Here is a 144,179-nt window from a genome sequence, read left to right on the forward strand (position 1 = left end):
CCCTGGTGTACTCTGTAATGCACTGCCTAGATAACCCCTTTAACTGGCTATTAACATCCTTCCAGTTTTTTTTAGTTTGAAAATGATCAGCAGCTGGCTGGAAAAGTTAAGCCTGAGGGTCAAGGCCACAGCATTGGCCCACATGAGTAGTGGCCCATAATTAACCTGCTTGCCTCCACTTGCCATAAAAAGTTGGCAGAGGTAACTGATGTTTAAATCTAGCCACTGTTTAGGCTAGGGCTACACCGTGACTTTGGCTGTGATGAGGGTCGCACAACCAAAGATTTCCATGCAGCCTTGTGATCTTGCACGGCCATTGAAGTCAACAGAGTCACAGTGTGTAGTGATTTCTGGCACGAGGTTGGAGCCTCAGGTGCAATGGCTGCAGGTCCGGAGAGTAGTCAAGGATGAGCCAGAAGTCAGCAATGGGGTGTCTCGGTTTGCAGTACAAATGGATGAGGCTGGTAGCGTAGTCAGAGAGGAAGCCAGAAGTCAACAATGGGAGGTCTTGCAGAAATAGCAGAGGAGCAGGCAACGTGGTGCTTGATCAAACAGTACTATGAGGGAGATTAATCACGCATTAGTGCAGTGATAGGGTCAGGCTTGTATGATGAGCCTTATCAGGGACAGAAGCCGGGTTGGGAGCAGAAGGCAGGGACTAAATAACTGGGATCATTGAGCAAGACTGATAGTAATGCAAGGTTACTGTCCACAGACTGGATGGCTCAGTAGTGAGAGCCACTGACTAGAGAGAAGGAGGTCCCCTGTTCGATTCCTGAAACAGTATGAGTCATGGGTTGCTGCAACCATGACTCACTAGTTGCTAAAAAATCTATAGAGGTTGGGTTTTTTTCTGATCTGTGACTCATAGTAATATGAGTATGTAAGGTCGAAAAAATACCTATGTCCATCTAGTTCAGCCTATTAACCCCTAATGTTGATCCAGAGAAACGCAAAAACCCCAATGAGGTAGAAGCCAATTTTCTTCATTTAAAGGGAAAAAAACTTTCCTGACTCCAATCTGGCAATAGGAAAAATCCCTGAATCACCAACCCTTCTGAAGTAATCAGTGACTATAACTCTATAGCATTCAATGACAGTGTGAGATCAACGTGCTACATAGCAATCTTTGTTCATGCCACCCCTAGTCAATCTAACAGCAGCATATAAAAACTTGATTTTTCAGCAGCAGTCTCTTCCGGTACCCACAGGAACATGCCTGGCTCTGGTGCTACCTGTAATCTGGTGTAGCACCCAAAACACAACCTCCCTCGTGAGGACAAGGCGCTAGATACAGTATAAGGGCTAATGCCCACGGATGGATTTCCATCGCGTTTTTCCGCGATCGGCATCCGCAATAAATTCCGCAGTGCCAAGCATTCAAACAGTAATGTAGGTTAGTGCACCACTTACATTCTGAGTCTGGTCTGGTGACTTCAGGCTGCCATCAACAGTACTCTATAATTCCTCAGCGGAGCTGCCGATGTATAGGACGGTGGGCAGTCAGCACACCGATTGGTGAAGCAGCCCCTGCTGACTACTGCTCCATCACTCAGCGCTGTACTCAGACTGCACACTCTTAGTAGTCTGCTATCTCCTTGGTTCTGTGTCCACATATAAGGACTCATTCACACAAGCGTAAATACATTGCGTATTATGTGCATGATACACAGTGAATAGAGCCCATTGATATCAATGGCAGAAACACGCAAGGTAGCCTCATATGAAGTGAATATATCAGTGAATATGCTGCGTATTTGCAGGCTGAAATACGCATATGGTAGTGCGAATTCACCCTAAGTCCAGCTTCACATTGGCATATTTGTACATGCAATATGCAGAAAATGATATTAAGGGGATCTAATGGGTTTCTTACACGGGGTGAATTTTACACGGGGATGAGAGGCATGTTCCCATCACTTCAGTAAAGTTGCATTCCTCCGGATTGGCAAGTGTTTCCCATTGCATTTCAATGGGACACCTCGTATCGTACTCACGTGCACCTCGCTCACCGTTCAATGTGTTTTCCTGTCCCTTTAAAAACAATGGGAGATGCGTTCCGAGGAACGCAAAAATATAGGCTATGCCGCGATTTTATAGCTCATGTATATCAATCCATTCAAAACAATGGGGTTCGTATTCGGGTAAAATTTGTGCAACTCGCAATTCTTTCGGCTATGTGAAAACCATGTTTCTTGCAAGAGTGCAAGAAAACGCAGAATTATGAAACCCATGTTTTTCGACGACTTCATTCACATCTGCGAGGTCTTTTATCATGCAATGTTGCAAGATTTGGAAATCGCTGCCTGCCCTATCTTTCTGCGGTTTGTGATTTTTCTTGCCCACGTTTACCTATGGAGCCTCCCATTTATCACAACGCATGAACTCGATTAGAAACTCGTGTTGTCATCTATCTCGCGAGAAAATCACAAACAGCGTAGATGCACAATGTTTTTCCAGGAAAGAGCATCGCTGACGCTCAGACATTGCATGAGCACATCTTTCGCCAGTGTGAATGAACCCTAAGAGAGATGCTGAACTTCTGGTTTATTGATAATTACCAGTGGGATATGCAGGAAGGTGGGGCTGCAACAGGAAGCTGGTATTTTCAGCACCTACATGGAGGGAAAGTATGGACGAATGTTGGGCAAATGATGCCCAACACTTGTCCCCGCATACACTCGCTCCAATGCTGTTGCACGGGAGCTAGTATCGCTGGCTTGCTCACAGAGCGGCCAGCAGGGGGGGAGGGAGCCAGGAGGAGATTTCTCTCATTGCGCTGTTCAATACTGAACGGCTGTTCAAAAGTGGCTTAAAGTGGCTGTTCAATACTGAACGGCTGCTATTTACACTGAACAATCATCGTTCAGCTCATCGTCCATTGATTATGCTGCAAAAACAATGGCTGATGAGCGGATCACTGATCGCTCCGTGTAAATAGCAGCCGTTCAGTACTGAACGGTCGCTATGTTAAGTCAATAAAGTGGAGCGGGTGGGAGTGAAATCTCCTCCAGTCGCCCCGCTATGAGCCAGTGACGCTAGCTCCTGTGCAGCAGCACAAGAGAAAATATGTGCGGGGACGAGTGTCGGGCATCATTTGCCTGACCTTCGTCCCAACTTAATGGGCCATAAGTCTCTCACGGCGCCTCAGACAAATGAGCCTCAGTGGCTTTTGTGTCTCAGCTCATTGATAGCTGAGGATCTCCAAGTCGCATTTCTTGAACACTCATCAGTTTGTGCTCAGCACTGTCCGAATAGTCAAGATCACCTCTTTTTAGTATATTACACTGGACATTAGTAAACAAGTCCTCTCATGGCCATGTTTTAAATGTTTCATTGTACTTTTGGTTCTGATCTATTTGAAATAGAATATCAGCATGATTGTCTAGCAGTGATGCAACAAGAAAATGTAAGTTTTAAGAGGTTACTGAAGCCCCTGTTAACAATGCATATTTTGAGTTGTTTTTTATAGATGGTACCAGGGGTGATTGACGACTCCACACTGGATATGCAGTGGTCACACAACAAGATGTCCTAAAAAGCAGAAGCTCTGCCTCCGCATGCTTCAGGACAAGAAGCGGTACTGAAGGCCCTCACTGGGGCGTGTAGAGTGGTAGAAGGTAAGATGGCAACCTTTTACACTGACTCCCGGTATGCATTTGGCATAGCTCATGATTACGGCCCAACATGGAAGGCCAGACAGCTTGTTACCTCAGCAGGACAGCCAATTAAGAATGGTGCAGCGGTGCAAAGTCTCATGGAAGCCCTACTACTACCTGACAAAGTGGAAAGCTCACACCAATTCCTACACCGGAGAAGCAAGAGGCAACGCCATGACAGACCACACAGCAAAGGCAGCGGCCCTGAAGCCGCGGAAGAAAAGAAGAAAAGAAGAATTTGACAAAAACCTTGGACTTTGCTAAAAACTTTGGACTTTGCTAAAAACTTTGGACATTGATATGCTAAGGACTTTACAGTTACAAGCCAGCAATGAAGAAAAAAGACAAATGGACTAAATATGGGAGCAACAGAACAGGGCGGCGTATGGCGGACAGTCAACAGCACTTGCCTACCACGGTCCCTGTGCCCCATGATGGCCCAGCTGACGCACAGAAAGATGCACCTATCAAAGCAGCAATGATTTCGGCGCTTGAACGAGGACGGGTGACTCCTAGGTTTTCTGTAGCTGCTGCATCATTTGTCCAATTTTGCATGACCTTTGCCATAAGCAACAGGGCAGAAGGAAATTTGCCACATAACGCTTGCCTAGACCACTCTACCCATTTCAGGGATTGCAAATTGGCTACATTCAGCTCCCACTTGTTGGGAAGTATGAATATGTGCTTGTTGTTGATTTCTTTTCAGGTTGGAGACCTACCCTGTTACCAAAGTAAATAAGCAGGTAACCGTACAGAAGCTCATGAATGAGGTAATCCGCAGATATGGGGCACCGGAAGTGATTGAGTCAAACAAAGGTACACACTTCACAGGTGAAATAATACAACACATCATGTCTGCTTTGGGTATATCCAAGGCCTTTCACACACCCTACCATCCACGGAGTAGTGGGAAAGTAGATCCATGGGCAATGAAGGAAACGGGCAAATCTTGAATTGAGTGTCTTCCATCAGTTTTTCTTTTTCTCCGGAGGATACATGCCACAGTAGCCAAGTTTGGGAAATGATTCTCTTGTTAATTTTGTCATAGGTCTCTCCAAGGAATTGTCAATAATGCATTCTGTAGTCTCTGCTTCTCTCTCAGGTCCTACAGACGAGCGTCACAATCTGAAACCAGGTGGCAGGTTTGATCCACATGTGTGTATATATGGATGCGGTCGGAGTGCCAAGGGGGGTGCCGGATGGGTTTGAAGCCAGGGATCAGGTTGGGGCCGGATTTGAGTCCCTGTTTGGAATAGTAACCATCAATAAGAATGTTTGTATATATATTACAACCAGCAGGGGTTCGTGAGCTATACAAGAGATGCACTTTAGGGGCTTGCTGATCAGTTGGGCCCCACGGCCACCATGGCTTTCCGGAACCGAGTGGCTCTGGATATGATGCTAGCCGAGAAAGGTGGTGTTTGTAAAATGATTGGTGAAACTTGCTGTACGAATATTCCAGATAATACAGGGCCCTCAGGTAAAGTGACTATCGCAATAAAGAAATTGGCCACATTGTCAGAAGAGCTGAAGCGTAATTCTGGGATAACTAACCCCTGGGATGAGTGGTTTGCATGGACCGGACAATGGAAACAATTCTTAATGCAGATAGGAATAGGGATTCTGGTTACTCTTATCATACTCCTGCTACTTTCTGTCTGTATTGTGCCCTGCATAAAACGCTCCTGTGCTAAGCTTACAGATCAGATGGTACCTGTCGCCCCCGTATACGTAGATGTAGAGACACCAGGCAATGGCTATATGCCTATAATACAACAGAGCGATTTGTCCCCTTATGGATCTGTCTCAGCAGAAACAGGGGTGACCACTCTAGTCTCCCAGCCATTAGACTAGAGTAGCATGTGTGTTGTAGATCCCTTCTGTGTCTATTAGGTCTTCGCATTTAGTTAGTTAGGATTAGTTGTCGGGGAAGGGATTAGCCCTTGGACAGCTGACCAGCAATGATAGGTAGGGCATAGATCATAAACTAGAGATAGGGAAAGCAAACCTTACCCCGCCCAGTAGAAGTTATAAGGTATTGTTTATTTTGAGACAGTTTCTAGGGGGATTTGAGAAGGTACAGGTCCATAAAATGGAAGAATCTGTCTCAAAATGGCCGCTAGATACAAAATGGAGCATTACAAGATGTAAATAAACTTGTGTGTAGTGAAACAATAATTCAAGCAGAAATAACTTTACAGCAGGGTATTCGGTGCAATGTCTAATGATTTGTTTTTTTTCTTCCGAGAGCCAAGCCTGAAAAAAATCGTTATCAGAAGAGACGCCCCCACGCCCTGAGCTCTGGGAAAAGAATGAATTGTGCTAATAAGATGCTGCGACCATCCAAACTCACAAGGGAGGAAGAATCATTTGAAGGACAATTCACATATTTATTCTCACTGCCCTGATTGTTGAACAAAGCACAATTCTTGATGTTTTTCTAACCCAATGAGATTAAAGCCGTGACTAATGATGTATTCCTTTCCTGTATTGAGAAACGCTATGAAAAGTTAATAAAGATTCAGTGTACGCGCCTTAAGCAGAGTGGGCTGTATACTTGCCGCGGCTCATCTCTACGTATCTGTGGGAACTAATTACTATAAATCATATAGTTTTTGGCCTCCCTGATGCATCCAGGTATGAACTAATTTGGAACCCAAGGCTTGAAAGGTTAATGTGACCGGTCATGTGTAACGGTCCTGAACACTCTACATGTACTCCACTTTGTGTTAATGGTTTTAGGTTTGCACTATGTCTCTTACCTGGTCACAAGCATAGTAGTTCCCGATGTACTCATCATAGAATGGTAGAGTTGGAAGGGACTTCCAGGGTCATCGGGTCCAACCCCCTGCTCAGTGCAGGATTCACTAAATCATCCCAGACAGATATTTGTCCAGCTTTTGTTTGAACACTTGCATTGAAGGAGAACTCACCACCTCCTGTGGTAACCTGTTCCACTCATTGATCATCCTGTCAGAAAGTTTTTTCTAATATCTAATTTGGGTCTCCTCCCTTTCAGTTTCATCCCATTGCTTCTAGTCTTTCCTTGTACAAATGAGAATAGGGCTGCTCCCTCTGCACTGTGACAGCCCTTCAGATATTTGTAGACCGTCTCCTCTTAGCCTTCTTTTTGCAAGCTAAACGTTTCCAGATCCTTTAACCGTTCTTCATATGAAATTATTTGCATACCGTTCACCAGCCTGGTAACTCTTCTCTAAACTTGCTCCAGTTTGTCCAGGTTTTTTTTTTAAATTGGGGTGCGCAGAACTAGACACAGTTTGACTAAGAGTAGAGGGGAATAATTACTTCCCGTGATCTAGACTCTATGCTTCTCTTTATACATCAGAATTGTGTTTGCCTTTTTGGCTGCTGCATCACATTGTTGACTCATGTTCAGTCTGGGATCTATTAGTATACCCAAGTCTTTTTCACATTATGTATGTGATTTTATCATTTTTCTTTCCCAGATGTAGGGCTTTGCATTTCTCCTTCTTAAATACCATTCTGTTAGTCACTGTCCACTGCTCAAGCTTTTCTAGATTTTTTTGAATCCTCTCTCTCTCTTCCCTAGTGTTAGCTATCCCTCCTAGCTTTGTGTCGTCAGCAAATTTGATCAGTTTCTTCTCAATTCCCTCCTCCAGATCATTTATAAAAATGTTCAACACCACTAGGCTCAGGACAGAACCTTATGGGCGAGTCTGATATGGGGCAGTGAATCGTGCTCCGTACTATGTGAAACCCCCGTAGATGCAAGGCATTTTCACGTGAGAACAGCTTTGTATCACTTCAGGTATGCAGGGATCGTCCGGCACGGCTGTCACAGCTGCGGCAAAGGATTGTGGAGTTCTCCCATTGCTTTCAATGGGGCTGCGATGAGAGATCACTCAGATAGATAGCACATGCCGCTATTTAAAAACATCTCATGCGTATGACTCCATTCAACAGAATGGGGTTCATATTTGTGAATCTCAAAACACACAAATCTCTTGTGATTTTTTCAGCCATGCAAAACCAGCCTTCTGGTTTGCTACATTTTTTTCTAGGACTAAGGCTGCTTTCATATCTGCATCAGGGGTTGTGTTTTTGTTCCATTCGAGGGGCAGGAAAGCAGAATCACCTGACCTAATGGATCCGTCTTCTGATGGAACCAAACAGCGCCGAACAGACTCCATCAACTACGTGGGGTTCATTTGGTTTCCGCTCAGCTGCCCCACATTTTACCGAAAGTAAAATTGCTGCACGTGGCACTCTTTCTTCCAATATTTTGTGGCAGATCTGCCACGGAACCTCCAACCCGACAGATGTGAACCTGGAACTCCTATTGTACTCTATTTTTTCACAAATTATGAAAGAAAAATGTGATTGGTCTTCAAAGTTTTGGATACTGAAGCAATTTGCACATTTTACAAATTACTTGCAAATTGAATTACTCAATAAATATATTCCATATCATTGTACTAGTAATCACTGAGAAGAATAACCGATTCTGAACTGATCATTCTAATGATCTATAAATAAAATGGGAAATTTGCTCTGTCACAAGGACAGCGTGATGTACTTACTCACTTAGCAATTACATTTGCATATGTGTCAATAAGATGTAATCATGTATGTTCAGTCATGTAAGGACAAGAGTGTAACCACCATGGTTAATGGATATAAATACATCAACTGTCACTAAGGGTTTTTCTTTTCTATTCGCTTTAGAATTCCAGACTTGAAATATAAGATACATTCTTTGTAGAAATAAAAAAAAAATAAGCATGTCAGAATATAATGGGCTAATGGTTTGATTAACGTACAAATCCACTCAAATTATCATTAGCCCCTTAAGAACCACCCCTATTTTTTAATTTATTTTTTTTCTTAAACTGGGAAAAAAAAAAGAAAAATCATAATTCTTTTATTTATCCATTACGCTGTATAAGGGCTTGTTATTTTCGGGTTATTTACGAGTTGTATTTTTTAATGGTGCTATTCAATGTATCACATAATGTACTTGAGAACTTTTTAAACATTTCTAAGTGAAGTGAAAAGAAAAAAAAACACAATTCCACCATGTCCTGTTTTTACAGTGTACCCACTGTGGCAAAAATGTCATAACTTATTTTATGGTTTAGTACAATTACAAGGATACCGTATACAGAAGAAAAGATCATCTGACAGGTACGCAGGGTCACAGGTAGCAGGCACCATGCAGGATTCCCACACGGTATCCATGCGTGCCCGTGTACATGAGGCCTAAGGCCTCATGTCCACGGGGAAAATCAGATCCGCTGCAAATTCTCCATGGAGAATCTGCAGCGGGTCCCTCCTGCCCCGCGGACATGAGCGCCGAAAATAGCAATTTAAAAGCATTTACCTATCCGGCGCGGGCGACGAAGCTCTGCTCTTCCTCACGGCCGGATCTTCATTTTCGGCCGGCGGATGAATTCCTGACGCCGGCGGCACGTCGCCGGCACGTCGTCGACGTGCCGCGCGCATGCGCCGGGCACATCCGCCGAGCCGAAGCAAGGGAGATGCGGCCGTGAGGAAGAGAAGAGCTTCGCGGTCCGCTGCGGGTGAGTAAATGCTTTAAATTCCTATTTTAGGTCTCCCGCGGATCCGGACGGCTTCCATAGGCTTCAATAGAAGCCCGCGGGAGCCGTCCCCGCGGGAGACCCGCATGAAAATGGAGCATGGTCCAGATTTTTTCATGCTCCATTTTTTTTAAAATCACTTTTATTGACGATCCGCGGGTATTTATGTACCCGCGGGTGGTCAATGCATCCCTATGGGGTGCGGATCCGCATGCAGGAAATCCGCTGCGGATCCTAAATCCTATTTTCCCCGTGGACATGAGCCCTTAATGTAACTACTCCTTATAACCCGAGACACCATATCATACACCATCCTCATCCACTGATCATGTTTTGTAAATAACAAAAAAACAAAGTTGTGTATGTACCTTTTCTTCTTGGTTACTGATGACACAGTTCAAATAGTTTCACCAGCGATGTTATGGTGCACCACTTGGTCAGTAAAAGGCTAGGGTTCCCTTTAGGACCAAGTTAGATAATAGCCAGCTCCTTCCGACTCTTTAATACCAAGCTTCCTACCTTGGAGGGTGGCTAAGGTGTCTGGGTAGGGAGGTCACTGTTGTGCTATCACCTCTGCCAGGCGATGGCTGTGTCCCCCAGGGACAGTGGAGAAGTTGGTCCTTCTATGTCTAGACCTCATGGACCATATAAAATTATGTGGCCACCCGGACTGGGCCTGCAGACCTTGAGTTTGACACGTAGCTTAAAAGGGAACCTGTCAGATACTTTGAGCCTTACAAGCTAATTCTATGGACTAAAAGTAGCTAACCTGCTGAATCTGGGGGTAAGTTTTTATACTTACCTCATCTATTCTTGTCAGCGCTGTGAGCGCTGCAAGTCGTTGCTGCAGTGCATTAAGCAGAGCACCAAGCAATGCACCCATTCAAAAATTAGATTGGGCGGACTACTTAGTGTAGCACTCAGTGGCAGCTTTCAATGCCGCTACCAGGGGGAACAATGATAAAGACAAGTATAAAACATATATTCCCAGACTCCGTGGGTCAGTTACTTTCAGCCTGTAAACTTTGCTTATAAGTTAAAAATAGCTGATGGACTTCCTTTAACCCCTTAATGACCAAGCCATGAAAATAAGGATTTGCACCCCAAAATGGATCCCCCTGTGTTTAGAAACATTCCTATTGTGGCCCTATACTTATGTCTGTATGCACAAACGGGGCTCAAACCAAAAAGAGCATTAAACTTCAACTTAAAAAAAAACAAACTTTTACATGATTGCCATTGTCCATTGGATAATAGCGATCATGTGACCGCTCACTGTGGCCCTTAATCACTACTCCAGGCTCTTGGCTACCTTTAGTAGCCAGGAGCAAGGAGATTTTAAGTTTCCCGGGCCCTCCCCAGCTTCTGCGCTTACATACGCCATTTTGACGACAGGCGCCTGCGCCAAAGCTGGGTAGAGGTCTGTGGATAAAAATCCTGTTGAGAGACATTGACGGAGGCCATAGATAAGTAATTTCACTGCCCCTCACAGATCGGATCCATGACAGGAGGTGAATTTTTAACTTTTTTTTCACTTTTACGTGATCTCCATTATCCATTGGATAACAGTGATCACGTGCCCAGGGACTGTGTACCGCAGCCCCCAACGAAGTCTCCATGCTCTTGGCTAAGTTCAGTAGCCAGGAGCAAGATTTTATTTTAACCCGGCAATCCGCGGCTTTTGCACATGTGTCTGCCATTTTGTCGGCGGTAAGGTCTGCAGATAAATCCAGGGGCCTTAGGTAAATGATTTCATCTCTCCTCATGGATATGATCCATGACGGAAGATGAAGAAAAACTGTTTTACACTTTTTTAAAAAACTTTATATGATCGCCGAAATCCATTGGATAATGGCGATCATTTGACTGGGAGCCGCATAAAGCAGCCCCAGTGGCATCCCCCTACTCTCAGCTACTCTTGCTAGCCTGGAGCATGGAGAACCTAAATCTCCCGGGCCGCCAGGCCTTCTGCACATGCGCCCAACATTTCGGAAGGACCAGAATGCTGCAGGACATCGTGGAGGACGGAGGTCAGTAGTTTCAGCTCCCCTCATGGATCTGATCCATAAGGAGAGCTGAAACTTTAACTTTATTTCACTTTTTTTCTTACAAATCGCTGTTATCCATTGGATAACGGCGATCTCGTGACCAGGGGTCGCTCACCACGCCCCCCCATAACAGCTCCATGCTCTCAGCTACTTCCAGCAGCTGACAGCAGGGAGCTGTCATGTCCACAGTCCCCGTGGCTTTAATCTCCAGGGCGAGCGTTTTTAATGGCCCTGGGGATTAACCCCTTCTCTCCATATGACGTAAGGGTACGTCCTGAAGGAGGGGTACTTCCCACAACTGGACGTACCCTTACGTCATGTGGATAGCGCGAGATCAGAAGAAATCTTGCGCTATGCTGCAGCGGTAGCCTGCCTCCCGCTGCACCAGCAAGGGTGCATCGGAGCAGCGACCCCCGCTGTTGACCCCTTCCCTGCCGCGATCTATGTAGATTGCGGCATGGGAAGGGTTCACAGAGAGAGCGCACTCCCTCTGTGATGTTATCGGGCTCTCTCGATATAAATCGCGGAGAGCCCGGCAGGTTGCCATGGTAACAGGACGCCACCTACAGGCGTCTTGTATTACCATTGCCTATGATCGCTGTAATAAACGATAAGGCACTGCAGGAGAAAAGTCCTGCAATGCCTTATCATAGCGATCAGAAGTGGTATGATGTAAGTCCCCCAGAGGGACACAAATGTTGTAACAAAATAAATAAATAAAAATGTACAAAAAATAAAAATGTAAAAAAAAACAACCCTTTTGGGGGCTTTTTCTCATATTAGCATAATAAAAATGAAAGAAAAAAACCCCACGTATTTGGTATTGTCATGTCTGTAACAACACGTACAATAAGTTGAACACGCTTGTTATCCTGCATGGCAAAAAGCGTTAAAAAAAAGCTAAAAAACTGAGGCAAAATGCAAATTTTTAGCATTTTGCCTAAAAAAATAAACGCAATAAAAGTGATCAAAAAAGCCGTATGTACCCCAAAATGGTACCAATAAAAACTACAGCTCGTCTAGCAAAAAATAAGCCCTCACACAGCTCCGCCCATAAAAAATAAAAAAGTTATAGGACTTTGAAAGCAGCGATTTAGAAAATAAAAAGGATTTCCGCAAAAAGGGGTTTTATTGCAAAAAAGTGGAGAAACCTAAAAAAAAAAAAGAATTTTGGTACCGACCTGCAGAAAACATATTGCGGCATTTATGCTGCATAATTAACGCTTTAAAAAAAAATAAAAAATCTATGGCAGAATTGATGCATTTTCTCTCCCTGCGATCATAAAAGAAATACTAATACTATAAGTTTTACAACATAGTCAATGTACCTAAAAATGGCAACGATAAAAACTACAGTTCGCCACGCAAAAAAACAAACCCAAAACAAAACAGCTGTGTTGACGGAAAAATTAAAAAAGTTATGGCTTTTGAAAAACGGAGATTAAAATCCGCCAAAAATCGTTGCGTCCGTAAGCCCAAAATAGGCAATGTCCTTAAGGGGTTAAAGCCCACAAAGCCAGAACGTAAAAACACTATGGGACAGTCACTAAGGGGTTAAATGCAAAATCTTGGCACAAACTAAGCCAACAGGTAGTATAAAGTTAGACAAAAGTGTCTAGAAGATATGTCAAATGTACTATCCAGCATGAGCCACTGATAAAGCGGACACATCTTTAGATGGCCTGCCCCATACGGTCTGTTAGACTGGATTAGCAAATGTGCTTCAATATTGTAACCAGGAACAAGTTACATTGATTGAGATACGGTGATGACTGGCAGCATTCCCCTCCCCTCCAATAAGCAAGAAAAATGAATTTGAGGAATTCCAGTTAAAATGGTAGCACCCCATTGGCAGGATCCTGCCCCAAGTGTTTTTTTTTACATTTGACGACCTTCTCTAGAACAGCGTTTTCCAGAACGGCATCTAAAGATTATCCCTCCTTATTAGGGCCTGAGTTGTGATGCATAAAACAAGTGTAAATTTAGCTTATCAAATGAACAAGTTATTCCAAGCTCGCATAGTGGCTGACGGCCAAAACCACTGGTGGAAGTGATTTTCTCATGAAATAAGAATGACAAACATGAGCAGTTGGTTGTATTATACCAAGAAGAACCAGACTGTTTGGGATACAAAGTGATTGTGTACAACTAAAGGCTACATGAGAAAAAGGAAAACTAAACATATCGCTACAATGACAAATGCATACTTACTTATACAGTCCTTGTCTACCACCTACCGTGTTTCCCCAAAAATGAGACCTCCCACGAAAAGAAGTCCTACTCTTATTTTTGGCTTTTTTCTTGGAGGCTTGAAATACAAGTTGTACCCTGAAAATAATTCCTAGCAAGACTACATAAAAAGATAAAAGAATACATTACCTAGTAGGCGCGGTCCGGGTCCCTCCCGCTGATCTGCGAAGTTCCGTAGCTCCACCGGGCTTCCTGCTCTCCTCAGCCGCCAACAGAACATCACTTCTTGGTTGCGGCATTCATAAATCCCGCCTCCAGGAAGCGATGCTTTCAGCCAATCACAGCCGTGACGTTGGTTCAAAGAACACTGCATTGATTGGCGGAGAGCAGCGCTCACTGACCAATCAGAAGCATCACTTGAAATTGTATGTGTGATAACGGCTCATACATCCCTCTATGATAGCCAAATGCCTCTATGACATACCCTTAAAAGAAGTTGGTTGCAAATGTGTATATAGCCTTTAAGCTTGAACCTAAAGCCTGTTTGATCTTCCATAATTCAAGAAGTTTATGTCTAAGGAATGTCTAAAAATGGTATGTGGTCATTGAGAAAATGGCTAAACATGAAAAATTACTAAAAAAGAAAAAAAAAAAAAAAGGTGTTAATTCAGCAATATTAGGTCCCCCTCTTACCACTGTAGTGTAAAGCCGGTGTCATGCGGGCGCAAGCACATTTACACCATGTACCGTCTTTCCCCGAAAATAGGTCGTACCCCAATAGTAAGACCTATCAGATTTTCGGGGGAAGCTTGAACTATAAGGCCTCCCACGAAAATAGGACCTATCTTATCCGTGGCGTCCTGATGGTGTCTGTGGCGGCGTCCCGGCGGCGGTGTATCTGCGGCGTCCTCCTCCGTCTCACAGCTGCCTTCTGCTGGCGACTGGGCTTTGAATATCCCACCTTCAGCAAAGCGATTGGCTAATTGAGCGCCGGTAGCTAATCACAGCCGGCACCCGTGAGCCAATGACAGGAAGGCTTTATTCCCACGAGCACATATTGGACGCCGTTTTCACGGCCGGCCAATATACGCTACGTTGGGAGAGAAAAATCTGGTGAACGGGCGCACAAATCAAACGTTTGTGCGCCCATTCAGATGGCCTGGTACAAATGTGCCGAGCTCACCAGGCCATCGCCCATTTCCCCTCCCTATCGCAGGCTCACCTCTTGTTCCTCCCCACCCGTTCTGTGCAATGGGAGGAGGCAGAGCTAAGCACCGGTCCGCCCCACCTCCTCCCATTGATGGCTAAGCTGCTAAACTCCCTCCCACCTATGGTCGCTGCCATAGGCTCCCGTAGGAGCCCATGCAGTGGCTGACGTATTCTGGACCAAAAGATAGTTCCAGGACTATTTTTTGGGCCCGATCTAAAAACGCCCGGCACTATATTGGGCTGGCCGGGCATTTTTACGTCCCAGAAATACGCCCATGTGATCTGATGCATTGGAATCCAATGCATTAGATCACAGCGCATATGCGCTCGTGGGAAAGAGCCCAAAGGCTGTGGAGAGCCACTTAATAGACCTTTTAATAGGTCTACTATTTGTGCACTTACATAGTTTGTTTGTTTTGCTAAACCACTAAGGTTAGGTTTCCACTTGGCATTTGTACTGCTGTTTTACCACGTTTCTGCGGCATTATGACGGGGGCTTTGAATGAAGTGCATGATAATTGCACTTAAGCCAATTGCAAATTGTGTGCATTTTACTATCAAAGGACACGCTTTTGTAATGTGGAGTTAGCAGAGTGGCTTGCACAGGTGAATCACAGTGTTTTTGAGTGCAATTAACGTACTCACAAACACGGGCAGCTGGACTGTTGTCTTCAACCTTTAGTTCACAAAGTTCTAAATTACCTCCAAGACTGTTAGAAGTTTTGGTAAGTTTAAAAGGGTATTCTGGGGATTTAAAGTGAAAGTTATATTAGGACATTATAGTGCACAAGTGTGTTATAGCCTTATGAAGTATATACTTGTTATAACTTACAAAGCTGCAGAGGTATGGCTTTACCGGTGGCTTCTCCCCTGCATAGTTCTCAATTGGTATCCAACGGTTGCATCCTTGATTTTCGACTGTTTGACCGGTCAGGCGTGCCCAGTGCCTTCAAATTCTGTGACTGCGACAGTTTGCAGAGTTGTGTATGTGCGTTCCTCAGTAACTGTCAGAGGCATTGTTGGAGATTTAGTTTTTTTTTTGCACTCCCCGGCGACTAATTTAAACAATGTGAAAACTTGAAGCTGGCTAGAAAGCAGCAGTTGTTTTGAGAGGGACAAGTTGTATTTTATAATGGCACCGCTTTCCATCTATAGTTGCCTGGAAACTATTTAAATTGACTTTTATTAGCTGTAACTAGGGCTCATTTTTAAAGTAGGGCTTATAGTTCAATGGATGAAAGTAGAGCTTATAAGCAACCTCAAAAATCATGCTAGGGTTTATTTTTAGAGTAGGTCTTATTTTCAGGGAAACAGTATTTTACATTCATATTGTGCGTTAGTTATTTTAAAAGTGTTCTTACTATGCAAATGTAGTATTTGCATTGCCGCATTCCTAAACCTATAACATTCTGCCAGCTGTGCGAGGTTTGTTTGTTTTTTCCTCTCGTAGTTTCCTTTGTGGTAACATTTTGTGGTACACGTGACCTTTTGATCTCTTTTTATTGCATTTTTTCAAAAGGTAGATGAACAAAAAACAGCAATGTTGGCATTGTTTTTCCAAATTCTTTTTATATCATTCACTAGGAGGGGGGGAAAAAAAGACATAAGATTCTTATAACTGCTGTGATTATAACTGCAGCAATACTTGTATATTTCTTTTGGTTTTGCAAGGAATCTTTTTAATTTGCTTTTTTTTTTAAACTTTTTTTTTATTCCTCAAGTGGACTTGCAGATGTGATTGTTTGATTGCTGGTATACTACAGTGCACTACTTGGAGTGCAGTGTAGTATGCCCATGACAGTTCTTAGTATACCTAGAGGCAGGTTCTAAAAGGATTGCTTTCATGGCAATCTCCGAGGTCTACACCAGGTTTTCTGTTGCCATTGTAACTCATTGGGTGCCAGGAGAAGCCCTCTCACCATCAACAGCTTACATGATGTGGTCACTACTGACTGCTTCATTCAAGAGATTAAACACCTGAGATCGGAGGTTTCTCCACTCCTGGCCATTAGAGCAGGATCCCAGCTGTCAGTCAGCTCAGAGCTGGGTCTAGACTAGGCCACCATGTTTGCTTAAAAAACAAAAACAAATGTGCATGACTGCCTACAAAAGTTTCACAAAAGTTTTGTAACACAAATTCCTGTTTTCTAAAGCCTTCATCATTAGGCAAGTGATTACATATTGTAGACTGTCATGTCGATTCACAGTACGCTCTGGACAAGTTGCTCAAACACGCTTTGCCATTTAACTACACCGCACCTTATGCAACTGACAAGTCTAATAAAAGTCCACAAAGAAATATTAAAACAAATTTTCACTTTATATTTACACACAGAGATTGGAAAGTATATAATATAATAATGCAGCAAATACAGTGGTTTATGCTTCAAAACCCCAACAGAAATCATAATTTTCCCAATATTCAAGGATTTAATTGCTCAGTCATAGTTTGCTAGCGACTGTAGGTTTCAGCGTTTCGGCTATTACAATGTCCCATGCTACCATCCGTGTCACATCTCTGTCATTCTTTGCTTTCGATTAATGTGAATTGGAATATTAATGTCTAGATTGACAATTGTTGAAGAATTCGGGAGGGCCCAACTACACCAAGAACAATCTCCATAAGGTCACTTGTCAACAGGATGCATCAGGGAGTAATATGTGAACAAAACCAGTGTAGAACCAAGCAGTTTACTGAAAGATAAGGTAGATAATAGAGATGAGCGAGCATACTCGCTAAGGCAAACTACTCGAGCGAGTAGTGCCTTACTCGAGTACCTGCCTGCTCGTCTCCAAAGATTCGGCTGCCGGCGCAGGTGAGTGGCGAGTTGCGGGAGTGAGCAGGGGGGAGAGAGAGATCTCTCCTCCGTTCCTCCCTGCTCTCCCCCGCCGGCACCCGAATCTTTAGAGACGAGCGGGCAGGTACTCAAATAAGGCACTACTCGCTCGAGTAGTTTGCCTTAGCGAGTATGCTCGCTCATCTCTAGTAGGTAACTTAGAGGTCTTGAGCCATGGCTATAGCCTAAAGGATCTTAGATGGTCTTGAGCCATGGCTATAGCCTAATGGATCTTAGATGGTCTTGAGCCGTGGCTATGGCCTAATGGATCTTAGATGGTCTTGAGCCGTGGCTATAGCCTAATGGATCTTAGATGGTCTTGAGCCATGGCTATAGCCTAATGGATCTTAGATGGTCTTGAGCCATGGCTATAGCCTAATGGATCTTAGATGGTCTTGAGCCATGGCTATAGCCTAATGGATCTTAGATGGTCTTGAGCCATGGCTATAGCCTAATGGATCTTAGATGGTCTTGAGCCATGGCTATAGCCTAATGGATCTTAGATGGTCTTGAGCCGTGGCTATGGCCTAATGGATCTTAGATGGTCTTGAGCCGTGGCTATAGCCTAATGGATCTTAGATGGTCTTGAGCCATGGCTATAGCCTAATGGATCTTAGATGGTCTTGAGCCATGGCTATAGCCTAATGGATCTTAGATGGTCTTGAGCCATGGCTATAGCCTAATGGATCTTAGATGGTCTTGAGCCATGGCTATAGCCTAATGGATCTTAGATGGTCTTGAGCCATGGCTATAGCCTAATGGATCTTAGATGGTCTTGAGCCATGGCTATAGCCTAATGGATCTTAGATGGTCTTGAGCCATGGCTATAGCCTAATGGATCTTAGATGGTCCTGCATGAATAAAAAGTTCTATTTATAAAGCCATTTTAATGGTATCCAGTTTGATTAAATGATTCTGCATGATATTATTACTACAGTGTATGGAGCAGAGCATGCTGATACTGATATGTTGGTCCATTTTAATGGCACCACAATATACAAAATACATGACTTAAGCTTAAGTATTAACATGGCTTACTGGGAGTTTTTAAAAATGCATAGAAGTGGAGTGACTCACAACTGAACCGAAAACAATATTGACATGCTTCTTTTTTTATTTTAAATTACACATGTGGGGTCTTTTATATCCAAGACTGATGTTTCACATGCCAGTCTTCAATAAGTGTCAACAGAGTACAATGTGCCAAATTATTATAAACGCTATCTTTTCTCCTTAGGGAGAGCACCTAGACGGTTAGTGAGGAGACTCAAAAGGCCATTCATGCTTCTCTGGGTAATATGCAAATAAGGGAGATGGAATAATACCTCCACAGTGCCACCTATTGGAAGACAGCAATCCTTCAAGGCCTCTCTAGCAAAACCAGACTCCTACTGCACACTGATGAAGGGCAAATACCCCGAAACAGCTGCCTGTACACGGCGTCTGGCTTTGCTTTTAATTCCCAGTCATTGTTACAAGGTTTGTATGAAGAGTCTAACTTTGGCTTGAAGGAATGCTGCCTTCCAATAGGTGGCGCTGTGGAGGTATTATTCCATCTCCCTTATTTGCAAGTTATTATAAGCAGCACAAGCCACTTATTAACATTTGGCACATCCTGTTTTGCCATGAATCTTTTTTTTTTTTTAAATCTACAGCTGAAACCCCCTTGAAGAAGGTTATTCTATCATTTAGACCAGCTTCTGGCGTAAACTAGGATTCATTTGATAGGCCGTGACTGGCTTCGCACACTTTTTCCCAATTTAGTAGTGATGGCAAATTTTTGTGCAAATAGGACTTTGCCACTTCAGAATCTGGCATAACACATTTATAACCTCTCTCCATTGCACTTTTCTTTCTGTCTGATGCCCACTTTAAAACTTTGGATAAAGACTTCTAGAAGTAATGTAAGGGGGGTTCATATGGGGCGGATTTATCGCGTACTTTCTATGAAAATCCCATCCACAGCTGCGGAAGTAATCCGCACAAAGCCCGTGTGAAAATGGACATGCGATGCAGAATTCAATTTTATCCCCGTTTACAGTGCGGAATTCATCTTTTCTCAATGAGGGCGTGAATTCCGCACAGGAATACCAACCCGCTTCAAAATCCAAGTATGGTGGCAGGCTTCCACTACTGATCGGCGGCAGAATGCCCGCTGCAAATCAGCCCCCATGGTGACCCAGCCTTAAGAAGCACAGACACTTGCCATTTTCAGTCCTACTAGAGTGAGTTACTATAGCATAGTCTACACGTGTCCTCATCATCTCAATCCATAGTGCAAAGTCCCCATTTCCTGCCATTTTAATTACATATTTTAAGCATAATTACTTTCCTAATTGAGTCCCAAAATCAATCAATGCTTTCACCAATGATGTCATATTTCAACAGTACTGACCGCTGTTTATATAAAAATGGGGATAAACTTACCCTACATCACATATGTTACTTCTGCCCTGCTAAGGTCATACTAAGTCCAACGTGTCAGTGTCTTATTCTCTAACATACACTTCCTTGCATCCAGTAAGATGCCTTTTTTCACAGTGAGTAGCATCAAACATTTTCCTATATCTTCAGCTTTAAGCTACAAAATCTATTCCTAATTTTACGCAGGCTTGTTCATTACCTGAGTCTATTATGGCACTGAGGTTGCAGTGAATTGGTTTTGGAACGGAATGGTTCAGCCATTTCTTTTGTGATTAACTACCTGAGAAATACATAGCCAATTACTTCTTGAGTTGGTTAGGTGTTCGAGTTGTCGCGTTTGGTAACGGCACAAATAATTGTTATCTTGAGGTAGAAAATGTTAAAGTATACATTAAATCAAGAAGCACATTGAAGCGATGACACAGTTCTCACGTATGACAAAGACTTGTGTTTAAGATATATATAGAATAAAGTGCCAAGATGCCAATAATGTACAATAGTGGAATTAAACCTTTCCCTGTGTCAAGCTAGAAAGCAATTCAATACCTGCACTTCAATTTTGCAATGCACCACTCGTCTCTGCAAGGATCTAGATCTTAAGAGCTCTCATCTCATCTACGCTCTCTCCCCCCTGGATGGCAATCACCAATGTGCTGCTTACTTAGAGTAGTGACTGTATAAAGTACGTTAGAGAGGAGATACAAATGCAGTGATAGAAACTTATGTCTCTGTAGTGTAATTGCTGTATGCCATGGACGAGAGGGAGGTCAAGTGGCTGCTCCACTGTCTTCCTGAACTTCCGGCACTTGATTCTTCTTCGTGTTGTCTATGTTTGACAACAAGTTGTTTGGCTTCTTCTTCGTCAAGGAAAGGGCTTTCGCCATAGGTCTCCTTCAACCAATTTCGGAGCTGAAAAAAAAAAAGTTAAAAAAAACCCAATTAAGACAAAAAGCTCGAACATTACCCTAATTGTGTCTTTTTAATAATGAAGGACAAAGATCAACTATTAAAATTGAATATTTGTTTCTATATTTCACAAATAACGAACATACTGTCTTATTAAATGTCATCTACATTTAAGGCTGGGGTCAAACTTCAAACTTTTTGATGAAGTTTTTGCATGGGAGTGGATCCTAAAGCGTAAAGTAAAATTGAAAGCAGAGATATCAATAAGAGCCTTGTAGGCCAATGTGCTGTGTACAATCCTAGTCTCGGACATCACTATTAGCAGGATACACAATTCTGTAGATAGCATCCACAATCTATTGGGAACCTCTGCTTTGCAGAAGTGTGGAACGAGTTAAAGGATAGGTGATAAAAGTCTGATCAGTGGGGGTCTCGCTGCTGAGGCCCCCACTATTCCAGAGAAGAGGGGTCCTGTGTCCCTTTTTCCTTCTCACTGCCATCTCAATGCACCCTTCACAGATGAATGAAACAGCGGTTGGGCATGCATGGTGCCACTCCATGCATTTCAAGCACTCGGCTATCTCTGGTAGTCCCACTGAAGACAAAATCGGCAACATCGCACATGCTTGATCACAACTCCATTCGATCTCCTCCTCACTGTAGGGTTGCAGTGAGCCTGTAGTGAGGAGGAGAGGGGAACACAGGATTCCCATTCTCAGTATTGGTGGTAGTCCCAGTCGTGAGACCCCTACCCATCTGACTTTTATCACCTATTCTATGGATAGGTGCTAAAAGCTGATTTTGGTTTTCACCTGCCGTTTTCTTGGAGATCTAGCTTGTTCATATTCATATATTCACTAACGGTTTTGCAAAAATCTAGTTGTCACTTGCATAAATGGAGGATTCACCATGTAAGTTATAGTACCCAGCAATGAGGTGGATGGCTGAGAGCTACTATGTGCAGGGAATAGAGCATTTACTTATTTTCCCTAATATACATCTATTATCAGAATCATTCTAATAAAAGAGCAAGCTTCTTAGCAGGGGATGGCTTGGAATCTCCTGAATGGTGCCTTTTAGACAATTCATTATCTCTAGCCAAACTTGAATTCTCCATTTTCATTTGAAGGCAGGGTTCAAATCAGAAGCCTTAGAGGGGGTTGCAAAAAAATAGATACATAACAGATGTGCTGGCAACCGGATGTACCCTCCAATGATGGGTAAGCTAGATGTGTGCGGACCAAAAAAAAAAAAAACTGGTATCGTGGCCTCACTCTCCCACAAAGTTTTAAGACGGTAGGACATAATAACAAACGTCTCTTTATTAAATAAATTTAAAAACAGCATAAGATACGGATTTCGGGGTGAACCCCATCATCAGTCAGCTGGGTAGGAACTGGAGAGAAATGACCATTTCCTACTTCTCCTGGAGTTCCCAGCCCTGGTTCTCTCCGCTACTGGTACCACCAGCACTTTTGGGTTCATATTTCTCCAGTCCCAAGAGTGATATCCTACCCAGCTGACTGATGAAGGGGTTCACCCCAAAATGTGTATCTAATGCATTTTTTAAAATTTATTTAATAAAAGAGAAGTTGGCTATTACATCCTACCATCTTACAATCCTTATTGGAAAGTTGTGTCACAATACTAGTTTTTTGGTCCTCACACTACATTAAGGCCCTTTTACATGCAATGATTATCGCTCAAAACTTGCCAGACTAGACAGACCGGAATCTGCCTCAGAAAATATTACATGCCAACTAATACAAGGTACAGATGCAGCAAAATGGACTTTGCCAATACTATTCCACTAATATCTACTTCAGAGTACATACTAAGACTAGGTTGTAAGGAGGTAGAATTAAAAATATTTCATTAGCACAAATGGATAAAGGCAATACAATTTAGGAATTGAAACTTCAAAATGTCCTCAGTATAAAAACCTGTACAAGTCCCTAGAAAATATATAAAAATCAATGGTTAATATGCATTATACCAAATGTAAATTTATTTCATATATACTGTATAAGCCATAATCGGGGGTCTAATGTACAACTTGTACCCAAGACAACAAAGAAGCCCTTATCAAATTCATTTATTTCCAATGAATTTTCGCCCACTGATGCTATTTTTTTTTTTGCTTTGTAATGCTCACGCAGAATCACACCACAGAAATGACTAAGACCATGCATAAAAATTAAAGATGGAAAGTCCCTATTATTTCTTTAACCCAAATCGACAGAATTATGAAATTGGGAAAAATCTTTACAAACGACTCTTCTCGGTTGATATCATTCAATGTTCTGGGACCAAAATGCATAAAGCTGATGCACTAAATTACGTGAAGCTTGATGGGTGCAAAAATGTCAAAAATCAGGCAACGAATTTTTTATTTTTTTTAACTATTCGTACATAATACTGTATATATAACGAGCCTGCTAAAGAAGTCCTTGCCTATATGTAAGGTAATTAGTTGAACTGAGTGAGAAAACGGCTTGGACTGAGCACAGGCTGCGAGGAGTGAGAGCTGTACCCAGAGAGAAAATAGTAAAAACTGACAACTGGTCGTGACTAGTGCTATAAGTTAGAAGTTGTAACTAATAATTCAGATAGGGGACAGAAAGAGTAAATAGAGAATTAGTTCCAGCTAAACCAGCTGTAAAAGGGGATGGTTAAATCTTCTGAAACCAAAAGTTTCTCAAACTGCATTCCAGGGGTCCTTAGTATTCCACAAGATGAAATAAGGAAGCCATTATATTGGGCCTTCTTGTCAGTTGTACACACCAAACGATTCATTGGTCACTACTCTTGGTAGAGCGCTCCAGTGACTGTCATGTACACTGACATACTGAGTAGAGCTTTTGCAAAGTTTGCATGTAGCCAACATACCAAATAAGGAAGATGGAACAATACCTCTGCAGCGCCACCTAATAAAAGGCAGCTCCATCTCCCTTATTTGCATATTACCCAGAGGAGCATGGATGGCCTTATAGGTCTCCTCACTCACTCCCCTTCTAGGTGCTCTCCCTAAGGAGAAAGGATAGAGTTCCTGGCCAACATACCATGCATGTTCTTTAGGACAGCTGTGGATATTGAGTTTATCAGTCCAGCAATGCACTTCCACCCTACTTCTGTGCATCTTTTTATTAATATCATTTAACCACTCAGATGCTGCAGTCAATTGTGACATAGACACCTAAATGGTAAAAAGAAAGGGAGGGAGCTCCATTGCTCAACTTCAGCCTCAAGGATGTTGGCATCAGGCTGAGAGCTAGAATGTGGATTATATAGTAAAAGCCATCAGTAAGACACAAAAAGGTGGCATTTGGGACCCCTCTATTAGCCTCTACAAATAGCAGGTCATTACACATAGCTATTCTCGCACTGCAATCAATTGACGGCCCACTGTGTATTGATTCAGTGCAGTTGCCGGATAAAAAAAAGCATTAAGTGCCAGGTCCCCACTGAGACGACAGGTCAGGGCAAGATCCCCAGTACTGAAATCCCACATAAATCAGGACAACTAGAAAAAGAATGGCAATTGTATAAACCAGAGAACCCCTTCAAAGCAAGGAGACTATTTTAGGAGTTTCTAAAAAGCACTTGGTACTAATGATATTCTTCAGCTGTTTGCACAATCAGAAGTTTTTAAAGCTGTGAACGTTTTTAATAGTTTTACTTAAAGGGGTTTTGTCATGGGGGCGCTGCCTAAAATAAAAAAATGAGAGTATACTTACCTCTGTCAGTGCTCCTGGCATCAATGCCGATATCCAGGGCGCTATGATGCCATGTGTTTGGGGGTGTAAAGTTAGAGGCTCTGATTGGCTGCAGTGGTCACATGCTTATACCCATCTGTCTTCTTGGAAGTCACCGCCAATACTGGCAGTGGCTGTCAACTGCATCCTGGAGCTCCAGGAGAGGCGAGTATACCCTCATTTTTTTATTTTAGGCAGGGCCCAGCTGGGGGACGGGGTTTTGTTCTATTGACAAACGATCAGTAAACAACCAGAGAGAAGAGGAATCAAAATTTGTCATATCTGGAGAACGGATCATTTTGGAAATAAACATCTTATGTGTGAGTGCATTGTTTTGCGTTTTCAAACACATTGAAATAGGGATCCCAATATAGGACTCCCCCTATAAGTCTCAGAGCTGTCTTCATGGCTTGGACATGCATACTCTGTCCCTATTGGACTTTTGCACTTGACTTCGCTGCATAGCTTCCCCTACAGTCACTTGTATCCTATTGTCTATTGTATCCCAATGTTTGGAGAGGAGAGCCCTTCGTAACTTCCAAAAGGTCCTGATGTATGTATATATGTTCGTAAACAACCTAAGTGCATGCGAATGGTGTATCTACGGCAATAACAGCTTCCATACAGATCTCCTGATTTCTATGGGGCTTAATGTACTGGGAGGTATTGCATAGCCACTGCTATATTATTCAATTCCATAAAATCTAGGGGGGGGGGGGGTGTTAATTTGTATAAAATATTTATTCCTATAGTCTGTTGTCTAAAACCTGGGAGTGACCTATAGTCAGGCACATCTTTTAGTCTGAAAAAATATATACTTTTGGGGTTCCTGTATTCCAAGAAGCATACTTCAAAGCATTATACTGTAGAAAATGTCACTATGGATTTAAGTTTATGTCCAATCTACACAAATAAATACTTATTATCCTGTACTGATTTGGAGTCACAACTTGTAATGTAGTAGAGATTTAAAGGCGGCGATCAGCATAAGTGGGCATAACCAAACCATGACAGACACTGAACCAACAAGGACTGTGGAGAAATGTAGTGGCAGTTAAGACTAGCCTATAACACACAGTGTAACTCAAATTGAGTGAAGAAAAGCAAAGTTGCGCAAACTTTAATGTAGATTTTAACTAGTTGTGAACAAGGTTTGATTTTCGTACCTCACATACAGTTGCAGTCAAAATTATTCAACTCCCATTGCAAATTAGATTTGTCAAATTTACAAACTTTTAGCTTTTGACAAAAAAAAAAAAAACATAAAAAAAACCCACAAGATTGTAAATAGCTCCACACAAATATAACAAGTGGTTTCTCCAAATTCAAGCACACCTGAGGCAACTAATCTAAAGTCTTTATTAGTTATTTCAGGTGTGCTTGAGAGAAAATATATTAAACACGTGGACTGGCTAGTACTTTGTTTAAATGCATGTTAGAGATATGGTTAAGTGAAAAGAGTGGTCCAAAAAGTTAAGAGAAGAGAGTATAGCCTAGCACAAAACAAGGAAAAAGATATAAAAGGCAATGCAAACCTAATTTACAATGTACATTGAATAAGTCTGATGGCAACTGTATATTTGTACATATGATTCAGCAACTAATTTTTAACAGAAGCTTGCATTTTAGGGATGAGGAAGTAATTTGGTCAGTTAGATCGAATTTAATGGTGAGGGAGGGGAAGCAAATAAATTATTTTTGGCTTAAAGTGGATTTTTTGTGTCTAGTAGAAATGAGTCAGCATTTAAACATAGATTTCAACAGTTGACTATTACAGGGGCCTGAAGCATTTTGCCTTTCCTGTAAAATAAAAAGATTTAATGGCGTGGAGTGCCAGAACCATAAGAATAGTATTCTCTTTGGCTATTTCCATAGTTTGACAAGCCACATTATTGACACATAGTATAAATAATAAAGCACGTTAGATTTACTTACATGAAAAACATCACATTTTCCGAAGTCCTCAAGTTGCTTCTGAAAACCCATGTTGGGATTGGCACACGTTCTTGCTCCCCTAACAGCAGCCAGTGCATCTTCCCACCCCAAATCTGTGATCGTCATGATGTACGCTACTACCAAAGTAACGCTTCTGGACACACCTGCCAAACTTAAAAATGGGTAAATTTCACAAATCATTAAATATGGTTTTGCTGCTTCTAAATACAATCATTTAAATACAAAAAAAGTATTTTTGTGGACGGTTTTCAGATAAGTTAACGTTTAACTGTGCCATGTGACAGCTATATGCTTGAATGTATATCCATGTTCACATAACCCAATCTTCAACAGAAGCTAGGACAAAATCAATTTGCACTGCATCTATAAAACAGCTTTATTGCAAGTTCTTGCTATAATAATGGCAGGTGTGTGTATATCCCATACGTATAGAATTGGCAAACTATGAAGTTTTTACTTCCAAAGATTTAATTTCCAAACTATGAACTATGGTTATGTCAGACGTGTACACACCATTCGTCAAAATTGGGTTGTGGTTAGCCAGTTCAAGAGTAATTTACTATTCTTAGGACACTAACAGTCTCACACAATGACCAATAAGGAAAATAGAAATATAAAATCAAATTATGCCCAAATGTTGTTCCAAAACATTTATCGAGACACATACCAGTGAACAAGGCATCCTTCACCCTTCAGCCGACAGTCGTGGATAAATGCCGTACTTTCTTTAAAATGTTGTATTCTAAATATCCAAAAAAAAAAAAAAAGTTATTTACTTAACCAGTGAAACACTGGAGCCACACCCCCCCCTCCCCACACACACAAAAATTGCATGATGTTAACCACTATATGTTTGGCTTTCTTTCATAACTAACTTCAAAAGTGCTACATTGGAAACACAACTAGCATTGCAATTGTATAAGTCACAAGGGACACTTCCATCATGTTTTCAAAGGAAATAACACATTGTTTCAGGACTCAAACCTGGGAACGCCTGTGCTCCAGTTGGCAGCTCCGTATGTTGAGCTGTCCAGCTTGCTGGACATCTCCCATGCTGAATCGTACCATTGTCCATTGACAAAACCCATTCACTACGTTGAGGCCCGTCAGAGTTCCAGTATGCCTTCCATCATAAAATAGCACAACATTCTGTGCTAATTTGTATGTCATTTTGTGCCAATCCTGCACCAAAAGGTTTTGAACTTCGTCATGATGTGACTGGATACATATAGGAGATAGTCAGTGAACTGATGACTTTTATAGTTATCTGCAAAACTTTGAGGATAATCATCTTTAAAAGTCAATATAGAATTGTTCTAATGCGAAAAAAAAAAATGGTTATTGCTAATTGTTTTCTAATGACATGTTCCTCAGCTTTGTAAAGCTCTAACATGCACATATACAAATACCTGAAAAGGGAAGTACTGAAGCTTCCCACTTCAGCTCTGACTCCCTCATCAAAGGTTGTTGTATAATTAGTAATGAATTTACTGCAGTAGAATGGTAACAAGGCTTATTATATATAAACATGTAATATTCTTATTTAGAAGCTGGAGTTTGAGTCAGTATAGGATGAGTATGTACAGAGCAGGCTGTGTCTCTGCACTCTCCCCCTGTATTTAGTAAGCTTAGTTCCCCCTCCTCTGACAAAAGGTTAAAAGGGTTTTCTGGGCAAGTACTTGCGGACCTGTCCGCATGATAGGTCATCAGTAGTTAATCGCCAGGGACTCACAGCTTTGGATGCCTGGCAATGAGAGCTGAAGTGGCTATTACACGTCTGCATCAGACCCCACCAGTGTAGGAGGCTGACGTGTAAATCGCTGGCTTCAGCTCCCATAGATTTCAATCAGAATGAACCAGCTAGTACACTTCCATTGCTGTCCCCTATGACTACGACTGTAGGGCTCCTTTTTTACTACTGGGGCACAGTGTGGATCATTGTTCATTAGAGGGTAACCGTTCAGCTTATTGTTCTCTCAGGGGGCGCTGCAAGTTGCACTGTTATACCGTATTTAGGGGAATTCATGTGCAGGACTATTACACATTTATATTAATATAGGGATTACAGATATGAAAAAGCAAAGAGTCAGAAGACATCTGTGTGGCAACCTCTGGAGAGACAAGTTGTGCCCAAGAGAAGCTGTTGTGTGGATTTGGACCGGATGGAGAAGAAAACCACAACGCCAAGTAGAAATGACGTCACATGTGAGTTACAATGTCATTGTTTATTCTGCCTCTGATCAGTCCTGTAGTCAATGTATTGTCTGTAGTGATTATGGTCGTAATAAGAAGCACAAAATTAAATATCAGGGGTTGACTTGACTTCACAATTTATCCCTTTATTGATTTTGGTGCTGTACTTACATACTGAGCTTGGTTCTGGTGCTGTACTTATATGCTGATGTCGGTTCTGGTGCTGCACTTATGTAATGAAAGGTTCTACTAAGGAATACAATAATATATATTTGGACTATTTTAATTGTTTTCTTAGACTATTAGTTTAGGGATAATTCTCTGTGGCATGCTACATTGCAGACATTTCACATACATGATTTTATTACCCAGGTAGGAAACACGTTAGAGATGAGCGAGCATACTCGCTAAGGGCAATTACTTGAGCGAGCATTGCCCTTAGCGAGTACCTGCCCGCTCGGAAGAAAAGATTCGGCTGTCGGTGGCGGGCGGGGAGATCTCCCTCTCCCTCTCTCCCTCCTGCTCACTGCCGCAACTCACCACTCACCCCTGCCAGCAGCCGAACCTTTTCTTCCAAGCGGGAAGATACTCGCTAAGGACAATGCTCGATCGAGTAATTGTCCTTAGCGAGTATGTTTGCTCAGCTCTAGAACATGTTAAAATTTTGGGTCCCACCCCTAAAAGCACATACTACTAATAGTTTTGGCATGTTCAAATATGGGGACTGAGTGTGGCCAGAGGCAGGGACTGGTAGAGGATATGGCTTAGAAAAAGTGCCACAGTGTGCTTTCTGTGCTGCCTTACCCAACCCTCTTTCCTTTCCTAAAATGTTGGCAGGCATGGGGAGGACAAGGTGTTAAAGGGGTTGTCCCGAGGCAGCAAGTGGGTCTATACACTTCTGTATGGCCATATTAATGCACTTTGTAATGTACATTGTGCATTAATTATGAGCCATACAGAAGTTATAAAAAGTTTTTCACTTACCTGCTCCGTTGCTGGCGTCCTCGTTTCCATGGAGCCGACTAATTTTCGCCGTCTAATGGCCAAATTAGCCACGCTTGCGCAGTCCCGGTCTTCTTTTTTCAATGGGGCTGCTCGTGCTGGATGCCGGCTCCGTGTAGCTCCGCCCCGTCACGTGCCGATTCCAGCCAATCAGGAGGCTGGAATCGGCAATGGACCGCACAGAAGCCCTGCGGTCCACCGAGTGAGAAGATCCCCGCGGCCATCTTCATCAGGTAAGTAAGAAGTCACCGGAGCGCGGGGATTCAGGTAAGTTGGGGGGGGGTTGAAAATACAAAAAACCCGTTTCGGCGCGGGACAACCCCTTTAAACTGATCCAATTAACACCTTTCAATGCACAGGCAGAGTAGTGTTACTGGTAAGTGTATGAAGGCGTCAGGTGATGATGCAGGTGCCTATGGGAACTGTAGTTTCCCAGTTGCAAAAGCTGGTCATGTGACATAGCAGAATAAGCACCCAGCTTGATCAGTGACGAAGCGCTGCACCAACAGGAGTTACATAGTCTAACGACATAGAAAGGAGACACATAGTAAGCTCATTTGGCCGTGTGGCATTCTGTTTCATGATGTTAGGAAGGTATTGGGCTTTTGACCAAAATGTTGGATTGTGGGATATCCCCTTTAAGCTAAGGTCCCATCTTACAATAAGGCTAACATGTATAGTGCTGAGCCATTTACTGTGCTCTTCAGGGTCTTCAGTGGATCAGACAGATGTCATTGCAGAAGCCTTTTGATTGTACTACGACATTTATGAGCAGTTAGCCCAATCTCATGACGGACCTTTTTTTTTTGTTTTTTATGGTTGATCTGTATTAAAAACAGTCAGATTCAGTTTCTGTTTTTCTTCGAACATTACTTTAGTTTCATTTGAGAAAACCTTTTTCCTCTCACTGATTTCACATTTCAGTTTTACATTACAGAGTATTTCTATTGCTTTAGGTTTGGATCCTACTGTGACAGGGACGTTAATATGGAGTTTGGTCGCATTTTGCAGCTAAAACCCGTTTTCCTGAAAATAAGACCTACTCCAAAAATAAGGTGATCGCATCCACTCTTCTGGGAATGCTTTCCACAGGATTTTATAGTGCGTCTGTGGGTATTCATGCCCACTGAGCCAAAACAGCATTTTTGAGGTCAGATATTGTCAGTGGATGAGGTCTGACTTGTTTTCCAAACCATTCAAATGGTGTTTGATGGGGTTGAGATGAGGCATTTGCATAGACCACTCAAGCTTCTCCACACCAAACCAGGTCTTTAAAGACCACACTTTAGGCACATTGGGCAGTCGTTCTAACGGCCTTATCCAAACTTTTGTCACAAAGTTGGAAGCATACAATTGTATAAAATGCCTTTGCATGTTCTAGCATTGGCATCACCCTCCATTGGGAATAGGGGGCTTAACCTAAACCCTGACGTAAAGCCCCATAGCATAATTCCTCCTTCACCAAGTTTTACAGTAGGCCGTATGCATTCCGATAAGTAGCCTGCACTAGGTATTCCCCAATTCTATATCCATCAGACTGCCATGTTGTACAATGTGATTGATCCCGCCAAAGAACATTTCCCGCGCTCCAAAGTCCATCGTTCTTTGGTACTAGAGTGGACAATAGTCATTGGCATGGTGATCAAGTGTGTACCTGCTCAATCTTGGAAACTTTTTTTTTTTTCCTTGAAGCTGCCAACACATGGTTCAGTTGTGCTGATGTTACTTCCAGAAACAGTCTGAAACTATTGATGCAACAGAGGATAGGTGATTTTTCTTTTTTCTTTTTTTTTTAAGTGCCACATAACTCCGAACTCTGTTGCGCTGCTCTATGAGTTTGTGTGGTCTACCACTTCATGGCTGAACAGATATTACACCGAGACACTACTACTTCACAGTAATACACTTACAGATGATCGCGGCTGATCAGAAATGTCAAGATCTGACTTGTGGAAAAAGTGGCATCCTATGACAATACCGCTTTTAGGGCAAGGCCTCCTACTCACGGCGGAGCTGGATTTCGGATGCGGAATGCGGCCCTGGGAGCAGCGACGTCCATGCGTACCCACTTACCTTCCTTTTCATCTGTACTGCGGATGGTCCACATGGCTCGCCATTGGACATGCGCAGTATAGATTTTTTTTCTAAACTCCTGCTTTTCCTGTGTCATCGCCTAGCGATGATGCAGAATCCCGTAACCAGTAAGTGATCTTGTGTGGGCGGCCGAGGACTACGGGAACTGCACCGGGCCTCTGGGGAGCAGCAAGAGGGATGTGGACAGAGCCCACTAGGGCTATACCAATATAAAAATAGGTATACCTATTTTTTTCTCATTATGTAATGTAGCTACAACTTATTTTTGGGGGCTTCTATTTCAAGCCTCCCGAAAAATCAGGCTAGGTTTATTTTTGGGGTACCACCATGTTATTGCTGTGTGCCTGATTTTTCTTTTGCCCCCGTTTTCAGTGCATCTTGCTGAAACTCCTGAACTCAATAATTAGAAGTGGTGTCCACATACAGTTGGCCATAATCAGGGGAGGTTGAAAAAAGGCCACCTAACAGAAAATCTGAACTGTCTTTTTTGCCTTTAACAACCAATCACAACACAGCTTTTATTTCTTATAATGTTCTTCAAAAATGATTGCTGTGATGTGATTGGTTGCTATTAGACAGTCTTCATAAATCTGCCCCAGAGTGTATTTTGATGAAAATGTAAAAACTTTTCAATATTAAAGTTTAGAAAAAAACATTCACAAAGACAAAAGTGACCCATTACAATCCAATGAGTCATGGTCCTCATTGATCATCGCTGGTTTCTAACGGGGTAGAAGGTATTTCCTCACCCAACAGAAATCAGAAGTTTACTGACCCATGCACAAATGGGAAAATCCATCCTAACTATAAATAGGACGTGTTCCCCTCTACTGTAGAGCAAAGTGTTCTTGAACAGAGTCACACGTATGCAAAAATGAACCCAAAGTGAACCTCATGTCGTTAGGGACTTCCCCTTTATACCACCTTTAACGTCTTTTTGTTCACCTCAAGGTTTGCAAAGTTCCCCCTTATAAATGTGCTTTAATTTTTTACCTTTTTTAGTACGGTAAGGCTGGAAGAAAAGTATCAATACTGCATGACTATAACCAATTGCCAATAAACCTTTGTCTCACAATGTGCTTGGATTTATTGAATACTGGGTAGTTTCTGCTACTAAACTTGCACGGTTTTCAGCAACTCTCATCCTCAGCTGAAGTGCAGCTTTATGTTGTTATAATGAAGATATTCTATTCTATTGTCTGTTTTAATCTAATGAGGCTTTTCCCATGTTATTATTAATATCATTAAACTGGTATGAATCTTGGACATTGTGCTGCGGTTTGGTACAAAATATTCTAAAAAGATTAAGAAAGCGTTGATGGGTAATCCAGGTTAAAGAAAAAAAAAAATTGATGCCCTATGCCTAGCAGAGGCGTAACTTGAAGCTCTCGGGCCCCGATGCAAAACTTGTAACAGGGCCCCCAACTATAATGCTTTACTCATAGTACTGGGCTCCCTATATGGAGAAGAGAGGCCTTATGGGCCCCCTAAGGCTCCTGGGCCCGGGTGCAACCGCATCCCCTGCATCCTCTATAGTTACGCCCCTGATCCCTAGGATAAGCCATCAATATTATATTAGTGGGGATCCGATTCTAGGCACCCCTTCTGATCAGCTGTTCACAAGAACCAGGGTGCTCCAGAAAACGTCAGTGTCTCTTCATGGTTTACATTGCTCTGCACTGCACAACACCGTACTTTTAGTAATGGCTGTACTTGGTATTGCAGCTGCAATACCCAAACGCCATGGTTCCTTCAAACACTGATCAGCTGGGATGCTTACAATCAGAGCATTATAGATCTAATATTGTTGGAGTATCCTAAGGATCGGCCATCAGTTAAGAAGCCTGGAGAACACTTTTCAATTAACTATTTTTCGTAGAAAGTCAAGATTTTCTGCATACTGTCGAATTACACTTACATATATTCTAATATAGTGGTCTTCAAAGGTCACATCAAAAGGTTCTGTAGCAGTCTACGTTCAGCTCAGTAGAAAACCTGGAGGTTCCAGGCGCTACCTCTGTATTACAGACTTTTAAATATGGGTGCAATATGCCCATCCAAAACTTGTCTAAGAGCGTACTTACACTTTCAGATAATTTCTCAGAATATTTCTTATGTGTACACATGGCAGTGTAACACCATATGACTTATCTTTCATTTTTCCTCCATGTGTGTACCTTTGATTTTCAGCTTTCTCTGAGCTGGTGGGGGGAGACTGCTGTTATGATTCCCCTATACACTGCTCATGCAAACAACAGATTCTGCTCTCTAACTCTTTGTAGTACACACAGAAATAACAGCATCATGAAGTGTACAGCAGTACCAAGTAGTGAAAATGTGATTTCAGCAGCTGTAACAAAAGTAAGGCCCCGTCCATGGGCGTATTTTCGCCTGCAGTAAACCACCAGCGAATCACGCCATCTGAAGCTTTCCATAGCATTGCTATGGAAAGCGCCGGCCCTTTGCCCACAAGATTCTCCGCTCGCTGCCGGCAATTCGCAGCATGCTGCGAATTGCCCTGATCTCTGCAGTCAGCCTATCTATTAGATTAGGCTGACTGGCAGAGATTCGTCTGTGGCTCCTGCTCCCGGGCAGCAGCTCCAGCGGCTGAGCTGTGCCGCGGGATACCGCAACGCCCGAGGACAGGGGGCCTAAATTACTCAGCGTTAGGGCTCAATTTATCTAGGTATAAAGTGTGAGGGTATATGTATATATTGCCATATGTTTTTTATGCTTTTATACCTGTATGCAAGTTCTATTCAAAGTTAAAATGCGAAAAACTTATATGTCGCCTTACATCAGATATTCCAAAAGTTTGCAAGGCCGAGAGAGATGTGTCCAGAAATTCAGAGATGATACAGAACCGAACACGAAGGCCGTGTACTTGGCTGTTTTCCCAGAAGCGCCATATCTAGATAACGACTGTTCAACTACGTACATAACTTTCACTGTCTCAGCCGGAAATCCGGACTTTACATATATGGTTATGCGGTGAATTTGAGCCAATGAGCCCATCACCCATTCCTAGTGATGAGACCAAAGGGTATAAGATCCCATGTAATCTGTAATAAAGTGCGCAGTCATGTCCCCGTGTTAGGAACTATACCAGACCTCCGTGTGTGGTGTCTCTTCTTTACCGCCGGCAGCGGGGCAAGTGGGGTGGGCCTGATTGGTGCTGTACGCAGAATTTACCCTGACAAAAGATGTTCTGTATTATGTGCATAATGCAGAGCACTGAATCCCCATTGTTTTGCATCGGGGCATTCCAACCTGCGTATTTCACGTATGCATTAGTGTGCGTGAAAAAAAAAAAAAAGAAAAAAAAACATGGCGCATCCTATTTTGGTCCATATTACGAACCAAAATAGTCCAAAGGAAAAAAAACGCTTCCAGGGCAAATTGCGCAGGCAATACGAAGTGTTCTGATCTGCGAATACGCTGCGTATTCACGAACCGAAATCTGCATATGCCGCGTGAATGTCCCGTTAGCAGAAGCAATGTCTGTGCAAGTTTCTGCCTCTGTCTCCCTCTCCATAGATTGTATGAACAGCATGAGAGAACACCCCCTACACTTTGTTGCTAGATATGGACTTCACTTGATAACAGGCAGTGGACAGCAAATTAGGAGCTAGAGAGACCCTAGTTACTGGCACTTTACAGGGATTTTTCAGCCCAAAACATTTCTTTTAGGCAAATAAAGGTATTTTCACTTTAGCTAGATATCACATGGGCTATCAATATTAATACAAGCTGTCTCAAAGTGTGGTGACCATTTACGTCATATACTTTATGTAGCACGTGTTTGTTCTGTACGATTTTTAACATATATCTATACTCTGTTTCAAATAAAGCCTCTTCCAGAATAGGGTGCGGTACTTACAAATTTTGATTTGGTGAATCAGATGCTGGAATGCAAAGATATTTCATGCCCTGCGAAAATAAGAAGACATTTCATGAGTAATACATGTATGAGCAGGGTTGTTTAGCGCCTTAAATATGTTAGCAGGAGTATAAATAAAATTACCACCTGCTACTGTTTGCCAAATTTTCACAGCCCTATTTTCAATTTTCAGTCTCTGCTGTGTTGTTGTTTACAGGCTGCAGTCAGCCTATGGCATGCTGTAAACCTGCTGCTGCAGCAATGTCACTGGCTGCAGCAGCTTTTTTGTAGAAGGCTCTAAAGAGGATGTCCGCAGGGAGACCAGAGTCAGCAACAGAGGATGAGCAGGGGAGTGAGGAGTATCAGCTGTTTTGTTATACAGTATTTTACACCATTGGAAACCCCTTAGGCGGTCCTTTCATAACTCAGACAATCCCTTTAAGTGAAACACATTGGCAATAAGTGAGCTGAATTGTCTACAACAGGTCATGCACAAAATAAAATACACTGCTCAAAATGCAATGCACAGATTGAGATAAAGGGGGATGTTTTAAAGAAAAATGGAAATTCAATCTGAAGAATATATACATATTGCATACCATAGTGAACATTCACATGGCACATGAACAGCACTTAACATAATATTCTTCCCAACTACTTTCATGGTACCATCCTATGTTACTGTCGGTAATCCACATGCAGCCACAACCCAAGCCCACCAGTTCCAGATATGGTCGTCTTATTGGCAAAATTTTCTGGCCATTGGTTGGCAATTTGGCCACATGTAGCTACCACATTATGGGTCTGTACGCTCCCGGTTTATGACCAAGTGCAAATGAAATATGGTTGATCCTATAGAGGACAAGCCGAATCAATTTTCTTGATTGCACAAGGTTTTGCTTGCACAAGGTTTTGTCGACTTCTTATCTTAAAATCCTAGTTCCCGGCACTACAAAGCATAGGTTTTAGTCTTCTATTTAAAGGTCAATAGTCCAATACAAGGTAAGAAACATACACTTATTGCATTCTGAAACTTAACCCTTTATATTCCATGACAGTAGCTATTACATGAATGATAGCGGCCAACACTAGTGTCCGCATTTCTCCAACAATTGTGGGGCTGAACCTGCAAGCGCAGGTGCTGTCTGGCAGTTAATGCTATTACTAGAGGTAATGGCAATCATAATAGCACCTTTATAGTATTTAAAAAAGCAAGCGTGCGTTCTAACACTAAAGCATCTTACTCAGCTGTTTCATTGAGTTTGACTACACTTCCGCATCCAGACAACGCACTTTAGTGTGGAAGGTGCACTTGGCCCAATAGGGAGTTAGTTTAGCATAGAAGATACACTGTCTAACAGTACCTTGAGCAAGAACACCCACTAGCTTTCTTGTTAGATGCCCTAAATTAATTCTCATGCATCCGCTTTGCATTCATATACAGAAACTCTTAAAAGACAAAATTAAAAGGCAAGTCTATCATTGATCAGATTTGATGCTTAACATATGCATTATTGCTCCAGGATAGGATTGAAGGAGAAAGAGGTTGTAGGCGTAAAAACAGGAGAACAACCCTACGAAAGAATTAAACTGAATACATCTAAAATAAATCTAGATTATATGTATAGATTATCCACATGCAACACTGTAAAACCATTATGAAGGGTCATGTATACTTGGATGCCATGTTTTATTTAGGCCAAGTCTCATTTTAAAACAAAATCAGATAGTGTCTCAGACACAAATACATTTGGATTAGTTTCATGTTTGAGTATCTAGGATTGGTAACCTTGATAAAACGGGAACACAGCTATCCAACGCCTGAAGCAGAGACACACGGAGCCTAACCTCAGGTGAATATGTGACATATGTGAAACGGGAAATCCTCCATCAGCAGGAATTAAAATCCAATACGGAGTTATGATTAAGAACCAGAATGGTTTGAAACGCGTAGGAGAGCTCTTATTGAGGAGGTATTACTTATTTTTTTATCTTCATGTACAAATAGGAGTTTGGAATTTTAATTCCTGCTTGTGCAGGAGGGAGGACTTCCTGTTTAACATATCTCACATAGTACCCTACTAGAGATGAGTGAGCATACTCACTAAGGGCAATTACTCGAGCGAGCATTGTCCTTAGCGAGTACCTGCCCGCTCGGAAGAAAAGATGCGGGTGCCGGCGGGGGGCAGGGAGCCGCGGAGGAGATCGGGGGGACGGGACGGAGGAGAGATCTCTCTCTCTCCCTCTCCCCCCCCCTCTCTCTCACTCCCGCAACTCACCGCTCACCAGCGCTGGCACCCGAATCTTTTCTTCTGAGCGGGCAGGTACTCCCTAAGGACAATACTCGCTCGAGTAATTGCCCTTAGCGAGTATGCTCGCTCATCTCTATACCCTACACTTCTAAACAATATGGAGACTCTAGAAGCCAAAGTTTTACAGTATTGGAAGGCACAAAGTAAGAGAGAAAACCTCTTACAGTTTGGATTTTGACCATACTGACATATCTTTGTGGATGTTCCCCCCCTTGCCCCCGAACACTACAAGTTGAACAATTGGTTCGCTTCTTACAAGTCAGAAGATGGCCTCTCATACACAGTTTAATAGTGCTCCTTCAAGTGGAGTTTGCCATTCACTGCAAAAGGGGTGTGATACATATCTGGGAATTATTTTTTATAGAACGGGGTGCCATTAGGGAGTCGGGAAGGAATTTTTTCCCCAAAAGGGCTAATTGGTTTCTGCCTCTTGGGGTTTTTTGCCTTCCTCTGGATCAACAAGGAGGTTATACAGGCTGAACCAGATGGACATTGTCTTCGTTCGGCCTTACATACTATGTTACTATGGAATACTGGATCATTGTATGAAGAGAATGTGTGCTTTGGTTCGAGAAAACGTGTTCTTTTTTAACTCAATCTAATCAAAGTGACTTTTCAAGAACAACATTTGATGACCTTGAAACTACCGTACAATCACTTTATATCGAAGTTTATAAATAGGAAACTACCATAAAAACTAAGGCAGCTGTGTCATATGAAACTCGAAAGCTAAATGTCGAAAGAAGAAAAAGTAGCTTATGTGAAACGTGCTGAGCTATAATGAGAGCTTTTGTTTCACATGAAAAACAGGTGTTGTGGCACAAAGAATCTGCTCGACAGCTGTGAGAAGAACACTGGAAGAACTGCCTGCACCAAAGATATATACCATAGTACACAAGTTATCACGCTGCACAGGAAAACTGGCACCACGAACATGCAGAAACAAAAAACAAGAAGAACTTACTGTATGCGCATCTATATCATGTAAAATGGAAGAAATTAACAATCCCCTAACTTGATACATTTTTGCAGTGTACACCAACACCTTGCTACAGATTTCAAACGAAAACCACACAATTTACATAACCAAGAAAAATTTAAATATGGAGTCTCAATTTTAAGAGTTCATATGCCAAAAGAAAAAAAGTAATGCTTTCTATCAAAAATATACCCCATGAGAAAAAAAAAAAATAGTCTTAATCAACACATTATAAAAATGTGTTATTTTGAGTTCTCAGCATAAAGTCTAAATCCAGCTGTCATTCACTGGCACATTCTAATAAAATGACCTACATACAGGTACAATCAATTGTGTATCACACGGATTAATCTGCATAGTTTTATCTTGTTCATAGAAAATTCAAACATTAACCCTTTCCAATCCACTGTCTGATGTCTGAAGACGTTATGATTTAAGGCTGTACAGCTCTGATGTTGGAAGCCGTCCGTCGGGGTTCTCTTACTGTATATTGCCAGCCTCTCTGCTGTCGGAGCCTATCCAATGTGTCACCTGATGCAGTACTGGCTTTAGCCAGCATATAGCGCTGTTGTATAATGGCAGAAAAATGGAAAGCCCTCTAGGAAAACCAGGATACAAATTGGATTGGAAAGGGTTAAAGCGGTGCTCCTATCTCTGCTAAACACGGTCGAGAAGGAAAGCTTCTTGAACGAGGTGGCTGAGCAGATGGAAACAGCCGAGCTACTCTTTCCACAACTCCTGGATTACACAGCCCACATGGCTATACCCCTCCTCCCAGACACCGTGAATTTGGGGTCAGAATAGAAGATAAGTGCAGGATCCTAGTAGCGGGACCCAAACCCATTAGACGTCTCTCATGTATAGGCTATAAGAGAGTCGGAGATGGAAAAATCTCTTTAAAAGAAAATAACTGGAATGTAAAATCTAAGACGTTGAAAGAAATTGAGATCCACAAGGTCCGTCAATCAAGCAACTCTGGTGAAAGTAGAGAATCTTAACATCTTCACTATAGAAACAAAAATCTGAAGCACGCTGATGAAAAGATGCCTTTGTCATACCTGTAAATTAGATTTATATCAATGTCACATTGGGCTGTCAGAATTTGATGACTATACAGAGATGGGAGTTGCTGCTAATCTGTCACCGATCACTTTTGCAGGAAGTTTTTTTCCTGTGCCGATGGATACGCAGAGCTCCCCTCTTACACTACCATACACAAAAGATCATAGTCAGCCAATTTTGAACATTTCTGACGACCATCGTTCTACAATCTTACATGGACAACTGTTTGTGATGGCAGTCAGCTGACTGAAATTAGATAAGTATAGCATGATTGGCTGATCATTAACAAACTGGGACAAGAGCATTGCCCTTGGTGTTTGTTGATTTTTTGTTTTTCTTAATTATGCTTAAATCGGCGTATTTAGCCCAGTATGTTGGGATTGTTCATACACAACATTATGATTGGCCAGAATACTACCAATCAATCATCTACCAGATCATATGTGTTCAGTTCTTCAACTACTGCAGATATACACTACAGCTATAATACATCCAAAACTGCATATGCTCTGCACAGTTAGGATGTACTGTATATAGCCATCCATAGCAAATGCTGTATATGGCGCTGGCTCAGAAGCCGAACTTGCTCCATACACAGCGGGTATCAGATATCTTTGACATCGACGCCCACCCACAACAGCCACGATTGGAGAGAACTTTGATTGCAGCACTGACCCACAGAAGACAACATGTCATTTTTACTGCACTAGGAATCCATTAAAAGAACACCCCAACCAAAAAAGAAAAATTGTGCAATTACGTGTTTTTTTCCCCATTTCACCCCACTTGACAACTTAAAAAAAGTCTTCTGATACATTATATGGTATATTAAATAGTACCATTGAAAAATACGACTTGTCCCTTATGCAGATGTATCACTTGAAAAAAATTAACAAAAATTTTTTTTATTTGAAAGTGGGAATACCAAAACTGCAGAATGTGACCTGGATGCAGGCACATCAATGACCCTTGGTTATGAAGGGGTTAAAGAATAGAGTTTCAAAAATCAATGAATTATGGGCAAAAAGGTACTCCAATGCTGCTGTTACACAAGCACCAGTAGCTATTGCTAGTGCTCAGTTTCCCAACACTTGCCAAGCCTCATCTGCACTTGTGCAATAGCGCTAACTGCAAGCCTGTACATGCCCTTGCAAGTTCAGCCCGGCAACTGTCAAGAAAATGTGAGCGCCAGTGGCTGCCACTTGTGCTCATGTAACAGCAGCCTTCAAAAAGAGGTTCTGCAGAAAGTGATTGCTTATTATAAACAATGTTCTATAGAATTTATGGGTAGGGGGTACATGAGAAGCCCCCTTGAAGTTTATAAAAGCTGTATTTATGTACTCAGTGTGCGGCCAACATGCTTTTGCATGGTCAAAGATCTCCTTGGTAACTTCTAATATTCTTATACTACACACTAGCGGTCCTCTATCCAATGTAAAAATGCTAGAGATGATAACTATTCAATGCCTTCACAGGAGATAGAATTTCTTTTTTTTAGAATTCTGTTCTTTTCCTACAAGAAAATGTATATTTTTCATATATAGAGATTTGAAGATACTGTAGTATTAGAGTGCAGCACAATAGTAAGTGTCATAAACCATGTTTATATGTTCTGTTACAATGCATAATCCGTGAAGAATTCATAAAGATTAGAGATGGGCGAGCATACTCGCTAAGGGCAATTACTAGAGCGAGCATTGTCCTTAGCGAGTACCTGCCCGCTAGAGAGAAAAGGTTCGGGTGCCGGCGGCGGCGGGCGGGGAGCGGTGGGGAGGAACGGAGGGAAGATCTCTCCCTCCCTCTTTCCCCCCCCCGCAACTCTCCTCTCACCCGCGCCGGCACCTGAATCTTTTCTTCGGAGCGGGCAGGTACTCGCTAAGGCCAATGCTCGCTCTAGTAATTGCCCTTAGCGAGTATGCTCACTCATCTCTAATAAAGATATACATTATAAATATTTAATAGAGCAAAATGCCGCACTACCTGACATGACAGAGTCAAAATGACTAAAGGCAAAGCATAAGACCTATTATGTTGATAGATTGTCCTCCAAATGTTACAGCACATTTTAGGAAGAGCGACCTTTGAGAATGCATAGAGAGAAATTAGGATGGACTTCAACAGGAAGCAAAATCAGGTTATAATAACCCTTTCCAATCAACTGTCTGACGACTGAAGACATTCGGATCGAGAGCTGTACAGCTCTGATGTTAGAAGATGTCCGGCAGGGTATTCTTACTGTAGATTACTGGCCGCTCTGTGGTCGGGGGCCTCTCCAGCATGTCCGATACCACATTACTGGCTGTAGTCAGCAGATGGCGCCATTGTATAATGGCAGAAAGAGAAAGCCCTCTAGGAAACCCAAAATTAGATTGCAAAGGGTTAAAGGCAAGATAGCAGATACCTGATAAAGCAAACTAATGTAATGGTACCCAAAGAGACAGAAAGGCAAGAGTAAACTAGAGTCATTACTACATCGATGTTAGAAATGGATACCAAGCAATCCGACAGGCAGGACAACCCTTTGGTGTTAACCAAGCTTCATATAGAGGGCATACACATATTTCATGTATCAATATGTAAGGCAGCCGGCTAACAATTACAAACAGAACTACAAATATAAGTGAAGGGCATTTAACCCTTTCAAATCCACTGACATCTAAAAGACATTCTGATTGAAGGCGTCCGATGTCGGAAGACATCCAGCAGGGTATTCTTAAAGTATATTACTGGCCGTTCTGTTGTCAGAGGCCTCTCCAGCATGTCCAATACCGCAGTACTTGCTCTAGTCAGCAGGAGGTGCCATTGTATAATGGCAGAAAGAGAAAACCCCCTAGGAAAACCCTGAATCCAAAATTGAATTGCAAAGGGTTAAACAGTTGAAAATCTTAAAATAAATAACCCATTTAAATGTATTAATACCTTATATTCCCCAGTACAGGTCTGATGCTCCGCAATGTAACAACAGTTCTAATTTTATTATGTTATTACTTCAGTATGTGTTACATTTATTTACTTCTAAACTAACCTAAGCAACAAGATGCATTACAGGGAGGAATCCCATGAACTAGTGGCTACCCATACCTAGTCTAGCGTCACCCAATTTTTCGTGTTTACAGCAAGTTGCATCAGAGCTGAAAACACCTGATGTTAGTAACAAATGAAAGCAATACATTTCACTGCTTCCATTAGTCTTCCCCATCCTCAAGGTTTTGAAGATTTGGTTGTAGACATTTAACTCTCGCTTGTTTCAAGTCTTGACAATCTGGAAATCCTAGAGCTTGTTCTGTGTTTCAGGCTCTCACTGTATCGGTTTAACTGATTTTTTTTTGGTTTCAGGAGAGGCAATAATTTCATCTAGTTTTGGTGGTTAGGAATTGGATTGATCAGCACCTTTCATATACTGCACTTACGTGTGTCTATTCTAAGTAAATGAAGTCTAAGAGGTCATATAATTGCCTCGCATACTGTTCTATTTCTACCAAGGACGGTACAGTAGGTCTGTGTGCATATGTGCAGATATATAACCCTATGGAAAACTAAAAAAAATATCTTCTGTATATACCCAGTTTCCCTGAAAATAAGACATACCCTGAAAACAAGACATAGCATGATTTTTCAGGCTTTTTGAGGATGCTTGAAATATAAGCCCCACTCCAAAATTAAGCCGTGCTAACAGTTAATTAAAAAAGTCAATTTAAATAGTGTCCAGGCAGCTATACATGTAAAAAAGTTAAACCTTTTTGACCAAAAATTAATATAAGTCACTGTCTTATTTTCGGGGAAACACGATAGAAGTCTTAGCGCAGCGAGAGTTTGTTGTGGCTTTTATATATACATTTTCACTAGAATAAAGCTTTACTTCATGGTCTAAATTTTTTGTGGTACACTGTATTGAGGTAAGGAAGACCCCCGCAGAATACAGGCAACAGTCTGACTTGAGCAATGCACAATATGATAGAACACACAAATGTATATGGGACTTTAGCTGTATTTTGATTGTGTACATCTGCCAAATGACGTGTAGACAAATTAAAAAGGTTGGCCCAGAAAGGATATTTTTTAACCTATTGACCCATATCTATCACTAGAATAAGGTCTTCTTCCCACTTTTTCCCTCACTGTATGCCTGCAATGAGGCGCAAGTTTGCATAGAGTGGTGGTCATGCATGAGCCCATTCAAGGTCTGTGAGGCTGGCGGAAACAGCTGGGTGCAGCGTCAATGATCACCTATAAACACTGCTACACTGTTAAGAGTTTGTAATAAAGTCATTTTTCAGTAAGACTGATTTATTTTGCAGATTGTCCATTAGGCCAATAGATACTATATACTAACCTCAGATGGCTTCCGGACAGGGTCGTCCTTTTCAGGGTGGGTGCTCTGGAAACTAACTTTTACTTTCCTTATTACACCCTATATAAGGGGGCATTGGCAAGGCTAAATGCATGATCTGGTTAGCTGCAATTTAATATAATACCCACAGAGGGATAGCATGCCTTATATTACAGTCAAAAGAATAACACCAATGACACTACTAGATGTAGGTTTTCTCAAGTGATTTAAAACCCTACATGTTTCATTTTTCAATTTCAACGACTCATCAGGGAACTTGGTAACCATGTATCCTGGCAATACAATAGTAAGGCATTTCTGATCATAATTATATAGGTTAGCTATCCCAAATTCAAAAGGAAAGACAAAATAAGGTATTTACTCCAAAGTCAAATAACTGATACATATAATGGATACATCAAACAAAGATGAGTCAACAAGAGGAACACTAGTCTATTTAGAACAATTCTTAATCATCACAAAACATCTCATGTCCCTCATGATGAAGGTGCTGGTTCTATATGTAAGATCACCTCCAGACATGCTGTTCTGCTCCCAATCTGTGTCATAAAGAAGGATCTGTAAGACTTTTTTCTTGTACCCTGGATTGTCTGCGAGATATTTAAAGGGGTTGTCCCGCGCCGAAACGGGTGTTTTTTTTTTTTTCAATAGCCCCCCCGTTCGGCGCGACACAAACCCGATGCAGGGGTTTAAAAAAAAACAAAAACGCATAGTACTTACCCGAATCCCCGCGCTCCGGTGACTTCTTACTTACCTTGCGAAGATGGCCGCCAGGATCTTCACCCACGGTGGACCGCAGGTCTTCTCCCATGGTGCACCGTGGGCTCTGTGCGTTCCATTGCCGATTCCAGCCTCCTGATTGGCTGGAATCGGCACATGTGACGGGGCGGAGCTACGAGGAGCAGCTCTCCAGCACGAGCGGCCCCATTCAGAAGGGAGAAGACCGGACTGCGCAAGCGCGTCTAATCGGGAGATTAGACGCTGAAATTAGACGGCACCATGGAGACGGGGACGCTAGCAACGGAACAGGTAAGTGAATAACTTCTGTATGGCTCATAATTAATGCACGATGTACATTACAAAGTGCATTAATATGGCCATACAGAAGTGTATACCCCAACTTGCTTTCGCGGGACAACCCCTTTAATCTACAAAGAGATGTAAAAATGAAGAGGAACCAATGTAACACTGGGATATATCCCTCCTACTGAACTAGCTGGCTGTGACTTCCTCATAGAAGAGTCTTAAAAAGGGCTTTTCTAAAACTAGCTGTATTGGCAATATGGTGCTGTGAAAAGGAATATTTGCTCCCTTCAAGATTGTTTCCTCAAAGGGCAAGTTCTGATATTTACACGAAATGTCACATTAAAAAACAGAACGTGAATATACGGAGTAGTTATATTTTTGTGATTGGGTTATGCAGCAATATCAAAACCATTGTTTCATTCAGATTGTTAAGATATGGTAGTATAATTATACACAAATTATATGTCACAACCCAATGCACTGAACCCCCTGTCAGAGCATTGAGTCCAGCATGGAGTGGGCGCTGTGAAGGGGAGAAGCTGTCCACAGCATAGAACAGCTTCTCCCTCACAGCGCCTGTGCAGTGCAGCATAGGAAAGGAACAGAGCAGTGGCGGGACAGATTAGAGGCACAGGGCTTTTGAAAGTAATGTATATATAATAGAGACAATTCTTAATAAACTGTTATATAGGAACTGAACAGTTGTATCTGCAGCTCTTCTATAGAGAACAGTGCAGAGACAGCTGGAGCGTCCTCTTCCGCAATACAGTAGGTGAAGATACATTTCTTAGCCATGTCTACACTTAACTGCATAGAAGAACGGTTTTGTAAGAAAAAAAAATGCACAGAATGGACTAATAAAACCTACTGCAAAAATGCTTAGAATCATCTATTCTGTATATATTAAAAAAGTGTAGCCGTTCTTTAAAAAATCTGACATATCTTTCAAAAGTATTTGCATTAAAAGGGGTTCTCCCACTTCTATTGTTTTTCTGCAGGAAGCAGATAGCGCCGTACAGCGCCGTACATCGTACAGCGCCGTACATCGTACAGCGGCCTCAGTTGGTACTGCAGGTTGTTTCCTACTAATGTGAGTGGGACTCAGCCTGCAGTACCAACCCAGTCCACTGCACAATGTACTGTAAAGAGTCATCTGCTTGGTGCAGAAAAACAGACAGAACTGGGTCAAATCCCGTCAGAACACAAAAAGATATAGAACAAACATTTCATCTCAGAATGTGCAATATGTGAACACAGAACAAGCAGATTTATGCACTGGTACATAAAAAGAGAAGAATGCTTTTGCAATAAGCGCAGTAATGTTATACTAGAGTATTTGTACAACAGATTAGAAACAAATACATTTGAAAATTACTGTATTTTTCCGTGTATAAGACGCCCCCGTGTAGAAGACACACACCCTACTTTCCCACCCAAAATTAAGAAAGAAAAATTTTAAACATAAAACAGTACATAGTACTGTTCTAGGTTTAAATCCCACTGCAGGTCCCAGTCATACTAACCTGACTGTCTTCTCCATGCTGCCCGACAGGTCTCTGTAGCTCTTCACAGCACCCCCACTGTCTCGTAAGAGGTTGCCGTTTACAGGTTGCTGTGGGGACCAAGTGCAGGAGACAGAAGACCGGCCGGGCAGTGCTGAGAGGAGACGGCTGGTGAGTAGACGGTGTTGTATGTATGTATGTGCTCTGTATGTATGTGTGTGTGTGTATGTATGTGCGTGTGTGAGGGTGCATGCATACTCACCTAGCCGCACCGCTGCCCTGCTTCTTAGTGCTGCTGCCTTGCTTCCTGCTCCGGTAGTGTGACGGAGCCTTAAGGGCTCCCGCACACCCGTGAGCCTTACCTTGCAGCCGACATTCATGTCGGTTTTCGTCGAATCGTTTCCAACGAAAAAAAACTAAACGTATAAGGCACGGTGCGATTTTTGAGCAAAATATTTGTCAAAAAAAACGCCGCGTTTTATACGCAGAAAAATATGGTATATCATTTCTTAAAAGGGAATGTAGTTTATCCTACTGCTCTATGCGAAGCGGAATCTGAGGAAATGTAACTCCTTACTTCCAAAGGCTCCTTACAGAACATAATATTGTATGGACCAGTCAGATATTAAACATTTATAACCTTATTATTTCGTTATTTCTCTAGCATGTAACACGTCCTTTTAAAACATTACTTAGCAAAAACCTGTTTTCACAAAGGATTTCCAGGAAAATAGGCTACAATACATCTAACTCTAGAGTTAACCCGAAAGTTTAATTTGTTTTGCTATATGCAAATAACTATTTGCCATCTGGCAAGTTCTTTCAGATTTGTCAACCCTCATTTGACTTTTTTACCGGCATCAGGGGACCAAAATAACCCATTTTCTAGGACATTTTAATTTCGGTGTACATATGTTGTCAATGTGAAATCTGTCAGTGGTTGCACAAGGGAACACTGAGAGTCTGGAGGATGTCCATCATGCTGTAAGAACGATGCATCTGCCTGCCACAGCTAACATGACTCATGACAATGCTAAGCAGAAGCCATGACTGGCACGGTGTAGTGAAGTGTAATAAAAGTATAGATCACAGGGCAGCGATTAGCAACCAGCAGTCAGTCGGTGTCAAAATGAAAAAAACAAAAAAAAACACTTTTTATTTTTCTTTTTTTTTTTTTTTTTTTTTTTTTTTTATTGGAACCATGCTACTAGTCTCCTTTTTCCCAAAATAATAGAAATTAAATTACTATTTCTAAAATAATCATGTTCTAACAGATCCAACTAGCCAGACAATTCATGGAGTTTCATATGGCTGTTGGTTATTAGAGCTCATTGTGGCTAATGGATACACGGTTCTTTATTTTTGACACTTTAAAAAAAAAAAAAAAAAAGGGCCTCATTTATCTAAAACGGTTTAAAAAAGAAAAAAAAAAGAAAAAAAAGAAGGACAAAAAAAAAAAACCTGTCATTGTTGATCATAGCAACCAATCAGAGCACATTTTTTATTTGTTAGCGGTCCAGCCATACAGATTATTGTAGGTGGATGTAATGTGTAAAAGGGCTAACAGATAGGAAGTTGGATTTTAACATCACACCCAATCCTTTGTATCCCCATGAAGGTGGGCGTAACAGAGGTCTGGCTGTTGCCCTAGGCAATGTGCCACGTCTGTCAATGCCACCAAATATAAAACTCATGCATGGAACTGTAATACAGTCCATGTGCATAGTAGTCACTTTTTTCCCCGCCTCTCTTGAGATTAAACCAGGTTATTTACTTGGGATAGCTGTAGGATATGAAATTCGATAAAGTTTAAGAAGCCATAAAGTTGCCTTCTTGGGAACTCCTCTATAAACCAGAGCAGATAGCTTACCGAGACTAGATATCACTCTGGAAGACCTGCTGTACCACATATTACATGATTTACCACTGATTTTAATAGGCAGCATGTAGTAATAAATAACCCCTGCAATCAGCATGGACATGTCTATAACTCATCACTGAGGGATCAGCAGCCAGACCCCATGTGCTTAAGTAGAGCTGTCACAAGAAAAGGGGTAGTTCTAGTTAGAAAGCCTCTTATGGATCTGTTCTCATGTTACGGATTTTGGTGCAGATCTGTAGCAGATTTCACTCCTTCAACTTTAATTAAATTGAATGGTTGATATCTGCTGCAGATATGCACAAAAGTCGGAGACAGAATCTGCAGGAAATCAACAAATCTTTAACCCCTTAAGGACACGGCCTATTTTGGGCTTAAGGACACAACGATTTTTGGCGGATTTTCTTCTCCATTTTTCAAAAGTCATAACTTTTTTATTTTTCCGTCGACGCAGCCGTATAAGGGCTTGTTTTTTGCGTGGCGAACTGTAGTTTTTAAATCGGTGCCATTTTTGGGTACATAGACTATATTGTAAAACTTTTAGTTTTTTATGATACCAGGGAGAGAAAATGCATCAATTCTGCCGTAGATTTTTGGTTTGTTTTTTTTTACAGCGTTAATCATGCAGCATAAATGACACAATCCATTTTTTCTGCAGGTCGGTACGGTTACAACGATACCAAAATTCTTACATTTTTTTAGGTTTTTCCACTTTTCTGCAATAAAAACCCTTTTTTTTGGACATTTTTTTTTCTAAATCGCTGCATTCAAAGTCCTGTAACTTTTTCATTTTTTTATGTACGGAGCTCTATGAGGGAAGGAGCTCTATTTTTTGCGAGACAAGCTGTTTTTATTGGTACCATTTTGGGGTACATATGGCTTTTTTCATCACTTTTATTGCGTTTTTAGCGAGGCAAAATGCTAAAAAATTAGCACTCTGCCTCAGTTTTTTAGCGTTTAACGCTTTTTTCTGTGCACAGTCAAAAGCATGTGCAACTTATTGTACGCGTCGTTACGGACGGGACAATACCAAATATGTGGGATTTAATTTTTTTTTTTACCTATTTTATGCTAATATGAGAAAAAGCATTTAAAAAAAAGGTTTTTTTAAATTTTTCTTTATTCTTTTTTTTTTTTTTAAACACAATGTGAGTCCCTTTGAGGGACTTGCAGCACAGCACTCATGATCGCTGAGATAAGGCATGGCAGGGCTACTGCCCTGCCATATCGCTTATACAGCGATCATAGGCTATGGCACTACAGGATGCCAGTGTCTGGGATTATATAGCGAGAGCCCGGTGACGTCACAGCGCGCTCCCTCTGTGAACACTTCCCATGCCGCGATCTACATAGATTGCGGCAGGGAAAGGGTTAACAGCAGGGGGGGGGGGGGGGAGAAGAGAACCACAAGCATCTCCGATGCACCCCCGCTGTTGCAGCGGGAGGCCGGCTGTGACTGACAGCCGGCTCCCGCTGCGGGATAGCGCACGATCATAAGTGATCTCGCGCTATCCCCAGGATATAAGTTTACGCCCTGTTGCAGGAAGTACCCCACCCTAAGGGGTTAAAAGGGATTGTCTAGCTTCGAACTACTGATGGCTTATCCTTGGGATGGGTCGTCAACAGTTGATTAGCGGATGTCCGCTACTACTCAGGATCCCCACCAACCAGCTGTTCACCAGGCCACTGTTACTGTATATAGTGTGGGATACAGACAGCTTTCTACACTTTGCAATGACCCACGTTGGTAAATTGTACTTCTTGTGAATAACTATTCCCCAATTAAGAAAAAAAAAAAAAAAACTATGCAAATTAAATCTATTGCTTTATTGAAATTACTGACTTAGTAATGTAGTGCAAGAACTGAAGGGACCAAGTACAGTTGCTAGAGAAAAACTACGATTTTATTGAAATCTTTGAAAGGTTCCCGTAAAAGGGTGGAATGTGCTTCGAACATTTAGAAAAGAAATTCTCTGTAAAACGTGTGACTCCCCAGCCAATCAGGAGGCTGGAATTGGCACATGTGACGGGGGGGGGGGGGGGGGGGGGGCTACGCGATGACGCGCACAAGGGGGCGGAGCCAAAACGCAGTTGCTGCCGAGCTGAGCCGAAGGGAGAAGAACCATCTGCGCAAGCGCGTCTAAAAAAGCAAGACGACCCCGAAATTAGACGGAGCCATGGAGACGGGGACGCCAGCAACGGAGCAGGTAAGTGAATAACGTCTGTATGGCTCATATTTAATGCACGATGTACATTACAAAGTGCATTAATATGGCCATACGGAAGTGTATAACCCCACTTGATTTCGTGAGACAACCCCTTTAAAGCAATCTTCTTAGCAATAGATCACATGTATTTTCTCTGAACACAATTCCAATAACTTACCTAATGTACCATGACAGCGGCTCTACCAGAGCACACTTTATAAAGTATTATTAACTAAGGTCTAGGAACAGTTTAATTGCCCAATATCACAGAATGGCATTATCTGATGTACTTTGGTAACGGATACTGTATACAGATTTCTTGGCCCATTGACTAACCAGACATAATATTCTCCTTACATTAGAACTTCATCAAATTTGCATTCTTTTTGGATGACAGCCAAGAAACAACTCATATTACAACAATGTTTTTGCATTACGGAGATCAAAGATGCAAATGATCTTCCTGAAGACACAGTGTGTAAGCAATGATCAGAGATGGAATACCAAGTAATACGGATATGATTTATTGAGACTTCACATGGAAAAGCAAAAGGTTTCCCTCTAATTCCAGAAGAAAACGTCATGGACTCTATAAATATTACATCCTACCTTCAATACAGCAAACAAGCATATTAGCAACATATTTCACACAATTGCACGCAGTCTACAGCTTTTAAGCTGGCCATAAATATTAGACGAGTTCTTCTTTAGCACTTTAGCAACTAAGGCATCCATCTTAAAGGGACACGATCACTTCGGAACAGCACCATAGACTAAGGCTTGCCGATCCCGCACTCTGAAGATCGCAGAAAGTCTGACTGTTTTCAGACCACTGTGCGCACACACACTCATAGACCTCTGGGAAAGAATACCTGTTTTCTAGAACCTAGACCTTCAAACAAACAGTGTCTAGTATTGACCTTGGCTCTTTATCTTCGATATTCAAGTAACTGGTCAGTATCTCTCCCGTGGAATAGAGATATTCCCAATATATCAGCATCCTCCGATGAGGAATCCAAGGAAAACAGATTCCTTTCCTTCCAAGGAGCTTCGTTCTCACTTGAAGAAAAAGTGGAAGTAGCAGTATTTGGGCCCTTGGGGCTTATAAAGGAATTTTTAACCTGATCCCTAACAAGCTGTTTAATTCTCTCTTCCAGAGAGGTGAACTCCTCCATCATCACATTATCTACCCAAGAATGGCATAATGATTTGGCATGTGGAAGAGGTAACTTATTTTTGCGAATTGCATATTCCTTTAATAGGAGGCTTTTTAAAAGAAGATTTTTAGAATATTGAAAGTAAAGGATAAGAAAAGTGGTAAAAAAAACCCCCAAAAAACTGAAAAAATTCCCTACTATAAAATGGACCATCATCCCCAAGATCATACATATACTGGTCTGGGAGGTCCTTTATACGGATGTCCTACTCCTTCACCTGCTTCAGACATCCTGCCAAGGTTTAGAGAGCGAGGGAAAGAGGAGCAAAGAGTTTCAGCCTAAACAGGCTGAGGACTGGCTGGTGCCGGTTCAAGGCAGACTGAAGGTCACCTCTGGCCACTCCTCCCATGTAGAATGTTGACTGTTGCCTCCTGAAATTACAACACACTCACATTTATGTAGCACATATACTGGTGAAAGGTTTGCCTCCCACTTCCCAACTGGAATGGCAGCAGCAAAACGCAATGTTCTCTCATTTAAGGGATTTCCAGTTCAGCTACAGAACCCACTCCAATGACAGAGACAGGAGGACAGCTAGGCACGTAAACCACCACCAGACTTCCAGAACAGACTCATGCACCTGGGCAACCCCCAATCTTAGGTGAGAGCTTCTTGGGGACCCACAATCCAACAAAAGGTGTCCTGGTTCTTCTTTTTCCAGGACTCACAGAAGTTCCAGCATAATCCTATCCGTTAGACAGGAAACTTAAAACTGTATGGAGGGGTCTGTCCATCCTTTTTTTATCTTCTCAGGTTTTTGGTACAGTGGTGGAAGGTCATCTCCAGAGGTGCTGTCATGGTTAAGGGGGTAAATGTTTTATTCCCTTCATTTTCTGAAAATGCCGAGTCTAAATTAGGTTTATTTTTTTTATTGTTTCTAGGGGGGAAAAAAATTGGAAAAGAGGGGATTTGAACTTTAATTTGTTTTTTATAATTTTCTAGACAAAAAAAAAAAAGTATTTTTTTTCTAAGTCCTCAAGTGGGGCTTGAACCTCCAATCGCTTACTTCTACAATACACTGCAGTGCTTATGTATTGCAGTGTACTGTTCCTTGGCCTGGCTGTCATCCAATTATATCCTGCCAAAGTCAGGGTGCAATAGCTATACTATGATGGCAGGGCCGGAAGATTAAACTAGGCCTTCAACTGCCATGGCAACCAACTATACTGCACCATGCAATCATTTATCAGGGAGCGGTAAGCCAAGGGACAGAGGCAGCACCCTTCTTCTGCCTAACCAGTTAGATGCTGTGGTTAACATTGACTGCAGCTTCTAAAGATTGGACGCCTGGAATCAGAACAAGCTCAGACCTGTGAGGTGTGCAGCTGTATTATATAGCTGTTGGATTACTTAGGTTTGCAATTTGCCGCAGTAGTCTATGATGTCGTGTTCACAGACTGACTGCAGGATATGGAGAGAAAAAAAAAAAAAAAAGGATCTGGCAGGTAGAATGGGAAAAAAAAAATCGTTCACCCTCCCCATTTTTTTAAATTAAAATGAAGCACTTTTGCAAATGTTTTTTTGTATAGAGCTCATATGTGGAACTATGATCTTTCAGGCCTCCAACTTTTGCTGGCTGAGTCTCGATGACATACTGCAGCCTTTTTGCAGCATCCCCAAGCATGGGAATGCAGCTGTCCATGCAGCCTATGCCACTCTCCACCTACAGCTGGACTCGACCACTTTCTCTCCTTTCTAACTCCGTCACAATAACTTAAAATATTGCTGTCCGATGCCTATATGCACCCCACCTACAAGTCTATGTCACTCTTGATGCGCTAGCTGTGTCACCAGGGGAGGCACAATTCGATTCTCCTTATTGGTCTCCTAATCTTGTAGACCGGTGACACACTGGTCATGTTAGTGCCAATATCATTGGTGAGAGCGGATCCTCTCTGGTGTACCATTTGTCTACCAAGTTGGAGGGGGCAGGGCTTCAGTCTAGCACTCCGTGCACCTGTCAGAGTGGCTTAGTCGCTAGTCTTTAGTGGAAGAGGGAATAAGCTCTTCCACCACCTTACACCCTCAAAGTTTGTAAACCCCTGCCAGCAGGAATATTAGTATTTGCCACTCAGAAAGCTCATGTTTTTTGTTCTTGCTTGTTTTTAGTCAGTCCCGAATTTGTATATAAAGCCATCTGTATTTCACATATTTTAACATTTTTTATAGCATTGAATATTTTGAAAACGTTGATAAAAGAAAAGTTAAAATGACTGTGTGTGTGTGTGTGTGTGTGTGTGTAAGCCCTCACTGACTGACTGGCCACTAATTCTCTAACTTCCCGGTGTCGTACAAACATGAAATTTGGCATGAGCATTCTTTAGGTCCTAAATAGAAAAAGTAAAGCGGTCACAACTCAATTATTATATGCTAAGAGCAAAAGTAAGTTCACCCCCATATAATGTAACTTCCCGGTGTCGTACAAGCGTGAAATTCGGTGCAAGCATTCTTTAGGTACTAGATGAGGAGAATGGGAGGGGTGGCACATTCTGCAGAGGGACATCGGTACATGAAGTCTAAGGAGAATGTAACGCTCCTCTAGGTGTATGCCATCAGACCACACCGGTACCGATCTGATAACCTTGTTGCCTGGTGCCAAATTGGTAGATATGGAATCCCGTGAGGAGAAGATTTGCTAGCAATTATCTATCCATAGCATGAAATCACTCCATGTTATGTCAAGACACTTCTCCATGAGAACTCAATGAATTCTGCTTGATTATCAACATTACCAACTCTTCTAAAGAAAGAAGAAGGCGGATTCAAGAGTTACTTGGTACAAAGATTAGTGTTACATAGGTTAGTGTTACATAGGTGACAAAGCTTATTGATCATAAGGCTTATTGACATCTACCAAATAGTCTCAAAGCTCTTAAGGCCCGTCTCAGACATAGAAATTACTTAAGTCAGGATATTGCTGTTGCATTACACAATATTTCTGCTCTAGTTGTGTGTCTTCTCTGTTAACATGGCTAAGTCTTATTTAACTTTTCTGTTGATCAACTATCTTAAAATCCTAGTTCCTGGCACTACAAAGCATAGGTTTTAGTCTTCTATTTAAGGGTCAATAGTCCAATACAAGGTAAGAAACATACACTTATTGCATTCTGAAACTTAACACTTTATATTCCATGACAATACATATTTTATTCCTCGGTTCCTCTAAAGTAACTATGACGTCATAAAATTCTCCGTGCGAGCAACATGTAAACACCTGCAACAAATTAACTCGGGCGAAGTCAGGTATATCAGCTAGTTTCTATAGATTATTCAAAAATACTAATTTTAAAGAGTCATATGTTGTATATTTTACTGGAAACAAAATTTTATTTCCCCCTCGTTCTGAGTTTATAAAAAGTGAACATTAAGTTTGGAAAGAAGGTGGGACTGAGAATGCTTTGTCCTGGCAGGGAGTTATGGACACCCACCCCTGTGCTTTGATCACAGTTGACGCCAAGCAATATAAAGCCCCACCTCTTCCAACAGAACAGTTGACACAAGAAGAAAGCCAAAGTGACAGACCCCACCCCCACCCCCGTTTCTCTGCCACAAGTCTGTTTGTTTCAAGAACTTGCAAAGGTGCTCCAGAGCTTCTGTACTGTACAAAATAAAGTATTGCTTGATTTTCTCTCAGCGAAACTCTGAGCAGAAGTCATTACATTTTCATATTATAATTAGAGATGAGCAAGCACGCTCAATTAAGGCAGTTACTCGAGCATGCATCGCTCTTCTCGAGTAACTGTTTACTGGTTGATGCAGATTCGGGGGGAGGGGGGGGGGGGGGTAGCGAGGGAGAGAGTGAGAGAGATCTCCCTCTCTGTCTCCCCCCCGCTACCCCCAGCCGCCCCCCAAATCTGCTCGGACCAGTAAGCAGTTACTCGAGAAGAGCGATGCTCGCTCGAGTAACTGCCTTAACCGAGCGTGCTCGCTCTTCTTTAATTATAATGCATGATTAAAATAAGAATACATCGTAGAAATGGGACTGCAGAAAAAGTAATGTAATAAATCATACCTAGAAGGTTGATAAAAAGAGATGCCGTTCGCTTACCTCTAGCATAGGCCTGGCACTGTCATGTATGGACAAAATGTGAGTTATGTTATTTTTCTGCAGCTGTTCAATATCTCGAGCATCTAAAAGGATGGACAGATAGAAAAGGTCATTTTTAATGTCATGAAAAAACAAAATTCTTGAATTCTGAATCATTGCTCCAGGCCTAAATCTCAAGCAGGAAATGCTAAAATTAGGACTCTGATTAAAAGAAAATAACCTATTTAGCCAAACGAAGTTTTGCCAGAAAGGGTTATCTACAATTAAATAAATGAGATTGCATTAATTATACAGAAAACTGAGGAGTTCATTTACAGGCAAATTGTGATTGGCATTCCGATATTAGAAGACGCTTGAAGAAAAGAAAAAAAATTATATTATATATACATACACACACATCTATGTGCCACATGACGTCATCTAAGACCTCTGGGGGTCATACACATCGCATTTTTTTTTTTTTTTATTTCACACTTTTTCACTGTAGCTGAGGAATCCATAGGAGCCCCATTTAGAGGGGAAAACATTCCCCTTTAGTGACATTAGTCACTAATAGAGCTTATCAGGCTCTAAAAGGACCCTGCAGCACTGCTATGCCAGAGGGCAGCCACCGGGTCACATAGCAGTATGAACACTTCTGCTTTCGCAATTTAGTACATAGCGCTCATTGAGTGCTACGAAGCCTGGAAAGGAGAAAGCAGAAGCGGTTTAAGACCAGCCGAGGACCCGGCCTGCTCCTGCTTGATTGCAGAAGCAGAGGCTTTAATAACAAGCTAGAGATGCAAACTTTTAATACAGGGTGGGGCACAAGCTCTGCATTGTATATTTGCAGGTAACTAGGCAGGATGGTGTTGAAGTTGGAGCTGTGCATCCTGGGTAATGGTGATCCCAATGAACACACCCTGGGAAGAATTCTCTGTTGCTATGTATCCCATTTTGTATCTGTTTATTACAATACAAATTGTTTACATGTTAACATACGGTGAGTTTAACTCCACCCTATATGGAGACATTTTCCACCATCATCTTCATGTTGGCTTCTTTAGCAGCTGCTAATTTTAACTGTGTATGATTGAGGTTACAATGTACTTTGTAAATAATTCTACCACAAAAGAAAAACCATTGCTTCACGCTTGCAAGCATTATAGCTTATATTACATTCTGTAAGGATAAAATACTTTAAAGGCCTAGCCCACAGCGGTGACTGGCTTCGCAAGCGGAATTCTGCAGCGGAGTCCGTCACAGCACCCCCCCCCCCCCAAAGACCCCATACTCACCTCCGGATCTGCTGCCCGATGTCCCGCATCCCGTGCCGGCGCGCATGTGCAGTACAGCGCATGACGCGCCCATAGCGTCGCAAGACACGCTGGACGCATCATATGACGTGGGCGGGGAAGCGTTTTCATGATATCTTCCACTGTGCTACATGGGAAGATAGCGTGACGGACGGCTTCCATTGACTGCAATGGAAGCCATCCGCGCGTACGCCTGCGGCAAATAGAACATGCCGCGGGTGATTTCACAGTGGAATTCCGCACCGTGAGCATTGCGCTATTAGGTTCAATATACGCGGCGGAAATCCGCCCGTGAGAATTAGGCCTAAAAGGAGCAGAAAACACTTTTCAAACTGATCACAGTGAATCCATCGAAGAAATAGACTGATTTAAAAATAAATGTTGCATTATTTGCAGCAATTTGGAGTTAGGCTGTGCTACACGAATGCATGCGTATTTGTGTGCACATGAGCGCAGCGTTTCTGCAAAGCAGACAATACTTTTTTGCGCATGCATCAGCCCATTTTACTGTCCTTTTGCTGCACGGTAAACAAACAAAAAACAAAACAAAAAAAACCGCACTGACTGAAAAGGCTAATTAATCTAACGAGTTCCAAATGTGCCTTTTTTTTTTTTGCACAATTACACAGTGTTACACACATCTCCTAGCCTATTTTGTACGTATCGACTTCTATGGGAACTTTGGGTGCGCAAATGCTCAGGAAAATAGAGCATGCTCCATTTTTTTCCTGCGCGACCGAAATGCGCAGGTAAAATATGCACCTGTGAACACACCTATTGAAATCAACTAGTTCTATTCTCTGTGTTTTGCATGTGCAAAATGCGCCTGTGTGACATTGGCCAAATAATGAATGCACACGGGCAGATTTGAAATGCAGACTCCGGAGTGGGTGACTGTCTCCGGATTCCGCAGCAAATACCGCCCATAGCATACAACGCAAAAGTGATGCTACATGCACACGAGCGGAAACCAATCGGCTTCTTCTTAAGTAGCTCTGACATAACCTAGGTTTTGGATCATTGTCTTGTTGTAAGATGAACCTCTGAACAACTAGACGCACACCGAGCGAATCAAAATGCTGTAGTGGTCCTTTAGTCCAGTGTGCCAGTCCCCATGTGGAAGTTGCCAACTCTAGATGCAGCAAAAGAGCCCCAGACCATCACGCTTCCTCCTCCATGTTTGACAGTTGGTGTCACACAATCAAAAACCATCCTTTAGCCTATTTGATGGCGTACAAAAACCCTGCGTGATGTACCAAAGATGGCACATTTTGATTCATCAGTCCACTCTTCATTAGTCCAAGGGAGGTGCTGCTTGGCCCCAGCAGGTTTTTTTATTTTGCACTCTTAGTAGGGGCTTTCTTCACAGCTGAAATGGAAACTGGTTTATTTTTTTTCTGGATTATGCTGCGTTTGAAGATTTTGTGCTGCGAGGCGCTGATCAAGCAAACTGTTGACTCTCAAAAACTTATCAATGCAGTGTTCTGGCAGACCAAAGGTCACAACAAAAATAATAATTAAAGGAGATGTCTCGAGGAAGCAGTTAATTTTTTTTTTTGCCCAGTCCCCCCCATTAAACACACATTACTAAGCCCCCCTGTAAATGACATTTCTAGCTGGTTCGTACTTACCGTTCCAGCGTTTCAGCAAGTTATAAAAGTTTCCTCAAGATGGCCGCCGGCTCTTTCCCCGTCGCTCGCTGCAGCCCGACATGCGCGCTCCCGAGACGCCGCCAGCTGTGTCTCCATGGCAACCGGACGCATCGCAGCCGCCGACCAGACGCCCCGCAGCCGCCGACCAGACAGCAGGTAACCGGCGCTAGCCCCCGGCTCCCCAGCGCTAGCTCCCCCGGCGCAGCGACAGCCCCCCCCATCGCAGCGACAGCCCCCCCGGCCTAGCGCTAGCTCCCCCGGCCTAGCGACAGCCCCCCCCGGCCTAGCGACAGCCCCCCCCGGCCTAGCGCTAGCTCCCCCGGCCTAGCGCTAGCTCCCCCCGGCCTAGCGACAGCCCCCCCGGCCTAGCGCTAGCCCCCCCGGCGCAGCGGCAGCCCCCCCCGACCCATCACTTACCTGGGAGGCTTCTCGGGGCTGCTGGGCTGGGCTGGTCTTCTCCGCTGGGCAGCTCCAGTTTCTGCACCTTCCTCTAACAGAGGATGGTGCAGAATGGCCGCTTCAGCGCGCTCCCGAGCAGTGACAGCTCGTCTGCGCATGCGCAGAAGAGCTGTAGCGGGGAGCACACTGAAGCGGCTCGTGCTGAATGGAGAAGACCGGACTGCGCAAGCGCGTCTAAAAAAGCAAGCTGCCAGCGAATTTAGACGGAACCATGGAGACGAGGACGCTAGCAACGGAGCAGGTAAGTGGAATAACTTCTGTATGGCTCATATTTAATGCACAATGTACATTACAAAGTGCATTAATATGGCCATACGGAAGTGTATAGACCCACTTGGTTTCGCGAGACCACCCCTTTAACTTTATTTGTATAGCCCCAACATATTCCGCAGCGCTTACATAGACGGGGGATACAGAAAGACAAAAGTACAAACATTACAGAACCACGGTTACATAGTAATCAATTGATGGAAACAATAGGGGTGCGGGTCCTGCTCCAACGAGCTTACATACTACAAGTAATGGGGTGAGACAGAAGGTAAAGGGCTGGAGATGTGCGTGGTATGGAGAGGTGGAGAGTGAGGGGTGATATACACATAGACAATGGTCAGACATTTAGCCGTGTGATGGCAGAAACAGTATGACTGCAGGAGCGGTTTATGATGGCTAGCAGGGATTGCAGCCAGTAGGTCAGGGAGCATGTTATCAGGCAGAGTACAGAGAGGTTTGTTTAGGGAATGCGGTATGCCTCCCTGAAGAGATGCGTTTTTAGAGCACGCCTGAAGTTCTGCGAGTCCTGGATTGCTCGGTTAGCCTTTGGTAGTGCGTTCCAGAGGACCGGTGCTGCTCTGGAGAAGTCTTGGAGGCGGGAATGAGAGGTTCGAATTAAAGGGGCGCTCAGTCTGGTTTCGTTAAAGAGCGGAGAGCCCGGGCTGGCTGATGGATTGAGATGAGGGAGGCGATATAGGGGGGCGCTGCACTGTGGAGGGCTTTGTGGATGAAGGTGGCGAGTTTAAATTGAATTCTGTATTTAACGGGCAGCCAGTGCAGTGACTGGCACAGGACAGAGGTGTCCGAGTAGCGGCTGGACAGGAAGATGAGCCTGGCTGCCGCATTCAGGATGGATTGGAGAGGGTAGAGTCTGGTGCAGGGGAGGCCGATCAGCAATCAGATGACATTAGCTTGGCTTTCTAAGTACCAACACTATATATTCTCTGAACTTCTGTTTCTTGTTAACCAACATATATAGGACATCTTTTAAGGCTAGATTGCCTCTTCCTCCGCATTTGCTGGGTGCATACGTCAGTGCTGAGAGTCAGGGTTTGGACATATGTCCAGAAGAGCAGAGAAGTCTGCCTGCCTTCTTCCTGGGGTTGCTCCTCCCTTCCTTTTTTTCTCTCATTTCCTATACATTGGCTTTCTTGGCAGTTTCTCTGTAGGATAGACCTACCCTTCTAAGAGTTATAATGGTCTCTCTCTTTTGGTTAATTTCCTTTTTCTTGCCATTATGAGAGCAATGTGCTCTGTCCTGAAGAGCAGAACTGTCCAAATCCTGCTCAAGACGGTGTTGTAATGCAGTCTGTCCCAACACCAGTTACATAGAATCAGAGGGTTTGAAAGTAATCTACAAAAGTTGAGACACCTGTAGGAATAGTTTGCATCCAATTTCAAACCATAATCTGCTTTCTGTAATGCAGAGCAGGCGTCCCCGATGTGTTCCTTAAAAAACAAAAAAAAAAACAAAAAAAAAAACGCCCTTTAGCTAAAATCATATATTCAGGCTATCGTTGAGTTTCAGGTTAAAAACTCATAATATTTTTATGAGTTTTAACTTACTTTTGAACTATTTTATGTTATTTCCTGAACTTACCGCTGTCTTTTATTCTAAGACCGTTGGCAGCATTCAGAAAACTCACATCCAGGCCGGTTTGTGTTGAAAATAAAGCAGGTCCATTTATTTTGAACATAAGAAAGGTATCAGTACAGGCTTCATGCTGTGAATTGCAGATGGGCTGCAGATCAGACGTCTCCATTGAAATCAAAACCGGGCTCACACAAGCAGATTCCAATTGCAAATCTGCAATCTGAATCTGCAGAAAATTAGGGCATGCGGTAATTTTTCCTCCGCTCATGGAATACGCAATTTGTATCAAAGAGTTTGAGCAAAAAAGCGAATTTACATGCCTTTGAATGGCTGCCTTTTCCTGCAGATTTCACAATTAGAATCCGCCCATCTGAGCCTGGCCTAAATGAATCCTTTGAAATTCCATGATTTCTGCATTACTAATAAGCAGCGGTCTGATTGTTACTTAAAGGGGTTCTAGCTGTTTTGCTGCAGGAAGCAGACTGCTAAGTGCATTGCACAGTGGCCTAAGTGGATACTGCAGGCCGATTTGCATTCACTTCAATAGGACTCTGCCTGCAGTACCAATCCGGGCCACTGTGAAATGTATGGTGCTGTCTGCTTCCTGCAGCAAAACAGCTAGAAGTGGGACAACCCCTTTAAGGGTCGTTTTGCATGACACAAGAAATGACTCATTTGCTTTGAAACTGACTGTTTTCATATGTAGATCGTTGTTTAAGTTTCTTGTTATTACACTTGTTTATTTGATCGTTGGTCTGTCAGGGGTAGTGTTATACCAAATGATGAATAGCTCAGGAGGGCATAGAAATGTACGCATGGAGGTATTGTTGAGCTTGAAATGCATGCGTATAAAAGTACACAATTGGCTTTTGGAAGAACAAAAGAAGTTTTAACATGCCCACAAAGTGTGGAGACCCAGCGGGCACAATGGCCAGAGCCATTGTAGCAAGGCTCTGTACATAGTCTAGTCAGGGGTCTTCTATTCAGGCGTATGATGGAAATATGACATTTCTAGGTAGGTTGTTGTACATATTTGTCTTGTCTGAAGCAGGTTTGACATTATAGGGGAAATGTACTTTAGACCGGCCTTTTCAAGGGGCACGATGCACCTAATACATGGATGGCCACACATCTCTTCATATAGCAGACACATCCCAACACCTCCATGCGCCTACACACAAATACCAGGCTCAGCATTAATCATACAAAAATGTGTTAGCCCAGGGTGGACAATCTAAAAAGTCAAATTGTTGTGCAATTCCATACTTTCACAAAAAAAATGTCCAACTCTAAGAAATAAACTGGTGGAAAATTGTTGGTAAATGTCCCTGTGTGTGTTTTTGTTCCCTCAGCTCCAGCAATGAAGACCTCAATGCTTCATTCCAGTGTTCATTCTCGCAAACAATTTTTTCTCTCCAGTTCCCAAAGACCGTGGAGGAGATGAAGCTTGCCACAGAGAACTTTGATAGTCTGTGGCAACTTCCCAACTGTGGAAGGCCTTTGATGGCAAACATGTTCGGATCCCACAGATACTACTACTATAATGGCAAAGGCTACTTTAATAGAATCTTGATGGCCCTCGTGTATGCAAACTATGAATTTCTGGTAAAAACAGATGAGTATTTTGGAGCACACCAAACTTAGGGAGCTTTTGCAAACAGACAGACTAGATCTACCAAGCAATGCAGAGAGCAAACTAAATTTATAGGTTTGTTGGAAAGGAGTCATTGTCTTGTTGCATCACTCAACATCTCTCCAGCTGAAGGACATGGACGGCTGCCCTTCTATTCTTGAATGATAAGGTGTATCATAACATTTTACACCTGGTTCCCTCAATGGCATCCAGACCCTGGGGATCACATGGCATCCAGACCCTGAGGGGGCAAAGTAAGGCCAAACCGTGATGCCACATCCACTATAGCCCCAAACCATCCACGGCTTTACAGTTAGGATGAGGTTTTGGTGTTGGTGTTCTTTTTCCTCCAATCATAGCATTGTACATTTAGGCTAAAAAGTTCCACTTTTGTCTCATCTGACCAAAAACATTTCCAAAAAGCATTTTAGAACAGCCAGGTGATTTGGGGCAAACTTAAGATGGGCCACAACATTTTCTTATTGGTGTCCTTCCATGAAAAGAGTTTTAATAGCGGATACATGGACAGGTTTTTGCAGTTTGCAGAGTCTTCTTTTTCAGATCTTTTAGGGTTGCCCATTGTACTCTTGGATTGATATAAGAGGATGCCCTCTTCTAGGGACAGTAGAGCAGTCCCGAATGAATGTTCTTCATCTGTAGATAATAACCATGGATTGATGTACACCCAGGCCTTCAGCTATTGTAGCCTTTTCAAGCTTTATGTGTCTCTATAATACGCCTTCTGCAAAGTATGTAGGTATGTATATAAAACGGAAAAAAAAAAGTTTCGTACTGTGTTAGCCATTCATAAGCTCAGTGGACTGATTAAGTATTTATGTCTCCGCTCTGTTTGTCTGTTGTTTTAAGTTTTGAGTGCAAAACACTCTCAAATTTCTGTATGTGAACATTTGTATTTCACTCAATAGGGGTATCCTGTCTTCATTTGTATATTATATATGTGCCCCATCCAAACCAGTTTCATTTTAGCCTGAGGAAGGATCAATAGAGGATTCGAAAGCTTGCTGTAACATCATGTATTCTCGTTAGCCATTAAAAAGGTATCATATCTACGAGACACACTGTATGTATGTACACACAAGCATATAAAATATATGTAATTATCAAATATTGTACAAATAACACCCACATAAGAGTAGATATATAAATCACAAAGCAGCTTTTTCAAGAGTAGAATACAAAATGAAAGTTGAGCTGTGATTGAATGCTATGGATAACAATGACAGTTTCTTTTATACGGTTTCATAAATCCCCCCCCCCCCCCCCCGCCATGTGTATTGGATGAGTGTCTAATGTCCATAGTGCACAGGAGAGGGCATGGAGCCGGGAAGGGAAGCCTGGGGCTTGTGGAATATGTAGTCACATCAGCAGGGCTGAAGGCCCATCACTTCACACTGAGAAGGGAAATGCATTCATGAAGGACCAGAAGCCAGAAAGTAACATAGTTCGTAAGGCCGAATGAAGACAATGTCCATCTAGTCCAGCCTGTTTATCCTCCTGTGTTGTTGATCCAGAGGAAGGCAAAAAAACCCAAGAAGCAGCCAATTAGCCCTTTTGGGGGAAAAAATTCCTTCCCGACTCCCTAATGGCAATCAGACTGTTCCCTTGATCAACCCCTAATAGTTCCTACCTGCCTGTAAACCCGTATTAACAAGTAACCTTAGATTTATATCCTGTAATATCCTTCCTCTCCAGAAAGACATCAAGTCCCCTTTTAAACTCTTCTATGGATTTTGCCATCACCACCTCCTCAGGCAGAGAGTTCCACAGTCTAACTGCTCTTACAGTAAAGAACCCTTTTCTATGTTGGTGATGAAACCTGCTTTCCTCTAAACAGTCTGAAAAGTAGCTAGTGAATGTTCGAGAGCATCCTCGGGTTATTTTACCTAGGCTCTCAAGAGGCAGGGCTTTTGAAAAAAAAAAAAAAAAAAAAAATTATATATATATATATATATATATATATATATATATATATATATATATATATATATATATATATATTTGATTCTAGAATAACCACTTAAAAGGAGCTCTTGCTTAAAAGTTGGGGGTTTATGCTCAGCAAACATATGTGACACTAATCAGACTAAAATTGCTTCTTATAGAAAAAAAATCCAGTTACAGAGTTTCTCATTAAACTTTATTAACTTTCCTGGACTAGTCGTAGAAGCCAGCTCCATATAAGCCAACACATAAATATCAGATAATTGATGAATACTACATACAAGAAAATGTGTAAAATGTGAACATACCTTTAAAATTACCAATGAATAACCCAGGGAGAATCTGTAGAAAATAAAAGCAAATTAATCCACTACACCAAGAAAAATATTGGTTGCAAATAAAAAGAGGAGGCTGCACCGTTGTCAATGGGTTGTCCCACAATTAGATATCACATTTCTGTTAGCACAAAGATAAAGTAAGAAAAAAAACGGTAATCCTGCACTGCTTCTCATTAAAGAGGACCGATTTTTAAAAAAATTTCCAGGGTCAACTTCGAATTAGAGACAAAACATTTATTAGTACAATAAGAGGTCACAGCCTCATATACAAAAACAGGCAATACTTGCGGAACAATATGCGACGCGTTTCGGCGTACTAGACGCCTTTCTCAAAAAAAAACGGTCCTCTTTAATGAGAAGCAGCGCAGGATTACCGTTTTTTTCTTACTTTATCTTTGTACTATCCGACCTCTTATGAGGAACGGAGTTTTGGTGAAATCTGCAGCTCTCCAGTGATATCAATTCAGGGGATTTTGGATTCATTTGTAAAGTAAATGCTATATGCCTACCAGGACACTGGGTGCTGACATGATCACCTTAGGGTGACATGTCTGGCACCAGGTGAGTCGTTTGATTTTATTATTGATTGCCTCTAAAGTTATCTGGCGCTCTCCTTGACTTTTATTTTCACATTTCTGTTAGCGCACGTTATCCATAGAATGGTAGAGTTGGAAGGGACCTCCAGGGTCATCGGGTCCAACCCCCTGCTCAGTGCAGGATCGCCAAATCATCCCAGACACATGTCTGTCTAGCCTTTGTTTGAAGACTTCCATTGAAGGAGAACTCACCACCTCCCGTGGCAATCTGTTCCACTCATTGATCACCCAATTATTACCCTTCCCAGAATGACCAGTTAATGTATTTAGTGCCACTGGGAAGAGATTCTAATTCACTGATTCGTAATGGATGGCCAGCACAATAGCAGAAGTCATGTATAAGGGAGTATCAGAGGATGCTGGACACATTGGTCATGTTCTGGAGGGCACCAGAACACCATCCAGGTTTGTGCAAGTGTCAATAAGGAGCTACTCTTCTAGATGCAAGAGCATTTTTATGGTTCCAAGAGAAAAAAAAAATTGTGTTTTAGAGAAAGCCAGTATTTGTGGGACAACTGATTAACAAGGGCTATGAAACCCACAAATCACATCTGCCTGGGCAATAAAGAATTACTGAATAGTCAACAAGTAATCAAACTGAAAATATAAGAGAGGTTTGTGTTTAGTATCAAGTCACTATTCCCTAAAACATACTAAAAACCCAGGCCACTCCATTCACATTTATTATCAAGTCACTATTCGCTAAGGGCCACTCTATTCATATTTATTAAAAATAAATACATTTAAAAATCAGAAAATGCTGCAGTAACTTTTCATATTGGGGGGGGGGGGGGGGGGGGAGAACACACTTACTCATGAGTATTGAACTTGTATACTAGTACATACAGCAAGTACAAATAGTATTCCACATAATAAACTTCATAGGAACGTAGAAAAAGTATGTAAAGTCGTGGTTACTTTGCCTCTACTGGCCCTTACTATTACTAAAAACACTCGTCAAGCTTGTTGACCAGGAGGCGGTGATCATATGTGGCGCACTTGTTCCTTCCTACATCACACTAGTTCAAAACGCTGCGCAAATCCCCACCGGATACGACATAAGACGATGAACCAGCAGGGTTACTGTCATGGGTTATCTAAAAGTAACAATACTGAAAAATTGCTTCTGCAGAAGGATATACATTTACAGGGTGTAACCCATAATGCACTTTTCAAAAGCCGTTACTTTTAATTTTCCGTTGACATGGCCGCATGAGGGCTTGAGTTTTTTTGGCATGGCGAGCTGTAGTTTTTATTGGAACCGTTTTTGGGTGCATATAATTTATTGTAAAACTTTTGTTAATTTTTTTTTTGGGCAGGGAGAAAAAACATTTATTGTGTAGTTTTTGCTTTCCTAATCACGCAGCATAAGGCCTCCTTCACACGGGCGACACCGCATCGCTGCGATTTTCTTGCAGCAATACCGCGATTTTGTAGCGCTACAAAGTTGCATGTGATGCTACAAAATTGCACGACTTGAAATATAAGCCCTACCCCGAAAATAAGCTGTAACTAAAAGGAGAAAAAATTAAAAAAATAGTATACAATCACCTCTTCCGTGTTGTCTGGGGCGCCGCTGCATCTTCTTCATCTTCTGGCCGGGGATTGAAAAATCCCCAGCTGCTGGAAGCGCTGGCTGTGATTGGTTCAATCACTGCCATTCATCGAGTACTTGCTGTGATTGGCTAAGTGTCAGCCAATCACAGCCAGTGCTTCCAGGAGGTGGGGATTTTTCAATCCCTGGCCAAAAGAGACATAGAAGATCAGTGCTGGGACCTGGGGAGAAGCTGCGGCCGGGCTGACAGCTTGTCTAAGGTGATGTATGTGTGCGTTTTTTTCCTGGCAGTTAGGGCTTAGATTATAGCTTTGACAGTAGCATTTGCTACTGTCAAAGTTGCATCGCATCGCATGCAAACCGCGTTTTCGTGCGATGCGATGCAACAGAGAGGAAGGCTCCATAGGGAAACATGGGCTACAAAACTTTGCGTGTCGCGGGCATATCACCGGACCTGCGAGGTTTGTGTGTCGTTTTGTAGCATGCTACAAAACATCTCATGTGTAAAGGAACCCATAGGAAACCATGGACTTCACATACATGCGATTTGTAGCATTGTAGCAACGCTACAAAATTGCGCGACTTTGTCGCCCGTGTGAAGCAGGCCTAAGGGCTTATTTACACAAGCGTATTGCAGCTGGCGGTTTCACGCCTGGATGATATACGCCCCCATCTAAGTATTCCCCCCCCCCCCCCTCACCGACTCTCTGCCTCTCTCCTCCCCTCTGAACGGTTTGCAATAGGAATGGGTGGGACAGGGGCAGAGTTTAGCTGCGCCCCTGCCCCTCCCATTGCAAATGCTAGACTTGCCATGCGGACCATCCGCAGTACAAAAAAAGAAAAGAGGACCGTCAAGTACGCGTGGATGCCCAGCAGCCAGCCTTTAATGGATTGTATCAGCTTACAAAAAAGGGTGTCCACCCTAAATTACTGGCTATTGCTTTCCTCTAAGATATTATTTCCACCTTTTACAGTGGCCGTGGATGCGTTTGACATTTGTGGATACAGTTTGCACCATACATCGCCTCCCTCCTGTCTGTACACCACCCAGCCCGCACACTCTGATCCGCTAACACACTCGGATTAAACACCCCTCTAATACGAACCTCACATGCTCGCCTCCGGGACTCCGCCAGAGCAGCACCCATCCTCTGGAACGCTCTACCCCAAAGCATCCAGACAATTCCCGATGCACGAAATTTTAGACATGCCTTAAAAACTCACCTCTTCAGGGAAGCTTACCAAATCTCCTGACCTAGTCCCCCGCCCCTCCCTATGGCACCCCGCACCTTCCAACCTGCCCATCACATATGACCTCTACCCCTGCACCTACTTACCGCCCCACCCCGTTTACTTCCTCATAACTGATTTCCACATGAAATCCCCTACTGCTCATGTTCCCCGATGCCTCGCTCCCCTCCCCCCTTGCACCTCCTGTACCACCCCACCCCATTTGTTTCAAACTGATTGTACCTCACATGTACAATACAATTGTATTGTTTTGCATTTATCCCATGCCTGAAAGCACTGCGGAATAAGTTGGCGCCATACAAATAAAGACTATTATTATTTCTTTACTGTCATTTCTTTCACCAATGTTCATGAAGCTCAAAATCGCTGAAACTTTCTGCATCAACTATTGACTAAACACCAAACCCCATAACACAGGGAGAATAAGGTTACATGTTCTCTTCTGTCTGATGATGTAACAGATCATAAATAACGGGGATCCAGTAAGGCTGAACACATTTCCTCCAGCCATAGCAACCATGTAGTATCTTCACGACCGGATCAACATACCAGGGAGGAATGTGAAGAACTGCAGGCGACGCGGGGAACCAGATCCTGCGGAGCACAAGTCAGCAGCAACCCCCTGGATTGTGTAATTCATCTACTACACATTCTATGCTGAGCAGGCATTTCCCTTAGACCGGCTTCACATGGACGGATGTGCGTGCGCAATCTGCAGTGAATGGAACCAATTGATTTCAAAGGGTTGGTTCACATAGGTGTATTTTGCATGCACATTTTGGCCACAAAATATTATATATAAAAAATTTTTTTTTTTTTTTTTTAAACATCTATGTCCCCTATGACGTCATAAGTCATGTGGGACATTCACATTCTGAAATTAAAAGACACTTTTCCACTGTAACCGCAGTTACAATAGTCACTGGCAGGGCTGGGTTGGGTCTGTCATGGCAGGGACACCTGACGGTCACGGGATCGCCGGGCCGAATAGCGAAAGCAACAACTTGGCTTTCTCTGCATGGAGCTCATTTGGCGCTATGTAGCCTGCGAGAGAGAAGGCAGAAGCCGTTAAAGGCAGAGGAGCCGACCTTCCCCCTCTAGATTGCAGGAGCGAAAACTTTAATCCCGCGCCATCTTTTTTACCCTCGACAGGATTAAAGCCCAGGACCAAGCGTCGAAAATTTAAGGCTCCTGGTCCTCATCAGATTCAGTCGGTCTTCACACTGGCAATAAAATTGGCCGTTTTTCGTACAGAACGCAGAATTATGAAACCAATGATTTTCAATGGTTTCCTTCACTTTTGCGATGTTTTCACTCATGTTTTCCTATGGAGCCTCTTTTTTTTTTATTGCATCGCAATGCAGGAACTTGCGATTTTCATGCATTGCGATGCATTTTTAACATCACAGGCGACGTGTGAACAGGCGCACAAATCTAACGTTTGTGCGCTCGTTCAGATGGCCCGAGCCCGGCGCATATACGCCGAGCCGACAATACCGTCAGGGGGGTGGGGGGGGTTGAAAATTTTTGCTCTCCTAAGCTGTCCGTCCCCGGCGCTCTGCAAGGGGAAGAGTCAGGACAGGGTGAGAGCTAGTGTGCCAAGCTCCCACCCCCTCTCGGCAAACAGCAATGGGAGGGGAGGGGGCGGGAGCTTAGCAGCTAGTTCCGCCTCGCCCCTACCATTGCAAACAGTTGGCAAGGGGCGGAGAGAAGGTGGAGGGATTTAGCAGTCACACTATGCATCAGATGGTAGCATATATGGGCTGGCCGTAGAAATGGTGGCCGATATACAGTACACTCGTGTGAATAAAGCCTTTACATCAGATCTCTCACACATTCCCTCCCATTGCAAACAGCCGGAGGAGAGGAGAGAAGGGGGAGGGAGTTTATCAGTCACACTGCTAAACCCCCTCCCACCTCCCTTCTCCGGCCGCTGTCATTGGCTCCCATAGGAGCCCATGCAGCCCTGACATATTCCGGACACAAAGATAGTTCCAGGACTATCTTTGCTGGCCTGCGTAAAAGTGACTGGCGCTATACTTGCCAGCCGGGCACTTTTACGCCGCGGGAATACACCTGTGCATTGGAATCCAATGCATCAGATGGTAGCGTATATCTGCTGCCATTTTCACGGACGGCCGATAATACGTGTGAATAAGCCCTTCGGTGTATGGGCAGCTTTACAGGACATATGTCTGACCTATCTGAGCAAGTTGACATAGCTCAGGAGCCAACAACATACAGGCAACACTTCAGCTGTCGGGCAGTTCTGCCTGCAACATGATATTGGACGGCCGGGCATGCAGTGTATTGGATTTCAACAAAAGCTGAAGCAGCACATGGTGCTAAAACTAAGCAGAATGACAGCAAGACGATGAAAAAAGAAAGTGCTGCTAAGGACTTCAGGGAAGTCAAAACTGGAGCAGCATGACAAGCAAAACAGCGTCTTCCATCAGCCGTTGCCTCTGTTCTCCCACAGGCACGCTTTAGGCCACAGAGCATTACTCTGGTCAGCATTTTGCTTCGCTAGTCGTAAGCACGGGTCCAGTAAACAGAAGGGGTGCAAGTCTTTATACTTTTGCTCTGTAGGTCCCTGTCTTGGTTTTGGCTTGCAAACCCTGAAGCAAAATACTGTGCTGACCAAAATACTGCTGTGCAAAGTTGGCTTCGCTGCCATGAGTTGTGTAGGAAAGTGTGAATGAGCTCGGAAGGGAAGCTCACTCCACATTTGGCAGCTATCAGCCCATTCATAAAGCTGACAGCTGCTGGCAATGGCCGCCATAGCTCAGAATTGTGGCTCTTGAATAGATAACTGCCATAAGTTTCAAAAGCCTAATATAATGCAATACTGAAGTACTGCAGTATATTAAATAAGTCATCAGACAACGGAAAGTTCAAATCCTCCATGCCAATCGGGACTAAAAAGAAAAGAGAAAAATGTAAAAGTTTAATAAAAATAAAAAAAATGTTTTCTAGTCATTTTTGTAGGTTTCTTACTTTACTGGTTATTAGGGGCCCTGCAAGTGCAACATGGTATCCAAAAAGCATTCTAGCAAAATCTGCCCTCGGGAAGCCAAATGGCACTTCTTCCATTCTGAGCCCTGCCATGCATCCAAACAGCAATTTCCGTCTACTTATGAGACATTTCCGTAATCGGGAGAAACTAGGTAGCAAATTGTGAGGTGCTGATTGCCCATCACCACTTGTGATAATGAAAAAATTATGGGCTGAATCAACATTTTATTGAAGAAAAAAAAAGGTAACTTTTCATTTTCATGGCCTAAGGTGAACAACTACTGCCAGACACATGTGGGGTCAATATGCTCTTTACACTCCTAGATGAATTCATTGAGGGGTAGAGATGAGCGAGCGTACTCGGTAAGGACAGATACTCGAGCGAGTATCGTCCTTACTGAGTACCTGCCTGCTCACCCACAAAGATTCGGGTGTCGGCGGGGGATGGGGAGCGGCAGGGGAGATCTCTCACCGCCCCCCCCCCCCCCCCCCGCAACACAGCGCTCACCCACGCCGGCACGCGAATCCTTGCGGGCGAGCAGGCAGGTACTCGCTCGAGTATCTGTCCTTACCAAGTACGCTCGCTCATCTCTATTGAGGGGTGCAATTCCAAAATGTTGTGTTTTTTTTTGAGTGGTATTTCTTATGTCTTGGCACCTCATGGCCTCCGCAGATCTCAGATATCTACAAAAAGTCCTAATTAACTGCGATTTCCCGCCAACACCGGCACTTTGTTTGGTTTAGTAGCCATTTAAATCAGGGCAGGGCGATTTCCCGCACCCATTTGAACTAGCGGTGCTTGCACAAATATGACAGTATGCGCACACAAAATTCACTTGTTCTCTGCTCAAAAAAGTTGCACAGCAGCGAGCGTGTCTTGGAATACGGCGGCAGTGGATGCAGCCCCATTAAAAGCAATGGCGATAGCATCACAGGCCTCGGTCATAGCTGTGCCAGCTATGGCAGAGGATTCCTTCATGCCCAAGGAATCCCCCTACCATAGCTGTCACAGCTGTGTCAGGGGAGCACAATGTACTCCCTATGCTTTCGATGGGGCCGGAGCTGCTGGCGCCAGCCTCATTGAAAGCAATGGCGATAGTGCAGCTTTTTCTTAGCGCTGCGAGTGTGCAGTGAGGGCATCGCAAATGAGAGTGAAACCATTGAAAATCATTGGCTTCATTATCATGTTTTCGCTCACTCTCGCACCCTTAGGGCGGCTTCAGGTGAGCGTAGTCCAAGACACGCTCGCTCCTGTGCAACCTTTTAGGGCAGAGAACAAGTGAATTTTGTGTGTGCGTACTGTACGTATTTCTGCAAGCACCGCCTGTCCACATGGGTGCGGGAAACCACCCTGCCCTGATTTAAATGGCTACTAAACCAAACAAAGTGTCGGTGTTGGCGGGAATGCGCAGTGTTTTGCGCACGTCCATATTTGCGCACCTTCCATAAACCTCTACAGAGCTTTTGGTGCACAAAATAGCGCATGTCCTGTTATTTTGTGCCCGAGAGAACCCCTTACGCAAAAAAGAGAATGCAATCAATGGGTTCTATTCTCCCGCGCACAAGAACGTGCCAGACCGCGGCCGTCTGAAGGATCCTGGTTGTGGCGGTACGTGGGCTCATTATGAATGTGGAGGTCATTAGAAGCGACTGATTTCTCATCCCCTGAAGGCAGTTTTGGGGGTGTGATGGCAGCGACTGGCTCTCCTCTCACGCGTGCGTATGCTCATTACGTATTACGAGCGGTTTTAGCGCACTACCAGTCTCCCATAGACTTTAACTGTGCTGCTCACACAGCACAAGAAATGAGAGAGGCCATACTGTAGGGAGGGCTCTGACCAGAGTGTGATCATCCCTTACACTATAGATTAGGGAATTGCCAGTCATGTAATTTCCTTCAGGCCGCCATGTTGTCGTGGTCCATAGAGGACACAGCAGTGTTATGCTGTCCTTGGGGGGGCTTCACGCTGACAGTAGAGCACTTGACCTGTCACCTACGGCAGCCGGGAGGAGCCATAACACGTCAGAGCTCGGAGGTGACAGGAAGGTGCCCGCATACCGTGCCGTCCCCCTCAGCTAGTAATGGTTCCCCCCTCCTCCCATAGCTGAGAACAGGCAGCGGGCGCGTCCATCCAGCTTAGGGTGGGGCGCCTCGTCATGCAGTGTACTGTACCTTGTTCATTCCATTCCCCATGACTGCAGCGTCCGCTGTCCGCCGGCGCTCCCAGCACCTCCACCACGGGGCCGCTTCCCTGCTTCGGGACTTGTTGGTCAGTAACAGCTGGAGCGGCTCTGTGCACAGGCTGCGCCCGCCTTATTACACCCAGCGCCGTCCCCTTCTCCGCTCACTGACCGAGGCTCGCTGCTGACATCTGCTGGCCGCCCGTCGTATCTGCAGTCTCTGCTCATTCGCAGCTGAAAAGTTCCGTACGGATTGCAAAAAATCGCTGCACGCCCAATTTTTGGCCGATTCTTCAAAAAGGAATCGGCCATTGTTTCTTATGGGATCTTTGAAAAAAATTGCACGCTATCCCAGTCAGATGCGATTTTTGCCATTGGAAGCACTTGCGATCTTTTCATGCGCGTGAGAAACACGCAAGTACATAATGTGATGTTTTTAGTTTCTTTTTAGGCTAAATATTTTGCAACAATGTTGCGGATTATACCTTCATGGAATTCTGCACCAAAATCTCTGCAGCTAGCTACTGATTGTGATGTGGAATTAGTGGTAGGATTCTGCCATTTTCAAGTCCGCATCAAAATCCGTCCGTTAGCAGTGCGTATTTTGGAGCTGAATAGTCCGCGGAGGCCGTTCTCCACAGCGCTCCTGCAGAATGTTCCGGCCTGCGTGAGAGGAGAAACAAAGTCCTGATACAAAGTTGCTTTTTTGAGATGGGAATATAGATAGACACAAGAACATCAGCCATAATGAGATGGAATCCTCTCAGCCGCAGCCGCTCTCCGTACCCGCCGACACTCTAATATAAGACCGCTCACCCGCTCCGCGCACACACTTTGGGGGACATTTTAAAAAACTGTCTAAAATGAAAACTGTCTTTGCGGCCCCTTGCAACCAATCACAAAGCAGCTTTCAATTGTAAAACTCTGTCCATTCCTCACCATGGATGCGCTAAAGACTCTCGTTGTCGCCCTCATCCATTCCCGACTCAACTACTGCAACTCGCTGCTCATTGGCCTTCTCTGCACCAGACTGTCCCCTCTCCAAACCATATGAAATGCGGCAGCTAGGCTCATCTTGCCACCCAGCCGATTCTCAGATGCCTCCACACTATGCCAGCTGCTACCATGGCTGTCCATACACTACAGAACTCAGTTCCAACTCATTACCCACATCGCCCCCTCCTGTCCGTACACCACCCAGCCCGCAGACTCCGATCCGCTAACACACTCAGACTAGACACCCCCCTAATACAAACCTCACCTGCTCGCCACCAGGACTTCTCTAGAGCAGCATCGGTTCTCTGGAACGCTCTACCCCAAAACATCCGGATAACCCCCCACGCACGGAACAATAGACGCGCCTTAAAGACACAGCTCTTCAGAGAAGCATAGCAAACCTCCTGAACAAGTCTCTTTCCCCCTTCCTCATGCCCTACAACATGCCCCCGCCCCTCCTAATATGTCTGGACTATCACTTACCCATGCCATCCCAATTTCTCATTCTGCCTACCTTGTACATCCCATTTCCCTGTTACCCCCTGCATCACCCTGGTGCAGACGCCCCACCCTATTGTCTCTATTTGATTATCCCATGTAAGTGTCCCCCCCATCATCTCTTCCCCAGTATCATTTCTCCTCCCCTCCAGAAAGGTCTTCCCCTGAAACCATCTCTATTCACCCTTTTGTAGAATCATTCCACCAGTATCATTTCTCATCCTCCAGTATCATCTTCATCAAGTATCATATCCCCCTACAATATCTTTCCCCTCCTCTTGTATCAGTTCTCACCCCCCCCCCCCCTCCTTCAGTATCATCCCCCATAGCAGGGTTTTCAAATTCATTTTCACAGAAGGTTATAACAGCCTTATGATTGCCTTCAAAGGGCCAATTGTAATTGTAAGACTATAGTAATAGTGGCTCCAGTAGTAATAGTGGCAGCAATAGTAATACTGTCCCCCATAGTGGCTCCAGTAGTAATAGTGATCCCCATAGTGACTTCAGTAGAAATAGTGGATCCAGTAGTGATAGTGCTCTCATAGTGGCCTCAGTGGTAATAGTGACCCCCATACTGGTCCCAGTAGTAATAGTAACCCCCATACTGTCCTCAGTAGTAATAGTGCACCCATAGTGGCCCCATTAGTGATAGTGCTTCCATAGTGGCCCCTGTAGTGATAGTGCTCCCATTGTGGCCCCAGTAGTAATAGTGACCCCAGTAATAATAGTTACCTCCATAGTGGCCTCAGTAGTAATAGTGCTCTCATAGTGACCCTATTACTAAAAGTATCCCCCATAGTGGTCCCAGTAGATGTACTGTTCCTATAGTGGTCCCAGTAGAAATAGTGATCCCCATAGTGGCCACAGTACTAATAGCGTTCCCTATAGTAGCCTCAGTAGTAATAGTGACTCCAGTAGTAAGTGTCCTCCATAGTGGCCTTAGTAGTAATAATGTCCTCCATAGTGGCCATAGTAATAATAGTATCCCCCATAGTGGTGCCAGTAGTAGTAGTGCTCCTACAGTGGTCCCAGTAGAAATAGTGATCCCCATAGTGGCCACAGTACTAATAGTCTTCCCTATAGTGGCCTTAGTAGTAATAGTGACTCCAGTAGTAATAGTGTCCCTCATAGTGGCCTTAGTAGCAACAGTGACCCCCACAGTGGCCTTAGTAGTAATAGCGTCCCCTATACTGGCCCTAGTAGTAATAGTGTCCCCCATAGTGGCTGCAGTATTATTAGTGTCCCTAATAGTGGTCCCAGTAGAAATAGTGATCCCCATAATGGCCACAGTACTAATAGTGTTCCCCATAGTGGCCTTAGTAGTAATAGTGACTCCAGTAGTAATAGTGTCCCCCATAGTGGCTGCAGTATTATTAGTGTCCCTTATAGTGGCAGCAGTAGTAATAGTGTCCCTCATTGTGGCCCCAATAGTAATAGTGACCCTAGTAATAATAGTTACCTCTATAGTGGCCTCAGTAGTAATGGTGCTCTCATAGTGACCCTATTACTAATAGTGTTCCTAATAGTGGTCCCAGTAGTAGTAGTGCTCCTATAGTGGTCCCAGTAGAAATAGTGATCCCCATAATGGCCACAGTACTAATAGTGTTCCCCATAGTGGCCTTAGTAGTAATAGTGACTCCAGTAGTAATAGTGTCCCCCACAGTGGCCTTAGTAGTAATAGTGCCCTCCATAGTGGCCCTAGTAGCAATAGTGCCCCCCACAGTGGCCTTAGTAGTAATAGTGTCCGCAGTATTATTAGTCCCCCTAATAGTGGCCGCAGTAGTAATAGTGTCCCCCATTGTGGCCCCAGTAGTAAAAGTGACCCCAGTAATAATAGTTACCTCCATGGAGGCCTCAGTAATAATAGTGCTCTCATAGTGACCCTGTTACTAATAGTGTTCCCCATAGTGGTCCCAGTAGATGTAGTACGCCTATAGTGGTCCCAGTAGATGTAGTACTCCTATAGTGGTCCCAGTAGAAATAATGATCCCCATAGTGGCCACAGTACTAATAGCGTTCCCTATAGTGGCCTCAGTAGTAATAGTGATTCCAGTAGTAATAGTGTCCTCCATAGTGGCCTTAGTAGTAATAATGTCCCCCACAGTGGCCATAGTAGTAATAGTGCCCCCCATAGTGGTGCCAGTAGTAGTAGTGCTCCTACAGTGGTCCCAGTAGAAATAGTGATCCCCATAGTGGCCACAGTACTAATAGTGTTCCCTATAGTGGCCTTAGTAGTAATAGTGACTCCAGTAGTAATAGTGTCCCCCATAGTGGCCTTAGGCTGCCTGCAGATGGCCTGGTCGGATCCCGCTGCGAGAATTCTCGCAATGGGATGTGGACATGTGCCTGTGCCGCTGCAGAGACCTGCAGCTCACCGACTCCCAGCGTCTTCTGTTCTCTGCTACGTGCCGGCTGCCGGCCAGCCGGCGCATGCGCAGGGCGAGCCGGCCCGTGTGCGCATGCACAGAGCAGAGCCGGCCCGTCACCACTGACATTTCTGTGCGGGCCTCTGTGAGACCGCACAGAAATAGAACATGCCGCGATTTGTTTTCCGCGCGTGTTTTCACGTGGACAAATCACGGCCGTCTGCCTAGGATTGCGTTTTGTAATGCATTCCTATGCAGGCGGGCACAGACGGAAATTCTGCGGGAAATCCAGCCGTGAAATTTCCGCCCGTGTGCAGGGGGCCTTAGTAGTAATAGTGACCCCCATAGTGGCCTCAGTAGTAATAGTGACCCCCCCACAGTGGCTTCAGTAGTAATAGTGCTGCCAATAATGACCACAGTAGTAATAGTATCCGCCATTGCTTCCCCAGTAGTAGTAGTGTCGCCCAAAGTGACCCCAGTAACAATAGTCAGGCAGGATGAGTCAAATGCCTGTTAGGCTGCTTCATGGCCGGAGGGCCACATAAAATAAGGTGGCGGGCTGGATTCAGCCCGTGGGCCTTGTGTTTGATATGTATGCCTTATAGTATTGTTTCCTCGTCCAGTATCATTCTCTCCCCTCCAGTCGGTGTTAGACTAGGGTGCCCAGAGACCACCTGTAAAAATTTACTATGAGGGCTCACGATACGGCTACATGCAAATATAATCTGATCTCCGGCCGCTGCATTCTGCATATCCTTCAATGAACGCTGTGTATGTGTGCGGCCTGTGTCCACTGGAAGATATAGATAATGTGGTGTGCTCGGATGGACATATAGGCACATGGATCAATGCAGTTACACTATGTAGAAGACAAGGACAGACTTGTATCCACTACAATAATTGTTTTACCAGTTTTTGAATGTTTTAAATGTATTTTCCTTTGATGTGCAGACTGCATGTTGTGATGGACAGATCTCTGCCTACACACAGATATAGAGTTAGACCTGCCATCGTGGGAAGGCGGAGGAGAGCTGCTCATCAGGCACTGTATATGGGGTAACAGTTTGCTAAATGTTGCAGATTTAAAAACAAAAACCTAACACCTATGCAAGTGAGGGCTCCTACACATGGTCGGATTTGATTCGCGGAATCCACAGCAAATACCGCTAATGGCCTTCTATGGAGAACCACTGCTTCCTGCACATGAGCAGAAATACGCAGCATGCTCCATTTTGTGCAGTTTTCCGCACCACGGTTTTTCATCCCACGGCCCTTCTGCACAGGATCCTCGTCAACTCCTAGTGACAGCGCAGCTTCCTTTGTAGTGCGCATGTACGCCGATGTAAGCATGCTTCCCTGTTCCCTGCAGACACTCATTATTGGACCGCTCTCCACCATGCTTCACTTTTGCCTGCAGACACTCATTATTGTACCGCTCTCCACCATGCTTCACTGCTGCCTGCAGACACTCATTATAATACCGTTCTCCATCATCCTTCACTTTTGCCTGCAGACACTTATTATTGTACTGCTCTCCACCATGCTTCACTGCTGCCTGCAGACACTCATTATTGTACCGCTCTTCACCATGCTTCACTGCTTCCTGCAGACACTTATTCTTGTGCCGCTCTTCACCATGCTTCACTGCTACCTGCAGACACTCATTATTGTATAGCTCTTCACCATGCTTCACTACTGCCTGCAGACACTAATTATTGTACCGCTCTCCACCATGCTTGACTGCTGCCTGCAGACACTCATTATAGTACCGTTATCCAACATCCTTCACTTTTGCCTGCAGACACTCATTATTGTACCGCTCTCCACCATGCTTTACTGCTGCCTGCAGACACTCATTATTGTACCGCTCTCCATCATGCTTCACTGCTGCCTGCAGACACTCATTATTGTACTGCTCTCCACCATGCTTCACTGCTACCTGCAGATACTCATTATTGTACCGCTCTCCACCATTCTTCACTGCTGCCTGCAGACACTCATTATTGTACCGTTCTCCCCCATGCTTCACTGCTGCCTGCAGACACTCATTATTGTACCACTCTCCACCATGCTTCACTGCTGCCTGCAGACACTCATTATTGTACCACTCTCCACCATGCTTCACAGCTGTCTGCAGATACTCATTATTGTACCGCTCTCCAGCAATCTGCCTTCTGTTACAGCCAAATACTGAAGTTCAAATTGTGACCCATCAGTCCAGAGCACCTGTTGCCATTTTTCTGCACCCAGTCCCTAAGTTTTCGTGCATAGTTAAGTTTCTTGGCCTTGTTTCTATGTTAAAGGTATAAACGTTTCCCCGCAATTTTTTCAGAAAGACCACTTCTGGACAGACGCCTCCGAACAGTTAGATGGGTGTACCTGGGTACCAGTGGTTTCTAGCAGTTATCAGCGGATGGCACTGCTGGACATCGTCTGTTTTCGTTGGGAAGTAAGCATAATGTGTCTTTCATCTCCTGCACTCTGTTTCTTGGCCGACCGCTGCATCTACCGTCCTCAACATTGCCTATTTTTTGTTTCTTCAAAAGAGCTTGAACAGCACATCTTGAAACCTTAATCTGCTTCACATTTTTTGCCTGGGTGAGACCTTGTTGATGCAGTTCTTGTGTCTTCCACAACCTCCCCTTTATAGCAGAGTGTGACTGTTCCTCTCCCAGTTTTAAGCCTCCTACACAGCTGTTTCTGTTTCAGTTAATGACTGTGTTTCAATTTATATATGAAAATGATGATCATTATCACCTGTTTGGTATAAGTGGTTAATCATACATCTGACTATAATCCTACAAAATCCCTGACTTTGTCCACATACCTGGAAAAACAGGCTGTTTTGAAGGCAAGGGGGGGGGGGGGGGGGTTGTCACACCATTTGCTTTAGCTTCTCTTTTTTTAAAATCACTCTTAGGCCTTGTGCACACAGCCGCACACAAATTCTGCTGCTGAATCCCGTAGTGGAATTCGCCCGTGCCTGGCAGACACGAGCATAAAAAGACAGGTTCTTACCTCTCTGGATCCAGCGCGGGTCTCCTACGTCGCGGCCGGATCTTCTTTCTTCAGCTCTCTAGCCCCGCTTCTGATCTTTCCAAATATGGGGAGATATGTAAGAGATCCCCTGTAGCTCCGCCCTCATCTATCTCCTCACTATGGTGGATTTTGCGATCTTCTCCCATTGATTTCAATAGAGCTGGCACTGCTGCTGGCAGCCCCATTGAAAACAATGCGTGTTATCGCAGATTTTTTTATGGCAACTTGGAGTGAGTGAAAACATTGCAAATGAGAAAGAAACCATTGAAAATCAGGCATTTTCACTCACACTCGCATCGCAGGAAAATCTATTGCCAGTGTGGAAGAGCCCTTAGGTAGGTACATTTTTTTTTCACATTATAAAGAACACAAAATGCGGGTCATGCGAACACTTCCATGATAGAAGAAACTGACTGCCTCCTTCATGGCCACCTATACAGGAAAAAAGTGGGGACAATAATTAATAGACATATAGACAATGTTAAAAACAAAAAATATGAACATATTGAGAAAATTTAAAAAATGGTACCGTATTGTATTCAATATTTAAACCATGTGGTTGTGGAGAGTCCAACTTTAAAATCCACATAAGTTCTAAGTACTTCAAATTGCTCTCTCTGTCGCCCCCGTGGATTAATTTAGGTATCGATAATACAAAAACGCAACTGGCTGATCAAGTGGCCTGCCTTAGGCCGCCTGCACACGGGCGGAAATCCCGCGGCGGTATTTCCCGCGGGATTTCCGCCACTGAAAGTTTGCATAGGAGTGCATTACAATACGCACTCCTATGCAGACGGCCGCGGTTTGGCCGCGCGAAATCTCGAGCGGCAAACAAACCGCGGCATGTCCTATTTTTGTGCGGGGCTCGCACTCACCCGGCCGCCGGCTCCGGTCTGCGCATGCGCCGGCTGCGCGGCAGCCGGCACATGAAAGAGCCGGGGCCGCCAGGCGCGGGTGAGTATGCGCTCGTCCCTGCAGGCTCTCGGGTCGGGTCCCGCGGCGAGAATTCTCGCTGCCGGATCCGATCCGCTCGTCTGCAGGCAGCCTTAATAATATGCTCCGCCACTGGAGCGTCCAATTTGCCCGTCCTAATTGTACTTTTATGTTGAGATATGCGCTTTTTGACCTCATTGATTGTTTCGCCTATGTAAATAAGGCCACATGGGTAATGGATCATGTACACAACATAACTAGAGGAGCATGTGTATCTGCCCCGGATCTAAAACTTTTGTCCCGTACTAGGATGGAAAACTGTATCCCCCTTTAACGAGGTTGCTGCAGCATGCGCAGCCCATACAGGGGAAGCAGCCTTTACGGGTCCCCGTAAGAGAAGGATAACTGCTGGAAGGACATGTAGCATTTCTATTGGTAAGTACTACCTTGTCCCTAATGTTAGGGCTACATTTGTAGCACATCATTGGTGTCTGTTTAAAGTCCTCCACCTCAGGATGGCAGGTTTGAAGTAAGGGCCAATGTTTTCTGATGATACTGGATACTTGACCACTCAATGGTCCAAAAATTGAGATAAAGATAATGAGATAATGTCCGTTATTTTGGTTGGATTGAGCTATTTTCAACTGGTCTATTGTTCCCTTTTTCTCTAAATAAATGATTTTTCAGCATCAACTTATTTGTTTCATTTTTGCATTTGTTTGGGAGACAATCTATTATATACTTATTTCATTCGGTTATTTCCAAAACACTGTATATATATATATATGTGTGTGTGTGATAGGCAATGCCGTTTATTCAGTTTCATCAACAAGACGATACATGTAGACACACGATAATATATAGTGTCTATTTGGAAGTTCTTTGCCAATATAGTGTACAAATGTTGGGTGGCGCACATTTTGCGCTACTCTAATACACCATTGGCGGCTAGGCTCTGTTGCTCTTTAGTTTATAGTGGTTGCCATGGTCTTTTATATGGCCCTGCGATATGGTCCAATATATACGTCATGCTGCTTTAGTGCACCGCCGCTGACCACTCGCCGGCAACTCTAGGTTTGCAGCGATCATTGTTGCTTTCTGTTGCCATTGTCTCTATGTTCGTGTGCGAATGCGCTCCGTTGTCCCCCTTGGCCCACCTAGATTGCGCATGCGCGCTATGACCAGATGTAGTTGATCAAACGTCACTTCCGGTGTCCATGTTATCTCCTGGCGCGGACTGCAAATATGTTATGTGACGAATAATACGTCACATCCGGCAGCCACGCCACATTCGGACGGGGACAGGTCATATCCGGCGGATGCCAGTACAGATGGACACTGTATGCATCCATTTCCATGATGTTCATTACTTTCTTAACCATCAACACCTGAGGCCTCCTCCCTCTTGCCAATACTATACAGGTGAGTTAAGGTGTGTCATTGGTGTTTTGTCACAAGTGGTTTTGATATATATGTATGTTAGTGCCTCAGTATGTTTATGCTTGACAAAGTCCGCTGTGCCGGACGAAACGTCGCAAGTGCAAGTATTCAGCTGATGGAGTTTTTACCAATAAGAATGAAGTTTTGGATTTAACTTAGCCTATGACCTCCTGAAGATTCCTACAAGGTGCTGCTTACTTCTATTCTTTTGGATACTAGAATTTTTTTAATGTGGATTTTCATTTGATGATACCGCAGATCTGCACATGGATTTTCCTAAAAAAAATTTTTTTTTCAGTGTGGATTTTAAATCCTCATGCAGAAAAATCTGCACTGTATGAACTACAGCGCAGATTCCCACTGAACTCAATGAGACAGTAAAAACAGCTCTACCCCTGCCCCGCCCCCTCCCATTGCAAACGCTGGAGTGGAGGAGAGAGGCAGAGAGACGTTGAGTGGATGGGAAGGGGGGACTGCTTAGATGGAAGCGTATATCGGCCAGCCGATATACGTTCGGGTTAATAAGTCCTTAGGCTCATCTTACTGTCTGTGTGTGTATCATCTTTTGCCACAAAAATTAAGTTTGAAATGCCTTTGCAATCCACTGCTTGTTGTTAGGTATTTGGCTTCTCTAGTAACAAGGACTTGGAGACACTACTGGTTTCTACAAGCAACAGAGGGGCCGGCGTTCAGATTCCACCTTGCAGCTGATTTGAGCAGAGCTGTGCAAGGCACCATGGGAAGTGCAGCAGAGGAAGTCCTGTCCAGTATAGTAATGGCTGGCTTAGGACACTCGCCCATCTGTAAGTGGATTGCAGAGAGCAGGGCAACAGAAAAATGTTTACATAGAAAGCTTAATTGCTGGGGCTCAAACTGGGTATAAAAACAGTAGCGAAGCACCTTCCAGTGAGCACCTGGGCTGTTTTTAAAAATTTTTTGAAAACTCAGGTACGTTTTAACTCAGGATCATGCAAAGAATTTACATTTTTTGTTCTAACGGTCGGTTCACTGCTGCGATGAAGTGAGGACTGGAGCAGCTTGCTGGATATGCAGCACATCTGATAAAAGCACATAGGTGCTGTACATGTAATAGTAACATAAAGCAATGCTAAATATCACCGCTGGATACTTTTACCAGAGATTTCCCTCTCGGAATGAAAAAATCATTTTCACATTTTGCTCATCGCATACAACTTTCTATTGAAACCTGGCCCCTCACTTTGAATGTTGCTGCGGAGGGGAAAGAATAGGTTTTTCATAATACATGAAGGGGAAACAAAGCATTTTTCCAGCACCCTCTCTGTTGAGTCTCATTAACCCTTTCCAATCCACTGTCTGACGTCTAAAGACATTCTGATTGAAGTACAGTTTCCGATGTCGGAAGACGTCCGGCAGGGTATTCTTACTGTATATTACTGGCTGCTCTGTTGTCGGGGGCCCCTCCAGCAAGTCACATACTGCAGTACTGGCTCTAGCCAGCAGATGGCGCCATTATATAATGGCAGAAAGAAAAAGCCCCCCTAGGAAATCCTGAATCCAAAATTGGATTGCAAATGGTTAAAATACTAACTGAATACAGACAGAAAATGCGTCCTTTTAAATGGACCCAGAGGGACAGAATAGGCCGCACCGCATACCGCGGTAAACTCCACACCAAGATCCTCAAGCTACCTCCGGATTTTGATGCAAAATTGAAAATGGCTTAAAACCTGCCTGCAATTCCGCATCAAAATCTGCAGTCAGACCTACGGACTTTGGTGTGGAAGTCCGCAGCTGTGGATTTGGCTGCATCCTGCGGCGTGCTTCTGTCCCATGTGGATGGTCCCTAAGGACAATGGTTGAGTGTGTAAACCCAAGTGGCTGCCATCAATTACCGTTTTGTATGACACAACCACAAATCTGTAGACCAAAAATCGCCTATTCCCTGCGTATTTTTTCTTGCATTTTTTTTAGCGCATGTAAGCGTGGTGTATTTATGCGCGCAAAAAAAAGGCCATTCATTTCTTGCGCAAATACACAGCGAATACGCATGTATCACATATTTGCACAGTCCTGTTCATTTAAATGGCCTATTCCAGGGCATCTTCCACACCAAAATAGAACACACTGCACATTTTTTTTCACGCAACCGGAAATCGTGTGAAATTACGCACATATGAATAACTCCATTGAAATCAATGGGTTCTATTCACTGGATATCAAGTGCATAAAAAATACGCACTTCATACGCGGTGTATTCACGCCCGTGTAAATGAGCCCTTAGTCAGCTGAATGCAGGCGTAGCCCTATTTTGCATGATTATCCTGAGAGCCGGCGGTTGTGTAATGCTCTGACCTTGTCCTCGCTGCAAGACAAACTAATGGTTTCAGAGCAGATCAGATCAAAGTCACCGGCTGGTAATATAGTCAGACAAGATCTCTGCGCAAAGGGAAAAATGATGCAGAATGATGTTGGAGTGAAGAGATGTAAACTGGGGCAAGAGCTGGAGGCAAAATGAGCGTAAAAATAGCAGAGAGCAGCCATGATTGCCTGATATAACATGGGCGTTTTTGTAATATCTGCGAACTATGTGAGTAGGAGATGGGAGTGCGTGCAGCAGGGAGATAGTCATATTAACAAGTCATATTAGTCAGTGGCTCTAGAACTGGGCCAGTAATAAAGTCCTTCTATAGTGTTCTCCTAGCAGGTATAGCCACAGAGCCCCCGTTGATGATCACAAAGGCTGCATGTACTGTGTCTCTTCTGCAATCTGGACTTGCTCGAGGCACCCACTGGTGCCCATGCTTTGTGAGAGGTAACGGCATGTAATAGCACGATTTGTAGGGCTGTACCTGCAGGTGCGGCTCGGCATTTGTCAGGAATACCTGCGCACTAGCAGTAGCCAAAAGCGCTCGTGCTTTCCTGATAATTGCCAGGCTGCACTAAATGTTCTAAGGATGTCAACATGCAGAGAAGACACTACAGCTTCAGGCCTCTTTCATAGGCGTTTTTACGTGCACCCACCAGCATTGTAAAAACACGAGAACGGGCGTTGTGCGCCCGTTCAGACAGCATGGGCCCCGGTGTATATACGCCGAGGCCGCAATTCCGTTGCCTCCCCTTCCCTCCCCCTCTCCGGCTCACCTCCTCTCTTCTTCCCTCCGGCTGTTTGCAATGGGATTAGGCGGGATGGGGCAGAGCTAAGCACCCTCCCCTTGTCCACAGCTGGCATTGGGAGGCGTCGGAGCTTAGCTCTGCCCCCACCCCGCCCTCTCCCATTGCAAACAGCCGAATGGGAAGAGAGAAGAGGGAGGGAGTTTCTCAAAACAATGTAGGGCAGGGACTTCATAATCTTGACCTTTACGCCACTAAAGCCTCCATGAAAAGGGTTAGGATGCAATTCTTTGCAGGTTATTAAAACTCATGGTTGAAAAAACAAAACAAAACCTGAGCCTTGGTAGATAAATTTGGCCACAAAAAGGAAGTCATGGGTGAATAATAAGGTACTGAAGGAGAACTGTTCAAGAGAGGAAGTTCTTCTGACAGGTGTCACGCGGTGGTGGATGTGCAAGGATAGCTGCTACCACTGGGAAGTCTATGTACTGCAGTACTGCGTGGGTGCGTTCTGTACGTAAGGGGTTACCCTAAGGTGTTGACATATTGTATGTAGAGATGCAAGATTAGTTAGATTATATCACTATTATTATCACGTAGAAATGTATAAACATATAGGTAGATATCATCTGAGTTGTAATTGATGGTCATTTATGAGAGCCCCTCGGCCAATCAACTGCTCACATATTCATCCATAGCGTTAATTTGTGGAGAATATAATCATTTCATATTGCTATTTAGCAATGTATGCCATGAATATATATGTTTATGATAGTAGCATTCTTGTCACTGCGTTACATTAAGTTTATTACGTACAAACATTTAGATACTTTGTTATGCCAGAGAGTCTACGATTAGCCCCACCATGGTGTTACATGTGGATTGTTCTACAGATTTGACACAAAATTCACACTTTGCTCTGCAACGAGTAAAACTATGTGTGGATTGGGGGTCTGTATAATACGGTAATTTACCACAGATAGTAACATGGTAATATAGTTTGTAAGGCTGAAAAAAGAAATACGTCTATCCAGTTCAGCCTATTATCCTGCACTGTTGACCAAGAGCAGAGTAACCCCCATCCCCATGAGTTATAAGCCAATTATCTTCACTTTAGTTTAAAAATTACTTCCTCACTCCAAATCTGGCAATTGGAATAATCCCCGGATCATTGACCCTTCTGAAGTAATCAGTGACAATAACATGTAATATTGTATCACTCAAGAAAGGCATCCAGACCCCTCTTAAACACGTTTATCGAGTGCGCCATCACCACATCCTCAGAGAGTTCCATAGTTTTACTGCTCTTACAGTAAAGAACCTCCTTCTATGTTGGTGTAGAAACCTCCTTTCCTCTAGACGTAGAGGACGCTCCCTTGTTACAGTCACAGTCCTGGATATAAATAGATGATGGAAGAGATCTCTGTATTGTCCCCTGATATATTTATGCATAATTATTAGAGCGCCCCCTTGTTATAGTCTTGGGTATAAATAGATGATGGAAGAGATCTCTGCATTGTCCCCTGATATATTTATACATAGTTATTAGAGCGCCCCCTTGTTACAGTCCTGGGTATAATAGCTGATGGGAGAGATCTCTGTATTGTCCCCTGATATATTTATACATAGTTATTAGAGCACCCCTTTGTTACAGTCCTGGGTATAATAGCTGATGGGAGAGATCTCTGTATTGTCCCCTGATATATTTATACATAGTTATTAGAGCGCCCCCTTGTTACAGTCTTGGGTATAATAGATGATGGAAGAGATCTCTGTATTGTCCCCTGAGATATTTATACATAGTTATTAAGCCTCCCCTTTGCTGTCCTTTTTCTAAACTAAATAACCCCAATTTTGATTACCTCTCTGGGTATAGTAATCAGCCCATTCTACTTATTACTTTAGTTGCCCGCCTTTGTACCCGCTCAAGCTCCAATATGTCCTTCCTGAGTACTGTGCCCAAAACTGTACATAATATTCCATGGGTGGTCTGACCAGTGACTTGTAAAGAGATAGAAAAATGTTCTTGTCATGTGCCCCTAGACCTCTTTTGATGCACCCCATGGTTTGATTTGCCCCCTCCCCCCAAGTCATTTTCCATGTCAGTGTTACCCAGTGGTTTCCCATTTCATGTGTAATGGTGACATGTATTTCCTCAGCCCATGTGCAGAACCTGACATTGATCAATGTAAACCTCATTTGCCACTTTTCTATCCAAGTCCCCAACTAATCCAGATCCATTTGTAAATCTATAGCATCATCTCTTGTGTTAATTACTTGACATAGTTTTTTATCATCTGCAAATATTAATATTTTACTGTACAATTCCTAAATGTTATTAATGTATCAAAAAGAATAGGGCTCAACACTGCCCCCTGTGGTACCCCACTAGTAATGGTGACCCAATCAGAGTACGTACCACTAATAACCACCTCTGCTTTTTATCACTGAGCCAGTTACTTATCCACTTACATACATTCTCCCCAGACCAAGCATTCTCATTTTATATACCAACCTTCTATGTGGCATAGCATCAAACGCTTTTTAAAAGTCCAGATATTTAAAATCCAATGACTCTCCCCGGTCAAGTTTTGTAATTTACCTCTTTGTAAAGACTGATCAGATTGGTTTGACAGAAGCAATCCTTCATAAATCCATGCTAATACAAAGTCATACAGCTAATTTCCTTGAGGTCCTCCAGGACAGCATCTCTTGGAAACACTTCAAACATTTTACCCACAATAGAAGTTAGACTTACTGGCCTGTAGTTTCCAGGTTCGCTTTTTGACCCCTTTGTGAATACTGGCACTAGATTTGCTATGTGCCAGTCCAATGGAACAGACCCCGTCTCAATAGAATCCTTAAAAATAAGAAACAACGGTCTAGCTATGGCATTGTTTAAATTCCTTAGAACCCTGGGTTGTATGACATCGGGACTAGGCTGTTTGTCTATTTTAATATTTTTATGGTGGCTCTGCGCTTCCTCCTGGGTTATGGCTCATTTACACAACATTTGTCACTCAAAATTAATTCGAATGAACAAAAGTGCGCAATTATCGTTACATCTAAACGCAAAGCCATGATGCACTTTCCGTTTGCTTTTAGTTTTTGGCTCAGTTTCAGCTTGGTCAATTCTCATCATGTCTAAACACTCTACATTTAGTGTTTCACATAGGAATGTGACGTATTGACCAAGACGCTAGTGATTCTCACTGATGATCGGCCTGTCTAAACATTCTGCACAAGCGTGAGCAATTAGCGGTGATGTCACTCGCTCATGTGCTCGTTTAACACAAGAAAGGGGCATTAGACTAGTAACACTGGCAAATAAACACTAATAGATTTGCTTTCTCCTCATCACCCTCTAGATTTTTCCTACATTAATACTGAAAGTGTTGTCTCTTTAAAAGAAAATCATTTTACCTCCACCGTGGGCCTGGCTGAAATATTTCCAGGTGAGGGGGTATGTGGAATCCTTGACCCCCAGAGGATGTTGTACCTTGCCACAGACGCAGTTTGAAACTGCCTGTATTTCGGTGTCCCCCGTGGAGCATGGGATCTCGTTGATATATAGACTGTTGGTGGCCCGCGGGACAGAGAACGATCCTCCCAGCTACGCGGCACAGTGGGAGCGGGAAATGGGGGTAACATTTACCAGCGCAGATTGGAAGAGGGCCTTCCTCATGTGCCATAAGAGTACCAAATTTGGCAGAATTCAAGAACAAAACTTTAAACTTCTATCACGTTGGTATAGGACACCGTCGAGACTGCACCAAATGGATGCCCAGGTCTCCTCTACATATTGGAGAGGCCAGGGTAGCACCGGAACAATGCTACACATCTGGTGGGAGTGCCCCCGAGTCGCTGAGCTGTGGAAAAATGTAGAACTTCTCTACAACAATATGACCAGATCGACGGTGTCCATTACAGCGAGAATGGCCCTTCTACTCATGTTACCAGGGTCCCTGGCAAAGATTAAGTCAGAGCTATTGAGACTGGTTATCTTGGCAGTTAGGATGTCTGTGCCTGGCTTGTGGCACTCCACGGTCCCCCCGACAAGGACTGTATGGGCAGAGAAACTCAACACACTTATGAGATATGAAGTGGAGGGAGCGGAGGAGGAGCAGGAACGCAAAACGTCCTGCGATCTCTGGAGCCCGTGGATCGCCATGTGAGCAACAACACCCTTTGAGAATTGGTTGAACACAGGTACTCTGGATCCTTAGGGGTTCACGGAATCCTGTAGGCAAGACCCCCACCACCACCACCACCACCTTCCCACCCCTGCCTTCCACCCCCCCCCCCCATCCCCCCAGTTGGATTCACGCCTTTTTCTATATTTTCGTTATATTTTTGTATTTTCTTTTCTTTTTCTTAAGAACTTAGTGTATTCTGCAAAAATTACGAAACATCTCAGAGAGATTCAACGGTGACACACTATGACTGAAAAGTAAAATCAGATCAATATGGTGTAATGCTGTTATATTGTTTATTGAAAATGTTTAATAAAAAATGATTGAAACTAAAAGAAAATCATTTTACCATTTATATAGCTGAAGAACAGTCTAGAGCTAGTTTTAATCTCTCCTGGAATAAGTTTATCTGTCTCCAACTTTGCTGCTCTTATCTATTTTATATCTGAATTGAGCCACATTAGTTTTGTCCTCTTCCTAAACCTTTTAATTGCTCACAGTGAGTATTTAAGATGGTTTTACTGTCTGTGCTCTTATTTTTGAATACATTGTCCCTGTCAATATGGTTAAGGGCATCTCAAAGCTGTTTGAACTCTGGCTTCCTGTCATTCTGCAGAAGTGTTAATCCTGTAATGGCATCTCCCTCATTTGCCAACTTTGCAAACTTGTTGGGGTGTGCCAGTTCAGGACTAGCCTCCCTGGCACTTGTCCCTCTACCCCTCCTTCTGTCACTCGCTAGCTACCTGATCATCCTGCACTCCCGTAATACCATCCACCCCCACATCTACCCCAGCAAGTGCCAGCTCAGTGAACAGCAAACTCCTTTCTAGGTTATCAAAAGATCTCAGTGTTGCAAGCCACACATTTAGATCCAGGATCTGGGCTTCCAAATGTGTAACATGCTCACATCTCATACAGCAGTATGCACCCTCAAACAGCTGTTCAAGGACTGCATACATGGCACAAGATTTACACTGAATGACATTGTCAATCACGGAGCACATTCTAAATAGGAATCCTACAGATAGAGTAGATAAAAATAATATATGCAAGTGAAAATTAAAATAGACAGTATATAAATATAGGTAACGTTTCTAAAGTCTCCGATTCTGAAGTCATAAATCTCAAGTCACACACTTAGAAAACAGCACACTGTAGAATAAAGAACACTTAGACTACAGCATGCACACTCACTTTTGTTTGCTTTATATAGCTTTTAGCTGTTGTACTCCTACTGCTCCACAGATACAACTTATCACACCCGGATTGGGTAACCCCACCCTTAATAAACTGTGCAAAGCAATGAAGATTGAACCCACAAGCAAACAGTATGGGCTTTTAAATGTAATAATGTTTAACAATATAATGCCCAATATACTCTCTCAGTGCAACATATTTGATCTCCATGAAAAAAAAAGAAACAATTTAGCTACAATGTATAGGCTAAAAGATTACTAATACTTGATAAAAAACACAAATATATAAATACAAATAAAATAGGGAGAGCTGCACTCAGTAATGTCCAGTAATCTCAACTCATACACTTAAGAAACAGCACACTTTAGAATACAGCATGCACATTTACTTATGATTGCTTCATATAGCTCTTATCTGTAAGGGTGAAGTCACACGAACGTATATCGGCTCGGTTTTTACGCCGAGCCGATATATGTTGTCCTCGTGTGCAGTGGGGGGAGGATGGAAGAGCCAGGAGCAGGAACTGTGCTTCCGCCCCCTCTCCACCTCCTCTCCGCCCCTCTGCACTATTTGCAATGGGAAGAGGCTGGGCGGGGCTAAGTTCTGCGAATTAGCCCCACCCCCATCCCACCTCTCCCCATTGCAAATAGTGCAGAGGGGCAGAGAGGAGGCAGAGAGGGGGGCGGGAGCTCAGTTCCTGCTCCTGGCTCTTCCATCTCCCCCCCCCCCTGCACATGAGGACAACGTATATCGGCTCGGCGTGAAAACCGAGCCGATATACGTTCGTGTGACTTTACCCTAATACTCATGTGCCTCCTCTGTTTTGAAAGGACACAGGAAGTACCACAGATCCAATTTATCATACCCTAATTGGGGTAACCCTGCCCTTAATCACTTGAGCAAAACAATGGAGATTGAAACCCACAAGCAGGCTATATAATTAACCCTCCAATATACCCCCTCAGAACAATGTATTCAACCTCTAGGTGAGAAAAACAATATAGCTACAATGTATAAGGTAAAGATAACGATAACTTCATGTAAAACACAAACAAATAAACAAATACAAATGAAATAGAGATACATGCACTCGTTAATTCCACTTATCTGAAGTCACACACTTAAGAAACAGCACACTTAGAATACAGCATGCACACTCAGGCTCGCACATTCACTTATGATTGTTTTAAATAGCTCTTATCTGTAATGCTCCTGCACTGTTTGGAAATGCACATAATGCATTAAATATAGAGTTGCTACTAACTTGACTTTTTTAATGACTTTTAATGTGCTACCCCCCTCCCTATACCTATTTCGGCCCAGCCAATTTCAGGTGATGGTAATGGTATGCTGGGAGAGGTTTCACAAGCTGAAATGCTACTACACATGATGCTGTAGACTATACAACAGTGTTTCCCAACGCCAGTCCTCACAACCCCCCCAACATGTCATGTTGCCTGTGAAGGGTTGACCACGCGCACTGACCTCTTTGGAGGAAAATAATGGTTGGGCATCAGTGCATTCAAGGTCTTGGTCTTCTCCCTCTGGTTGTTTGGACTGCCTGGTTGACACCCATGACAATGTATGAACAAACAGCCCCCCCAGACTGCTCCAGAGGAGCCTGGGAATTTAGAAAGGGGTGAAGTAGAGGGAGATACTCATGGCTGACTAGTGCAGACTGTGTGCTGTGTGTCTGTAACTGGGAGGAAGAGGAGGTGATGGTACTTGAGGCATGCTGCGTAATCCACTCTACGACCTGTTCTGCCTGTGACAAGGTAACATCTTATTGATGGAAACCCAGTAAAAGTGGATTCCAGCTATGTTCTACTCTAATTGAAATAAGTTGGACAGTCGGATGGATAGGTTGACCTTCAGGCAGGCAAGCCATCACTGTGGTAACTGCTAGTTTCAACTTGGCAATATCATTTGTGTGTGTTGTGGGCTTTTTTGATGTCTTTCTATTGAAAGCCCATTTATATCAATTTTAGTCCCTGATGAACTCCTGAAACAGGAAAAAATGCATAGGAACTAGGTGATCCATCTCTGTATGTGAGGCCATTTAGGATTTAAGGCCTCCTTCCCACGAACGGATTTACGCCGCGTAAATCCGCGGCAAAAATCCGCTGCGTTGCACCATGCTATTAGATTCTATTGAACCTAATAGCACAATGCTCACGATGCGTAATTCCACCGCGGAATTACGCACCGCGATTTCTCCCGATCTCACCTGCAGCATGCTCTATTTGCTGCGGGTGAGGACGGACTGTACGCGCTGACGGCTTCCATTGCAGTCAATGGAAGCCGTCCGTTCACGCTATCTCCCGCTGCAACCAGCGGAAGATAGCGTGAAAAAACGCTTCCCCGCCTACCGCCGCGCGTCATATGACGCGGCCGGCGCGTCACGTGACACGGCCGGCCGCGTCATGTGACGCGGTGGGCGTGTCACATGACGCGACGGCGGTGGGCGGGGAAGCGTCTTCACGCGATCTTCCGCTGGTAAGTATGGGGTCTCTGGGGGGCGCCGTGACGGGCTTCACTGCGGAATATTACGCGGCGGAGCCCGTCACGCTCATGGGAAGGAGGCCTAATAGGGTCTCCATAACAGGGTGAGTTGCGGGGCCGCCCTTTTCAGGGTAATCACTCCACCATCTTTTCATTAGGGTGCAACAGTTCATTAGGACCTATAGGGACAGATTTTATTTGGTCTTTTTTTCCTTCCAGATATGAACTAGTTGCACTAGTGGAAGACAGGCAGAGAAATGAAGCCTTTGGGTCGTACCTTTTGCATTGCCTTTCAGATATTACTGTACCCTCTCTTTTTTTGATTGTGTCTGAGATTAGTGGTACTGGTATGATTAGTGAAATAGCTGTGAAAAATGTGTTAATTATGGTCGAAAATGTAATTGTAGTAATTCCACCATTTATTTTAATATTTGTATTAAACATGTTTTAACACAATAATGACACATTCTTGCAAGCTGGCTATTTAGCACATTTAGACCCCCTGCACAAGGGGGGAAATTCTGCGGCGGGATTTCCCGCAGAATTTCTGCTCGTGCACACCTGCATAGGATTGCATTACAATATGCAATCCTATGCAGACAGCCGCGATTTGTCCACGTGAAATCACACGTGGAAAACAAATCGCGGCATGTTCTATTTTTTGTGCGGGTCTTGCAGAGGCCTGCACAAAAATGTCACTCCCCGGCTGCTGGCTCCGCTCTGCGCATGAGTCGGCTGGCCGGCAGCTGGCACATCAAAGAGCTGGAGTCATGGGAGAGGTGAGCACCGCACTGGTCCCCGCAGGGGCTAGGGTCAGGGCCCGCTCCCACTCCGAGAATTCTCACAGCAGGATCTGACCCGGCCGTCTGCAAGCGGCCTTATGGATAGGGCTATGCAAATAAATGGTTTTAAGCAAATGGTGATTGTGGTATGGTCTTGCACCATTTCTAGGCTGGATGTTTACATAAAATAGTTACAAGAGTTGAGGTGCTGGTTGCAAAGAGGTTTAAGCATGTTAACAGCAAATAAAACTATATTACTGTAAAGTCATTATATGATCCCTCTGTACCCACCAGGACTGTGATACTACTCTGCTTCAGTAGGACTGTAGTAAAGATCAATGATAGCTATCAAAAATAATTGTGTATTCTAGGACCCTGGAGGTCCCTTCCAACTCTACCATTCTATGATTCTATGATATGCCAGCCCTCAGAAGGGAAAGTACTGGATGGAGTGTACATTTTAACCAGATGGTTAAGCTGAGTAGAATACTCCAGAAGAGGCTTTTCCAGGTTGCACCATCAATTTACTACCAGGATCTGATTGACTCCAAATATATATATAACCCGTATACAATTTTGGACTCTATTAGATGACTTATTTTTTTTAAAAGTTCCTATGGAAACTTAAAAAATAAAATAAAGATTTTATTTAAATATTAGAAAAAGTTAAAAAATATTGAAAAGGAAAAAAAGAATTCCTAGTTGTTGCATAAAAAAATAAAAAAATTGACATTGCTATGTTCGTAAAAGTCCAATTTATTAAGTATCACATTATTAATACCCTCCAAAAATGATGCAATTATCAAGTATCCACAGTGAGGAGCTTGAATGGAATAAGGCCAAGCATGTCTATTTATTATCTATGCCCTACCTATCATTGTTGGTCAGCTGTCCAAGGGCTAATCCCTTCCCCGACAACTAATCCTAACTAACTAAACGCGAAGACCTAGTAGACACAGAAGGGATCTATAACACACATGCTACTCTATTCTAATGGCTGGGAGACTAGAGTGGTCACCCCTGCTTCTGCTGAGACAGCTCCATAAGGGGACAAATCGCTCTGTTGTATTATAGGCATATAGCCATCGCCTGGGGTCTCTATATCTACGTATACGGGGGCGACAGGTACCATCTGATCTGTAAGCTTAGCACAGGAGCGTTTTATGCAGGGTACAATACAGACAGAAAGTAGCAGGAGTATGATAAGAGTAACCAGAATCCCAATTCCTATCTGCATCAAGAATTGTTTCCATTGTCCGGTCCATACAAACCACTCATCCCAGGGGTTAGTTACCCCAGAATTACGCTTCAGCTCTTCTGACAATGTGGCCAATTTCTTTATTGCGATAGTCACTTTACATGTGGGGCCTGTATTATCTGGAATATATGTACAGCAAGTTTTCACCAATCATTTTACAAACACCACCTTTCTCGGCTAGCATCATATCCAGAGCCACTCGGTTCCGGAAAGCCATGGTGGCCGTGGGGCCCAACTGATCAGCAAGCCCCTAAAGTGCATCTCTTGTATAGCTCACGAACCCCTGCTGGTTGTAATATATATACAAACATTCTTATTGATGGTTACTATTCCAAACAGGGACTCAAATCCGGCCTTAACTTGATCCCTGGCTTTCAACTCATCTGGCACCCCCTCTTGGCACTCTGATTGCATCTATATATATATACACATGTGGATCAAACCTGCCACCTGGTTTCAGATTGTGACGCTCGTCTGTAGGACCTGAGAGAGAAGCAGAGACCACAGAATGCATTATTGACAATTCCTTGGAGAGACCTATGACAAAATTAACAAGAGAATCATTTCCCAAACTTGGCTACTGTGACATGTATCCTCCAGAGAAAAAGAAAAACTAATGGAAGACACTCAATTCAAGATTTACCCGTTTCCTTCATTGCCCATGGATCTACTTTCCCACTACTCCGCGGACGGTAGGGTGTGGGAAAAGCCTGGAATATACCCAAAGTAGACATGATGTATTGCATTATTTCACCTGTGACATTTGTACCTTTGTTAGACTCAATCACTTCCGGTGCCCCATATCTGCGGATTATCTCATTCATGAGCTTCTGTACGGTTACCTGCTTATTTACTTTGGTAACAGGGTAGGTCTCCAACCTGAAAATAAATCAACAACAAGCACATATTCATACTTCCCAACAGGTGGGAGCTGAGTGTAGCCAATTTGCAATCTCTGAAATGGGTAGAGTGGTCCAGGCAAGTGTTATGTGGCAAATTTACTTCTGCCCTGTTGCTTACAGCAAAGATCATGCAAAATTGGACAAATGATGCAGCAGCTACAGAAAACTCAGGAGCCACCCGTCCTTGTTCAAGCGTTGACATCATTGTTGCTTTGAACGGGGTGTTGGATGAGGCAAGCATCGCCACCATGCTGAAGGAGGTGCTAGAAGGCCTGGAGTACCTGCATAAGAACGGCCAGATCCACAGGGATGTTAAGGCTGGAAACATCCCCCTGGGTGAAGACGGCTCAGTGCAGATCGCAGATTTTGGCGTCAGCGCGTTTCTAGCCACAGGAGGCGACATCACCAGGAATAAAGTCAGAAAGACCTTTGTGGGCACGCCATGTCGGACGGCACCGGAGGCGACGGAGCAGGCCAGAGGACACGACCTCAAGGCGGACATCTAGACCCCCGGTAGGTGTGTCTTTCCGTGCATCAGCTGGGCCATCATGGGGCACAGGGACCGTGGTAGGTAAGTTCTGTTGACCGTCCCATTTCTGCTGCTCCCATATTTAGTCCATTTGTCTTTTTTCTTCATTGCTGGCTTGTAACTGTAAAGTCCTTAGCATATCAATGTCCAAAATTTTAGCAAAGTCCAAGGTTTGTATCAAAGTCCAAGTTCATATCAAAGTAGTCAAAGTCCAAGGTTTATATCAAATTCTTCTTTTCTTCTTTTCTTCCACGGCTTCAGGGCCACTGCCTTCGCTGTGTGGTTTGTGATGGCGTTGCCTCTTGGCTCTCCGGTGTGGGAATTGGTTTGAGCTTTCCACTTTGTCACCGCTGCACCATTCTTAATTGGCTGTCCTGCTGAGGTAACAAGCTGTCTGGCCTTCCATGTTGGGCCGTAATCATGAGCTATGCCAAATGCATACCGGGAGTCAGTGTAAAAGGTTGCCATCTTACCTTCTACCACTCTACACGCCCCAGTGAGGGCCTTCAGTACCGCTTCTTGTCCTGAAACATGCGGAGGAAGAGCTTCTGCTTTTTAGGACATCTTGTTGTGTGACCACTGCATATCCAGCGTGGAGTCGTCAATTACCCTGGTACCATCTACAAAAACAACTCAGAATATGCATTATTAACAAGGGCTTTCAGTTAACATTTATTATGGCCACCTGTTCTGGCAACATGATGGCTTCCATTAGTAAACTTACAGCTTTTCTATTCTTGATGGAGGAAACACAAAAGGCTTAGTGATACATTGAGGTAACTATTTTGGTCAGGAGTACATAAAAAAAGTAAATCATCAACATATTACAAGAGGGCGGTGCCCTCAGGAATTGGCCAGGCGTCTAATATCAGCTTCATGCATCTGGTAAACTGGTTTTGGGCTATTCTGTGCCCCTTATGGCAGCACTGTCCAACAGTACTGCTTTCCTCTGAAAATAAATGCAAACAAATGCTGACAGTCTGGCTGGCTCTTTAAACTCTTTCCCTTTAACGGGGAACAAAAGGGGTATTGGCTGGGAAGACACATTCCTTAAGGGCTTTAAGTTAACATAAAGAAGAGACAGTGTCTGCAACTGCATCTTCCTGGACATGTGCCAGGGGGTACTGACGGACCAAGGGGGCTAAGAGCTTGGTCCTCTGCGTACGTAAGAGTGAGGACAGGGAGAGGTGTCGCTTGGTCTGCTGCCATCCGACATAAGGTCGGATGACTTTCAGACCCGGGGTGTATACAAGCCTCACCGGACAAGTGAAGTTTGATACAACCTCCCAAGGGTCCCATCATGCAATTCTCAATATGCTTTCAGGACCTTCCAGCATAAGGAAGCGCGTGAGGTATCGTGACCCTTAAAACATTACCTCAAGCGGTTCAGTTTCTGCCAGCTGAATTGGCACTTCTGAACCCCTTGCACCGATTACTGCTAGACAATCAGGCTGGTATTCTATTTCAAATAGATCATAACCTTATTTTAAAAAGGAAAAAGAAAAATTAAAAATTTAAAAATAGCTGACCTGCAATACCTAGATCACCTATATCTTCTCTCCCCCCCCCCCTTTGAACTAAGGTACTTAATTGGGAGAGTAACCGAGTTCAAGGTAGTAGCAAAAATGAGAAGAATGACAAGAGCACATTGTGGCTGGATTTGACGGGCCAGAAATAAGTGCTTGGGTTGCACTTGCGTGTATACGCTCCGGATGTCATGGGGGGGGGGGGGGGTTAGTTCAATACCAACTCCGAAGATTTGTTAACCATTGCCTGTACAGCTGCCACCGCACACACACATGAGGGAGCTCCTCGAGCCACTGGATCCACCCTCATTGAGTAGTATCCAAGTGGCCGTGGTTGTCCTCCGTGCTTTTGTGTCAACACTGCCGTCACATGGCTAGAAAGTTCAGTACAGAAAAGAGTAAAGGGTAAAGAGTAGTTGGGAATGCCCAAGACTAGAGAGCTGCTTCAAAGGTGAGAGAGAAAAGAATAATTGAAAGAAAGTCATAGAGTGGTTGCATGAGAGAGGAAACCGAGGGGATTCATGGGCAGCAGTATGAAACAAGGCCCAGAAAGGTGCGGGGTTTGGCAACGCATATAGGTACAGGTATGGCCGGGACAGCAGCCTTTTGTTCCTCTGTCAGATGTCCAGTTCCTTGGCCTAAACAAGGACCCAGGAGAACAACCTTTATTTTGCAGGACTGGAGTTTGTCATTTCTGCAAGAAAAATTAACAGTGAAATTGTGGCCTGTTGGCAGGCTTCCAAATTATCAGCATACAGAACCGACATGCCGTAGGTGTCTGACTGACACCTCATCAGCACACAGCACCTACATCACACAGCGCCGACAGCACACAGCGCCTACATGTGATAGGCGCCTGGCTGACCCTTCAGCGTTTTTTCTGGACTGGAAAAAAGAGGGGTGTTTGTTGGAGCAGTTAGTTTACAAAACTCTTCTGAACTGGCACCTGAGGTCTCAACCCGTACCGATCTATCCGGTAGGAATTTGGTGGATGCAGATAAGGCCTGTAAGATATCAGTGCCAATAACAGAAACATGAATATTCTACAAACATCTATCCACATTGAAAATTTACAATCTGCATATGCAGGGGGGAGGAGGGGAAATTGTATCCCCAGTCAATATCTGCATCGTCTGAACACGGGTCATTAACTCTCATCCATCCATGCGGTCAAGTCTGTCTCTCTCATTCAAATGCCTATGATTCACCACACACACAATGTTTGTGCCGTTACAGAGTTCAGGAAATTGTGGATACATTGCACTAGGATGCACACCGTTCACACCAGGAGATAACGCGTATGATGCAACTGTCCTCCTCTTGCAAACAAATGCATTCAATCACTACCACCTCTCCCTGGAAACAGTCAAACTTTAACTGTCTGTAATACTAGAGATGTACAACAGATTCCACAACAACCACTTCATCACTAATATTTCCCATAAAAGGAACACACATCTAGCAATTATACACACGTCCTACCAATCACAGAACTGACATTTACACAAAGAACTGCAAAAACACTGGATTCATTACGGGTTCTATTCTAGTCAAGCAAACTTTTCTAATCTTTGGCCTTGAGAGTTAGATGGAGAAAAACAAAGGGAAGGGGGGAGACCGTCGTGAGACAAGGGGGAGGGAGGACCTGCTCCGGACTAGCTGCAGATTCTAATAGATCAAGCATTAACCCTCTATGTACTCCTATATATATATATATATATATATATATATATATATTATCACATATTGACCCTCCCCTTCCGACCTTTCCTCTCAGCAGTATCTGACTTATGAGGAATGGACAACACGTACATCAATGACACAATGTTATGACATTAAAACATACAGGACAGACAGCACGGTGGTTAATTGTCACATAATTGTCTGCAGACTCTGCATGAACGTGCTTCATGTCATAGGGGGACACAGACTAGAGGATTCCCTTTCTCCTCCATTTTTCCCCCTTGCAAAGTGGAAAAGATTTTTCCAGCAACAGCTACATTCGTGGGAAATTTTAAGCACAGACCTACTTGGGATGGGGGTGCTCAACACAGACTGCAGAACAGATAATCGGGAGAAGGCTATTTGCAGGTGGGATGAGGGGACTTGAATGTTTCTATGCAAAATTCAGAAAAGGCACTCGTCATTGCAGTTCAAAGAATTGGTATGCTGGGTAAAAACATACATAGATGGGAGGTCAGAGGCCAGCTCATTTCTGCTGCGGAGCTAAGATGACGTCTGAGCGGCAGCTGAAGGTATTGTTGCAACAGATGCTAAAATGGCCGCTGGGCCATGGCTGGCACTGAAATGGCCACCGAAGGCGTGGCCTAACTGGGCGATGGTGACGGGAGGGTCCAGGAATATTACATACTAGACACGTATCAAGATATATCGACTGGTATTGGCCCCAATAACAACACGGCCATCTAGGGGCAGGACAAAAGGGAGAAAAACATCGTCCATGACACGGCCGGGGCGGTGCCCTCAGATGTGGTGAAGAAGGACTGCCTTCCTTTGTCTTCAACTCAAAGCATATGAATAATCGCCATCTTGAATCTGCAACTTTCTTACTTCAACCTTACGTTACTTACTGAAACATCTTTCTCTGCAAACTCGAGCAAACGTCTATTAACTACAATTCCTTCATTATCAGCTAACACACTTTCCAAGCCTTCTCCGACAGCCCCCACCTTTGTAAAACGGCTGTCCGCTCTCTGTGAATATGAACTATTCCCTGCATTTAGACTCATAGATAAACACATATGCTGGGTTTTGAATTCCACACCTTGTGCACATCCAATGTGGAACATCATCAGTCTTATCAGAGCCCTCATATGGAAGCGGTCTGACAGGCTTAAGGTACTTGTAAGACTTTACATGTTCTTCAATCCATTCAACTTCCTCATAACCTTCAGCTTTCAACTGTACAGAAACCTTATGCCACATTTCAGCGTCTTTCAATAAACCAGCATCATTCAGTGACCCTCTACACTTAATCAACATTTCTGACCACAATCCAGGTTGTAGCCTGCCACCAGACGGCATACCCACTATCTCACATAACTTCTTAACCTTCTTCACATACTCCTCTCCTCTACATGACACCAAGTGGACAGAATCCAGGAGACCCTGATCAGTAGTCTTCTTAAAGAACTTCAACATGTTATTACGTACGATACAACAAGACGTAGTATTCAAAGACTTCCACGTCTAAATGCCCTGTCCTCGATGTCGTAGTGTTCACAGACTTCTACGTTCGATACAGTTAAACAGCCAAAATGCCTGATACAGTTAAACAGCCAAAACGCCCTGCATCGTTAAACAGCCAGTCCTAATGGACCCACAAAATGCCATGTACAGTTAAACAGCCAAAACGCCCTGTACATTTAAACAGCCAGTCCTACTGGACCCACAATGAAAACACATATATATGCATATAGTCAAATTACAGATTCTGTCCCTCGGTGTCACTTAAGAGTACCCAAGACCTGAGGTAACAACATCTATTGATGACAGCTTAACAATTGTACATTGAAATAACGACTGACCGCAGGACAGACTACAATCAAACGTGCCAAAACAGACCACGGTAGACATCATATATATGTATATATGTGACTTACCGCGCTGTATGGGGTTGATCAGTCCCCGGCCTTTGGCACGGCTGATATCATCAATCCAGGTCTGTGTCGTAGTCCAATGGTTATCATCAGCGTCAATCAATAATCCTGCCGACTACGCCAGTTGTTAAGGACTGCTACACATGACCGGTCACATTAACCTTTCAAGTCTTGGGTTCCAAATCAATTCGTATCCGCTGCAGCACGGAGGCCAAGAACCACACAAGAGTCGGTTTCCAGTTCTCCTCAGATACAGAGAGAGAGCCACGGCAAGTATATAGCTCGCTCTGCTTAAGGCGTACGTACTCTGAGCGTTTATTGACTGACTATAGTTCTAATACAGGAAAGCAATACGTCATTAGTCACGAGGTTTAATCTCATTGGGTTAGAAAAACCTTAAGAATAATGCATTGTTTAGTGAGAATATATCTGTTATATTCTCAAGCGTCTGTTTCTTTTCAGCGTTATCGCGTCCTCCCTGGTAGTACAGTCAGTTCCCTTGTCCAAGTCTCTCCGCAGGTGTGGGAGGACTTTTCCTGATAACAGCTGTGTCCAGACTTGGTTCTCATGAAAAAGAACAGAGAGACACATCATTACGCATTGCAACGAACCTCCTGCTCTAAAGCTATTTCTGCTTGAATTATTGTTTCACTACACACAAGCTTATTTACATCTTATAATGCTCCATTTTGTATCTAACGGCCATTTTGAGACAGATTCTTTATTTTTTATGAACCTGTACTTTCTCAATACGGTGCTCATTCCGGAGTATTTGTCAGACTTTCAGGATGTATTCTCCAAAAAACTGTCTAAGGCTCTGCCTCCTCATAGGAAGTGGGACTGTGGTATTGATCTGATTCCCGACAGTCCCATCCCTAAGGGAGCCATTTTCAATTTGTCAGGCCGTGAGCATGAAGCCCTCAAGTCCTATGTCTCGGAGGCTCTGGCCAACCGACATATCCGGCCGTCCAGGTCCCCTGCCGGGGCAGGTCTCTTCTTTGTAGAGAAGAAGGACGGGACACTACGGCCTTGTGTGGATTATCGGGCCTTGAATAAAATCACTGTGAAGAACCAGTGCTCCTTGCCCCTAATTCCTGACTTGTTGAATCAGGTGGTAGGGGCCCACTGGTTCTCCAAACTGGACTTGTGGGGGGCTTACAATTTAATTCGCATTAGAGAGGGAGATGAATGGAAGACGGCGTTCAACACCCCGTTAGGACATTTTGAATGTCTGGTCATGCCTTTTGGAATTTGTAACGCCCCCGCTGTGTTTCAGGGTTTTATGAACGCGGTCTTTCACGACTTCCTGGGAGTATTTCTGGTCATCTATCTTTATGACATTCTGGTGTACTCGCCTGACTGGGACTGACATGTGCGGCACCTGAGATTGGTCCTGACCCGTTTGCGCGAGTATCAACTTTTTGTCAAGTTAGAGAAATGTACATTTGGTTGTAAACAAGTATCCTTCCTTGGTTATGTAATCTCACCCACGGAGATTCAGATGGAGTCTGATAAAGTAGCAGCAATCTCCCAATGGGTCAGACCAGACAACCTCAAGGCTCTCCAGCGGTTCTTAGATTTTGCACATTTTTACCGCAAATTCATTAGGAATTACTCAGTTATTGCTCAACCTCTGACCGACCTGACTAAGAAGGGGGCCGACTTGGGTAAGTGGTCGCCTGCAGCCCTTGAGGCCTTTAGCTGTCTAAAAAGGGCATTTACGACTGTCCCGGTGCTAATACAGCCAGACGCACGACTACCCTTTTTTATTGAGGTAGATGCGTCTGAAGTGGGGACAGGAGCAGTACTGTCGTAGGAAGTCAGTGGGAGGTCTGGGTATAGCCCATGTGCGTTCTTTTCGCGGAAGTTCAATTCAGCAGAGCGCAACTACGACGTGGGTAACTGTGAATTATTGGCTATCAAATGGTCTCTGGAAGAATGGCGACACCATCTTGAGGGTGCTAGACACCCAATTACCGTATATACTGATCACAAGAATCTGGTATATCTTGCCAATGCGAAAAGACTCACAGCTCGTCAAGCCAGGTGGGCGTTGTTCTTCGCCAGGTTTAATTTCGTCGTGACATATATCCCAGGAGAGAAGAACGTGAAGGCGGACGCCCTGTCACGGAGTTTCGGGGTACCGGATAGTGAGACCATGACTCCCGAGAATATCTTAGCCCCCGGCGTGGTGGTGGCAGCTGTAAAGTCTAACTTCGTCCCTCAACTACAGGATGCTCAGCAGCACGCTCCTTCAGGGGTGCCAGAGGGCAGCTGGTTTGTGCCAGAGACCCTACGCCCTAGAGTCATGGATGAGTCTCACTCGTTGGTTCTCGCCGGGCATCCAGGGTTCCAGGGGACCTTGGAGCTTTGCTCCAGACACTTCTGGTGGCCAGGCATGTCTCAGGAGATCCGCAACTTTGTGAGGGGTTGCTCGGTCTGTGCTCGTAATAAGAGTCGGGGCCATCCTCCGGAGGGTCCTCTGAGACCGCTACCGGTTCCTTCCAGTCCATGGTCGCACTTATCAGTAGATTTTATCACTGACCTACCAGAATCCCAGAAGTGCACCACTATCTTAGTGGTGGTCGACTGGTTCTCAAAGATGGCACATTTTGTGGCATTAAAAAAGCTACCCTCGGCAAAAGAATTCGCCACAATTTTTGTAAAGGAAATAATTCGCCTACATGGGGTTCCCCAAAATATTGTATCTGATCGCGGGGTTCAGTTTGTGTCGCAGTTTTGGCGTACCTTCTGCAGAAACCTGGGAACGTCACTTTCCTTCTCTTCAGCGTTCCACCCGCAGACTAATGGTCAGACTGAGCAGAAGAACCAAGATTTAGTGCAATATTTATGATTGTTTGCTAGCGAAAGGGCTCATCAGTGGGCAGAGTTCCTGCCGTTGGCAGAGTTTGCACTAAACAACCGCCTTTGTTCTTCCACTGGGGTGTCTCCATTTTTTTGTGTATACGGTCAGCATCCTCGCTTCCTTACAGCAATCCCTACTCCGTCGGTCTGTCCTGCAGCTGATGTCGCCACAGATATGCTTCAGGGAGTATGGAAAAAGGTACAAAGAAATTTGGAGGCAGCGGGGGCCCGTATGCAGTTGCGTAGTGGGAAGAGTCTGTCCGTGTCTGAACCTTACAGGGTGGGACAGAAGGTGTACCTGTCTTCTAGAAATCTCAAATTGCGGGTCCCGTCCTTGAAGCTGGCGCCACGTTATGTGGGGCCATTTGCCATCACACGTGTGGTGAACCCACTCGCCTACGAGCTGGGGTTGCCAGCCACATGGAGGGTTCACAGGGTATTCCATAAGTCGCTATTGAAACCTTTTGTCTCTTCGGTGATGCCCACCTTCGGTCCCCCTCCGCCCACCCTGGTCCGGGATGAAGTTGAATACGAGGTCCAGGAGATACTGGACTCTCGTTGGTGTCGAGGAACCCTACAATATTTGGTGGCCTGGAAGGGTTTTCGACCAGAAGATCATTCCTGGGTGGCCACACGGGATGTTCACGCTCCCGTGTTGGTACGGCGGTTCCACCGTCGTTTTCCGGATAAGCCTGATCGAGTTTCCGGGGGCCCGGAGGTCCCCCGTCAGAGGGGAAGTAATGTTACCCTGCAGGGCAGCGCTGGGTCCCCGATGTCGGCTCCGGCGTCCCGGAGCTCTGCTGTCAGGGCTCTCCCGGCGGTGTGGAGCAGCCAATGTGCAGCGGCGTGGGTGTGTCCGCCCGCAGGGTGCCACCCGCTCTCCCCCACCTTCCATATGCAACAGTGGGAGAGTCGGCTCCTCCCACTCTCCGCCCCTGGGCGGAGGCTTTAAGTTAAAAGGCTGGCAGTGACCTGAGCTCACTGTCAGTTATTGGTTCTGTTAGCCTCTAGTCAGGTCTGTCTCAGTCTGCTCTAGTTGCTAGTCAGTGTCCTTCCTGTTTGCCTGTGAGCTCCATCTCCAGCCTTACTCTGCCTTGTAAGTTCTGTTGGTCTGTTCCACCTGCCTCTTCTGTCGGCACTCTGTCCCCCGTTGGTTAGTTCCATCTAGGTAGTCGCCAGGTCCCTAGCCAGAGCAGGGACCGCCGCCCAGTTGTCCGCCTGGGGTTAGCCAGGGCTGAGGCAAGTAGGCAGGGACAGTGGGGTGCGGGAAGTTCAGGGCACCCCACCTGGCACTCGGGGGGCAGAGTGCCGTAACACCAATCTATTCAAAATGCTCTTCACTGTGGGGGGTGCAGTGAAGAGAAGAGGGGTACATAGGACCCTTGTTCTTACTAACATTGTGGGCAGAGGCGTAACTTGAAGCTCCTGGGCCCAATGCAAAATCTGTAAGAGGGCCCCCCCAACTATAATGCTTTATTCATACTACTAGGCTCCCTATATGGAGAAGAGGGGCCTTATGGGCCCGCTAAGGCTCCTGGACCCGGGTGCAACCGCATCCCCTGTATCCACTATAATTACGTCTATGATTGTGGGTCTTACTCCAACCAATCAAACTTTTATCACGTATTCTGTAGATAGGTGAGAAAAGTCAATTTTGGGAATACCCCTTTAAGGAATGTGGGTGGTAATGGCACAGGAGGGGATATCCTACAATATTACCTAACAAAAAGGGAAAGTGAAATTAGGAAGTAAAAACCATGTGGGGGAGTATGATGTACTAATTGTATTAATTAGTATAAGCAAAGTTTTCTTTTTAAATGCAGTGATTTCAGATTTCGGCATACACTGAATGTTAGAAGGAAGTAGGTGAGATGTTTCGAAAGGTGTTTTCTAGTTCCTTCTATGCTAAATAATCTTTCTTCCACTGTTACACCCTTCTCTTTGGTAATTTTGTAGGCTGTGCAGATGTCCTTCTTGGCAAGCAGCATCTGTTCATGAGACTTCCGTTACAGCTAAAAATACTGCAAGAAGAGAAAAAAAAGGTTGATGAAAGGTGCGTAGCATAGTTTACAAAGGAGACATTACCGTGTATACATGATCTTATATACAATATACTGAATATATTGTATCACTGTAACTAGCGGTTATTTTAGCCTGCAAGACAAAGTAAGTGAACTAATTGGAATGGCCAGTATTTCTGCACTGATTATTAATACAATGTGGCATATGGTCAGCTCTAAGTCCAATTATAGCCAATCACATTCTCACTAAACTAATAACACAAACAATTGTACTGTTCATGTCTTCTGTCAAGCACATTAAGTCAACATTCACAATGCATTAAGAAAAAAATCAGCCTTTTCAAATGGCAAAAGGTGTTTCATTTAAGGTAATAAGATAGGAACTGTGGGTTTCACAGGTGCTGTGCCCATTCAATAAAGACACTCAAAGCTTGGTTATGACTAATCTGTTCTTCCCAAGAAATATTGGGTAGTATAAGCTATGCCTTGGCCAGGGACAGATTAAAGCTACTATAGGCCCTGGGCTCAGAGACTCTGTAGAAATCCATGTGCACAACAGACAAGGCCGATGATCGATATTGGATGCTTGAGATCTTTGGGCTCTCAAGCATCACTGCATTAAAAACAGGCGTGATTCCATAATGCAAATCATTGTATGAGATTCAGAAATACTTCCAGAAATCATTGTCTGTGAACACAGTTCACTGTGCAATCCACAAAAGCAAGTTAAATCTGTATCATGCAAAGAAGAAGCTGTCTATTATCACAATCCAGAAATGCCTGTGTCTTTTCTGGGCCAAAGCTCATTTAAAATGGGCTGAGGCAAAATGGAAAACTGTTCTGTGGTCAGATGAATCAAAATTTGAAATCCTTTTTGGTAATCACGGACACCATGACCTGCGGATTCAAGAGAGTAACCATCCAACTTGCTTTCAGTGCACTGTTCAAAAGCCTGCATCTCTGATGGTATGGGGTTGCATTAGTGCCTATGGCATGGGCAGCTTACACATCATGAAAGCCAGTATCAATGCTGAGCAGTATATAGAGGTTTTAGAACAACGTATGCTCCCATCCAGACAACGTCTCTTTCAGGGAAGGTCTTGTATGTTTAAGCAAGACGATGCTAAACCGCATACTGCATCCATCACCACAGCATGGCTTCACAGAAGAAGAGTCCGGGGTCTGAACCGTCCGCCAGCAGTCCAGACCGTCCACCAAGAGAAAACATTTGGTGCATTATGAAGCGAAAAATCCAGCAAAGACGGCCCAGGACTGTTGAGCAGCTAGAATCCCGCATCACACAAGAGTGGGGCAGGATTCCTCTTCCAAAACCCCAGAAATCTGTGTACTCACTTCCCAGACATTTACCGACTGTGGTAAAAAGAAGAGAGGATGCTACATAATGGTAGACACGGCCCTGGCCCAACTTTTGTGAGATGTGTTGCTGCCAACAATTTCTAAATAAATATTGTTTTAGGCTGTCTGCGCACAGCCGAATTTGCATTGCGGAATCCGGAGCGGCCGTCCGCCTCCGGATCCCGCACCAAATACCTCCCATAGCGTGCTATGGAAAAGTTGCTTTTTCCTACACACAAGCGGAAATCGATTGCGATTTTCCACTTGCGCAGGAAAAATCGCAGCATGCTCTATTTTCAGGCAGGCTCTGCACAGACGGCTTCCATTGAACTCAATGAAAACCGTCCAACCCGTGGCCCTTCTGCCATCACATTGCGGAAAGCTCGTGAGTACCTGCCTCATTACCTAGCAACAGCATAGGAAAAACGGGGATTAAAAAAAAACAAAAAACAAAACTGTATTCTGCATGTCCGATGGTGAGCCGTGCGGACTATCTGCAGTATAAGAAAGAAGCAGGTACGCGCGGATGCCAGCCAGGCCGACCCGTCCGTGTGCAGCTGGCCTTAAAGTGAAATAAAAAAGTCTGACTTTCAACTTTTGATATGTGCTCTATTGTGAATAAAATATGGTTATATGTAGAGATGAGCGAGCATATTCGCTAAGGACAATTACTCGAGTGAGCATTGTCCTTAGCGAGTACCTGCCCGCTCGGAAGAAAAGGTTCAGCTGCCGGCGCGGGTGAGAGGTGAGTTGCGGCAGTGAGCAGGGGGGAGAGAGGGAGAGAGAGATCTCCCCTCCGTTCCTCCCGCTCTCCCCAGCCGCTCCCCGCCTGCCGACGGCAGCCGAATCTTTTCTTCGGAGTGGGCAGGTACTCGCTAAGGGCAATGCTCAATCGAGTAATTGTCCTTAGCGAGTATGCTCGCTCATCTCTAGTTATATGAAATTTCAAAATCATTGCATTCAATTTTCCTTTACATTTATGTACACATTACACAGCGTCCCAACTTTTTGGAATTGAAATTGTACAATTGAATCCCACATCTCAGGGAAAATTGACTACTCAGTCATTTCACAGTTTAAGATACTGAAATGAGAGTATGAGGTCCTATGCAATTGGTCTCATTAGCCATTGTGACAAAGCTGGTATCCCACTCGGAGGAGTTAAGTGTGAAAAACGGAGTTCCCCAGGTGCTGCAACCCCATGTAGGCCACAGCCAAACGGGTATGTGGCAGGGTGGATCCACATCCGCTTTCCTGACAGTATACTGCTGGAGGGTCCACAAGTCGTTACACAGCTCCGGTCATGTGGTTGCTGATGCTACACTGGACTGAATCACTGATGGGAACCACTAATGATAAAACTTAACTTTTAATAATAAAGTATTTAAAATGCGTAGCCGGATACTTGTTTTATTTTCTATGCGCTCAGAGGGATGTGTCACTTGCGAAAGTGCGATCAGTCGCAGAATTATATATATTTAGCCAATATGAGATATTGCTTTCAGGGCTCAATATATACCCTTCACAGTTGGGACTAAAATTAAAACTTCCAATTTTTATTAGAAATAACTTAAAAACACATAGCGTGGGGGCACAAACAAATAACACAGTAATCCCTAATGAATAGGGCACTGAAAAGACAGACAATAATATCTGGAGGTAACAAATAGACACCTAATCAAGGTAAGTACAAGGCTATGGATACTCAGCCCTTGATAGTAAGGTTACTATTATAGTGCATAGATGTACTGCTGAACTGTTTGTATATATCGTCAAACAGACTGTCCAGACTTTAATTCATAGATGTAACTACTATACTTTTACTGGGCAGTAGAAACATGACGTGCTGGTATTGGTTATGAAGAACCAGGAGGTATTTGCTGTCAATACTGTCCAAGCAACATGATTATTTTACATCTTAATATAACAAATGCACTATAATAAAAAAAAAAATTTCTCTGAAGTTACAATCAAATTGGATGTCAATGAATTGAAACAATGGCCTGGAAGATCTTATATGATTGGTTGTATGGAATGTTTCCATTCATACTACACACTTCCTTTATTTGTTATTTCTGAACTATTCATATTCCCCATGTCATTTATTTGTTACTCGACGCGTTTCTCCGCTGATGCGTAGCTGTTCATCAGGAGTATATAGGGTTTACAACGTATTTATTAGACAGTAGGTATGGTCATGTTCTATAAGGTTGGGCCAGATGTTGTGAACATTGTATGTATGTCCAGGCCAGACGAAAAAAGTTTAGCTATTGATAGTAGATGAACTAGTAAACTTTACAGGTCAATGGCAAGAAGAAACAATAAGCGAGGGGCTGATGATAACCGCTCTATTGTATTATAATATCAGTAATGGTTGCCATTGGAACCTGAAAGTGCATGTAATTATGTCATTAATACACTTAATCGGTGCTCAGTGATAGGTGTTAGCAAATACACTGAGTAATTTTCAATGACATAATTGCCGTGATGAGGCAATAGTCATAGTATAAATTAACAGAAAAAGAGCGTGCTTAAACAATATAGAGCTCCACTCATCAGGGTATATGTGCATATTATATATGTATATGTTTGATCACCGAGACAGAATAAATTCCCTAAGAAAAATGTGACCCTATCACCGAGGGAACAATAAACTTAAAATATAACCTTTATTCTTCAATAAACTAAAATGCGTGAAGGCCTTGTTATTTCATTTATGATAAAACCTCTATTAAATTGTTTATCAGTCACAATTGGTTCTTGTTATCACTGCTATAATTTCTGAGTGTATCTGTCACTGTTTAAATCTATCCCAGCTTTGGCCAATGATAGTGCTCTATGGCATTTGTAATTTCTGATACCCTCAAAATATAGTTTCAGCGCTAGGTAGTGTGCACCGTAGCTTAGAAATAAACATGTATTCTGTGACCCCTATGATTTATAAAGGGGTCACCTATACCATCCACTGTAGGTTATTCGGGTGGTATTAATAACACATGTATATCGCCAGGTCTACAGAGAGGATAAACGATCTTTCTCGTATTCAAGCAACACTCTACCTATAGAGCCCAGCATATATACACATGGCTGATTAACAGCCAGTATACTATCTGGTTCTGTAATGTGAACCAATTTGAATAATTATAAAACCGAAGGGAACAGTCAGTATAGTTTTAATGTACTGACTATCCTCAACTTTAATGGCAAAAAAACTGGCGCCTTAACTGCTCTTTTTTAGCAGTGAGCACAGGCACCGTAACCACTCACTCTGTTGTGCTTATTAAAGTGAAATGGGTGACAGAACTAATGTATATTTTGTATTGCTAGTTCAAGTCAACCACACTACTTATTAACTTCTAAGCACAAAGGGTAGACTAATTCTCGCACATACAGAAACTCCTTTTGATTAGTAACAGGGTCTCATGTGTGCTTTCCCCCCCCCTTTTCTTTTCACAGGGAAAAGGGGGATATTAGTCACCCACAATAACAGGGATGTATTAGAGTCAGATGGCCCAGTTTTAAAGTACCATCTATGGCAAGTTGACTCTAACTACTGACCCTGATACTACTCTATTAGCCCCATCAACGCGTTTCAACAGTTATATATGCATAACTGTATCATCAGGATGGTTTGTATGGGTATACGTGCAGACAGCCTGACGGCTGTGTTCAAATGAGCAGCATTGGTAAGTATGCCTCGGAGTGAGGCTTATATATCCAAGGCTCCGCCTCCCTTCCCAGGGGGCTCGTTCCGGCCAGCCAATAGGCATGCAGTTAGTCCCCCGCTGTCATCCGGGTAGACGCGATGTCACGGCGTCTATGCGCATGCGCATTGGAGTCAGCAGAGCGGCGCCAACCATTGCCAACCACTGACACGGCGGACGCCGCGCTGCCTAGCAACCACGCGCTGCGTGATGATGCAGGGTACGTACCGGACATTCATTCTTCCTGGATGGGCATATTAGAAGACGATCTTCACAAGGCCAGAGTATGCAGCGTTCTAGCACATCTTTAAATGCAGTATTAGTATATAAGTACAATCTACACATGCTAATGGCATTATTCTCATGGGATATGTTTGGATAAATTTGTTTAAATGCATGGTTAATTATCAGCAATACTGTATAAAGAGTAGTTATAAACATACCTCACGATGCATATATAAGTGTTTGTCTAATCATATGCAGTTATTGTAGATATTTAAAGATTGCTTATTACAGCATATCTCATATTTTATCAGTATCATTTGTCATTTATACTCATTGTCACTCAGTGTTGGTACATGCTTATGCTGACATTTATTCCTTGCATGTGACATGTGACCTGGGTACTGTAAAGACTTCGGGATTAAGGATTTAGACAAATGCCACAAATAATAAGCTCTCATTGGAGAATTGTTATTGATAAATATCACTAACATACACGGTGCATATATAAGTGTTTATCTATAGATATTATAAATATTTGAAGATTGCTTATTACAGCATATCTCATATTTTATTAGTATTATTTATCATTTATACTCCTTGTCTTTTGTACTCCTTGTCACTGAGTGTTGGTACATATTTATGCTGAAATTTTTCCTTTTGCATGTGACATGTGACCTGTGTACAGTAGAGACTTCGGGATTTAGACAAATGCCACAAATGATAAACTCTCGTTCAGACCTTTAGGTGCGCATGATTGAAGTCGATGAATCCATTTGGTTTCTTTTTGCATTAATTTCCTATCCAGATTGCCCCTTCTACCATTTTCTCTGATGATCTCAATACCTTGGAATGTAACAGATTCTGGGTCGTTGTTATGTTTATCGCGTACGTGAATTGCAAGACTCGTCTTTTCACCACGGTTTATATTCCCGACATGTTCCAATACACGTCTTCTTAGTTGGCGGACGGTCTTGCCGATATAATCAAGCGGGCACGTACACGTAGCTTTATATACAACACCCGTGGATCTGCAATTAATGAAGTCCAGTATTCGGTATTGTCTGCCTGTTGACGAGCTTGTAAAATTAGCCCCACGTTGGATGTACTTGCAGGCTTTGCACCCCGCACAACGATAGGAGCCTTTAGGTAGATCAGATCCAAGCCAAGATATAGAATTAGTTCTGGGAGAAAATAGACTATGGACCAGTCTGTCTCTCAGATTGCGTCCACGTCTGTAGGTTATCAGTGGCTTTATTGGAAGGTATTCCACAAGGTCTTTATCTCTCCTCAATATATCCCAATATTTATTCAAGATCTGCCTTATTTCATGTGATCGGTTGTCATATGTGCCAATTAGACGGATTTTAGAGTCTCCATCGGTACGTTTTTTTGGGATAAGAAATTCTTGCCTACTATGTTCCTTGGCAAATTGATCCGCCACGGCTATCACCTCTTGTGGGTAACCCCTATCCGCAAATCTACGACTCATCTCTTTGGATTTGACTTCATAGTCCATATCCGAAGTGCAATTACGCCTGGTTCGAATGAATTGCCCCTTGGGGATCCCCTTTTTGAGGGATCTGGGATGATGACTTCCCCAGTGTAGTAGGGTGTTAGTGGCTGTTGATTTGCGGTAGATGGATGTTTGTAAGGAACCGTCGTCACATTTAGTTATGAGGAGATCCAGAAATGTTATATTTTGGGAATCAATTTCTGCCGTAAAAAATAATCCCAACTCGTTGTTGTTTAAGTGGGAGATGAACTTGTGGAAATCTTCAACCTCACCGGTCCATAGTATCAACACGTCGTCGATAAAACGGACCCAGAGTTCTACCGATGTAGTCCATCTCTCGTTTGTCTCAATGAACACGGTAGTTTCCTCCCACCAGCCCAGGTACAGGTTGGCATAACTGGGGGCACACGGGCTCCCCATAGCTGTACCCCTGAGCTGGTGGAAGTGCTTCCCCTCAAAGAGGAAGTGGTTCTTGGTGAGAACAAACGAGAGGAACCTAAGGAGCATGTTGTTATGTTCCTTCAGGTGTATATCCCTCTGATTGAGGTAGAACTCCACTGCCTTAATGCCCCCTGCGTGTGGAATGGAGCTGTAAAGCGCTTCTACGTCTAGTGATGCAAGCTTTGTATTGGGTGCTAGAGTTATCCCATCTAAACGCTTCAGGACATCCGTAGTATCCTTAATATACGCTGGAAGCGCTTCCACAAATGGCCTAAGGAGCATATCAACATAGGTGCTAATGCCTTGGGTTAGGCTATCATTGCCGGCAACAATAGGACGACCTTTCAGTGGATTTAGACCCTTATGGATTTTGGGTAGGCTGTAAAAGGTCGCTACCTGAGGAGTCGGCGAGTACAGATAAGAGAACTCTTTGTCATCTATTAGTCCATTTTCTTGAGCGGAAACATCATCAGTATCAGAGAGACCTGAGGGACTTCTCTGAGAATAGGGTGTATGAAACGAGACAACACACTGAAACGGAAATAAGTTCGTCCGAAAGTGACTACTCTACAAATGAATCCACTCGAAGACCCGGCTATATAGGAAAAGGGAGAGGAAGAGGGGGTTATAAGAATAAATCCAAAGGTAGAGGTAGAGGCAGGGGCAGCTCCAATGAGGACCATTTTTTAGGACAGCCAATCACACATTATATGACAAGGAATCGAGCAATGATCGATACGCCACAAATATATCAGGCACAGGTACACCAACATTAGGCCAAGAAAAGGATGCTGCCGGGAATGATGGCGAGAATCAATTACAGATAATTAATTTGTCATCGAGAACTCTTACAAAACATGAAGAGACAGTAATTAAAAAGGGACTGTCATTTATTCCGACGAATAAATTCGATTCATTTGAATGGACCAAAGATGTGGCGCTGTTTCTACGTAAGTTAAGGTGGAAAAAACACTTTGCCATTGCTGAAAGGAAAAAATGCAATGACTTTGGAATAGATAGAAGTGACCTAGAGGCCATTGAGATACTAGAATCTCTCGAAAGTGAGAATAATAAAGATCCATATAAAGGTCCGTTTACCAACCTGAAACCTAAGAGTACTAGCTGGCCAACTTCAGGGGAGTCACCATACATCGAGATATTCGAAAGTATGGTGAATGAAGAACTAGATAAACTATCTAAGAAAAAGAAATTTGGCCACCAAAACTTAACGCCAGAAGAAATAAGAGCACTATTAGCGATTGAAAAAGAAACTGACCTTATCATCAAGCCCTCCGATAAGGGGGGCAACATAGTGCTAATGAATCGGGATATGTATAGGAAAATGTGCCTCAGAATTTTGGAGGATAAAGGAAACTATGAGGTCCTAGCCTATGACCCGACTGATTCCGCTCTACAGGAATTGAAACTAATCCTGTTAGAGGCTAAAGAAAATGGACTAATAGATGACAAAGAGTTCTCTTATCTGTACTCGCCGACTCCTCAGGTAGCGACCTTTTACAGCCTACCCAAAATCCATAAGGGTCTAAATCCACTGAAAGGTCGTCCTATTGTTGCCGGCAATGATAGCCTAACCCAAGGCATTAGCACCTATGTTGATATGCTCCTTAGGCCATTTGTGGAAGCGCTTCCAGCGTATATTAAGGATACTACGGATGTCCTGAAGCGTTTAGATGGGATAACTCTAGCACCCAATACAAAGCTTGCATCACTAGACGTAGAAGCGCTTTACAGCTCCATTCCACACGCAGGGGGCATTAAGGCAGTGGAGTTCTACCTCAATCAGAGGGATATACACCTGAAGGAACATAACAACATGCTCCTTAGGTTCCTCTCGTTTGTTCTCACCAAGAACCACTTCCTCTTTGAGGGGAAGCACTTCCACCAGCTCAGGGGTACAGCTATGGGGAGCCCGTGTGCCCCCAGTTATGCCAACCTGTACCTGGGCTGGTGGGAGGAAACTACCGTGTTCATTGAGACAAACGAGAGATGGACTACATCGGTAGAACTCTGGGTCCGTTTTATCGACGACGTGTTGATACTATGGACCGGTGAGGTTGAAGATTTCCACAAGTTCATCTCCCACTTAAACAACAACGAGTTGGGATTATTTTTTACGGCAGAAATTGATTCCCAAAATATAACATTTCTGGATCTCCTCATAACTAAATGTGACGACGGTTCCTTACAAACATCCATCTACCGCAAATCAACAGCCACTAACACCCTACTACACTGGGGAAGTCATCATCCCAGATCCCTCAAAAAGGGGATCCCCAAGGGGCAATTCATTCGAACCAGGCGTAATTGCACTTCGGATATGGACTATGAAGTCAAATCCAAAGAGATGAGTCGTAGATTTGCGGATAGGGGTTACCCACAAGAGGTGATAGCCGTGGCGGATCAATTTGCCAAGGAACATAGTAGGCAAGAATTTCTTATCCCAAAAAAACGTACCGATGGAGACTCTAAAATCCGTCTAATTGGCACATATGACAACCGATCACATGAAATAAGGCAGATCTTGAATAAATATTGGGATATATTGAGGAGAGATAAAGACCTTGTGGAATACCTTCCAATAAAGCCACTGATAACCTACAGACGTGGACGCAATCTGAGAGACAGACTGGTCCATAGTCTATTTTCTCCCAGAACTAATTCTATATCTTGGCTTGGATCTGATCTACCTAAAGGCTCCTATCGTTGTGCGGGGTGCAAAGCCTGCAAGTACATCCAACGTGGGGCTAATTTTACAAGCTCGTCAACAGGCAGACAATACCGAATACTGGACTTCATTAATTGCAGATCCACGGGTGTTGTATATAAAGCTACGTGTACGTGCCCGCTTGATTATATCGGCAAGACCGTCCGCCAACTAAGAAGACGTGTATTGGAACATGTCGGGAATATAAACCGTGGTGAAAAGACGAGTCTTGCAATTCACGTACGCGATAAACATAACAACGACCCAGAATCTGTTACATTCCAAGGTATTGAGATCATCAGAGAAAATGGTAGAAGGGGCAATCTGGATAGGAAATTAATGCAAAAAGAAACCAAATGGATTCATCGACTTCAATCATGCGCACCTAAAGGTCTGAACGAGAGTTTATCATTTGTGGCATTTGTCTAAATCCCGAAGTCTCTACTGTACACAGGTCACATGTCACATGCAAAAGGAAAAATTTCAGCATAAATATGTACCAACACTCAGTGACAAGGAGTACAAAAGACAAGGAGTATAAATGATAAATAATACTAATAAAATATGAGATATGCTGTAATAAGCAATCTTCAAATATTTATAATATCTATAGATAAACACTTATATATGCACCGTGTATGTTAGTGATATTTATCAATAACAATTCTCCAATGAGAGCTTATTATTTGTGGCATTTGTCTAAATCCTTAATCCCGAAGTCTTTACAGTACCCAGGTCACATGTCACATGCAAGGAATAAATGTCAGCATAAGCATGTACCAACACTGAGTGACAATGAGTATAAATGACAAATGATACTGATAAAATATGAGATATGCTGTAATAAGCAATCTTTAAATATCTACAATAACTGCATATGATTAGACAAACACTTATATATGCATCGTGAGGTATGTTTATAACTACTCTTTATACAGTATTGCTGATAATTAACCATGCATTTAAACAAATTTATCCAAACATATCCCATGAGAATAATGCCATTAGCATGTGTAGATTGTACTTATATACTAATACTGCATTTAAAGATGTGCTAGAACGCTGCATACTCTGGCCTTGTGAAGATCGTCTTCTAATATGCCCATCCAGGAAGAATGAATGTCCGGTACGTACCCTGCATCATCACGCAGCGCGTGGTTGCTAGGCAGCGCGGCGTCCGCCGTGTCAGTGGTTGGCAATGGTTGGCGCCGCTCTGCTGACTCCAATGCGCATGCGCATAGACGCCGTGACATCGCGTCTACCCGGATGACAGCGGGGGACTAACTGCATGCCTATTGGCTGGCCGGAACGAGCCCCCTGGGAAGGGAGGCGGAGCCTTGGATATATAAGCCTCACTCCGAGGCATACTTACCAATGCTGCTCATTTGAACACAGCCGTCAGGCTGTCTGCACGTATACCCATACAAACCATCCTGATGATACAGTTATGCATATATAACTGTTGAAACGCGTTGATGGGGCTAATAGAGTAGTATCAGGGTCAGTAGTTAGAGTCAACTTGCCATAGATGGTACTTTAAAACTGGGCCATCTGACTCTAATACATCCCTGTTATTGTGGGTGACTAATATCCCCCTTTTCCCTGTGAAAAGAAAAGGGGGGGGGAAAGCACACATGAGACCCTGTTACTAATCAAAAGGAGTTTCTGTATGTGCGAGAATTAGTCTACCCTTTGTGCTTAGAAGTTAATAAGTAGTGTGGTTGACTTGAACTAGCAATACAAAATATACATTAGTTCTGTCACCCATTTCACTTTAATAAGCACAACAGAGTGAGTGGTTACGGTGCCTGTGCTCACTGCTAAAAAAGAGCAGTTAAGGCGCCAGTTTTTTTGCCATTAAAGTTGAGGATAGTCAGTACATTAAAACTATACTGACTGTTCCCTTCGGTTTTATAATTATTCAAATTGGTTCACATTACAGAACCAGATAGTATACTGGCTGTTAATCAGCCATGTGTATATATGCTGGGCTCTATAGGTAGAGTGTTGCTTGAATACGAGAAAGATCGTTTATCCTCTCTGTAGACCTGGCGATATACATGTGTTATTAATACCACCCGAATAACCTACAGTGGATGGTATAGGTGACCCCTTTATAAATCATAGGGGTCACAGAATACATGTTTATTTCTAAGCTACGGTGCACACTACCTAGCGCTGAAACTATATTTTGAGGGTATCAGAAATTACAAATGCCATAGAGCACTATCATTGGCCAAAGCTGGGATAGATTTAAACAGTGACAGATACACTCAGAAATTATAGCAGTGATAACAAGAACCAATTGTGACTGATAAACAATTTAATAGAGGTTTTATCATAAATGAAATAACAAGGCCTTCACGCATTTTAGTTTATTGAAGAATAAAGGTTATATTTTAAGTTTATTGTTCCCTCGGTGATAGGATTATATATGTATATGTACAATATAGAGCTCCACTTGTCAGGGTATATGTGCATATTATATATGTATATGTACAATATAGAGCTCCACTTGTCAGGGTATATGTGTACATATTATATATGTATATGTACAATATAGAGCTCCACTTGTCAGGGTATATGTGTACATATTATATATGTATATGTACAATATAGAGCTCCACTCGTCAGGGTATATGTGCATATTATATATGTATATGTACAATATAGAGCTCCACTCGTCAGGGTATATGTGCATATTATATATGTATATGTACAATATAGAGCTCCACTTGTCAGGGTATATGTGTACATATTATATATGTATATGTACAATATAGAGCTCCACTTGTCAGGGTATATGTGTACATATTATATATGTATATGTACAATATAGAGCTCCACTCGTCAGGGTATATGTGCATATTATATATGTATATGTACAATATAGAGCTCCACTCGTCAGGGTATATGTGCATATTATATATGTATATGTACAATATAGAGCTCCACTCGTCAGGGTATATGTGCATATTATATATGTATATGTACAATATAGAGCTCCACTTGTCAGGGTATATGTGCATATTATATATGTATATGTACAATATAGAGCTCCACTTGTCAGGGTATATGTGCATATTATATATGTATATGTACAATATAGAGCTCCACTTGTCAGGGTATATGTACTTTAATGCTCACTACATTCTAATATTGTAATAGAGCAGTTTAGTAGGCCTTTATTGGCACTAATGTGCCTTAGCGGTTGGTTACAAGTGGAGAAAAATATTCTTTACTGAATAACTGTTGAGATATATTTTGTAACAGTAAAGCAGTGCAAGCGTTATATGGCACTGGTTACCGCAAATAGTGCAACAAGCTGTGAACTCTCAACAGAAGCAGAAAATGCATAGATGATAATGCATTTCTTAGCACTTATTGAAGTACACCCTCTGAGCTATAGTACATGCCTAAATGAAATAGCACTATTCTGAACTGCCGAGCACTACTCTCTAGTATAGATGATGTCATTAGTGTATTAACATCTGATAGAGATATCCCAATAGATCAAATAGCTAGACTAAGATAGAGTCAGAGAAGCATAGCCTCCGGCCTGGATGGTAGGTCAGGGCTGAATACACGTTTCCGCAGTATTAGAAAATTACTGCTTCATCAGGGTGGTTTTAAGAGGACAAGCAAGAGCAGCCTGACGGGCTAATACTGCGGAAACGCGTTGGTGGCAGGCTAGACAGGGGGAGATGAACTTTATAGAAACAAAATAGTTAATTCTTCCCTTCTTTTTAGGAGTGACTATCCTTGCTTGATAAAATATAAGCATGGAATTAGTCCTTCTATTTGAGCTAGACAGCAATTAAGTAGTCACAACAGAGCAACTAGCTCAGTGACTTAAAGTGAACTAGCTACCTTAAACTGGGCACTGTGTCATAAGCAGATCAGCAATGACCATAGAAGAATGTTAATTGAATTAATGCATTCTTCTTTAATGAGTGTTTGACATTCATATCGCAAGCCAGGAAGTACACAGATTATAACCTGACTAAACTGTTGTACTTAATTAAGAACCAGATATGGTCTTTCTATTACCTGCTTGCTCTAATTGAATGCCGAAACCAACAATTTGAAACAACACACTCTGTTGTACACAGATTGCCACAATTTGTCACAACCAAGAATCAGTGGTAGCTGATTGTTATCAGTATATACTTTCCATCTTAGTATACTATCGATGCGAGTGACAATTGGTGACAATCACATAGTATATATATTGAGCCCTGAAAGCAATATCTCATATTGGCTCAATATATATCATTCTGTGACTGATTGCACTTTCGCAAGTGACACATCCCTCTGAGCGCATAGAAAATAAAACTAGTATCCGGCTACGCATTTTATATATTTTATTATTAAAAGTGAAGTTTTATCATTAGTGGTTCCCATCAGTGATTTAGACTTTTGTTCCAGTGGGAACTTTTCTGCCCCGGTGATAAATGCACTGGACTGAGGTGCAGATGGTGTGAACAGGTACTTATCCAGCAACGTAGCAGAGGGCAGGACTGGTGACACTGTAGCAATAACAAGGTCCAAGCAGTCCAATAAACAGAGCCGAGGGCAGGGAGCAAAAAAATCAGAGTTTTCAAAAGTCAAGCAGGAGTCAGAACCAGAATACACAACTAAATGGAGCTTTGTCTCAATATCGAATGAGACCAATTGCTTGCGCATCTACTCTTGGGTGTGGATGCCTAATACAGGTGGTGCAGGGACAGGATTGGTAGGGGAGGAGATATGGGAAAATGCATTGTGTATTGGCCCTTTAAGAGACTGGACGGAAGCATGCACGAGCCCTATGGGTAAAATTCAGGGAGTCAGCACAGAAAGGAACAGTAGCATGGCGGCAACCCCTCGCAGCTAAAGGAGCAGGTGAGCTGCAGTGGAAACATGCTGTGATAAAAGCATACTTTCGGGTAGGAGGGAAATATTTTGGAGAACCTTTCTGGCGTAAGGTACCAAAAAGTAAACTCTTTACAGAAGGTCTCGTTAATATTATTGCACCTACAAAATGGAGTTAATGTCTTTTGCCAGGGGCCTTTCCCTGGAATAGGGCCCAATTCTTTCCCCTACCTGCATGTATAAGGTAGGACCTGCAAAGAGGGAAGATCTAAATTGGCTATACGAGTACAAATCAGATATCACTCCCATGCTACAGGCTACAATGTGTGCTCTCTGAATGGCATAATATTCTAATTTCAAATTAGGTTGACTTAAGCCACTATTCTTAGAAGATTGGTTTAATACGTTTTAGGAACCCGTCTTTGCAGCCTAACCATAAAATGTGATATTTTGACGAGCCATCCAAAAGTTTACCGATCGCAGTAAATTTTGGGAGGTAGTCACACATATAAATTGGGTCAGATGGAATTCTAAACCCCCAGATAGGAAAGATTGGCGGATTCCCATTTTAAAACAAAATTTAAAGTAATAAGCTTTCTAACATTAGATGGGATATCCATTTCCATAGGTACAGATTTCGGGGGGTTAACCTATAGCCCAGGTAAGAGGTCAAAATCCGAGAGAATCTACATAATTTGTGGCAAAGAGAAGAGCTGCTTGGAAACAAATAAAAGCAAATCATCAAATTCACGAACTGTTGTGCAAGATGTTCCATGCCGAGAGCGAATAGAAGAGGTGAGAGGTAGAGATGAGCGAACCTACTCGGCCACGCCCCTTTTTTGCCCGAGCACCACGATTTTCGAGTACTTTCGTACTCGGGCGAAAAGATTCGGGGGGGCGCCGTGGGTGAGTGGGGGGGGGGAGAGGGAGAGAGAGAGGGCTCCCCCCTGTTCCCCGCTGCTACCCCCCGCTCCGCCACGCCTCCCCCCGCCCCGGCACCCCCCGAATCTTTTCACCCGAGTACGGAAGTACTCGAAAATCGCGGTGCTCAATCGAGTAATTACTCGAAAAGAGTAGGTTCGCTCATCTCTAGTGAGAGGGCATTTTTGATGGGTACCTCCCTTGAGAAGCAGTTAGGTTCTAACTTCAGATATCGGAGAGGGTAATTGTTGAGGGAGAATTTGAATATATTGCCTCTCGAGTTTTGTAAATTGCCAAAGAGGGATGATAAAGTCTGCATCCTTTTTTCTTCAGATTGGAGCAAGTCTGCATAACATGTCCTCTAATTACCACTTTATCTACTAGCCAAAGGGCTGAGGGGGAAATTTCTTACGTGCTATTAGTGGAGAAATAGTTGTGGAGTGTATTAATAATGCCAGCAGTGACCTTGGGATGAGAATGTAACGAATCATTCATTTTCTTGCAGTATTAGTTAGAAGGGAGCTTGTACAAGAATCTATAGTGTGGTCAGACCAGCACAGGAGTGATACTCTGTTGTATAGATTTTAGATGTTTTAAGTGCTTTGATATTAAGAAAAAAAATCAATTTTAGAATGGCTATTGTAGATTGGAGAGAAAAATGAATATTCCTTATCTAGAGGATCGTCCTGTCTCCAAATGTTGGTTAAAGCTAGTTGTCTAAAGGTCCATTTACGTGGGACTAATGACGGGCAAATGATGCCCGACACTTGTCCCTGTGTCTCCGCGCTCCCGTGCTCCTGCACAGGAGCTAGAAGAGCTGTCTCACTCATGGAGTGGCCAGCAGGGGGGCGAGGCAGTGCAGGAGATTTCTCTCCTCTCACTCCCCCACCGCCCTCCATTGAGATAACACAGCGGCCGTTTACTACTGAACGGCCACTGTTTAAGCTGTTTATTCATTTAACCCTTTCTAATGCAATTTTGGATTCAGGGTTTCCTAAAAGGCTTTCTCTTTTTGCTGTTATATAACGGTGCCATCTGCTGGCTAAAGCCAGTGTGTGTGCGCCAGAGAGGCTCCGACAGCGGAGTGGCTGGCAATAGATGGTAAGAATACCCTGTCGGACGTCTTCTGACATTGGAGCTGTACGTACAAGCTTCAATCAGAATGTAGGAAGACGTCAGACAGTGGATTGGAAAGGGTTAAACCTGAGCTGAACAGTCCAATGGGCGGTCCTTTCAGTGATTGACAGCAAGCTGACAGATTGCCTTTAACTGACATGGACGATGCCTGACAGACCCCATTAACTACAATAAGGTCTGTCAAGCTTCCATATTGCCATTTGGCAATTAATACTAGCCAATACACTTCACATACAGACAAACATACACAGAGGCATACACAAGTATACTTTTACACATGTAAGTACACATACACAAATACAAATACTTACGCATGCCTGCATGGACAACAAAGCATTCAGGACAGTCTTGGGCAGGCACAGGAACCAGAGAAGAAGCCTGCTGCGGGCTCCCGCATGCGGAATCCGATCCGCCCATGGACATTGGGCCTTAGGCCTCATGTCCCGGGGAAAATCAGGCCCGCTACGGATTCTCCATGGAGAATCCGCAGCGGGTCCCTCCTGCCCCGCGGACATGAGGGCTGAAAATAACAATTACTCACCTCTCCGCACGCTACGGATCTTCCCTTCTTCCCGGCTTGATCTTCTCTCCGTCGCGGCCGGATCTTCTTTCTTCGGCCAGGCAGATGTGCACGCCACGCCGGCTGCGTGCCGCGCGCATGCGCCGGCCCGAAGAAGAAAGATCCGGCCGCGACGGAGAGAAGATCAAGCCGCGAAGAAGGGAAGATGCGGAGCAGGTGAGTATATTCTGATTTTAGGTCTCCCGCGGATCCGGACGGCTTCCATAGGCCTCAATAGAAGCCTGCGGGAGCCGTCAGCGTGGGAGACCCACACCTAAATGGAGCATGTCCATTTTTTTTCATGCTCCATATTTTTTTTAATTCACTTTCGGGCACATCCGTCGGCACGAAATAAAAAGATCCTGCCGCGAAGGAAGGAAGATCTGCATCACCTGGAGCAGGTGAGTTTAATTCAGGCGCGGGTCTCCTGCGGATCTGGACGGCTTCCATAGGATTCAATAGAAGCCCGCGGGAGACCCCTCACGAAAATGGAGCATGTCCATTTCTTTTCATGCTCCAGAATTTTTTTTAGTCACTTTTATTGACCATCAGCGGGTATTTATCTACCCGCGGGTGGTCAATGCATCCCTATGGGGTGCGGATCCGTATGCGGGTGATCCGCTGCGGGTTTAAATTCATCTTTTGCCCGTGGACATGAGGCCTTAAACATCATAGCATACACCACATATTGACAAATTCATCATAGCATGCACCTAGCTGAATACTTACTCCATACCAGCCCACAGCTAAAATCACGTTTAATAGCCACCAATAACAAAACATAGCAAAAAGATATTGTGTTATGATGACCCGTGACAACCACAGTGCAACAAGTACAAATTGCTTCAAATAAATACTGGAGTGATATTAATATTGATATAATACATGTAAACATATTAAGATTGATAGAACACATGTTGTTTTTAAGTAATTTTTTGAACTCTAGCTTGTATTGCTAAAAATCCACAATGTCTCCCAATTCAAAACATTCCTCTTATAGTCCCCTCCTCTTACAGGTTTATGGACTGTTTCGATCCTTACCGTACAATAGGTCTGCAATATGAATTTTGGAAAAATGATACAACACTATAGATGCGTTAACCACATGAGAATTAACGGTGTCTGATAGATGACATATAATTCTGCTTTTTAACACTCCTGTGCTGCAGCCTACACATTGTATATTACAGTATTTACATGTAACCAAATAAGTCATGTTAGAGGAACGCTCATTGTAAAAATAAAAATCCCCTGGAAGAAGTTGTCGTTTTGCTGCAAAACTCGTCCTGCAGTTCCATCTCAGGCAGATATGCAAATGATGAGAGTTGTGGCGTGATAAGGTAAACGTTTAGTGGCCCAGTACATGCTTTTCTGGCCCCCTTCATAGTGTCATACATGTATGTCTTATGTAGATGCTCTCTGCAAAACTGTCTTGTCATTTTGTTATGTGTATTGCACAGCTGCAGCAAATGATGGGTTAATGTCTGCAAAGTGAGCTGACTGTCTGTAAATGTATCAATTTATGTCCTGGAAGAGGAGAAGAGATTTCCCTAGTGTCTGTATCTATGAAGAAGGAATGAGCCCCCAAAAGAGAGAGTGAGCAATGAGTGAGTAGGACTTTCTCAAGGCTGCGTACAGAGATACTCTTTTTATCCTTCATCTGTTCACACCCAAGCGTCCTGAAGTCTGGGACTGCTGTGTGGAGGTACTCATCGTCACGTCTGTCTGTAAATATTCATAACTCTGCCTGCACGTGGAATACTGTCTATTTTTGCTTTGTATTGTTTGGAGTTTCAAGTTAAGTTATTCCAGGCCCTGACTGTTCCTATAATATTTACCGGTACTATAATATCGTCTGTGGCTCATTTATTTTCCCTGCCGAGGTTCATGCTGGTGGTTGCCGGAATGGTGGCATCACCTGTGACAACTCCTTCACCTCTCCTAATGTTTATTGGGCATCCCCATGCCGGGGGTGTTCGGAAGAGGCCCAGCGCTGCCCTGGCCTTGGCTGCGTGCATCCCTCCGGAGGGAACTTGGTACCTGCCACCGTGACAAGCCAGCATCTTGTCCTCCCAGCTCCTCAGCGCATGCCATGTGTCCGGGGTCACCCTACGGGACGCTGCAAATGGTCTTGTGACCAGAGCCCCTAAAAGTGGTTCCCCCCTTGGCCTATAAAAGGCTCTCAGAGGCTCCTTGTGTGCAGTGACCTCTTCTTCCGCTTGTGTAGAGCTTTTTGACCACTAGAAATGTCTGTATTATGCAATCATAGAGATTTCACCCAGTTAACAGAGTTTGAGAGGGGTGCATTATTAAAATGCAAGAAGCTGGATAATTGTATCAACAAATTGCCACCACCGGGCCGTCCTGACCAGACTGTTAGGAGGCTGATGGGTCTAGTGGATGTTTGAGGACACACACACAAGGAGACCTGGCTCAGGACGCCTTTGACAGACCACCAGTAGAAACCTAATAACATAGTATGTTAGGCCAAAAGAAAACCAGATGTCCAGCCAGTTCAGCCTACCCCCCCCCCCCTCCCCGCTCCCCGATGTTTATCCAGAGGAAGGCAAAAAAAACTCAGTGAGGTAGAAGCCAATTTTCCCCTGAAAGCCAATCTGACACATGCACCTTTTACCATGATTCCTATGGCAGTTACAACATTTCGGTAATTGCGGTTCAATGCTTTCATTGATTTCAATGAGGCCTCGCAGACGTGCTTGAATGGGGCATTTTCTAACGCCCCAATTTTCGAGTGCTGTCTGCTCTATTTTGGCGCATTTTTATACCTTTTAACGCTCCTAATCACCCATCACAATGATGGGGTGTGTTAAAAAGTGTTGTTGAATGCAGTAACATGCATTAAAAAAAACACTGCTAAAAATCGTAGAAAAATCGCGTCATTTTGCTGACACCGTGTGAGAGTGGCCTTAGAATACAGCACACACGCTCCTTTATGCTTGATATATATATAGCACTCATCTGTAATACTTCTGCTGCTCCTCTGTTTGCACAATACAAGTCATACAATTGCCTGAAATAGGATTATTTCTGATCTACACAAACAGCAGCTTATTCTGAAAAGTCACCTGAAAACTTTGGTATGCTACTGGGCTGTACAGAAGTTGTTGAAATGACGCCCACATTTTCTGATATGACTACCTGCTTTGCAGCTATTGGCCTAAAGTAGACCTCATAGACTTCCTGCTCCCCCCCCCCCCAGTATACTTTATACATCGTACTGGTAATACTGAGAGCGCGCGTTTTTTTTTTGCCTCTTTTTTTCTGCATTTGGACCAGATAGAAGAGACAGTTAATTATCTCGGTGGAAAATGGGTCTCTTAGCACTACCATGTACATAGTGCATGCAATACCCTGAGTACTGCAGTGTACTGAGTGATGTCAGAGAAGGCAGTGACTTTATAGGAATAGCAAGGTGCAGCTATTTTGTAAATTATGTGGTCTTAAAGATTATATATTTATGACAACTGGATAGCCCACTATCCCTGAGGCCATGAGACAGACCACATTTGTACTTAGTGTTTACTGTAAAGGTCTAGTTACATTGTGTTGGAGGTTCACATTGAAGGTATACATACCTCTAGACCACCTCCTTCTTGTTTGGCAGGATTCCCCCAGTTTGCTTCCTGATTTTGTTTTCTATCTCAATAATAATAGTTTTGGTCTTTCTTTTACTTTTCACCAACATTCGGCCTCTCTTCTTGATGTCTTCTTTATTGGAGACTCTTTATCAAAGACGATTAATACTAAATTGTATAGGAAGCCTCTTCAGGCACAGAGTGGCTGCCCCTCATGTGATTAAACATCTCCCAGTAGGAGAGTTTATTAGAGCCAAAGGGGCAAGTTCATTGGAAAGAGAGTGTTGTGTTATTTCTGACGGGTTGCGTCATCGTGGTTAAAATATACAGGGCCAAAAATATAGCAGCATCGGAAACTAGGTATGACATACTATGAATTTGGTAATGACTCCAGTAGTCTGCTTGCTCATCTTGTCCATCAGAACTCGACGTCTCCTCCGATAGGGGCGTACCTAAAGGCTCAGGGGCCCGGGTGCAAAAGTTCAGCTCGGGGGCCCCCCCACCCCGGGCCTCCACCCCACACTCCCCCGTACCCATATCTAACTCATGCTGCATACATGATCTGTCCCTTGGCGTAATCTTTCCAAACATGATGCATTTCCTGCACTACATGAAAATTTGTTTGTAGCCCCGCAGGCCACTCTCACACACACACCACTTTTTACCGCTATTAGCGCAGTGTTCCGAGCGTCATACTAACCGCAGGGTTACTCAAACCTGCGCTCGAATGAGGTGTTCCTAACACCGTGATTTTCAAGAGGTGTCTGCTCTATTTTTGTGTTTTCGTGGTTTTTAACACATCTCATCGCCCATAATAATGATGGGGGCATTAAAAAGAGCTGTCAAACTCTGTACCATGTGTTCAAAAACGCTGCTCGAAATTCCGGTAAAAATGCCACGATTACAAGCTGCGTTTTCTGAACACGTGTAAGAGCGGCCTTAGGGTTGGTTCATGTTTTTGATGGATGGATAGATTGATATGAGATAGATGAAGGATGGATAGGTTGATATGAGATATGAGATAGATGAAGGATGGATAGGTTGATATGAGATATGAGATAGATGAAGGATGGATAGGTTGATATGAGATATGAGATAGATGAAGGATGGATAGGTTGATATGAGATATGAGATAGATGAAGGATGGATAGGTTGATATGAGATATGAGATAGATGAAGGATGGATAGGTTGATATGAGATATGAGATAGATGAAGGATGGATAGGTTGATATGAGATATGAGATAGATGAAGGATGGATAGGTTGATATGAGATATGAGATATGAGATAGATGAAGGATGGATAGGTTGATATGAGATATGAGATATGAGATATGAGATAGATGAAGGATGGATAGGTTGATATGAGATATGAGATATGAGATATGAGATAGATGAAGGATGGATAGGTTGATATGAGATATGAGATAGATGAAGGATGGATAGGTTGATATGAGATATGAGATATGAGATAGATGAAGGATGGATAGGGAGATATGAGATAGATGAAGGATGGATAGGGAGATATGAGATACGAGATATGAGATATGAGATAGATGAAGGATGGATAGGTTGATATGAGATATGAGATATGAGATAGATGAAGGATGGATAGGTTGATATGAGATATGAGATATGAGATAGATGAAGGATGGATAGATTGATATGAGATATGAGATATGAGATAGATGAAGGATGGATAGGTTGATATGAGATATGAGATATGAGATAGATGAAGGATGGATAGGTTGATATGAGATATGAGATAGATGAAGGATGGATAGGTTGATATGAGATATGAGATATGAGATATGAGATAGATGAAGGATGGATAGGTTGATATGAGATATGAGATATGAGATAGATGAAGGATGGATAGGTTGATATGAGATATGAGATATGAGATAGATGAAGGATGGATAGGTTGATATGAGATATGAGATATGAGATAGATGAAGGATGGATAGGTTGATATGAGATATGAGATAGATGAAGGATGGATAGGTTGATATGAGATATGAGATATGAGATAGATGAAGGATGGATAGGTTGATATGAGATATGAGATATGAGATAGATGAAGGATGGATAGGTTGATATGAGATATGAGATAGATGAAGGATGGATAGGTTGATATGAGATATGAGATATGAGATATGAGATAGATGAAGGATGGATAGGTTGATATGAGATATGAGATAGATGAAGGATGGATAGGGAGATATGAGATAGATGAAGGATGGATAGGGAGATATGAGATAGATGAAGGATGGATAGGGAGATATGAGATAAATGAAGGATGGATAGGGAGATATGAGATAGATGAAGGATGGATAGGGAGATATGAGATAGATGAAGGATGGATAGGGAGATATGAGATAGATGAAGGATGGATAGGGAGATATGAGATAGATGAAGGATGGATAGGGAGATATGAGATAGATGAAGGATGGATAGGTTGATATGAGATATGAGATATGAGATAGATGAAGGATGGATAGGGAGATATGAGATAGATGAAGGATGGATAGGGAGATATGAGATACGAGATATGAGATATGAGATAGATGAAGGATGGATAGGTTGATATGAGATATGAGATATGAGATAGATGAAGGATGGATAGGTTGATATGAGATATGAGATAGATGAAGGATGGATAGGTTGATATGAGATATGAGATATGAGATAGATGAAGGATGGATAGGTTGATATGAGATATGAGATATGAGATAGATGAAGGATGGATAGGTTGATATGAGATATGAGATATGAGATATGAGATAGATGAAGGATGGATAGGTTGATATGAGATATGAGATATGAGATAGATGAAGGATGGATAGGGAGATATGAGATAGATGAAGGATGGATAGGGAGATATGAGATAGATGAAGGATGGATAGGGAGATATGAGATAGATGAAGGATGGATAGGGAGATATGAGATAGATGAAGGATGGATAGGGAGATATGAGATAGATGAAGGATGGATAGGGAGATATGAGATAGATGAAGGATGGATAGGTTGATATGAGATATGAGATATGAGATATGAGATAGATGAAGGATGGATAGGGAGATATGAGATAGATGAAGGATGGATAGGGAGATATGAGATACGAGATATGAGAAATGAGATAGATGAAGGATGGATAGGTTGATATGAGATATGAGATATGAGATAGATGAAGGATGGATAGGTTGATATGAGATATGAGATATGAGATAGATGAAGGATGGATAGGGAGATATGAGATAGATGAAGGATGGATAGGGAGATATGAGATACGAGATATGAGATATGAGATAGATGAAGGATGGATAGGTTGATATGAGATATGAGATATGAGATAGATGAAGGATGGATAGGTTGATATGAGATATGAGATATGAGATAGATGAAGGATGGATAGATTGATATGAGATATGAGATATGAGATAGATGAAGGATGGATAGGTTGATATGAGATATGAGATATGAGATAGATGAAGGATGGATAGGTTGATATGAGATATGAGATAGATGAAGGATGGATAGGTTGATATGAGATATGAGATATGAGATATGAGATAGATGAAGGATGGATAGGTTGATATGAGATATGAGATATGAGATATGAGATAGATGAAGGATGGATAGGTTGATATGAGATATGAGATATGAGATAGATGAAGGATGGATAGGTTGATATGAGATATGAGATATGAGATAGATGAAGGATGGATAGGTTGATATGAGATATGAGATAGATGAAGGATGGATAGGTTGATATGAGATATGAGATAGATGAAGGATGGATAGGTTGATATGAGATATGAGATATGAGATAGATGAAGGATGGATAGGTTGATATGAGATATGAGATATGAGATAGATGAAGGATGGATAGGTTGATATGAGATATGAGATATGAGATAGATGAAGGATGGATAGGTTGATATGAGATATGAGATATGAGATAGATGAAGGATGGATAGGGAGATATGAGATAGATGAAGGATGGATAGGGAGATATGAGATAGATGAAGGATGGATAGGGAGATATGAGATAGATGAAGGATGGATAGGGAGATATGAGATAGATGAAGGATGGATAGGGAGATATGAGATAGATGAAGGATGGATAGGGAGATATGAGATAGATGAAGGATGGATAGGGAGATATGAGATATGAGATATGAGATAGATGAAGGATGGATAGATTGATATGAGATATGAGATATGAGATAGATGAAGGATGGATAGATTGATATGAGATATGAGATATGAGATAGATGAAGGATGGATAGATTGATATGAGATATGAGATATGAGATAGATGAAGGATGGATAGATTGATATGAGATATGAGATAGATGAAGGATGGATAGATTGATATGAGATAGATGAAGGATGGATAGATTGATATGAGATATGAGATAGATGAAGGATGGATAGATTGATATGAGATATGAGATAGATGAAGGATGGATAGATTGATATGAGATATGAGATAGATGAAGGATGGATAGATTGATATGAGATATGAGATAGATGAAGGATGGATAGATGGATATGAGATATGAGATAGATGAAGGATGGATAGATGGATATGAGATATGAGATATGAGATAGATGAAGGATGGATAGATGGATATGAGATATGAGATAGATGAAGGATGGATAGATGGATATGAGATATGAGATAGATGAAGGATGGATAGATGGATATGAGATATGAGATAGATGAAGGATGGATAGATGGATATGAGATATGAGATAGATGAAGGATGGATAGATGGATATGAGATATGAGATAGATGAAGGATGGATAGATGGATATGAGATATGAGATAGATGAAGGATGGATAGATGGATATGAGATATGAGATATGAGATAGATGAAGGATGGATAGATTGATATGAGATATGAGATATGAGATATGAGATAGATGAAGGATGGATAGATGGATATGAGATATGAGATAGATGAAGGATGGATAGATGGATATGAGATATGAGATAGATGAAGGATGGATAGATGGATATGAGATATGAGATAGATGAAGGATGGATATGAGATATGAGATAGATGAAGGATGGATATGAGATATGAGATAGATGAAGGATGGATATGAGATAGATGAAGGATGGATATGAGATAGATGAAGGATGGATATGAGATAGATGAAGGATGGATATGAGATAGATGAAGGATGGATATGAGATAGATGAAGGATGGATATGAGATAGATGAAGGATGGATATGAGATAGATGAAGGATGGATATGAGATATGGGATATGAGATAGATGAAGGATGGATATGAGATAGATGAAGGATGGATATGAGATAGATGAAGGATGGATATGAGATAGATGAAGGATGGATATGAGATAGATGAAGGATGGATATGAGATAGATGAGATATGAGATATGAGATATGAGATGGATAGATGGATGGATAGATGGATAGATGGATGGATGGATGGATAGATGGATGGATGGATAGATAGGAGAGGGATAGATAGATAGGTGGGAGATGGATGGATAGATAGATAGATTGATAGCAGATGGATAGATAGAATGATACATAGGAGATGGATGGATGGATAGATAGGAGATAGATAGATAGATAGCAGATGAATAGATAGATAAATAGATAGATAGGAGATGGATAGATCGATATTTAGACAGACCGACAGATACACACACTCATATATACACACACAGATATGCACATACCCCGGGGCCTGGACCACTTCTCCTCCATGTGACAGCAGCACAGGCAGATACAGCAGCTTCCGTTCAGCAGGAGGGAGGGCCAGCACATGATCACATGATCAGTCCCTGCTGGCCCATGTGACTGCCTCTCTCCTCCTTCCCCCTGCTCTTTCCTGCTTCCTCTCAGGTTGGCCGCTCTGCCTGCCGCGTGATCTGTCCCGTGCAGCAGACAGAGCGGTTGACCATTAATGCACTGAAAATGCATATATGGATGGCGGAGGGCGGCCTCGGAGCCCCCTGAGCACAAGGGCCGGGTTGCCGCGGCGACCCCTGACGCTATGCCTATACCTCCGATATTACGTATCAGGTCAGATGTAGGGGAGGTCCTCCTTGATAGAGATTCCATTGGAGCAAGATTTCAACAGTTCTTTAGTGACCTCTATAATACCAGGTTCCAACATTCCCAGAGTGAACTGAATAATTTTCTGTTCAACACTCCATTTCCAATTCTTACTCCAGATCAAAAAGCATTTATGGACGCCCCATTCATATTGGCAGAACTGTCGGAAGCACTTTCCAGCATGACTACAGGAAAATCCCCCGACCCAGATGGCCTCCCAGTAGAAGTGTATGTTAAATATAAAGATATATTATTTCCCTTCCTTTTGGCTACATATAATGGGGCCTATGACAAGGGATCTCTGCCATTATCATTCCATGAAGCTACAATCATACTCTTGCTAAAACTGGACAAAGATCCCCTTGATTGTGGCTCATGTAGGCCTATACCTCTCCTGAATATAGACTACAAATTGTTGACTAAAATGTTAGCTAATTGCCTCAATTCCGTTATCCTAGATTTAATACACCTGGACCAAACAGGTTTCATGCCTGGGAAATCCACTCAGGAAAACCTACGGAGGGTACAGGTAATGGCGCAGATAGGATAGGCCACAAACACAAATACGTCACAAAAGCATTCGACTCCAGTGAATGGCCCTTTTACTCCAAGTACTACAAGGGTTTGGTTTTGGTGAGGTTTTTGTTGATTGGGTTTCGATGCTTTAGAAATCACCCCGGGCATCTGAATTGGTAAATGGCTCCTGCTCCCCATACTTTAAGCTACATAAGCTGTCCTCTATCCCCCCATAATTTTTGCGCTGGCTATAGAACCTCTGGCTATAATGCTTCAGAGGAGTTCCTTGTATGAGGGTGTAGTCATAGGGGAGTGTGAGGATCAAGTAGCATTATACGCCGACGACCTCATGTTATTCATGTCGAACCCAGAAACCTCTCTTAAGCATGCCATAGGACTTATAAATCAATATGGAAGCTTTCCAGGTCTACATATTAACTGGGCAAAATCTGCCTTGATGCCTCTCTCTAGAACGAGCCCGTTGTGTAACAATGACTCGCTATGCGGTCTCCAGATTACTGATGCCTTTAAATATCTGGGAGTACAGATCTCGAATAACTCTGGACAGTCCTTAGATGTGAATGTATGCCCTCTGATAGACTTATTTAAAACTAAGTCCAAAACCTCGGAATCCTTGCCGATTTTGGTGTCTGGGCATATCAACTTCATAAAGCTAATAGTTTTGCCAAAATGCCTCTATGTCCTGCAACACACCTCAATAGTAATGCCTTCCCGATTTTTCAGGTCATTGAACTCGCTCATGACATCTTTCAAAAAGGGACGTTCCCGTCCGAGACAATGAAGACCAGTCCACGCGTGTGAAGCAAGCGAATATAAGCGCTACCGGTGGCTCGACTTTTGGACCGGTCAGCTCTGAACATTTGCTGAGGGCCCGGAGGGCTCCTACCCCTGGATGTATGTGGTGGAATCAACAAGAGATCTACAAACTGAAAATTCTAGTACATGTACATGTACAATGGAAAATGATAACATTACTATTAGTATTCCTATAGATATCATTGAGATAGATCATGGCCCAGAGTCAGCACATACAAGTCAACTTAGCCAAGACAGTATAGAGCAAAAATTCAAAAATACTGAATTTCCACAACTTTGGTCAGAACAACAATGGCTAAAGCTCAAAGAAAAATACAACTGGCGAATTTGTAAGGATGGTTACTTAGATTCAAAAGAATGTACATGCATGTCTTTAAAAAAATCCAGGACCTCATAAATCCTAGGGGCTATTTGTGGATTAAAGGGGTTTTCCGTGGAGAATACTATTGATGACCTATCCTCAGGTCATTAATAGTTGATCGGCTGGGGTCCGTCACTCGGGACCCCAATCCATCAGCTGAGTGGGCACATGGTGTCAGTGCTGCAAATACATAAAGGTCGGAGCTGAAGTAGAGGAAGACTCCATGCCCCCCTTCGTGCAGTGGCCGGCGCTTGTAATTACAGGCACAGCTCATGTTGATTTCAATGAGAGCAGTGCCTGCAGTTACAAGCGCCGGCCACTACACAGAAGTTGGCGCGGATCCTTCAAAACCATTCAATGGCTGGGATTGGAAAGAACTCCAATTGCAGCAGGAAACCCTTTAGATACAACTGTCAGTTTGGATGGCAGCATTCAAAAAGCCTGAAGGAGGGATGGAAAAAAAGAATGAAAAAATGGCCCTGTCTCAGGGAAAAAAAGAATTAAAGCCTGAGCAATTGAGCACTTTAAAGTCCACTACATATCATGCATGGCCAATTGGGTGGACTGCCATAAATGAGATGGAAATTTAAAAAACATGGGCATTATGAAGAAGCCATCAATGTTTTCATACTAATCTAAAAATGTTTTAGTGTAAAGTGTTTTTGTATCACATCCCTCTGTAGTGGACTTTAATGTCTAAGTGATGGTAGGAGGCCATTTTGAAATTAATCCACTAATTTCAATGATAATTCCAAGTGGCCACCTCAAAGTGATCCCAACAGCGACAGGCTCTAAAATTTGGCCATTATTATCCAATTCTTAGTCAAAATTTTCCATGTGTATTTCATATATGACAGTTGATGTATCTCTTGTCTACTTTTAAGGGAGACTAAAATGTAAGACATTTCTGACAAACAAATGTTTGAAATACAGCATGAAATATAGAAGTTATGTGAAAATGAATCTGCAGCTTTAAGTTTTCCATATTTATGAAGGGGAAGATACAAAAATCAATCCTCTAGACTGCCCTTACTTTTATAGGAACAAGTGGTAAAATTGTTTGGGAGCTCGTCTGCCCCATACTAGAGCATTTATAAGGGCAGCTTCTATACAAGCATTCCCGATTTAAAATGCCTTGCAGCTAAAAACACTTGTGGACTGTCCAAGAAAGTAGAGGGGCCTTCCTGAAGCCCTGATTAACCAGAAATTCAAAATAGGGGAAATCAGAGCTTTGCACATCTGCTTTGGTTAACTTTAGGGAAAAAAAAGAAGTCTTGACATTACTACTTCACAAAGATGAGAGAAGCCTGGTTCATGCTGGATCAAGGAAATCGGAACACTTGTCTTTCAGTCTAAATGCATGCTTTGAATGCGAACGGTAATTTGCTCTCTTGTCATTCGTCATTCAGTTGATACATGCATGAAAACTGAATGATGATCGGCCACGTGTAATCAGGCAGTTCTTCAGCTATGAACGACTGCCTGTTTACTGAAAATGGAGGTGAGGGGGCCAGAATGATCCCCGACCCGGGTGGCCTCCATTTACTCTGCGATGACTGTTCCTGTGTAAAAGCACAGGAACGATAGTCGATGGGACAGCCTGTTGGGCATCTGTGCCCGACAAGTCGTGGCGTGTAAAAGGGACCTAAGAGTTCAGCTTATCCTGAATTTCAGGAGAGGATAATAAGAAACTTGTCATTGAAGACCCAAGACAGGGAGCAAGTGTAACCCCTCAAAATGATGACTTACTAAGAATTCTTCCAAGTCAGCACTTTCCTACTAAAGTACCGCTTACAGGAACCAACAGGCGCAGACAAAAAAGGCTATAAGAGGCATATATCTGTCTGACACTAGCCCATCAAAGCCAAGTCTCTGCATCCGAGAATATTTTTGCACCTAACATTCATCTGTTAACTTCTTGCGAGATCCAAATTTACCAAGAATGTTCAGAAAAATTAACCCATATTCCTGTTCGAAAATCAAAAAGTCATTAGAGTGGAAAAAAGTGCTTATTTTTCCCATAATTAGGTAATTTTTCATGTCAAATTTTCTTAAAGGGGTTGTCCCGCAGCAGCAAGTGGGTCTATACACTTCTGTATGGCCATATTAATGCACTTTGTAATGTACATTGTGCATTAATTATGAGCCATACAGAAGTTATCAAAAGTTATTCACTTACCTGTTCCGTTGCTGGCGTCCTCGTCTCCATGGTTGCTGTCTAATTTTCGCCGTCTAATGGCCAAATTAGACGCGCTTGCGCAGTCCGGGTCTTCTGCTTTTCTCAATGGGGCTCCGTGTAGCTCCGCCCCATCACGTGCCGATTCCAGCCAATCAGGAGGCTGGAATCGGCAATGGACCGCACAGAAGCCCTGCGGTCCACCGAGGGAAAAGATGCCGGCGGCCATCTTCAGCAGGTAAGTAAGAAGTCACCGTAGCGCGGGGATTCAGGTAAGCGCTGTCCGGTGTTCTTTTTTAACCCCTGCATCGGGGTTGTCTCGCGCCGAACGGGGGGGGGGTTGAAAAAAAAAAAAAAACAGTTTCGGCATGGGACAACCCCTTTAAGTAAAATGTAGTGATTGAGGATGCAGTCCACCTGAAACATAACATACATGGTTGAGCAAGCTGGACTCATACAGGGAGTCCTGAGTTGAACAATTTTTCATTAATTTAAAAAAATGTGCAGGCAATTAAAAGTTATGCAGCTTGTCACATTATAAAATATGTCAGCCTGTTTGCTTGTGCTTCCATTCTAGTGACCATAAAGTTTACAGCCCATTCATGCCTAATTACTCATATTGTATGGAATACTCAATACAGAGCATTGAATACAGAGATTACTTGACCTTGTCAGCACTAGTAGGCATAATGGAGAGGTGATGAGGTCACTTAAACTCTACATGGAATGCTCTATACTTCACATTCCATACAATGTATAGACATGGGCATGTACAAGCTGGTTTTGGTAGGCATAGTGAGTGAGTTAACAGGCCCATATGACCTAAGATTTAAAGGGAACCTGTCAGGTCTCTTATGCTGCCATGGCTGAGTGTAGTACAGTATAGTGACATGGGTCAAGAGGAATGTCGTCTCTCCTTAAGAGAGCACCCAAAAAGTGTGTGGAAACACGTAGGGAGTGAGTGGGTCAGAGGATAGCATTGTCTCTCCCCAAGGAGAGCACCTAGAAGGGGTGTGAGAAGACACATGAGTGGTGAGTGAGAAGACTTAAGGCCCATTTAGACACAACAATTATCACTCAAAATTCACTCAAAAGCCGTCTTTTGAGTGATAGTTATTGTGTCTAACTGCACTGACATTGTGAAGTTTTCGTTAAGCCATCGCTCATCGTTGTCTTTCAGCATGCTGAAAGACAACGATGAGCCTTATCAGGAATTCACAGCGGGATACAGCTGATACTATTGTTTCAGCTGTATCCCGCTCCCTGAGCACAGACGGGGTATGAAGAACAGAGCTGTCTGGCTGTGTTCTTCATGCTCCGAGCAGAGAACAGCTGGATGCAGAAGATAAGCGGCCCTGCTTGTCTTCCGCATCCCCCGCTTGGAGCACTAAGCTGTATAACAGTCGGGTGCTCCGAGCGGAGAACAGCTGGATGCAGAAGACAAGCGGCCCCGCTTGTCTTCTTCAACCCCCCTTTGGAGTGCTCAGTTGTATAACACCTGGGCGCTCTGAGCAGAGAACAGCTTGATGCAGAATCCCCTATTCGGAGCGCAAGGTCATCACTCAACGTTTGTGTCTAAATAGGCCTTTATAAGGCCATGCATGCTCCTCTGGGTAATTTATGCAAATAAGGAAGATGGAACAATACCTCTGCAGCGCCACCTATTGGATGGCAGCATTCCTTCAAATCAATGTCTGACCTTTTATGCAGGTCTTTATAACAATAATTGGGAACAGGAAACCAAGCCAGAATCTATACACAGACAGCTGTTTCGGGGTGTTTGCCTCTCATCGGTGTGCAGTAGGTTTCCAACTTGGCTGGTGAGAGGCCTGTGGTGTGGGTCAAGATGGGTGTCGTCTATCCTTAAGAAGAGCACCCAAAAAGTGTGTGTAGAGAAATATGCTAATTTGAGCTGTCTGCCCTCCAGATGCTGATGAACAGGGTTCTCTGTATTACTATGTGTAAGGCCCATTGCACACGGGCATATTTACACTGCAGTATTCGATGCGAGCGTTAGCAGCCGGATCCCACAGCAAATACTGCCCATAGGACATGCTAAGCAAAACACTTTTTCATGCCCACAAGCGGACATTAACTGCATTCCACTCGCAGGGAAAATTGCAGCATGACCTATTCAAATGCGAGCCTTGCACAGGCTTGCATAGACAGCTTGCATTGCAATTAATGGAAGCCGTCCATCTCACAGCAAGTTGCCACGGATCCGCGTCTTCGCCGGCACGACTGTCTGCACTGCGCATGTGCGGCGGTGTGCCAGCTAACACATCCGCAGAGCAGAGAGAACACTATAAGACAGGTACGCGGGGGTCATCGCTGGGGCACAGGGTCTGATTCCGCTGTGAGATCTCGCGGTTAGAATCCGAACCGGCCGTGTGCATTTGGTCTAATGAGGGACCTTCAATCAGCATCTGGAGAGCAGGGGAAAGTGAATATATGAAGATCGTTGATCACCATCAGGCGTTGCACCATTAGCTGCATGCCGCATCTTTTCAAATAAAGCTTAAAAAACCACTGCACAGATTGGAATAGCTGAAATCAGCATGCCTGTCACCATACTGCGCTGCCCATAGCCAGGGCAGCATATAGCACTGGACAGGTGTCATTTAATTTTTAAACCCTGCCATGTGCCCAGGCAGCAGATAACAGCCATATTTGGTTATTGCCATACTTACATAACAATCTATGGGGTGCATGTCTCCAGAGGTACAAACTATTGGGCACTGAAATGGCATAGATGTAGAAAAATTAGCTATTTTGACTTAGTATCACCCATGGTTCATAAATTTTGGACATCTCTGGCTTCTATATGCTGTGTACACCCTACAGTAGATAATTTCGAATAGCTCTTTTTCCATTCAGAACCCTGCTGTGTGCCCAAACAGCTGTTTATGTCCACAGATGGGGCATTGTAAGACTACTAAGACATTGAGTACCAAAATTGTTGGGTGCTTTTTCCACCATTGCCCCTTGTGAAAATGAGAAATATGGAGCTAGACCCATCTATTATTTTCTTCTAATAATATGTAAATATTGTCCATGTTGCAAAAAGGTCCTAAATGTAGAACAGTGGAATGTTGACACAGAAGTATGTCGTCTTTTGGAAGACTTGGAAGAAATAGCTGTTGGCTGAATGAATGTTCGACCGGCACCTATTGTAGTTTTATGGGCACCGTCACTTTGGGCTTCCTTGCTTTGCATAAGAATTTTTATATTTCAGCCATTGGCGTTGCTAGGATCTACATAAAATCAAGGCGTATTCCCCCACCCCACCAAAAAAAATAAATTATTAAAGGCAGCATAGCTATTATCAACTTTCATAGCACATGATAGGGTTAGGTACACACTACTGCATCAGTACACCGTCCTTTTATAATGAAAAACAGCATTATGAGACCTCAACCCTGTACCTATAGATACATAAGACATGACCATAAATGATTTGCCCCATCATAAATATAATAGTAGGTCTCTGAGTAATACACTCATACTCTTATCAAATTCCACCCCTATAAAAGGAATAACTATAACTACTGCAGAGACCACATTAACCAATCATATCACCATACGGTGACCTTTATGTTGCCAGATACTAGGTCTACACTTACATATAGTATAATGCAGTAGCATTAAATCAAGTAATCACAGGTGAGATCTCTGATTGGAGTTATCCAGTTTCACTATCTGTCCCAGACCGGCATGATGTTTTCTGCCGACCATGGCTCTTGTCTGCAGATTTTTCTGCCCCCCTTAGAGCACAACTTGTTAATAGTGCTCCATGCTATAATAGTGCCCAACACATACTGTAAAAGTACAGACTTAAGAGGCTACATTCAGATCACTGTTTTGCTTTCTGTTCTGTCAAAGGGACAGTAAAATGAAAACTGGATCCATCCTATGATGGAACTGAACAGCGCCAGATGGACCCTATTGACTATCACATGGTCCCTCCAGTCCTCGTCCTGCCCTCTGGCATTTTCTCAGATGAAATGCTGCCCAATAACATTTAGGACTTTTAGCAGGATCTGTGCTATAAACTCTGAACAGAGCATCCAATGCAGATGAGAACAGAGCCTTAGTGTTTTCCACATAGTAATGGTGTCCGCACTCAGAAATGGTTCCCTCCTTAAATGGCCACTCTTCCTCACTTGATTGCCTGTCACACTCTGGAGGTCACCTTTGTATATTTCCAGCAATTCCATGCAGTGCAGCCTACTGACTGATGCTTATCGGGCACTATCTGGATGCATCAACACAGCATTAGAGGAGCAGCCAGAGACTGTACTATCTCTGCTGCAGGGAGGACACTGCCATAACCATCTATATTCAGCTAGATAAGCTACAGACCATAATTAAGCAGTCAGGGGGCTGAGCTGTTATCGCCTCTATTTTTACTGTGTGGCAGGAGCTGCGGGATCATCAACAGTAACTGTGATAGCAGTGGCTGTGTTCCCCCACCAAGCAGTTTCAGTGGTAGAGTTCATGTAATAGAATCACACAGACTGAAAAACTCACTAGAAATTGTACACATAACCCCAAGTAAATCTGAGCTGATCAGAACTGTGATCACATGACCATCTGAGGAGAAAGACCAGGAGATTCTGGAATAACTAACCAAGGTAATACTAGTAGACTTATATATTTTGGGGAGATAGCTATATAATTAATGAAAAAACATTTAATCACAGTGCTCACTGCGTAATGCCACTACTGACCAATTGTAGTGGCACAGAGTTACAGGCCACTTCAAAATGTCTTTCATGTTTGTCATGTGCATTTATGTTGTCAGCAATTCCTGCATGCATGAAATGTATGGATTGCACCTCTGCAGCGCTGAAAGGGTTAATGTCTGCAAATGAGCTGTCCCTGTCTGGAAATGTATCGTTTTGTGTTGTGAGTTTGTGGTCACCTGACCATGCTTTTTATTAGGCCTAATGTCCACTAGGAAATTCAGGCCCGTGCGGATTCTCCATGCAGAATCCCTGTCCGTCACGATCTTCTTTCTCTGTGCCCGGCGGATGCGCTCAGCATGCTGGCAGCGTGCCGCGCGCATGCACCGTGCACTCTTTTTCCCTCTGAACTCCTGCTCTGCCGCGCCGGAGAGCAGATATTCAGCTGCGGGTCTACCGCGGTACCGGACGGCTACCATAGGCATCTATGGAAGCCTGCGGGAGCAGTCCGCGCGGGAGACCCGCAGAAAATGGAGCATGCTGCGTTTTCTCTCACGTGCGGGAGAAAACGCAAATCCATTAAAATGCCATCT

General features: G+C 43.3%; 1 protein-coding gene across 2 annotated transcripts; it reads right to left on the reverse strand.

The window, feature by feature from the left end:
• Positions 1-17,459: 17,459 nt before the first annotated feature.
• On the reverse strand, positions 17,460-74,276 carry DUSP22 (dual specificity phosphatase 22). Of its 2 annotated transcripts, XM_066579269.1 has the most exons (7): positions 74,109-74,276; positions 65,489-65,522; positions 56,316-56,398; positions 35,733-35,782; positions 27,231-27,305; positions 26,543-26,714; positions 17,460-20,855 (listed from the first exon to the last, which is right to left on the reverse strand). In XM_066579269.1, exons 1-7 carry the CDS (start codon positions 74,127-74,129, stop codon positions 20,667-20,669), a joined length of 624 nt encoding a protein of 207 aa, XP_066435366.1. In that variant the 5' UTR covers positions 74,130-74,276; the 3' UTR covers positions 17,460-20,666. The 2 variants fall into 2 exon arrangements, with proteins under 2 accessions (XP_066435366.1, XP_066435367.1); XM_066579270.1 differs by lacking the exons at positions 35,733-35,782; positions 56,316-56,398; positions 65,489-65,522; positions 74,109-74,276 and adding an exon at positions 33,937-34,049.
• Positions 74,277-144,179: the final 69,903 nt, after the last annotated feature.

Source organism: Eleutherodactylus coqui, chromosome 9 (assembly GCF_035609145.1).
Source record: "Eleutherodactylus coqui strain aEleCoq1 chromosome 9, aEleCoq1.hap1, whole genome shotgun sequence".
NCBI classification, from domain to species: domain Eukaryota; kingdom Metazoa; phylum Chordata; class Amphibia; order Anura; family Eleutherodactylidae; genus Eleutherodactylus; species Eleutherodactylus coqui.

Coding starts and splice junctions, on each gene's coding strand:
- DUSP22 (XM_066579269.1), bottom strand. CDS start 74,129: ATGGGGAATGGAATGAACAAG. Junction 35,783..56,315: donor GTGCCAGGCCTATGCTAGAG/GTAAGCGAACGG, acceptor TTATTTTCGCAG/GGCATGAAATATCTTTGCAT. Junction 27,306..35,732: donor GATTCACCAAATCAAAATTT/GTAAGTACCGCA, acceptor TTGGATATTTAG/AATACAACATTTTAAAGAAA.